The sequence below is a fragment of the Schistocerca serialis genome, chromosome 2 (assembly GCF_023864345.2).
Source record: "Schistocerca serialis cubense isolate TAMUIC-IGC-003099 chromosome 2, iqSchSeri2.2, whole genome shotgun sequence".
Lineage (NCBI taxonomy): Eukaryota > Metazoa > Arthropoda > Insecta > Orthoptera > Acrididae > Schistocerca > Schistocerca serialis.
In genome coordinates, this window is record NC_064639.1 from 668,660,843 (window position 1) to 668,778,179 (window position 117,337).

At 41.1% G+C, this 117,337-nt stretch overlaps 1 protein-coding gene across 3 annotated transcripts; it reads left to right on the forward strand.

Moving 5' to 3' along the window:
* The first annotated feature begins 27,527 nt into the window (after nucleotides 1-27,527).
* On the forward strand, nucleotides 27,528-115,910 carry LOC126457759 (NADH dehydrogenase (ubiquinone) complex I, assembly factor 6). Of its 3 annotated transcripts, XR_007585523.1 has the most exons (7): nucleotides 27,532-27,816; nucleotides 27,915-28,137; nucleotides 45,929-46,085; nucleotides 68,753-68,991; nucleotides 81,838-82,060; nucleotides 113,869-113,999; nucleotides 114,138-115,910. XR_007585523.1 is itself a non-coding variant. In XM_050094320.1 (6 exons), the coding sequence occupies exons 1-5, from the start codon at nucleotides 27,617-27,619 to the stop codon at nucleotides 82,021-82,023; spliced, it is 1,005 nt and encodes a 334-aa protein (XP_049950277.1). In that variant the 5' UTR covers nucleotides 27,532-27,616; the 3' UTR covers nucleotides 82,024-82,060; nucleotides 114,138-115,910. The 3 variants fall into 3 exon arrangements, 2 of the variants coding, with proteins under 2 accessions (XP_049950278.1, XP_049950277.1); XM_050094320.1 differs by lacking the exon at nucleotides 113,869-113,999; XM_050094321.1 differs by lacking the exons at nucleotides 113,869-113,999; nucleotides 114,138-115,910 and having other exon boundaries at nucleotides 27,528-27,816; nucleotides 27,899-28,137; nucleotides 81,838-82,526.
* Nucleotides 115,911-117,337: the final 1,427 nt, after the last annotated feature.

The window sequence follows — 117,337 nt, forward strand, 5'->3', positions numbered from 1 at the left end:
CATGAAGACCTTTGTGTTGCAATCTCAGAAGGTGAGTATTTGTTACATGCTCCATCTTTCACCCCAAACTTGACATTCACTATTCCTTCCCTGCCATCCTTTTTGTTTCAGTTTGTGATCAGCTTATTTTAATACTGTTATTGAAATATTATTATTCCTCTGACTTTTGTCATTACTGTAATTTCTTTTAATGCTTTCCTAGTTTTGCATTCCGTTTTCTTCCAATACGTAGGTCAGTTTCTTTGTCTACTGTTGAATGTTGTTAGTATTAGTCTTTCATCTGGCACATTATTTAATGCTAAAATATGTATGATGTCTTTCCTGTTCACACTTTCTACTTTGCCGTAAACACTTTATTTAGAAAGTTTCCCCAGTGGTCATATCTTTGTCGAACTCATATATTAGATCCATGCAAGACTATGTTGTCATTAACTGCTTGTCCAAGGCAGATCCTACACCATCAAAGACAGAACAACTTAAAAAACCAAGCTTGTTGTTTACTAACGTGTATTATCTTCCATAGCTTTTTAAGCTGGAGTGACTGGCACTTAACTGACTGAGCATATGGACACAGAAGAACAGTCCAGTACCTACATCCTTAACATACTTTACAGCATAACTCACGGGGCACCTTCATGCCTACTATATTGCGGGAGCATTTTGGATTCTGTTATCTGGTATTAGTACTCCAAAGATGGTAACTTGCTTTTCAAACTTTTTTTGCATCCTGTCATCCTCTTGGATTTAACCTCCATTAAACTCTTCTTCAATTGTAGTATTTTTTGATTGATAATATTTCATTATTCACTCTCTTTTTTTGCCTTCATATTTGCCTCTCTCTCTCTCTTGTATTGGTCTTTTTCCATCTCCTTTCTTACTTCCCATTTAGTCATTTGCACTATTCATTCCAATTCTCTTTTCCCTTAATACATCTCACTCCATCCTATTATCTTTGGACTGAAGCTGACCCAGTTCTGTGAAACATATTACAATCTGCTATTCCCCTTACACCTCCCCCTTCAGCTTTGTTTCCCCCTCATCATAACTGGAGGGGGGTTCTCAACCTGGTGTTGGCCCCTCTCCCAGATCTATCTCTCTTAGGCCCCTGGAGAAGTAACTTTTACCTCTATCGGCAGTACTGGAATTACACCTCCTAAATGTAAATACTGGCTAGCCACTCTCTCCTTGTAATGCTGTTTTTATTAGAACTTGCATATCAAGTTACAGAATAATATAAGTTGCTTTAATACAACTCATATTTATGAAGTTCTTTGATCGCAACCTCTTAAATTTATGACATTGTAGTTGAGCTTCATTTCTGTTATGTAATACAGTTAGTAGCTTCCTAAAATGATCTGACTGGCTTCAATAACAGTACAGTTCATTACAGTTTCATTACTCAATTTATTTGTATTGGATTTTCTTGCTTTCTACACCCATCTCCAAATTCTGTGATTACAAGAACATATGTATTTTCATATGGTTTGCCAGAATATCATACCATTACGCGATAGTTCCCAATATATTATTCCGAAGATAAAGAGTGGAAATTATATCTCTAGAAACCCGGAACTTCCGTGAGAGGTGGAACATGCTGCAAACCACTTAGTAATTAGGAACTTACTTCGCCTGTGAAGATCTTTACACAAAAATTTGAAAAAATAGAGGAAACTGGTAGTTTCACTTGTATTTTTTTAATGAATACATATGTCACTAATATAACATTCCAAATTATCGTTCTACTTTACAAAGGCCACTAAGGTGTTTCTCATGTCTAGAGAACCAGTAAACATCTCTTCCACCTGGTTTTCACTATCTAGATGCACACAAAACACATTACAATCAATGTTCTCTCAATCAAAAAAAGACAGGAAATGTGCAGAATGGCAGCACAAGCAGTCAACCAGGCAACTCACGTAGGAGGAAATAATTGCCCAGCACAAACACATGCCCATATTTAATCTTCTCAAATTTCCATAGAGAACACATGCGAGCACGAAGCTGCCTAACACATACTGAGCATTAGTTCACTATTCAGACACTTGGATGGCTGCATGTTGTATTCCAGCCTGGCCATTTTGGACAGTCCCATTGTAAGCCGGAAATATCAATCGTTCCGGCCACAGGCTACAGCCACCATGCACCCCTTACCTCAGGCAGAATCGTCCTAGGAAACCAGCCACATATATTTTATCACTTTAATTTCAATTACATTTTATAATTGCAGCCTCAATCTAATGACATTCAACGGTGAGTGAAGTATTGGAAATACCCACTCCTGACGCTCTGAAAATATGAATATCTGTAGCATTCTTATGACTGGACAAAATTTTCCACATAAAATCTTTCACACTCCTTACGGCTCTCATAATTTTCCACATCAAACACATACCTCCCCTTACTACAGGATATAGTCATTTTCTTTGCGCACTTCGGAACACAGACCACAGTATAGATACTTTATAAGCCCGCTGATCACAGCGAATCTGTCACACATCCCCTACTAAGTATAATACTTTGCCAATAAATGGATGCTTGTGACACCAAATAATATTTAGCGAAAATCTGCGATGGATGAACATGCATCATTTGTTTTTCTTGCGACTGGTAGCAGTGTGTCTTAGGAAAAGAGACATAACCATCTTGTAAGTGAACAGCTGTTAAAAAAACATGATTGCAACTACTATGTTACTGTTGCCCTGCAAAAACTGAGAGGCTTGCCACCCAAAGACTTGCCTTTGTATGTCAGCAACTGTTAGTGTCCGTCTGCCTGTCAGTTTGCTCTTTTAAAGCGCACATGGGAAGACCATGGCATGGGAATATTAAAGAACAGAGCGAAATATTGTGCCAACATGAGGTGCTGACTTGGTGGACATCCATTGTTACCAAGATACGATTCTAGGAAGGAACTGATACAATGTCTGTCCGCTCAAGCACAGGTGCCACGGCGTCATGCTGTTATACTCCAGCCTCCGGTTGTAAACCTATTAAAGACATGATCTTGCGGTCCACACAATCCTTGTTGCCTTTCATCCGACCAACAGTAAGCCCATGGTGCCCTGCTGCTCAGTACCCCACCACCATCATTGTCACTTGTTCTCAACCTTGTAGCAACTCAGCAAAGGCAGCTGCACATGGCTCCGCTGTCCTAAGTGTCTCTCCCACACAGTATGTCACCAACAGACCTATGAAAATACACCAAATGAAGTAAGGCCCATCAATTGATTTAATTCAAGCAAAGAGTAATTAAGGCCCCTGATATCCATTCACCTTCCTATCAACACCCCCCCAAAAGGGGAAAAAAACACGAAGTGACAATCCAAATCTTCTAGATTAGGACAGAGAATGCGTCACAAAAGAAGGAAAAGCCAGATATAAACGTTAAAACAGGTAAAACCAATACCATATGCATATTTAAGGTGGAATATCGTCGAACATTATGCATACAAGTGATGGCGCCATAGCTCTTCCTCCAGCGGTAAGATGTGTTTGCATTGCACATTTGCATCACGGTGTCAACTGGCCATGGACACAGCCACGCAGGACACTACTGCGTGTGTAGGGAGTAGCTGAGTGAGGACTCAGATTTTAGGTAGGCTGTGTCGTAGTGAGCAGGTAATTTCAAGGTGTATGAGCATATTGAGTTGGCTGATTTGGGGGGAGGAGACCAGTGAGGTCATTGGTCCTGTCGGATTAGGGAAGGATGGGAAAGGAAGTCAGCCATGCCCTTTCAAAGGAACCATCCCAGAATTTGCCTGAAGCGATTTAGGGAAATCATGGAAAATGTAAATCATGGTGGCCAGACACGGGTTTGAACCACCGTTCTCCCAAACTCACATTTGTGTGCTAATCACTACGCCATCTCGCTTGGTAGCATACTGGGTGCAAATTTCACTCTGTGCAGTTTATATATATCCGTCCCAAGCCCCTGTCAGCTTAATGTTTGACAACGCTGAATTGCACTCTCCAAGCTGCACTAGAAAGCTCAGAATCATTAGCCTCCCCCTCCTCATACTGCAGCGCATCAAGACCCAGCCAACAAGCACAAACAGAGATACGGGACCCACAAGCAGTTACCCAGAATAGAGAAAAATTTTAAAACATGAGTTGATGGCTTGGTCCTTAAAATTGTTCTCCAGTGTCCAGCTGCATACAGTCGTTCTTGTAACATGGTATTTCGATAGCCATCTTGCTGTCATTTTCAGGTGGTATCTGTAGAATGAGCGTCTTTGCTACATGCCACCTCTGCTACACTGTGATCACTCCTCAACTCGCATTCGGAAGGACGACTGTTCAATCCCGCGTCTGGCCATCCTGATTTAGGTTTTCCGTGATTTCCCTAAATCACTCCAGGCAAATGCCGGGATGGTTCCTCTGAAAGGGCATGGCCGACTTCCTTCCCCGTCCTTCCCTAATCCCTAATCCGATGAGACCGATGACCACGCTGTCTGGTCTCCTTCCCCAAACCAACCAACTCCCCAACTGTTTCACTGCTACTCAGTCACATGCAGAGTGGAGTGGAGGTGGAGAGGGGGGGGGGGGGGGGGGTCCGCTAAAGACTCTTGGGTAGCCCCATTGGTTGTGTAAGAGGCTGTCGGCTCTCGGTCGATTTTACTTTGGTGAGCGCTGGGTCCCATGCTTTTCTTAAAACATAGACATTGTCTTGCTGATAATCCCATCGGCCACTCACATTCAAATATTGTCCTTCAGAACACTGTCCCAAAATGAAGTGGTCTGTCTTGACACTTCAGTTTCTTCATACTTCAGTGCATTTTCTATGACCATACTAAGTTCTGCAACCGCAGGTTTTGTTGTTTGCTTAAGTTTGGTGTGTCTTCCTTTTTCCTTGCATCTTTCTTTGATTGCCCACACAGATTACTCGATGTATACTTTACCACATCTACATGGAACACAGTAAACACAAGAAGAGCTAGTCTGGCCCTAGTAAGGAAAAGGATCTGGTGTATTGGATTAAGATACACTGAATGCTCTCCCCCAACAAACATGATTAAATGCAGGCTGTTCTAATGAGGTTCTATAACCACACCACATAAGGTTATTGACCGCAAAATTTGCAGAAATCTAATCAGTATACTGCTTTCTTTATTGACATTCTCTAAGGCTAAGTTGTTACACTGATTTTTGTTGTGCCTAGGATAGGGCTGTTAGAATCATATTGGGCTGTGTGAAACCAAAGAGTTGCATTCAGTGTAAGGGCTATGATGTGAAGTAGAGCACTGTTTGTATGTGAGCGATTCAAGAGGATTGTGTTTGCCTGCAGTTGAGTGTTGTCCTCAACGGCAAGTGTTCATCAGAGACAAGGGGATCATCAGGAGTGCCCCAGGGAAGTGTGATAGCACTGCTATTGTTCTCTATACACACACATCAAAAAAAGTTTTGCATCACCTCAGTTCTGAGAGTTCCGGAACCTGTACAGAAAATCGGAATAGAGATCAACATAAACATCATTTCCGCCCTTTTTATTGCTCATGAAAACCACACATTGCATGTTGTACCACCATACAGCCAGACCTCCAGAGGTGGTGGTCCAGACTGCTGGACACACCAATACCCAGTAGCACGTCCTCTTGTATTGATGGTCGCTGTATTCGTCGTGGCATACTATCCACAAGTTCATCAATTCAAGTCCAGATTGTCCCACTCCTCAACGGCAATTCGGCGTGGATCCCTAAGAGTTGTTGGTGGGCCACATTGTCCATAAACAGCCCTTTTCTATATATCCCAGGCATGTTCGATAGGGATCATGTCTAGAGAACATGCTGGCCACTCCAGTCGAGTGATATTGTTATTCTGAAGGAAGTCATTCACTTGATGTGCACGATGGGGAGTGTGAATTGTCGTCCATGAAGACGAATGCCTCGCCAATATGGTTGCACTATCTGTCAGAGGATGGCATTCATGTATCGTACAGCTATTATGGCGCCTTACATGACCACCAGCAGCATATGTCGGCCCCATATAATGCCACCCCAAAACAGCAGCGAACCTCCACCTTGCTGCACTCGCTGGCCAGTGTGTCTAATGGGTTCAGCCTGACTGGGTTGCCTCCAAACCCATCTCTGAGGATTGTCTGGTTGAAGGTATATGTGACACTCATCGGTGAAGAGAACATGATGCCAATCCTGAGCGGTCCATTCGGCATGTTGTTGGGCCCATATGTACCCGTGCTGCATGGTGTGGTGGTTGCACAGATGTACCTCGCCATGGACGTCGGGAGTGAAGTTTCGCATCATGCAGCCTATTGTGCACAGTGTGAGTTGTAACACAACTTCCTGTGGCTGGACAAAAAGCAATATTCAACATGGTGGTGTTGCTGGCAGGTTTCCTTTGAGCCATAATCTGTAGGTAGCGGTCATCCACTGCAGTTGTAGCCCAGTAAAAGTCTGTCTTCAGGAGTTCTGGGAACCGGGGTGATGCAAAACTTTCGTGATGTGTGAACATAAATAAATTGGTGAACAGGGTGGGTGTCAATCTGCGGTTGTTTGCTGATCCTGTGGTGTACGGTAAGGTATCAAAGTTGAGTATCTGTAGGAAGAAAGAAAGAACCCATAAAATTATGGACCAATATCCCTAACTTCTGTATGCTGCAGAATCCTTCAACAAATACTCGGTTTGAACATAATTAACTTTCTTGCGACTGAAAAGCTTATGTTCATGAATCAGCATGGTTTGAGAAAGCATCGCTCATGCAAAACTCAGCTTATCCTTTTCTCACATGATATTCTGAGAACTATGGATAAAAGGCAACAGGTAGATTCCATATTTCTAGATTTCCAGAAAGCATTTGACACCATGTCCCACTGCAGGCTGTTAATGAAGGTACAAGCATATGGAATAAGTTCACAGATATGTGAATCACTCAAAGACTCATTGGATAATAGAACCCAGTATGTTGTTCTTGACAGTGATTGTTCATCAGAGACAAGGGTATCATCAGGAGTGCCCCAGGGAAGTGAGATAGGATTGCTGTTGTTCTCTATATACATAAATGATTTGGCAGACAGGGTGGGCATCAAGGTGTCGAAGTTGGGTGACTGTGGGAAGGTACAAGATGTCTTAGAGAAAATTTCCAGCTGATGTGATGTATGGCAGCTAGTCCTAAATGTGGAAAACTGTAAGTTAATATGGATGAGTAGAAAAAACAAACCTGTATGTTCAGATACAGCATTAGTAGTGTACTGATTGACAAAGTCAAGTTGTTTAAATGTCTGGGCGTAATGTTGCAAAGAGATATGAGGTGGAATAAGCGTATAAGAACTGTGATAGGGATGGTGAAAGGTCGACTTTCGTTTATTGTGAGAATTTTTGGAAAGAGTGGTTCACCTGTAAAGGAAACCTCATATAGGACGCTGATGTGACCTATTCTCGAGTGCTGCTTTAGTGCTTGGAACCTGTACCAGGTTGGATTGAAGAATGACATAGAAGAAATTCAGAGGCAGGCTGCTAGATTTGTTATCGGTAGTGTCGAACAACATGTAAGTGTTACAGAGATACTTCGGGAACTCAAATGGGGATCACTGGAGGGAAGGCGACATTCTTTTCAAGAAACACTATTGAGGAAATTTAGACAACCGGCATTTGGAGCTGACCGCCGAATGATTCTATTGCCGCTAACTTACATTCCTCATAAGGACAACGAAGATAAAATATGAGAAATTAGGGCTCATACGGAGGCATATAAACAGTCATTTTTCCCTTGTGGAAAAGGAAAGAAAATGACAAGTAGTGGTACAGGGTACTGTCTGCCATGCACTGTACGGTAGCTTGTGGAGCAGCTAGGCAGATGTAGATGTAGTGTGCAAGAGACATGGTGAAGAAATTTTGCATAACTTGGTATGAGTTGCAAAAGATTACAATAGCACCTCAGCTAACAACACAGCCACCAGCATGGCTTGCATGGCCACAAGGATTTCACTTGCATGTGTATAGGTCACAAAGTTGCTGTGTGCACAGGCTCAATATGCTTCCTTTACTCACCATTAAACCTCAAGCTGTGTCATGACACAGCTAGCTGCCATATTTTCTTAGCTGGGTCATACAGACTACACTTCTATTTGGTTTGCACTCAGTAAGTGCTCACCTTAAGGAAGATGAATGAGGCAGAATCTCAAGGTTAACAAGTGATGGGGAATGACTTGTTGCTCACTTGGCTTCACCATGCAGATGGATTGCTCTAATGTGGAACTCTGGGCTCCATTATGTTGCTGTCTTAAATGGTCAGATTTCCATGGTGAGTAAGAATTGCAATTCTGAAATCTAATGGCCACAATGCTTCAGAAATAATTTATGTACACAGCACTTTCCAATCTTTCAGACTTTAAGCTCAAAATGAACAATAAGTCATACCACAAGTTTCCAAATTCATGGAGTTACCTCATTACATAAAACCATTAAGATCAATTTCAATACAAAGAAGTGATAGCTCCCAACTGAACTCTGGTTGTGTGTTTAGAAGGTTCCAGAGAATATATCACACAGCCATTTGCAATTTATGATTATATATACGAAGAAATGAATCAGAAAATGTATTTTAGGTTTTCTCTCAGGAAACAGAACTTTTAATAATCATCTGAAGTCTCGATGAAAGGATAAAAGTAATGATGTTCTACAGATGTATGATTATCAAGTTTACATTATACAGACAGAGAACATATCAAGGTATACACTAAAAAGCTGTCCAGGATGCATGAGTATTGAACTGCTACAAAATATTTGTGCACTCTCAAGTGAAAATTAACAGGAAAGCTGCTTCCACAATTACATTAAACAACTGTTGTCTATCCCATATTAGTAACTTAATATCAGACTTATCATATTGATACCAGAGAATAAGATATCTATGTGCAAGCTATCAGAATCGAGGCCTGTTTACAACAATCGTGGCTACTTATTGTATTGCCAGCAGGGACATTCAGACCTAAAATCTAGATAAATAGATAATTTATAGTAGCCGAGACCAATAAAGTATGTTTATAATTTTCTTTTTAATTTATAGGGTTACCCAACTTCCCACTTGATGACAGTTCAGAGACTGTTGAAGAACTTTGCACCAGAATACAGAACCCAAATGCAAGGATACATAGTACTTTCCTGTCTTAAATTCTAGCTGTGTGAATCTTTTTTGGTTCATTTCACTTTATCTTGCTATACACCTGGACCTCATGGGAATTTACATAATTTTTTTAATAGCACATCACTAGTAAGCTACATTTTTAGTAGCAGCAGACTATTTTCATTCATCTGAAATTGCAAACTGATAGGTTTTGTAAGATTAAGCCTTAAACTGTTAACTAGTCATAGGCCTGTTCAAGTAACACTTGGTATCTTAGTTATTTTTTTATCTACATGTCTGGTTCCATAGGATCAAATTGAGGAGCAAATCTCGAAGGACGTGGAACGTGTCAGTACATGAAATTACAACATAAAAGTAATAACAGATAAAAATAAAATGTTTATAAACCCAAAAAAGTCAAGCCATTAATTTAAGTAAATGCAATCAACAATATAACATAAGAATCAGCTTAATTTTTCAAGGAATCCTCAACAGAATAGAAGGAGGAAACTCTTCAGTTTCAATTTGAAAGCATGTGGATCATTGCTAAGATTTTTGAATTCTTGTGGTAGTTTACTGAAAATGAATGGAACAGTATACTGCACATCTTTCTACACAAGAGTTAAGTAAGTGCGATCCAAATGCAGATTGGATATCTGCCGAGTGAACGACATAAGCGAATGAAAATAAGCAAAGTAGACTAATTTTCATGTCGAACAATCACTTACTTCAGATACCATTTGAATAGTAAAAATGGCAGCATTAAGTCTTTTAACAAGATCTTGAATGTGAGCTTTCTACGACGGTTTACTATCTTTCTGAACACTTAGAAATTTGAACTGTTCAGTTTCACTAATCATAAGCACATTCTGTGAAATTAAAATGTCGAGTTTACCTAAAAACAAAGATGATGTGACTTACCAAATGAAAGTGCTGGCAGGTCAACAGACACACAAACATACACACAAAATTCAAGCTTTCGCAACAAACTGTTGCCTCATCAGGAAAGAGGGAAGGAGAGGGAAAGACGAAAGGATGTGGGTTTTAAGGAAAGAGGGTAAGGAGTCATTCCAATCCCGGGAGCGGAAAGACTTACCTTAGGGGGAAAAAAGGACGGGTATACACTCGCACACACACACATATCCATCCACACATATACAGACGCAAGCAGACATATTTAAAGACAAAGAGAAAATGTCGAGTTTTGTTGACTTGTGTGTTAGAAACTGTAAAAACGGAGTCTTACTGTGATTTAGCTTTAGTTTATTTTCTACAAGCCATGAACTTATGTCCTGAACTGCACTATTTGAAACCAAGCCAATGTTGCTCACAACATCCTTTACTACCAAGCTAGTGTCATCAGTTAACAGAAATATTTTAGAATTACTCGTAATACTAGAAGTCATATCATTTATATAAATACGTAACAGATGTGGCCCCGACACTGATCCCTGGGGCACCCCACATTTGACTGTACCCCACTCAGACCCCACATCATAGCCATTCTCAACACTGTGAATAATGACTTTTTGCTGTCTGTTGTTGAAGTAAGAGGTGAACCAATTTGAGCTACTTCCCATATTCTGTAATAGTCCAACTTCTGGAGCAATATTTTGTGATCAACACAATCAAACACCTAAGTTAAATCAAAAAAATATGCCTGGTATTTGAAATATTTAGTTTAATCCATCTAATACCTCATAGATAAAAGAGACTATAGCATCTCTTCTAAAGCCGAACTGTACATTTGACAGCTGATTATGTGATATAAAATGATCAATTATCCTTACATACACACCTTCTTCAATAACGTTAGCAAATACTGATGGCATAGAAATAGGTCTAAAATTGTCTACATTATCCCTCTCTCCCGTTTTATACAATGGGTTTATTACTGAGTACCTTAATCATTCAGGAAACTGACCATTCATAAAGGAAAAATTACAAATATGGCTAAGTACAGGGCTAACATGTGCATCACAGAACTTTAATATTCTGTTAGGCACTCCATCATATCCATCAAAGTCCTTAGTCTACAATGATTTAATTATTGACTAACTTCACCTTGTCATTATCACAGAGGAGTATTGCAGACAGCAATCTTGGCGTTTGCCAAGATATTTATATGATTCCCTGAAGAAACTAAATTTTTATTTAATTCACCAACAGTGCTCAGAAAATGATTGTTAAATGCTGTACATATGCCTGACTTATCAGTAACAGAAAGTGTCTGGTATCATTGAATATCGGTCCTGTGCCATTAAACAATCATACCAGCCTTTGAACAGATATTTAAAGGAGATTGGAGTATTGTTTGTGTAGATTAAGAACAGGAGTAGATCCAACACCAAAAATGTGTGAGACGCCATGTTTTACAACCCCCTATCCCAAATCTGAGTTTACTTTTATTCCTGTCACACAGCTAGCCTTTATGGTCGTATGCTTCTTTATGAAGCTAAAACTTACCCTTACAAAAGATGTGCCATCAGTTCTAACACTTTCATTTTCCAAGTAGAAATTAATGGTCAAACAATCAAAGATGTTAGCAAGATCACAGAACAAACATCATCGTTTGTTGTTCAAGTGTACCATCATTTGTGAGATCATCCTCTACAAAAGCTAGAGTGATAGACAGTTACCATGTTGTGCAAAATGAGTGAGTATTGTATTGTAACAACTTTTCAGTTTTTTAAATGATTGGCTAGAGGGACTTAATCTATAATTAGTGGTGTTCTTTTAATATCTGTTTACAGAGGGGTGTCACTACTACATTTTTAAGTCCGTCCACAAACATCCCCTGAATCATTGGTTACTGATTGCAAAAATAGTTTGATCCTGTCAAGTCAACACAAGAGTTTAAACAGTGGAAAATCCAGGATGGAATGTACCAACATAATGAAAAAGATAGTTGCTATTCACCATATAGCAGAGATGTTGAGTCACAGAAAGGCACAACAAAAAGGCTATTGGAAAGTTAGCTTTTGGCCAACATAGCATTTGTCAAAAATAGACAACATACACACACTCACACGAACGCAACTCACACACACATAACCACAGTCTCTGGCAGCTGGAACCAGATTGTGAGCAGCAGGGCATTACGGGGGAGGTGACTGGTGGGGGTAAGGAGGACGCTGGGGTAGGAAGGGGGAGGGATAGCAGGGTAGGGGTGGGGGACGGTAAAGTGCAGCTGCAAGCTTACAGGGACAAGGCGGGGAGGGGGGCAGCTAGGTGCAGTCTGGAGGTTAGACAGAGGGCGGGGGAACATGGTGGGAGGGAGGAGGGGTTAGTGGAAAAGGAGAGAAGTAAAAAGACTGGGTGTGTTGGTGGAATAGAGAGCTGTGTAGTGCTGGAATGGGAATAGGGAAGGGGCTAGATGGTTGAGATTCATAGATGACATCTTCATGATTTGTATCGAGGGTGAGGACACCCTCTCCACATTCCTCCAAAATCTCAGCACCTTCTCCCCCATTCGCTTCACCTGGTCCCACTCATCCCATCAAGCCACTTTCCTCGATGCTGACCTCCACCTCAAAGACGGCTACATCAGTACCTCTGTCCATATCAAACCCACCAACCACTGGCAATACCTCCAGTTTGACAACTGCCACCCATTCCATCCAAGAAGTCCCTTCCATACAGCCTAGCCACCTGTGGCTGTCGCATCTGTGGTGACAAGCAGCCCTCTTGAAGTATACTGAACATCTCACTGAGGCCTTTACAGATTGTAATTACCCTCCTAAACCTGTACAAGAACAGATCTCCCATGCCTTATCTTTCCAGTCACCCAACAACTCCCAGAACCTACTGTCCAGCCACAGAGGAGTAATCCACTTAATAACTCAGCACCATCCAGGACTGGAACAACTGAATTATATTCTGTGCTAGGGTCTTGATAACCTCTCATTGTGGCCTGAAATGAGAAATGTCCTACCCACTACCCCTCTCACTCCTCCCAGTGTGGGATTCTGCCACCCAATGAACCTACACAATACCCTCATCCATCCCTACACAACTGCTGCTCCCAAGCCCTTGCCTCATGACTCATACCCTGTAATAGACCTATATGCAAGACCTGTCCTGTACATCCTCCCACCACCACCTACTCCAGTCCTATTACAAACATCACCTATCCCATCAATGGCAGGACTACCTGTGAAACCGGTCATGTGATCTACAAGTTAAGTTGTAACCAGTATGCTGCATTCTACATGGGCATGACAACCAACAAGCTGGATGTCCACATGAGTGGCCACCAACAAATTATGGCCAAGAAACACCTGGACCACCCTGTTGCTGAGAATGCTACCCAACAAGATGTCTTTCATTTCAGTGACTGCATCACTGCCTGTGCCATCTGGATCCTTCCCACCAAAACCAGCTTTTCTGAATTGTACAGATGGGAGCTCTCCCTGCAATATAATCTATGTTCTTGTAACCCTCCTGGCCTCAACCTTATTTAGTCATTGTCCTTACACATTTAGCCCCTTCCCTGTTCCCATTCCAGCACAGCACTACACAGCCCTCTATTCCACCAATGCACTTCGTTTTCTGCTAACACCCCCCCCCCCCCCCCAATCTCCCCCGACGTCTGTCTAACCTCCCAACTGCACCTAGCTGCCCCACTCTCCATGTTGTTCCTTGAAGCTCCCAGCAGCACTTTACAGTCCCCCACCCCTACCCTGCTATCCCTCCCCCTCCCTGCCCTAGCCTCTTCCTTACTCCCACCCAGTTGCCTCCCCAGTAATGCCCCACTGCTCACAGTCTGGCTCCAGCTGCCAGAGACTGTGGTCACATCTGTGTGAGATGCATTTGCGTGAGTGTGTGTATGTTATCTATTTTCGACAAAGGTCTTGTTGGCCAAAAGCTAACTTTCCGACAGTCTTTTTGTTGTGTCTTCCTGCGACTCAGAATCTCCGCTATATGATGAGTAGCAACTATCCTTTTCATTATATTGCAACAGAAGAGTTTAGTATTACACTTGAAAAACTATCATAGCCAGAAGAATTTCCCTTTTTTCAATATTGCAATTTTTCTAGTCTCCACAGAGTTTGTACTCTTTAAACTAAAATTTGCCAGCAGAGCGATCAGAGTATCCTGGAGTTAATCTAAGGCTTCTGTATTTGGTTCCCCGTAAGCAGGTACAATCTTTTCTTTCCTCAGGAAGTAATTATTGAAATCTGAAGCCAATAGTTTCAATGAGTCATCTCATTTCTGTCACAGTTATTATCCAGGGATGCAATTTTATTTGATACTCTATTTTTATTAACTTACTCAATGATACTCCAAACTGTTTCAGCTTTATTTGAGGGATTATTTATAGTTTTTGCATAGTATATGTGTTTTGTAATTTTTTTCTTACAACACTTGTGGTAATGGAGCTCTTGGTTACAACTTGTTCTTTCAGTTAGATACTGTCTGAGTAACAGGGAGCAGTCACTGAAAAGGCCTAGGTTGGGTGCTATAGGACAAACTAAGAGCAGTTTATCAGGTCACAAGTATTGTGAAAATAAGGTGACACAAGACGTAGGTTCCTGTGTGATGAATTTGGTGACAGGGAATAGGTAGTCTCAAAAGGTAGAGCAGTCTGGCTACAGAAAGAGACTACAGCATCAAGGGTGACCTGGATGGAATAGGAGTAGCAAATGCATATACAACGGGGGTAGTGGCAGATCCTGCAGTGGCATGATCAGCCTTGGGTTAACACAACTTTGAGACATGTAGAAACACAACTGAACAAGTTGCTGCTGAATGAAACATAATCTCACATTAGTACTGTGCCTGTTGTTGCAGTTGGGAGATGGAGACACACTAAATATGTTCTACATCTGAGTAGAAATAGAATGAAAGATTAACTGAACTTCTTGTACATAAATGTGTTTGGGAGGGGAAGAGGCAGCATCATCACACAAAACAGGCAGCAATGATTACTGGCATTAGTGTGTCATCTTCTTTAGGTAAGAGTAAGCGTTCAGGAAGGCTTAAAAATGCAAAGGTGGTGGACTCCTACAAATGTAGGGCAATTGATTATTTCATTAGAACACATGGGAATTGAAAAATAATGTAGGTTAGCTTCAAAATGTTAACATTGCTGTGAAAAGATAGATGTCCTGAGTCTGTCAGAACACCATGTGAATAAAGGAATGGATAAGTTAACTAAAAGTGGTTACACATTAGAGCATTCCTCATTCAAGGGCTCAGAAAGAGGTAGACAGAACCCTGGCAGATCTCCAGCACCCATAGTATTGCCACCTTTGAACATCCTTTTCCCAGTGCCTGACTGATTCCAAACATACAGTCTCCTTCCTGGTCACCCTGGCCAACTATATTCTCACCCATAATTACTTCTCCTTTGAAGACATCACCTACAAACAAACTTACAGTACAGCCATGGGCACCTGCATAGCACCACCATATATCAACCTATTCATGGGCTATCTAGAGGAATTGTTCTAGCTATCCAGAATACCAAAGCCCTGTCTCTGTTGAGATTTATTGACAGTATTTTCATGATCTGGGCTGTGAGTGAGGAGACCCTATTCACATTCTTCCAGGACCTCAACACTTTCTCCCTCAGTCACTTCACCTGTTCCTCCTCAGCCCAACAAGCCACCTTCATCACAGTTGACCTCCATCTCACAGCTGGCAACGTCAGTACTTCCATCCACATCAAAAACATGTCACCAATAATATCTCAATTTTGATGGGTGCCATCCATTCCACACAAAGAAGGCCCTTCTATAATCCTAGCCACCCATGGCTGCTGCATTTGCAGTGATGAGGGGCTCTTCTCTAAATATGCTGGGGGTCTTGCTGAAGCCTTCAGAGACTGAATTACCCCCTTCACCCTCTCCAAAAACAGATCTCCTGCACTGTATCTCTCCAGTCACCTACTATTCCCCACACATGCAGTGACAGCCACTAAGGAGCGGCTCCTCATGACTCAACTACTCAGGTTTGCAGCAACTGAATCATATTCTCTATCAGGATTTCAGCTACCTCTCATTGTGTCATGGGACGAAAAATACCCTCCTCACAATCTTCCCCCACCCCCCTTCACAACGGTATTCTGCTGCCCAACTTACTTATGCAATATCCTTGTCTGTCCCACTTCCACCTCTGCTTCCAACCCACTGCTCCATGTTCCATATCCCTATCTTTTGCTGGCACCTTTATCCCGCAGTTGTGGCAGGACTGGCATTGTTACAATCGGATTTGGCATGGTTAGTTTGAATGGGTGGCCAGATGCCATTCCTGCCACCACCCCGTACCCCCCCCCCCCCCCTCCGCCCCCACAGAGATGGAATCTGTGTACCCCAACTGTCTGCATCTAGTGTAAATCATGAAATAGTGCAAATGTGTTTCAAATGTCTGCAAGTTGTGTAACTGAGGTGGAATGTGGGGGCCAGCCCAGTATTCACCAAGTGGGATGTGGAAAACCACCTAAAAACCACATCCAGGTTGGCCGGCACACCAGCCCTCGTCGTTAATCCGCCGGGTGGATTTGATATGGGGCCAGCGTGCCTACCTGAGTCCAGCAAGCAGCGCATTAATGCTCTTGGCTAACCTGATGGGTCATGGCCCATGTCCCTATAACAGACCTAAATGCAAGACCTGTCCCATGTATCCTCCCACTACCACCTACCTCAGTCCTGTCACAGGCGTCTCCTAACCCATCAGTGGGAGGGCTACTAAGGAAAGTAGCCACGTAGCCTACTAACTTAGCTACAGACACTGTGAGTTCTATATGGGTGTAACTGCTAATGAACTGTCTGTCTGTATGAATGATCACCAAAGTGTGGCAAAGAGACAGCTGGAAAACAAAATTCCAAGGACTCATGTTCCAGAGTTGACATATTGTACCTTGCAGCATACACGTTGCATAACGACCACAAAGTAAAAATTAGTGCTACCACAGTGGAGCATGCTGCTGAACATTGTGTGCTTGACTTCAATAATTGCTTCACAGCCTGTGCCATTTGTATTCTTCCAACAACACCTGACTTTGTGAATTGTACATGTGGGAAATCTTCTGACAATGTATCCTTCATTCCCATAACCCCTAATCTCAACTTTTGCTAGTCCCCTTCCTCTCTCTCTCTCTCTCTCTCTCTCTCTCTCTCTCTCTGTCTATCTATCTATCCATCTATCTGTCTATACATCTATCTGTCCATCTCTCCCTCCTTCTCCCTCTTCCCGTCTAAACATGTCTTGGAAGTCCCTATGGTACCAGCCGACTGCCGTGTCATCCTGAGCCAATAGGCATCACCGGATGCAAATGTGGAGGGACATGTGGTCAGATCACTGCTCTCCCAGCCATTGTCAGTTTTTGTGCCTGGAGTTGCTACTCCTGAACCAAGTAGGTCCTCATTTGGTCTCACAATGGCTGAGTGCACGCTGTGTCCCCTTCCACACCAGCCTCTATCCCTTCCCCTGCTCTCACTCTGGCCTCACATAGCCTCAGTGTACTTTCATACCATACCCCCTTCTTTTACTTCTCTCCTCTCCCCTTTTCATTTCCAGGTGCTACACCTGAGAGTTGACCATGTCCCTGAAAACCCCCACAGGCAGCGCTACAGTTCTTCCCCCCTTTCCTGTCCCCCCACCCTGCCCCTGCCTCTTCTGTACTCCCACAACCTACACTAGCCAAAATTGCTGCTGAGTGACCAGCAATGACAGTACCATGTTTGTGAATTATGCATGTATGACTGTGTTTGTTTTGTTATGTCTGGTGAAGGACTTTGTCTAATAGCTTAGTCTACTTTTAACATATTTTCCATATGTGTTTCTAACATTCAACACCTCCTCCATCCTATTTCATTGTTATTATCACAGCTAACAGTCTCAGTTTTAATCTCAAAAACACTCCTATTATGTAATTCCAAACAAGCATAATGACCTGTTAGTGGAAGAAATACGTATTAATGGTAATGTGCTAAATGAGACTCATCTGCCTCTGTAGCTTCTTGGTCAGCTTAGATGGCGGCCATGCGGAGGACCTGGGTTTGATTCCTGGTACTGCCAAATTAGTTAGTTACTTCCATGTTCCATGGATAACTTTGTATGATAATTGTAATAATGTGGAATAAGTCATTTTACATTCACATTGCAAATTAATTTGTAAATATGACTGTGTGGAACACTTATATGTTTTTTATTTTATTTTATTTTAAATGTACAATGTGAGGTAGTAATTTCTACCCACCACCTTTTACACATAACAACAATAGAAATTCTTCTTATGGAACAGAAGAATTTGTCAAAGAGAAACTTTTTCAGTTTGTTTTCAAAGTTTACTTTGCTGTCTGTGGACAGTTTATATCCCTGGGTAAGTGATCTAAAATTTTTGTTCCTCCATTGTGCTTACCTTTTTGTGCTAAAGACAACGTTAATGTGGAGAAATGACTGTCATTTTTCCTTCTGGTATGTTCATTTTGGACTGTAGTGGACTGTTTACAACAAACTTGATGAGGAAATAAATATACTGTGAAACAGTAGTCAGAATGCCCAACTCCTTAAAGAGATATCTAAAAGATTATTGTGGGTGAGCACCACATATTATTCTTACTGCACATTTTTAAGCATTGAAAACTTTCTTTCTTAAAGATGAGGTACCCCAGAACATTACCCCATATGACATTATTGAAAGAAAATGTGCAAAATTTGTCAACTTACTGATTTGTCACTCTTCAAGATCTGCAATGATTCTAAGTGAAAATGTGGCTGAAATAAGTCATTTTAGGATTTACAAAATGTGATTTCTTCAGTTTAAATTCTCATCAATATGGATACTTAAGGATTTTGATGTTTCCACCCTATTTAATATTTCCTTGCCATGTGCTACACTTACCACTGGTGTAGTATATAAGAATATGTTGCGTCTGTAAAATTGAGGGTGAGACCATTCCAGAAAACCAGCCAATGATTCATTTCAGAACGCTGTTTACCATTTCTTCTGTTTCTGTCTGTATGCTTGATCTGATAACAATACCAGTGTCACTATTACCAATTGAGGAGCTATCTGACAGAGAAGTAGCAACTCCACAGTCTGACAAGTCTGCAAAATGCCCAGAAGAGGAATGTGCTGAACACATGCCCCTCCATACCACATCCACATGATGCTGCAAGGCAGAGGATGACATGGCAGCCAATAGACATCCCTTAGGCCTGGACAAGGAGCTTGTAAACTAAGTGAAACTCACTGTGTAAAATTTCTTGGTGTCCAACTGTATAATGAGTTAAAATGGAGCCAACACACAGATGAATTAATCACGGAGCTCAGTCAAGCACATTTTGTTCTCAGAAGCACCTGTCACAGTGTTGATCAGAAGAGATGAGTGTTGCCTTATAAATTATAGAGTCCAGCAATCAGTCATCCTTTATAGATTTTATTATGCAAATCCAGATTTTTGCTAGTAGCTAGCCATTCTCAATGCACTATTTTTTATTCTCAATGCATGTAAGTCCCTGTTGTTCAGTCTTCAGTCACAATTCTTTGAATTCAAAGACAACTGATTGCTGCACTCTATAATTTATAAGTCACATACAGTTGCTGAGTGCATCCACTTTCCAAATGGAAGGTAACCTGAAGAGTGTTGGCTTATTTTCATGCCAAGTTGCCTTATGGAATTATTTTCTGGGTCAGCACACTTAAAGTAAACTAAGTGTTTATTCAGCAGAAGCAAGCAGTTGGGGAACGTAGATAACTGCACATTTTACAAAGGTGTGTCTAAGGAGCTTGGAAATCATACACTCATTTTCCAATACAATTATGCATTCATTAATGATTTGTTTGCCCATGGTAAAAATCAGTTTCATCTAAACTGTGATTTGCACCATCACAATACAAGACATGAAAATTATTTTTGTGTAGACTAGGCCTTATCTTCTAGTGTTCAGAGAACTCATGTCCTTTGGTGCAGAGGTATTGAACAAGCTCCCATCCAACATGAGCCACCAGCTGGGGATCTCAACCATTTCTAAAGAATACTAAAAACATGCCTCATCAGTGACTCCTACAAAATATCTGATTATCTAGTTTCGGGGAATGAAAATTCTTGTTAGCTACAAAGAAAGTAGCAGTGTTCATAGTGATAAATAGCTGTGTATTGTTAACATGACTCTTTATTTACATGTTTAGTTAACTATTTTCTTTAAAAAATACCAGTGTTATGAAAAAAAAAACATTAGACAACCAAAGAAGACAAACTGCAGCTGTCTAATAAAACTGTGGAAACAGCATCTTATTTTTCAAAGTAGTCCTATTTAGAGTACATAATTACTTATTACACAACTTTCTAACAACCACTACTACTTGCTTGTAGTTAACAGAACTTTTCAATCCCTTTGCATCTAAATATTCAGATAATCTCAGTGACCATTAACCTCCATCACGAACACCTCAACAGTCATCACACAATGCAACATACACAGTCCAGTCACATTAATGTGACCACTGCCTATGTACGATGTCAATGTACAATAGCCACTCTCAAGTGGCAGGTGGCAGCACTAGCAGTGGAAGGTACATGAAGCATGTCCAGGGGGACATAGAAAACAGTGCAATCAATTTGGAAATGGAGCAATTTATCAGATGTTTGAAAGGGCATGATCATTGGCTTTTGGGCCAAGGGTTGAAACACTTCTGAAATGGCTAAGTGTGTAAACTGTTTGCATGCCACTATGGTTAAAGTATATCGCACAGGAGAAAATGGTGCTATGCAAAACCAACTGTGGTGTATTGTGGGTTGAGAAACTGACTGCCCAGATGAACCAAGGGGCTACCAACAGTGTATCCTCAATGACCATTTACTGTGCATTGCTGTGTAAGGGCCTCTGCAGCAGGAGCCTGGTTCATTTCCCCACACTGACTGCTATTTATCAGAGACAAGGGCTGAAATTTGCACACCAGTACTACAACTGGACCATGCTGTCAGGTGGTTGAGACACACAGAGCTGACACTGTTACAGAGTGACACTGATGCAGTGATATGTCTGCATGTGTTAGTAGGAAGGAAGATTAGAGTTTAATATTTTGTTGACACCATTGTCATCAGTACCAGGATATTAGATCAATCAAAGGGATGAGGAGAAAGGAACCATCCTGTAATTTGAGGGAGAAAGTACCGAAAATCAAGGAAAACCTAAAGCTGCCATGGTGGTTAGAATCCCACTCCTTCTAAGTTTGTGTCTGGAAACCAAAATATCTCTCTTTATCTTTCTTCAAGAGAGAAAACAAACACTGGTCATTACTAATGGAAGAAGGCTACAAAAAAGTAAGTTTACTGAATTCAGAAGTTCATAATTTTTTTGGAGGGGTTGGTGGTACAAGTTACAGACTTATATTACAAAAGACAAAAAATTATAAATAGCAGATCACATAAGTATTGCATTAATCTCATTTATTTGTTTTGTATACTGTACATACACCATGGACAACTATGTTGTTTGGATGTTGAACAAGTCCATACATATCCACATAAATACTATAAGGGGGTGTTCTACAAGTAATGCAACACAAGTTTTTTCTTGGCTTATTTCAGTTGAAAAAATGCAGAATTTCCACTTCAGCCCCTATAGTTTCATGAAATTCTGATTGATGGTGGCTCTATGTATAGCCTTCAAAATGACACCTGTAATGGAAGTGCATTTCAAGCAGAGAGCTGTCATTGATTTTCTTTTGACAGAAAACCAGAGCATCACAGATATTCACTGGCACTAGCAGAATGCCTACAGAGACGGAGCAGTGAAAAAAATCTTGTCAAGTCATTGTGCAAGGCATCTGTCATTATGCAAACCTGTATGATCTCACGCAGGTCTCCCACATGTGAGGAAATTGAGGAAACAAGTAAACTTCCCCTTCTCCATGACAACACAAGGACTCACATAAGTCTGCACACATGAGAAGATACCACAAAACTGCATTGGACTGTTCTTCCTTGCCAACCCAACAGTCTGGATCTTGTACCTTTTGATTTCCATCTGTTTGGCGTAATGAGGCATGTCCTCTATGGGAAGCAGTACATGGATGATGGGGAGGTTATTGATGCAGCTAGGTATTGGCTCCGACATCGACCAGTAGAATGGTACCTTGCGAGCATACAGGCGCTCCCAGTAAGGTGGCATAAGGCCATCACATTGAGTGGAGATTATGTCAAAAAATAGGGTTTTGTAGACAAAAATGTGGGGACTAATTTGGTGTACTGGAATTAACACTCAAACATACCTGCTTTCAGAAAAGAACTTTGTTGCATTATGTACTGAATGCCCCATGTAATAAACTCAGCATTAAAAAATAAGAGAATAAGGGTAATTTCTGACATACTGGTACATCATATGTTTCATTTATGTAACAACATTTAAAGATACATCCATTTTAACCCTAAGAAATTAACTTAATAACTACAGAACAATCTTGTTTATCACTGCTATATAGACCTTACACATGGAAAGTATTTATAGACTTTATTGGCTTTGTTTAAACAGTTCATCTAAAAAGTACTGAAGCACATCAATCAAGTACTTCCTAAAATTGTGTTTAGATAAATGTATGTGAAAAGTGATGTATTAGTCTCATTATGTACAATGATGTACAAAAGATCTCTTTGCATTATTTTAAGGAAGTTGGGTGTTTGCAATATTTGTTATAGGTTAACAGTTTAGGGATTTCTTTTGTTCAGTACATACAACACTGCAAAATTAATTACAGATTAATAGTCTAAAGAATTCCTTTGCTTAAAGTTTCAAACTGTCTTCCGTGGCTTTTTCAATGCCATGATAATATTTCTCTATTAAAATGCACGGTGTCTGAATAAAAGCGTTGAGTGATGTTAGGGAAGTTTGAAGTTCGCATTGTGATGTTTACTGCTTAAAGTGAAAATTTTCAAATTCATCTTGGTTATTGTGTACAAAACCCAAAATTTCAAAAATGAACAATGAAGGAATGGTTAGTATTTTTAATTTCTTAAATAATAATTGGCAGCACACATTTTTATAATGGTTTAATAGCCTTGTTCTGCTTATAGAATTTCCCCAGAAAATTATCCCCTACCCAATAATTTATTCAAAATAACTGTTAGATTGTATTTATGATGTCCGTATGAGAGACACCAAATAACATAAACAGTGCAAAAGCTATGGTATTAAATTAATTTGTCAAAAAGCCTATATTTGTCTTTCAGTTTAAACTTTTGTCCAGGCTTAGGCTCAAGAATTTCACATGGCTTACTTCTGCCCTCAGATGGTTATTATGACAGAATGGAAACTCCAGGTTAGAATATCAACAGTATAAGGAAAGGATAGAATGCTATTCACCATAAAGGCAACACACTGAGTTGCAGAAAGTTGCAATTAAAATACCATTACACATTTACATCTTCATAGCATTGACTGTTATGTGCTATTTTTACAGGACACATTGTCATTGATTTAGAGAGAAACTGTGTTATCTGGGTGTTTGTGACATTTTATTTTAGTCAGTTCTTATGGAACTAGTATTCAGCTTTTCCTAGAACATTTTGTATACTACCCGAAATTTTTTTCTATAGTACTGTATCATTTTCTATCAGGACTGAGGTGTCATCTGTGAATAAGACTGAGTGAGCATCAATATTTAATGGATTGGATTAGATTAATACTTTGATCCCATAACTCCTAAGTTTGTCATCATCATCCCTCTACATCATTGCATCTTGTTTGATGGGTCAGCAAATTAGACTTCTCTGCTAATTATGGTCCTTAAACTTCTCTTTCTCTCTTCGGTATTGTCCCAGGTATGTCCTCCTTTCTCAAAATCAGACTTCATTATGTCTTTGTAAATGAGTCTTGGTCTTCTTTGCATTTGTCACAACTCTCTCACCCAGTCCAATGCCCCAAGTGACTGGACAAAAGTGCAGGTGACTCCTATATACGAGAAGGGTAAAAGAACGGACACACAAAATTACAGACCAATATTCTTAACATTGGTTTGCTGAAAAATTCTTGAACGTATACTCAGTTTGAATATAACAAATTTGCTTGAGACCAATACAGTTTTGTCCACAAATCAGCACTTTGAAGGAAGCATCACTTGTGCAAAGTTCAGCTTCCTCTTTTCTCACATGGTATACTGCAAACTGTGTATGAAGGACAACAGGCAGATTCCATATTTCTAGATTTCTGAAAAACATGCTGCCCCACTGTTGGCTTTCAATGAAGGTACAAGCACATGGAATAGTTCCCACAGATATGTGAGTGGCTCAAAGATTTCGTAAGTAATAGAACCCAGTATGTTGTCTTTGATGGTGAATGTTCATCAGAGACGAGGGTATCATCAGAATTACCCCAGGAAAGTGTGATAGGACCACCATTATTTTCTATATACATAAGTGATCTGGCAGATAGGATGGGCAGCAATCTGTGATTATTCACTGATGATACTTTGGTGTATGGGAAGGTGTCAAAGTTGACAGACAGTAGGAAGATACAAGATGACTTAGAACAAATTTATAGATGGCGTGACGAATGGGAGCTAGCTCTAAATGTGGAAAAATGTAATTTAATGCAGATGAGCAGGAAAAACAAACCTGTAATGTTCAGATACAGCATTATTAGTGTCCTGTTTGACACAGTCACATTATTTAAATATCTGGGCATAATGCTGCAAAGTGATATGAAATGGACCCAATGTTTGAAGGTGGTGGTAAGGATGGCAAATGGTCAACTTTAGCTTCTGGGAGAATTTTGGGAAAGTGTGGTTCATCTGAGACGGCACGCAGGAAGCTACTGCAGCTCATTATTGAGTACTGCTCGAGTGTTTGGTATCTGCATAAGGTTGGGTTAAAGGAAGACATCGAAGCATTTCAGAGGTAGGCTGCTAGGTCCAAACAACACTTCAGTATTACAGAGGTGCTTTAGGAACTCAAGCGGGAATCCCTGGAGAGAAGACTTTTTTTTCTGCAGAATGATTCTACTGTCACCAACATACATTTCATATAAGGATGACAAAGATGAGATACGACAAATTAGGGCTCAGACAAAGGTGTAACCAGTCATTTTTCTCTCTCTCTGTTTGCGAGCAGAATGAAAAAGGGAATGACTAGTGGTCATACAGGCTACGCTCTGCCATGCACTGTGTAGCAGCTTGTGGAGTATGTATGTAAATATAGATTTAGACTTCTATTTCTGAGTTTTATTTTATAAATTACACTTTGTAGCCTGTTGGCATCCAAGCATCACGTATGTCCATACCATCTCAGCCACTGTGAGGTTATTTTGTCTTGTAGCCTTATATCTTGAGCCTGTTTTCATATTTCCACATTACAGTTTCTATCCCTCCATATCTCTCCAATTCTGCTACGGAAAAACCTCATCTCAGCTGCCTGAATTCTGCTGATGTCTTTATTCTTTATTTCTCATGGTCTGTGTTTCACAACCATGTGGTGGTGGTGGTTAGCGTTTAACGTCCCGTCGACAACGAGGTCATTAGAGACGGAGCGTAAGCTCGGGTTAGGGAAGGATTGGGAAGGAAATCGGCCGTGCCCTTTCAAAGGAACCATCTCAGCATTTGCCTGAAACGATTTAGGGAAATCACGGAAAACCTAAATCAGGAAGGCCGGAGACGGGATTGAACCGTCGTCACAACCATGTGTTAGAATGAGAATGCAATAGGTTTCATAGACGACTGTCTTATATTTTAGCAGTACTTCTTCGTTCCACATTAGATCTTTAACAATTTCATGGAAGTTACTACCTGCATGGATCTCTGGGTGATTTCTTTGTCTGTAGAACCAGTATCAGAGACAACACTGTCAAGATGTTTCAAATGATGGATTATCTGCAACTGTTTCCTTTCCATGTCCCAATGATTGTCCACACCTTTTCATGGCCATTACATGATACAGCAAATTCTTCTTATGTATGCTGCATATCTTTCACAGCTCATCAATGTAAGGCTGCCAAGTTTCTTTAATTATATTATCATCCATGATGAGATTTCCATTGACTGGAGCCAGAACAGTTGGAGATAGTGGTCATGTGTGCATGAGAAGTACTTACTTGTGTGAATGTGTGTGTTTTTCCTTTCTAAAGAAGGCTTTGGCCAAAAACTTAATGTGTAACAGTTTTCCATTTTTGCAACTCAACACGGCATCTTTACAGTGAATAACAATCTATCCTTTTCATAATATTGGTGATATTGCAACCTACATCATATTTTGCTACATTAACAAAGACTTCATTGACACTTTAACAGGATTTACAATAATATCATCCTTTATCTTAATCTGCCAAATGCATTGACATTTAACATTTACTCCCTGCTCTGATTTCACTTTGTTTGCTTATGAAAATACTGCTTGCCAGTTTTTTTTTCCAGTACAAATTTTTTAAATTAAAGTCTCATAGTGCTTAACATGAATTTCTCTTTTGATAGGATTTTGGAGGAAATGTTTCATTGAATAAATCTACAAACAAATTAAAAATTTATCAAAGTTTTTGTAACTTGGAAGCATATTGGTCTAAAGGCAAGTTTATAATGCTTAACTTATCACTGAACAAATCTAAAATTTCTTTACTGGAATTCCTTCTTATATCAGATCAGAGTTTAGTTTCTCTGTTTTTGGGGGATCTGTAAACAAAGCTGAGTGATCAGATATCCCTAAATCTAGGGAAAACTTCCCTGTGTTGTCAGACTCATAATTAGTAAGAATGTTATCGAAGCAGATTGTTAGCTGGAAGTTGTCTCTAGTCCACACAATGAGATTTAACTTAAACCTGGATTTCTGGATTAAAACACAAAATTTTACAGTGTCACTGGTTTCAACTGCTGTAATGTTTTCAGATAGAACTCTACTGCAATCACAATCTTTTTCTTGCTTTCTTGTTAAGTTTTTCTCAGAAAAATTTGGTGACAGAACGTCCAGGAATTCTGTAACATAATATTATGACAGTATTTAAATCACATAGCTCTCCACAACTAGTTCCAAAAATACATTCTTGATTGAAACTGTTCACTTTATAATTTATGGAGACATAAAGTTTGGTACCCCAGGAAATGTGACATTTCTTCAAAAGCCGCTGGCTTGTTTAAAATCATTTATTTTATTTAAAACCTCTAAGCATTCTTTTTTGAGCCAACCTTCATGTAAGCAAACTACCTTTATGTATACAAATTCGGAAAGTATAAATTGCAGTACATCAATTTTTTGAGTAGCCTAAATGTGAATTGGAGTTTCTGCTGTTAAACCGTTTGTGTTAATATTTGGTAAAGAACAGAAAGAATACGGTTTCCCTTTTTTTCTTTTTTTGCGCCTTTCTCTGTAATAGCTGAAGTGTGCAAAAAAAGTATCAAATGGCAGTTTTATAATTGTCGCGATGAAGGAAAATATAATTTTCTTCGGCTCAGAAGTAATATTTCTCTTCGTGGCATAATACTTGAGCATCTCGACGGCTTTTCCAGCTATTTTATCCGATAGTTTCGATTGCCTAGGGGCTACATGAAACTCAAAACGCGAGAACTCGGGGACCCAGTGTAATACAAGCACGCTGCAGCGTGGTACAATACGCATGTTGATCGTTGCAGTTGGGGAGATAGGGGGAACCGGATGTGCACAGGCGGCGAGCTCAAACGCTCAAATGAAGTGCTTCGGTAGTTTACGCAGAACTTATGGTTATGCAGTGCCACGGAGCGAAGTATGTAAGAAGTCATTAATGAAATATAGTACTTCCAAAGAAACTTCTTCAGGGTATTGCGTGAATATGGTTAAGTAAGTCGTTCATAACCTCTGTTATTAAAGATTACTCGTCAGTGCCATAAATGTGATGAATAATTTCTCTTACTACTTTCAGTGTTTCTAATTTGCAGAAACTTCGACTACGAGAATTTCTTGTGTACGTTACTCCTCCCTAACGATATTCGGACTTCTGCTTTTGCAATCCGTGCATTTAACATCGAGACAGCAAGAGTTCAGGATAGCGTGAGTGATCCACGTATTGGTCAAATGAGGCTGAAATTCTGGGAAGAAACCATTGATAAAATTTACAATGGACATGTGCCAAAGCAACCAGTTGCTAGTGAACTTTATCGTGTGAGTATTATTTGTTTAGTACGCACTGTCAAACAGGTATTGTCATTTTCCGTGCGTGTAAATATTCCACAGTCCATCACGGATGCGAAACACGATAGACTATTTATCGCACACTTTTTCACAGCTGACGCGATAATGAATTTGCAAAACATGAGTTCTCCATTGTATCGAAGGAATAATGGAAAATAGTATGATACTGACTTACAAACATTTACAAAATCAGCAGGCTACTCTCACCGATGCAGATTTTATTTTATCGAAATAAGAGATACTCTACAGCTTGTCCTGTGCAACACAATCGCCTTTACAACGTTCTGGAAGGAGAGTTGACACCAAATACTTCGTAATGTTAACATTGCCCATTGCAGGTCAACAGTAACAATTTCATTCTGCCATTTGAACCATTTGTAAACTTCTTGGAAAAGTACAGTGTCAGTGTTGAAACATTTTAAAACTGTTAGACATTACTTATTTTGTTTAGGTGCCATAAATGTTTTGCTAGTGATTTGGCACGATTTATTTAATTAGATTACGCAGAGACATTGTTTTCATAGGTGTTTTGTTAACGATGAATTAATGTTTTTGAGGTCATCTCATTGCTACCAAAACTGAGGTGAAGATGCCCGGTTCTTACCTTTATGCTACTGTACCGCTTAAGATCTTTTTATTCCGCCTGAAAACATGATCATGTGTATCTGAGGAATTGAAACACACTGAATTTCAGTATTATAAAAAACACTTTAAAAATTGTTCAGTTATGTTCCTCTCATCAGGAACAAAGGTGACCACATACACATTTTAATGCACAGGACGTTAGTATTTTAAAAAAGAAAGACATGGCATGAAGGTTAACATGTAACAAGGCAGCTATATACAGTGTTTTGTTGTCACACTAAGACACACATAAAATTGATTATATTATATGTTAAAGAAAATGTTTGAAACACAGCTTTTATAGAAATCCCACTCTTTAAATGATGAGAATGAAATTAGCTTCAAACACATAGAAAAATAAAACAGAAATAACTTATTTGTACCACAGTCTTACACTAGAATACTCTGTATGAGCACTATAAAATCAATTTTATTTTTGCATTTCAGTAAACACTGTACTCTTGAACACAAAATTTGAATGAAGTTAGATTTCTGTTGAGAAGTTAGTATTTCAGGAGTACAGAAATCACTTACTACTTAATTGACTAATCTCAATGAGTGAAGTATCGACCAAAGAAAGTAAAATGCATCTGGAATTTTATCTCTACAGCGTATGAATTTAACGTCAAAATCATAGCACAATCACTTTCTTCCACCACTTTACAGGTTGTGCAGGTGCAATTTCTTCTCGTATGGGTTTTACAGTTTTCTTTGTGTCAGTAGAATGTCGCTGTTTGCCGGAGAAATAAATAGTATTACAGGTGACTTTGATTTTATGGAACTGGCACCATAATTTGTATTTGAAGAGAGTGTTTATGTTGAAACTGTCTTACAAGGATTGAAACATAGTGTATTTTTGACTTCCTCTGCGTTAATGGGTGAAGGCTTTATCAGAGCTGCACCTACATAGATACTCTGCAAGCCACCGTATGATGCATGGTGGAGGGTGCCCAGTACCACCACTAGTCATTTCCTTTCCTTTTCCATTCACAATAGAGCAAGGGAAAAATAGGACAGTACATGCCTCCGTGTGAGCCCTAATTTCTCATACCTTATCTTCATGATCCTTATGCCCAAGGTGGTAGAATCGACCAGGAGCCGCTTCAAATACTGGTGCTTTGAATTTTCTCAATAGTGTTCCTCGTAAAGAACATCGCCATCTATCCAGGGATTTACATTTGAGCTCCCGAAGCATCTTTGTAATGCTTATGTTTTGTTGAAGCTACTGGTAATAAATCAAGCTGCCCACCTCTGAATTGCTTTGATGTCCGGCTGCACCAGCATCCTATATGCGGACCTTTTACAGGTGAGACACACTTTCCCAAAATTCCCCCAATAAACTCAAGTCAGCCGTTCACTTACCACAGTCCTCACATGCTTGTTCCATTTCACAAAGCTTTGAAACGTCATGCCCAGATATTTATACTCATTCACATTTTTTTCCTACTTATCTGCATTAACTTAAATTTTCCCACATTTAGAGCTTGCTGTCACTCATCACACCAATCATAATTTTGGTCTAAGTCATATTGTATCCTCCTAACACCTCATTGTACACCACAGCGTCATCAGCAGACAACCACAGGTTGCTGCCCAGCCCATCTGCCAAATCATCTATGTATATGTAGTGAACAACAGCTGTCCTGTCACACTTCTCTGGGGCATTCATGATGATACCCTTGTCCTTGATGAACACTTGCTGTCAAGGACAGTGTACTGGGCTCTAATACTTAAGAAGTCTTTGAGCCAATCAGGTATGTTGGAACCTATTCCATGTGCTTGTACCTTCAGTAACAGCCTGCAATGGGGCATCGTGTCAAATGCTTCTTGGAAATCTAGAAATATGGAAGCTGCTTGTTGCCGTTAATCCATAGTTCGCAGTACATCATGGGAGAAAAGGGCAAGATGAGTTTAGCATAAGCGATGCTTTCTAAAACCGCGCTGATTCATGGACATAAGCTTTTTAGTATCAAGAAAATTTATCACATTCGAACTGAGATTATTTGCTTTCAAATCTTTCGGTTGTTTCTCTACACCAGGCATGCTTATTATTGTGTTGTGCATACGGGAGTCTGTCCATTGGTTAAATGATTGTATGTTTGTATGATACTCCTGTGTATGATTTCTTGAACACAAAATTGAAAACTTCGGCTCTCGTTATGCTAACTTCAACTTCCTCACCAGACAACAAGAGACGGAACAGAAGCCTTAGAGCCTATTGGTGATTTTACATATGACCAGAATTTTCTTGGGTTCTCAGCCAGATGGTTTGCTAAGGTATTAAGGGGGTTGTTAGTTGTGTGTTTCTTGCATAGACCTATTGAAAGGTGCATGAATCTACCAACTTTTGCCTGTCATCATTTGGGTGTTCTCTTTTGAACTGAGAATTCAATAGGTTTTGCTTCCTCAGCATATTCCATATTTTGTTATTAAACTATGGTGGTTTTATTCCATCCTTTATGAACCAACTACGAATATAACTTTCCAGACCATGATTTATATTCTGCTTGAACTTCACCCATAATCCCTCTACATCCTTCCTATTAGCACTAAGTGACGTCAGTCCATTCTCTAAGTGGAATGCTAACAACTGTTTATCTGTTCTATCTAGCAGAAACACTCTCCGAGCCTTCTTGACTGTTTTTTTAACTTTTGTAACCATAATTGCTATAATGGCATTGTGATCATTAATCCCCATTTCTGTACTGATATTGTTGATAAGATCCAGCTTATTTGTAGCTACAATGTCTAAGATATCTCCATTGCACGTGGGCCGCCGAGCTAGGTGCTCAAGACAACTGTGTCCTTTGGCTTAGAAATTCCACAACTGTTTCTTTAATCAACCTGGGCATGTCAAGATGTCTATAAGGTAGTGTTCCTTCTCTTCTGGGAATTATCTTCCGGAGATTATATATATCTGATGGAAAGATTACTGTGGCTTCAAAGTCATTGATGATCTGTTGCATTTGTGGTGGTACATTAAGCATATGTTGTAACAGTTTGGATATAGATTCTGTTCTACAGCAGATGTCTTGGAGTGACCTTTCTTCCTGCTGTTAAAAAAATTTCGTCCCCTTTTTTTTCTATGGCCTAAAAAAAGTGAATATCTACTGATTGATGTAGATGAGTAGCATTGGCTGGAAGGGATAAAAAACATCATTTTTATTATACAGCTGAAATGCATTGTCTGTAAAGTGTGGTAAGTTGTCACCTGTTAGGAATTTTTTGCCCCATACAGATAACTGATTTCTGTTAGAAACACTGATTTGAACCGGTCAGTAAATGTCACGATATCAAAACATTGTAAGGTGTTCCTCTACTGCAACACAATTCTGTGCAAAATGGAGCTCCTGTCGCTCCTCCCTCTCTTCAGTTGTCATATAAATGAGCCGCTTTATATACTACATATGGCAGTAGAGAAGTTCCAACCTTAGACACACATGTCAGAAATGGTACAAAGATTTTTGTGTGTTTAACAGTGTTATCACGACAAGTTACTTTCATCATAATTGGATCAATTTTCAGCTGGTTGCCCTTTTATTGTGTGATAAAGACTGCTATAATAACCCCTATATACATCTTCATTAACATTTGGTCTTGCAGCTCATACCCCATTCAATTCCAGGCATATTGTTCAGTTTTTTTTCTTCACTTTCTACTCTATCCAGATATCCTTTGACAAACAACGTGGCATGGAGAGTATTTAATGGAAAGCCCCAAGATGCACAGTGTAATACACTGATCAGCCAGAACATTTACAACCACTCACCAAATAGCTAGTATGCCCTCCTTTTGCATGGATAACAGCAGCTATGCATCATGGCATGGTAGGACACTGGAGGGAGTTAGCACCACATCTAATTCCCGTAAATTCCAGGGGTGTGGGGGGGGGGGGGGGCAGTGAGCTGTGAAGCCACTTTGTCACATCCCTGATGTGTTCAATTGGATTAAGATTTGGTGAGTTGGTGGGCCACCACATCAATTGGAACTCGCCACTGTGTTCCTCAAACCACTCCGTCGCATGCCTGTCCTTGTGACATGACGCATTATCTTGTTGAAAAACACCACTGCCGTCGGGACACATGATTGTCATGAAGGGTTGTACATGATCTGCACCAACACAATACTCCTTGGCTGTTATGGTGCCTTGCACAAGCTCCACTGACCCATGGATGCTGCCGCCAACTTGCTCTGCCCTGTAGTACGGGCGTCAAAAAGCTGTTCCTCTGGAAGACGACAGATTTATGCTCTCCTATTGGCATGATGAAGGTATCGGGATTCATCAGACTAGGCAATGCTTTGCCACTGTGCCAATGTCCAGGGCCAGTGGTCACATTACCATTTCTGTTGTAGTTGCTGATTTGGTGTTAACATTGGCACATGCATGGGTTGTCAGCTGCGGAGCCAATAGTTAGCAATGTTCAGTGCACTGTATGTTCAGACACGCTTGCACTCTGCCCAGCATTAAATTCTGATGTTGGTTCCTCCTCAGTTCACCACATGTTTTACCACCCTGCTCAACCTACGACATCCTAAATCTGTCACAAGGCGTGGCAGCCCAACCATGCGATGTTTGGATGTGGTTTCACCATGTATTTGAAGACAGTCACCACAGCATTTTTCGAACACCCAACAAGCCATGCAGTTTCCGAAATGCTTGTGCCAAGTCCCCGGGCTGTCATAATCTGCTCTCGGCGAAACTCAGATAGATTGTGCGCCTTCTTCAGTCTACATATGGACAGCACATGCACTGATATTACATGCTCTGTGTGTGTTTCTGACAAGCAGTAATTCCTCACCTGGTGATATTGCTATAGCCTGAATAGGTTTATACAATAGGAGGTCGGTGGTTATGATGTTCTGGTTGATCAGTGTATTTTCCTAAAGAGAAGAAAAGACTGTTGAGCCACCATATTATATTCTGTTCAATCCGAGAAACCCTGCTGAAAAGCATACTTTTGGAACAACGTACTTTACACATGCTTGTTTCATGCTCCATTCACAGTTCAAATTCTAAAATTTTACGAGAATATTTGCAGTTTTGTTTAGTCCATAGGCACGTGCTTTCTTGATATTTTTCACAATTATCAATGTAAACAACTTCCTGTATCTTGGAACTACAAAATTAAGTGCATATAACTACCATAGAATTCTACCAAACAAAGAGAATTTCTAGTTACATTCAGTGTGGTCAGTTTCACCCCCTCCTCCACCTCCACCCCCACCCCCACCCCCCCAAAACATGTTATTTTCCCACACTTTATAAAAATTCCCCTCTAATCAACTGAATTGCATTCAAGAAAGGAAACCATATTATTTGTGTTTAGAAATGTTCATAGATGGTAAAATCACTGAAATTACCTGCAGCTTCAAAATTCATCCCATAAAAACAAAATATCAAAATTAGTAGACAAAAAATGAAATACATCTTACATTCGAATTTTAGAAATTAAACAGTTGTAAACGTGAATGTATAATATATACAATCATTTGAAAAACATTAGATCTTAAGTGTCTGGTCACTTATGTTGTTTGAAACTTATTGGAAAACATTAATAAACTTCAAACCCAACTTTACCTTCATTTTACGAGATTCTCCTCTGAATGTTATTTCTTGAAACTGATACAGCAAAATGATCATAACTTTTTCAGACTTCACTCTACCTTCAGAATGAATCAGACAATTGAACACAATTAAAATACTAAAATTTTAGAAATTAATGGAAAATCAGAGATGGAATAACAAGAAAAATGCTACAAAAACTTCAACAAAACCCGATAAATGTCTTCTAATAATAACTATGTAGCACATACTCGTGGAAAAAATTATCCCACTACACTAAAGCAAATTTATGAAAGGAACAAGCACCAGGTAAAATTTGACACAATAGCACACACGTCAGCTCAAGAGAGTGCCCCAACTAGTGCTAAACTCTCTTACACAGTGATATATGAAAACCAGGCAATTCACGGAGTGGGGAACATCTTTTAAAATATCAGGGGACAAGGGTGATTATCTACATTGGTATATAAAGACAAGGCATTGTTTAACAATGTTACCAAACATGTCAAAGCTTTTGATAGTTTTTCTTATTTTCTGGTATCTCCTCCCAAGCCACTGGATAAGTTTCAAATAAATTTGGCATAGAAACAGCAGGCCCTGCAAATCCCCAGTAGTGTTGGATTTATAACCTCATAGCTTCAGGAGGAGTGGAGATACAAGCAAAAACATTTTTTTTTTTTTTGCGGCCCTTGGATTGTAGGCTGCCTTGTATGGCAGGCTTGTTGTGTGGGAACAGTACTGGCTTTCCATATCAACCTACTTAACAGAACAACTTTCATGACAAGAGCAAGAAGTGCTTTTCCAGATCCCAGTGTGTAGGATAATCTGACAGACAGACATGTTATGTTGTAGTAGTATAAGACTGCTTTATTGACCCCCTTTGCACAGTGGTCTGTATGTCAGGGGTAAATAAATGATTGTAGCCTGCCCTGTGTGACCGGCATGTTTTGGGAGTATTATCCACCTGATTTATTGAACTGTATTGCAGGGGTACACATACCAATGAGCATGGCTGGGGAGAGGTTGAGATGGATTCAGGAGAGGATGGACTGGGGAGAGGAGGAAATGGACAGAAAGAGGGGTGGAGGGTGCAAAGTCTGTCTGTCTTTCCTAATTGAAAGAGTCGCAGTAGGAGTACAATAGCTTCTTTATTGTCCTTCCGAAAACCAAAAATCTGTATGCCACAATTTAAAATTACAAATTAACTCTGCCTCTTCTGCAGTTACAAATAAAATAAAATTCTTTAGATTTGGCTCCACCTAACTTCCTGGAGGTGGAACTAAACTCTGAAATGACTAACACTTGAAAAAAGCTCTTTTCCAATACAGAGGCCTACTTCTTGGCATTTTGCTGTTGTCGCCAATGACACATTGACGAGAACTTAATTGAGGGACTACAAGCAGTTGGTGCACGAGTCACCCAACTCTTGTTGATGGGAATTGTCTGCAGTGATCCGTGGGTTTCCTTAAATAGCTGTTGCTCAGGAAGAGACCTGCTGCCCCCAAGTAACTGACGCCCGATTGTCTTGTGATGTGGCCAATGGCCTTTTCCTGTTGGCTTGCTCTCAGTGTGCCACCTGGCTGTCTGGGGGCATTTTTGAAAATCCCCCGTGGTTGCTCTGGACCATGTGAGCATTGTGTTTTGTAGGCATGTATTATAGCCATTATGTGTGTAGTGGCTGGTACCCCTGGGCACTATATATGCATGAGGCAAGCAGAAGATGTAGAGAGTTGGTGGGCAGGTCAAAAAGGAAGAGGGGGAGGCAGAGATGGGGAGAAGGATATGGTCAGAGGGAGGGGGTGGAAGATATAGTCAGGGAGAAGGGGTGGATGAAATGGACAAAGAGAGGATGAGGAGGGGATGTAGAGAGTGGGGAGGAGGATATAGGCAGATAGAGGTGGGACGAAAACTGGAAACTTGTATTTGTAGCTTATCGGTTTATGATTAGAATACTGCTATGGAATCTCAATTTTCCAAAACTTTATATAATCCTATCCATTTTAAGATTAAAACTATGCAAAGTACTGTCATTTGAAGCTACTATTTTCACAGATACACCAGCTGGAGAGGTGTCTCTTATACCCCATACACCAGTGATCCCAGTCAATTCACCCACTCATTTTAAGTATGCATATACATGTAATCATGCCTGGAAGTGAGACACACCGTACCTAAGATCCCCCCCCCCCCCCCCCCCCGCCCCCCCCCCCCATTCCTCCCTCCATTCCAAGTGTTATTACCTCACCTGCACAATGTACATATCATCATAGTCCATACCTGTGCCACTTGTACTCCCAACCCCTTGACACAGGGTCCGTATCCCTATGAAAGACCCAGGTGCAAGACCTCCCCTATGTACCCACCCAACCCTTCCTATTCCAGTCCTGCCACAGTTTTATTCTACCCCATCAGACATCACCTGTGAAATCAGCCTTATGATAATCCCTGCACTGCATTTTACACTGATATGATAACCAACAAGCTATCCACCAAAATAAATGGCCACCACAAACTGTGAACGAGAACAAAGTTGACCACCCAGCTGCACAACATGCAGCTGGGCAGATCATTTCAGTGGCTGCTTGATCACAACCCAGGCCATCTGGATCTTTTCCTCCATCACCAGTTTTTCTGAACTACATGACTGGGAGGTATCCTTGCAACACATCCTTCACTCCTCTAATCCTCGTGGCCCCAGTGTCGTTTCCTTCCTCTGTTCTATCACCCCCTCCAAATTTATGTCTCCACGTCACCTTCATTGTGTACTGCACTTGACCCTTTCTGATATGTGTGGATCACATGCCTAGCCCATACATCTACCACCCCTCCCTCCCACATTCCTAGCCAGCAAACCTGCCACCTCCCTGAGTAACTAGCTACCATCCCTGCAACTTGGTCTTCCTGCTTCTTGCCTCTCCCTCTACCAAACATACTAGACGCAACCCACACCCCACCCTAATCCACCTGCCAACATGCATTTCCGGCATTTTTTGTGGAGCAGCCACAATGTAGTGTGTGTGCGTGCGTGCGTGCGCATGCATGCGTGTGTGAGGGTGGACATGGGCATTTGTGCACATGCTGTAGCTCAATAAAGGATGTGTTCCGAAAGCTAGCAAGTTCTCTTTGTCTATTTTGCATGTCTGTAGACAGCTCAATGCTTCTACTATTCAGTGAATGGTCTCCTTTACTCCAAATTACACACAAGTAATGGTGATACAAATCTTTGGGTTTTCTTAAATGAAGGCAATAAATTTGTTAATGAACAAAACTCTCAGCACAACAAAACATTAAGCAATCTTGTGGTTATGGCACTGTACTCACACTTTTGGAAGAGATGGCTGATAATTTCTCTCTGTCAGTAAAAAATATAAAAATGAAAACACACACGCACCAATATTTCTTCATTCATTCAGTGATCATCTCACAGTGATAAAAGATTTATCATAATAACACAATGAAAATAGTTAAACCAAAAACACCTGCACATAGAATACATAAATATGTTTCTACTAGGGTAGGCGAGGTGGTCAGTGGTTGTTCATGGCCTTGTTAATCGAACTATCGCAGCATTTATCTGAAATGATTTAGGAAAATGACAGAAAATCTAAACCACGATTGGCGGATGACAGACCAAACTCCACCCTCAGCTGGTCTGGAAGTAAGAATAGGCCTGAGGTATTCCTACCTGCCGTACGAAGTGACTAAAAGGAGTTTCACATGTTTCGGCCTTTAAGTGATGGTCCTCTGTAGGGTTTGACCTCCATTCTTCAAAATTTTTCCGAAGAGCGAGCCAATTGGGGAAGGGCGCCTTACGTGGTGCATCGTGTCCATCGTGCATTGAGATCTTCAGCCCACTTTCTCATCGTCGCATTTCAGTCCCACTCGTTCTCCACCTCTTGGGCGAGGACACCTTCCTGTGTGTGTTTTCCACCATGCCCTATGCAGTGTCGCTTTTTGCATTGACAATGACCGTGGACTTCTTTGCACCTGATGTCCAGCACGGTAGCCAGTCCATTGTAGTGGTGCCGCCATGTACCCTGTTGATTATAGCCCCCTGACAACACAGGGATCGCTCTGCTGATGCCTGTGCCGTTAACTCACCATGTATGCCAAGGGGTAGATGCCCATACGCCTGGTGGGGCATCGGGACTCCTGGCAATGGCCATCCTGTCAGGTGGCCTTTGCTGCGGCTGCGTGGCACCTGTGGGGAGGGCCTGTGGTCAGAGTGGGTGGCATCAGGGCAGATGACACACGATGAAGCGTAGTCCATCTTCTCTTTCAGGTGGTGAAACACCAGCAGTCTCTAAGCGTTCACGAGCTCAATTCACCGCACAGAAGTACGACCCCAAATCGTTCCCCTCCCTGACAATACCATGGAAGGAATGTCAGGCTAAGGATGGCAGCAGATCTTATTCGCCCCGGTACCTTGTATGTTCAAGAGCTGATGGAGAATCTTTCATGACGATGAAGCCTCAGTTTTTGTTGAACATTTTGAGAACAAGTTTGTGGAGGTTGGAGGGATTGTCCAAAATGAGATCTGCATCAGTCTTGGTCAAAACAGCATCCTCTGCTCAGTCACGGATGTTACTCACTTGTGCCATCAGGGGAATGTTTCTGTAACCATCATGCCCCATAAGAGTTAAAATTTGGTCCACGGTATCATATTTCACAGGGACCTTCTTTTGCAGTCTGACAATGAACTGCACGCCAGTGTAGAGCAGCGAGGTGTTCATTTTGTCCGGCACGTCCACCGGGGTCCGAGGGATAATCAGGTTGCCACCGGTGCCTTCATCTTGGCCTTCAGGGGTGATACATTACCTGAGAAGGTCGAGGTGATGGTCTGCTGCTGTGATGTAAAGCCCTATATCCCTCCCCCGCTGCAGTGCTTTTAAGTGCTGGAAGTTCGGCCATATGTCTTCCCGCTGCACTTCCAGCATCACATGTTGAGATTGTGGACGCCCATCACATCCCAATACTCCATGTGCCCTGCCTCCTATTTATGTCAACTGCGGAGAGCACCATTCGCCTTGCTCGCCAGACTGCAGAATTCTCCAGATTGAAAGGAAAATCATGGAGTACAAGTAACCTGGACCAACTGAGCTACACTGAGGCTAAGAGAAAATTTTAACGCCTTCATCCTGTATGTATGACATTGTCTTGCACTGCCACTGCAACAGTTCTGGCACCATTAGCTCCGCCAACCCCAGTGACCTCTGAGCCGGAAGACTACACCTGCCCCCTTGATGGTGGGGGGCATTTCCCTCCCTGCTGCTCCTGCACCACCTACTTCAGGAACAACACATCCCCCCCCCCCATCCCCAACCATTGGGGACGTCCGTCGCCACTTCTAAGCTGGAGAAGCGTAAGTCTTCTTTGGCTTCTCTCGCTAGGAGGGGGTTCCTTGGGTCTCTCCCTTCCCAGGTTTCTGCTTGTGGGAAAGATGACGCCCACCAATGGCTGAAGAACTCAAAAGCAGCCGGTTACAGGACTTCACACTCATTCTCAGTCCCAGAGACTGACCCAGTGAAGTCCTTCCAGCCAGGGAAACCCAAGGAGCAGCGAGAGAAATCCAAAAAGAAGACCCCTAAGACCAAGGAAATTGCGGTGGCACCCACTCCACTGCCGGCCGGAGTGGCCGAGCGGTTCTAGGCGCTACAGTCTGGGAGCGCGCGCCCACTACGGTCGCAGGTTGAATCCTGCCCCGGGCATGGTTGTGTGCGATGTTCTTAGGTTAGTTAGGTTTAAGTAGTTCTAAGTTCTAGGGGACTGATGATCTCGGCAGTTAAGTCCCATAGTGCTCAGAGCCATTTTTGAACCCACACCACCGCTACCTACAACCTCTGCATCTGAGGATGGGGGTGGAGATTCTGGTGTCCACTGAGGACCTAGATCTCACCAGACCCTCAGACACAATGGATATAAACTGCTCAGGCAAAAAAGTCAGTGGCAGCAGGTGACTCTGGGGCGTAAACTGCCTCATTGAATGTTCCATGCCTTCCCAGTCTCACGAAGACATCATACTCCTCTGGAATTGCAGGGGTTTTTTCCACCACCTGGCTGAGCTACAGCAACTGTTAAGCTTTACACCTGCTCTCTGCATTGCCCTTCAGGAAACCTGGTTCCCGGCAATGCAGACCCCTGCCCTCTGCGACTATTACAGGAATTATAGCAACTATAATCGAGTGTCAGGCGGAGTTTGCATTTATGTTATAACTCAGTCTATAGTGACACTGTGCCCCTCCAAACCCCTCTTGGAGCTGTGGCTGTCAGAATAAAGATGACACAGGAAATAACTGTCCACAATATATATCTTCCTCCAGATGGTGTAGTACCCTTGAATGTATATCTTCCTCCAGGTGGTGTAGTACCCCTGAATGTATTAGCTGCACTGATTGATCAACTCTATAAACTTTTCCTACTTTTGGGAGATTTTAATGCCCATAACCCCTTGTGAGGTGGCACCGTGCTTACTGGCCGAGCCAAAGATGTCGAAACTTTACTGTCTCAGTTCGACCTCTGCCTCTTAAATTCTGGGCTGCCACACATTTCAGTGTGGCTCGTGGTAGCTATTCGGCCATTGATTTATCAATTTGCAGTCCAGGACTTCTCCCATGTATTCACTGGAGAGCACATGACGACCTGTGTGGTAGTGACCATTTCGCCATCTTCCTGTCACTGCCCCAGCGTCAGGCCCATGGACGCCTGCTCACATGGGCTTTAAACAAGGTGGACTGAGAAACTTTTGCCTCTGCTGCCACCATTGAATCTCCACATGGTAACATCGATGTCATGGTTGAGTAGGTAACAACAACAGTTGTTTCTGTGTCAGAAAACATGATCTCTCTCTCTTTAGGGTGCCCCTGGTGTAAGGCAGTCCCTTGGTGGTCACCGGAAGTTGCTGAAGCAAATAAAGAGCGTCAGTGAGCTCTATAGCAGCATAAGTGGCACCCTTCCTTGGAGCACCTATAGCCTCTGAACGTTCGCCAACTTGTCAAATGACTGAAGCAGGAGTGTTGGGAGAGATAAGTCTCAACCATAGGGTGTCATTTGTAACTTTCCCAAGTCTGGGTAAAGATCAAACGTCTATTCAGGTACCAAACCCCAACAGGTGTTCCTGGTGTTATCATAAATGGCGTGTTATCTACCGACGCAAACGCGGTTGCCGAGGGCTTTGCTCGAGCATCTGTGTCAGAGAATTACCTCAAGCCTTTCGCACTCTTAAACGATGGCTGGAAGGGAAAGTCCTCTCATTCACTACATGCCACAGTGAATCCCATAACACCCCATTTACAGAGTGGGAGCTCCTCAGTGTCCAAGCACGTTGCCCTGACACAGTTCCTGGGCCTGATTGGATCCACAGCCAGATGATTAAACATCTCTCATCTGACTACAAGCGACATATCCTCATCATCTTCAACCAGATCTAGTGTGATGGTGTCTTTCCATCGCAGTGGCGGGAGAGCACCACCATTCCGGTGCTCAAACCTGGTAAAAATCCACTTGATGTGGATAGCTATTGGCCCATCAGCCTCGCCAACATTCTTTGTAAGCTGCTCGACTGTATGGTGTGTCGGTGGTTGGGTTGGGTCCTGGAGTCACTTGGCCTACTAGCTCCATGTCAGGGCTGCTTCTGCAGGATCGTTCTACCACTGATAAGGTTGTGTCCCTCGAGTCTGCCATCCGAACAGCCTTTTCCAGACGCCAACACCTGGTTGCTGTCTTTTTTGACTTATGTAAAGCATACGACATGACCTGGCAACATAAAATCCTTGCCACATTGTATGAGTGGGGTCTCCAGGGCCTGCTCCCAATTTTTATCCAAAACTTCCTGTCGCCCCATACTTTCCATGTCCAAGTTGGTGCCTCCCATAGTTCCATCCATATCCAAGAGAATGGAGTCCCGCAGGGTTCTGTATTGAGTATCTATCTATTTCTAGTGGCCGTTAATGGTCTAGCAGCAGCTGTTGGGCCCTCCACCTCACCTTCTTTGTATGCAGACGACTTCTGCATTTTGTACTCCTTGCAGATGGGTACAGTGTTTTCACTGCAGAGCTGCGGCCATATCTTGTGCTCTTGAGCACATCTTCTCATGCCCTGACGTGTCATTTTTCCTGTTTACTGACTCATTGAGCAGCCTACAAACTATCGACCAGTGCTACCCTCGCCATCCTCTGGTAGCGTCCATCCAGGAGTCCATCTATGCCCTGGAACGGTCCCATCATTCAGTGGCGTTTGTGTGGACCCCAGGACACATAGGAATCCCAGGCAATGAACTTGCCGACAGGCTGGCCAAACAGGTGACGTTGAAACCGCTTTTGGAGATGGGCATCTCCGAAGCTGATCTGTGTTCTGTCTTACACCGCAGGGTTGTCAGGCTTTGGGAGACAGAATGGCCTAACAGTACACACAACAAGCTGCGAGTCATTAAGAAGACGACAAATGTGTGGAAGTCTTCCATGTGGTCTCTCACAGGGAATCAGTTGTCCTCTGCTGGCTCTGCATTGGCCATACAAGGCTAATGCATGGTTACCTACTCCATCGCGAGGACCTTCCTCTGTGTTCCTGTGGCTCCCAAATGTCAGTTTTCCACCTCTTGCTGGACTGCTCACTTTTAGCCGCTCTTCGGCGGACCTTTAACTTTCCCAGCTCCCTACCTTTGGTGCTGGGCAATGATGTCTCAGCAGAAGCTTTAGTTTTATGTTTTATCTGTGAGAGTGGGTTTTATACTTCTATGTAGGTTTTAGCGCATGTCCTTTGTCCCTCTGTGTCCTCAACCCTAGTGCTTTTAGGGTGGAAGTGGTAATATGTTGCAGAGTTGCTGGCTTTCCCTTCCCCCTCTTTTAAACCAACCAATCAACCAACCAACAGTCCAAACTCCATCTACCTGAATATAAGGTTAGTGTCTTAACAACTGCACTGTATTTGGTTGGTCCCTATTGTACAATATTCTTTTGATTGCACGTGATTTGCAAATAACTTACAATATCGAACACATTTTTGTACTGCATCATTCCATACTGGATACCTGCTGATGACTCCAGGACGTGTCCTTGAGCTATTTGTAATAAAGTGTTATTCCCTGATACAAAATGCTGTTTTGAATTTTTTGTTTGTTTTCCTTGGTACAGTAAATCTAATCTGGCTTTTATTCATTGATTATATATAGACCTGCTAGTGAAACAAGTTTATTTATAGATTTGTTAGTGAAATACATAGTAATGTTTTAACAGTAGCTTGGGAGATGTACTCACTAGGTATGGTAAGGATATCCAGTTTTTTGCAATGAACCCGACTAGTGCATTTAGTTAATATTTTTACAGCCATTTTCTGCAATTTGAAAACTGTGTCCACATTTTGTGCCATTGATCCCCAGACAAATGTTCAGCAGTCAGAGGGAAACACTAAAAAGTAAGATGCAAAAGTACAGATTGGCCACACAGTTTAACTAGGCAAATCAAGCAGGTACACTGAATTCCTAAAAAACTACAAACATTTCAAAGGGCTCTGCAATGTTGTAAAAACACTACAGTCCTAGAAACACATCCACTTAAAAGGGGTCATGAAAGGAAGGTATAGAACAATAATTTAACCGTAGGTCATTTTTCCCGTTCAAAGTAATTACTATGCTAGGATGTACAGAGAGACCTTAGAAATCTGAAAACACAAAGATAATGTAATAGAAAAGGAGGAGGATTGAAACTGGACAAATTGTGGGCTTTAATGCTAAATAAAATAAACAGCATCAACTCTTCTCCACCACAAGCTTCACAAACAAATTAGTGAACTCTGTGATCTTGGCCATTGGTCTGATAACATTATTGTAAAGGTTAAAAGTTATTAAATGAGACTTGGAACCAGTAGTGCATTGCCAAGTCAGAATCTGGTCATGACAAAGTCAGGCATTGACAAGTGGAATGCGTGTTCAGCAGCTTAACAATTCCAATGTGTTGACAGACTACACCAGGCTAGCCTGCAGAAGTTATTGTAGCTGATTACAACAACGGGGTTGTTGCCCAGCCCTGAACAATTTACATGACCCAAAACACTGATGTTACCGTGAAATCAGGAGGAAACAGCAGTATTTAACTGCAATTGAATCAGCTCTTCATTGTTCGACCAGCGGTGCAGTATGTGATGCCCAGCCTGTGTCAGTTGAACCCGTTGCCTTATCTGTGCCACCGGGACTACTATCTGGCCCAGCTTGGACAGGCATCCCTGCTCTTCAGCATTGGTCCAGACTTTGACTCTGGGCAATGCCATCACCATGCTGCTGCGACACCGAGACCTTCTGCAGTAGAGAAGAATGTGGCTGTCTGTGAATGAAGCATGGCCGTGTCATATTACCTCAGGTGGCATACTTGAAACACCAGCTCAGCACTGTGCCTCCCAGGCAGGCATGCACTCCATTCACCATAAACCATCACCTGTAGTTACGACACTGAATGTTACGAAGGAGTACCTGACCTTGCCAGAAAACAGAGCACACTTAAGACTGTTTGAACTGAATAAGTTAATGAAGAACTGTTGTATGGTCACTGGTGGTTTGTCTGGAGCTTTTCCACACCACACACTTGCCCCTAAACCATCTACAAACTTGTACAACACCCAGAGAGGATTCGGACACACCCTCCAATATTTATCCATGTTCCCCTTTTGCACTATTATGATAATATGTATAAACAGTTCGACTTTCTGAGCTTGTTTCACCAAACAAAAATCACAAAGAATGCAAATACTGGCCACAAAAGCCTGCCTAGTTTGACTTTTTCTGCCTCTGCCAACACTTTCATTGCTCTGTTTCCATAATAACTCTGTAATAAAAGTTTCAGCTGTTTGATTTTGAAAAGAAATTGTCAGTGTATCAAACAGTAAATGCTGTCCATATTGTGTATACATCTTCCAAGTCATAACCTTCATATAAGATTGGAAACATCATGTATAGGAAACAGGGAATGTTTATTTTTATTCATTGTATTGCTTGTAAACCATGACATTCTTAATTTCTTTTTTCCACCCGTGTAGTTCTATGACAGATGCGAGATTAAAGACACTGTATTTGAAACCATTGTAACTGCTTTTACATAAAAGATTAATACAGATTTTTTTTGAGACTGTTTTAATCTCTAACGGTATTAGATTTAAACTGAGACTGTTTCAAGTGCCCAACTGACCTCATTAACAAATTTTTATATTGATGCTTTGGCACATTTTATTCTTTATTCTAGTGTCCTTAATTCACATTTTAGTTAATATCTTTTTGGCAAAGCTAGATGGCACTGTGGTAAGACACTGTATGTACATTTGAGAGAATAGGGGCTCAAAAACCTATCTGGCCTTTAAGGTTTAGGTTACATGGTTCCCTTAAATTGCCGAAGACAAATTCTGGGATGTTTCCTTTGAAACAAACACTGCCAGTTTGCTTCCTCATCCATTCCAGTGCAAGCTTGGGCTTCATCTCTAATAACTATGTTGTTGACAGGGCATTAAACTATGATCTTCCTTTCTTTATATTACAAGCGAATGTGAAAGAAAATTTATGTACAACATTTTAATTCAGGAAAACTTTTGTTGTAGGCTATCAAGAGGCATACATTATCTAAAAGGCACCTGAAACGGCTCATATTGGCACGCTCCAACCATTTTTCTACTTCATTTCTGAGTCTTGATGAAATGGAGTCATATGCAGAAGAGTCAACATCTCCAGTATACTATATGCTTCTGGAAGCACTGGGTAGGCATGTGTGTTGAAAAAAATTATCTCAACTTGAATGCCAACAATGAGTGAGACCCAACATTGAAGATAAATTTCATCTTATTAAAATAAATTCATTTCTTCCAAATTAATTTGCCTAGTGTTACACTGAAATACACTGAAAACTTGTCTATTCAATAGAAAGTTCCTATTTCCTGTAACAGACTGTTTGTGGAAGTTCATTGCTGTGTTCAGAACTGTTAAATAAATTAAGTGCATGAGCTGAATACCCATTTGAAATTTGGTTGTAGTGCACATATTAGATAACTTTTCTGTCTCAAATGTTTTCAGTTAAATTCTGTTATTTAAAGGGGGACACTTTTGTATTCTTCTCAGGTTTGTCACTGAATTCAACTACTAACTGGGCAGAATATTAGCCTATCACATAATGTTACATTGATACTATGCCATTTAGTAGCAGGAAAGCACCGAGTGTAAGGGGCACATTAAGTAAGATATTTTCACAGGCTCTATAATGTGCTAATTTCAGTTCTGTGTCTGTCATCAAGCTGCACCTAACTAAGTGAGATATGTATAACTCTCTTGCTATTGAGAAAAACTAGAAATATGTTCCCATTATGGTTAACTAGGTTAGAGCTAGTGTTCCTTAAGATTTTGTGGAACAAGCAATAAATTTTTTTTGCACCCATTTTTACTTTTGAAAGTCTACATTCAGTAGAAATTTTTGTAATTCACTCTTTGCATTCATGAAGAAAGAAACTTCAAAAATTCAGCACTAGTTACAGCTTCATAATATTTCTGTCCTTTATTCATCATTTTTTCTTTAAGATATTGATGATATGTGCTGTCAGTAATTGTTTTCATTCCAAGCAGGACTTCCCCTTACATCATTATGTCACTTCTACATACTATATGTGAAATGCTATAATTTGTGTGTGTGTGTGTGTGTGTGTGTGTGTGTGTGTGTGTGTGTGTGTGAGAGAGAGAGAGAGAGAGAGAGAGAGAGAGAGAGAGAGAGAGAGAGAGAGAGAGAGAGATTTGAGATACAGGTTTGGACAAAGATTGGAAACACCATGAGAAATGCAAGCTTGAACATAAATGCAGGTGCTATCCAAGCCTGCAGGTTGTGCTGCTGTATTTGACCATGAACGGCACCTGTCAATGTCCTTAATATGTTGCAAGTGTCAGTATTGATCAGAACAGTATTCTGTGTTCTGAGTGCATTATGTTGGATTGAAATGAATTTGACTGTGTGCAAATTGTTAGTGTTCATATGGTGGGCACTTCCATAACTAAGGTAGCCGAAGTGTTTGGTGTTTCAAGAGGCACAAAATTGAAGATTAATACTGCATATAGGGAATGTGGAAAAACATCATCCACTAAGTCACAACATGGACAAAAGTGTATTCTGAGTGATTGTGACAGATGGTCATTGAAGAGGATTGTGTCAAAAAATAAGAGGACTACAGCTGCAAAAAGTCACTGCAGAACTGAATGTTGTACTCATGAAGCCTATCAGCAGGAAAACAACACAAAGGGAGCTCCATAAGACCTGGACTATGATGAATTTTGTTTCACGCTGTGAGTTTATGACCCAAGGGTAAAACGTGGTGGAGGTTTAGTAGTGATCTCAACAGCCATATCATGGTGTTACATGGGCCTCTTGATCACTATGTGAGGTCACTTTACTGCCAAGAATTATGCGACTATTTTGACTGATCAGGTCCATCCCATGGTACAGTGTTTGTTCCCGAATGATGATGCTGTATTCCAAGATGACAGGGTCCCTGTTCACACAGCTTGCATAGTCCAGGACTGGTTTTGTGAGCATGAGGATGAATTGTTGCATCTTCCCTGGCCACTGCAGTCAACAGATCTCAGGATTATTGAATCTCTGTGGTCTACTTTCTTGGAGAGAAGGGCGGGTGATCACTGTCCAATTCCACATCCTTAGCTGAACTTGTCACTATTTTGAAGGAAAAATGTTAGAAGATACCCTTGGAAACCATACAGGACCTGTATTTATCCATTCCAAGATGACTGTTTTGGAGTCCAATGGCTTTCCTACACTGTTTGAGGCATGGCAATTTGGGGCGACTGGATGAACAGTGAAACCAAAAAACAAAATTTTGAAATTCGAAAATATTATGAAAAGGATAGACTGCTACTTACCATATAGCGGAGATGTTCAGTGACAGATAGGCACAACAAAAAGATGGTCAAGCAAATAAGCTTTGGATCAGAAAGGCCTTCGTCCAAATTAGATAATATACACACAAAAACACTCGTGCAAACGCAATTCACACACACATGAACACAGTCTCTTGCTGCCGAGGCCGTACTGTAGGCAGCAGTGCATGATAGGATAAGCAATCTGGGTGGTGGAGGGTAAGGAGGAGGTGAGGGAGGGATGGCAGGGTAGAGATGGGGAATGGTAAAGTGCTGCTTGTAGGAAGATGCCAGTATAAGGTGGAGAATAGGTTAGGGCAGCTAGGTGCAGTTAGGAGGTTAGATGGAGAGCAGGGGTAGGAGGAGTGCTGTGGAAAAGGAGAGAAAGAAAAAGACTGGGTGTGCTGCGAAGTGCTGGAGTGGGAAGAGGGAAGGGATAGGTGGTTGTAGGACAATGACTAATGAAGGCTGAGGCCAGGAGGCTTATGGGAACTTAGGATATATTGCAGGGAGAGTTCCCACTTGTGCAATTCAGAAGAGCTTGTGTGGGAACGAATGATCCAGATGGCACAGGCTGTGATGAACAATGTTGTGTTGGGCAGGGTGCTCAGCAACTGGGTGGTCCAGTTGTTTTTTGGCCACAGTTTGTTGGTGACCATTCGTGTGGACAGAAAGCTTGTCTGTTATCATGCCCGCATAGAACACAGCACAATGGTTGCAGCTTAGCTTGTTAATCACATGACGGGTTTCACAGGCAGCCCTGCCTTTGATGGGATAGATGTATTTGTGACGTGACTGGAGTAGGTGGTAGTGCAAGGATGTATGGGACCGGTCTATGCATCTAGGTCTATTGCAGGGATATGGGCCATGAGGTAAGAAGTTGGGAGCAGGGTTTGTGTTGAGATTGACAAGGGTAGTGTGTAGGTTTGGAGCATGGAGGGCTCGGAAAGATAGTGGGTAGGAAATTTTTCATTTCAGGGCGCTTTGAGAGGTAACCGAAACCGTGAAGGAGAATGTGATTCAGTTGCTCCAGTCCTGGGTGGTACTGGTTCACTAGGGAAATGCTTCTCTGTGGCCGTACAATGGGACTTCGGGAGGTGTTAGATGACTGGAAATATAAGGTGCAGGAGATATCTTTCTGTACAATGTGATGAGGGTAATCGTGGTCTGTGGAGGCCTGAATGAGACCCTTGGTATATTTCAAGAGGGACTGCTCATCACTACAGATGTGATGGCCACAGTGGCTAAGCTGTATGGAAGGGACTTCTTGGTATGGAATGGGTGGCAGCTGTCAAAGTGGAGGCATTGCTGGTGGCTGGGAGATTTGATGTAGACAGTGGTAATGAGGTAGCCATCTTTGAGGTGGAGGCCAATATCAAGGAAGGTGGCTCTTTGGGTTGAAGAGGACCAGGTGAAGTGAATGGGGCAAAAGGTGTTGAGGTTCTGGAAGAAAGTGGATAGAGTCTTCTCACCCTTGATCCAGATCACAAAGGTGTCATCAGCAAATCTCAATCAGGTGAGGGGTTTGGGTTCTGGGTTGTTAGGAAGGATTCCTCTAGATGACCCATGAATAGGTTGGCATAGGATAGTGCCATGTAGGTGCCCATTGCTGTACCCTGGATTTCTTAATAGGTGATGCCCTCAAAAGAGAAGTAATGGTGAGTGAGGATATGGTTTGTCATGGTGACCAGGAGTGATGTTGTAGGCTGGAATCTGTTGGGCACTGGGAAAGGTAGCGTTCGGTAGTGGCAAGGTTATGGGCATTATGGATGTTAGTGCATATGGAGGTGGCATCAGTAGTCATGAGGACGGCACCATGTGGTAAAGGAACAGGAACTGTGGAGAGTTGGTGGAAGAAATGGTTGGTATCTTTTACATAGGAGCCTATTACCCGCAAACTACCCTTACGCTTAACTGGACAGTTGTTGTAATACACTTTACCTTCTGTGGTATGGACTACTGTTCAAAATTAAAGAATCCTAGAAATATCTGAAGATGTAAGGTACTATTTTACATTAGCATGTAAATTTAATGAACTTGCATTAATTTAGAATAATGCAGAATCATTAGCAACTTTTTTGCTGTTGAAACAACATAGAAAGTGGCGCTAAATATCCAAATATTCTTGTCCAGAGCAGGAGCAGACAACATGCCGTTGTTGAAAATTTTAATGTGATCTGAACCGTTGTCCATCTGAAGATGGACATGATAGCCCAAAACCGTTTATGGAATTGATATAAAGCATTTTAAAAGTATCTGTGGCTGATTGGGTATTCATCACCAATCACTAACAGCCACCGAGTTCACTTGTTCCAGCATGGATTAAAAAGCATCTAAATGATAATGTTTTCAATAAAAGTTGCACGCTCATAAACTGACATGCACCTATAAATGCTGACAACAGAAGAAATCTGGAGAAAGTAAATCAGTTCTGGGATCTTTTAGAAAGTGAAATTTTTATCATACCTAAAAAGAACATTAAAATACTTCTTGGTGACTTCACTGCACAAATTGGGAGGGAAAAGAAATTTAGGACTATTGTAGGTGAATATCCAGTGCACTCAAGAACAAACAGAAATGGTGAAAGACTGATCAATATGCGTAAAATGTTTCAGTTAAAACTCGTGTCCACACATTTCTGCAAACTACCAAGAAAAGCCAGAACTCGGAGACATCCAAATCCGAACCTAGGAGAATTTCAACTGGATCACGTAGGTATAACGAAAAGTTGTATCACGGAAATAATGAATGTTAAAACAGTCAGAAATGGGGAATTCGATTCAGATCATTATATCCCTAAGATTAAAATAAAATTTCTCCCATCTAAAACTAGAAAGGCGACCAAGAAAGTGATCAGATACAACACCACTAAATCTAATATTACAAAAAGAAATATAGAGAAGAAATTGAAGCAAGTAAAGAAGGTGAGTGGCGTGAACTCCAGATGCAAATAACTCAAGCAGCAGAAAAAACTTTAGGATTGGCCAAGAATAATAAGACGACCTGGTGGAATGAGGAATGTGAAGAAGCACTAATACAAAGAGCTCAAAAATGGAGAAAATGAGGTGTTTGAAAAAAGAGGAAGACTTTGAACAATTCAGACAACAAAGAAAATAAGCATGAAAAATAATCTGGAAAATCAAAAGAAACTTTGAAAATTCTCAGCTTATTGAAATAGAAGAAAATTTCACCAAAAATAATACTAGAAATTTTTACCAAACTTTTAAACACATACTTAAAGGATATCAGGGAGCAAGTATTTTTTTGAAACATGAAACTGGCAAAATGGGATTAAATAACAAAATTATGAAATTTTTGCAAAATTTTTTGAAAAGCTGTTAAACTGTCCAGTTCCCACAGATAAATTAGAATTTCCAGTGACACTTCAAATTCTAGAGGAAGATTTCCCACCTACAAAGTTAAAAATTCCTGAAGCCATCAAAACACTCAAAAACAATAAAGCAAGTGGTGAAGACTGAATTACAGCAGAATTATTGAAGTGGTCAGAACCAAAAATCATAATGGATCTACAGCTGCTTTTTGAGAACATTTGGAAAACTGAAAAGATTCCAGTTGAATGAAAAACAGCATTAATCCACCTGCTACATAAAAAGGGAGACAAACAAAATGTCAATAATTACAGAGGAGTGTCACTTCTGCAGTGGCATACAAAATATTATCAAACATTCTCCTGAACAGAGTGGTAGACACTTTAGACAAACAACTGGGAGAATATCAGGGTGGTTTTCAAAAAAGAAGATCCTTAGCAGAACAAATTTTTAAGTTAAAGTCAATAATTTGCCATAGAATGTTAACCACCAAACCAATAATAGTGTCATTTATTGATTTCAAGAAAGCATTTGATTGTATAGACAGAGAAACAATAGATAAGGTCATTAGAGATTTTGGTGTTAAATCAAAATTAGCAAATATAATTCTTGAAACACTAACAGGTACAACATCTAAAGTCAAATTTATGGGAGAAATACATCAGCCATTTGAAATAAAAGCTGGTGTTAGACAAGGTGATGGTTTATCACCTTTACTGTTTAATTGTGTTCTAGAAAAAATTGTAAGTATCTGGAATTCGGAGTTAAAAACTCACAAGATTGAACCAATAACGCAAGGAAGGAAAACAAATGGAATTAAGGCGAACTGCTTGGCTTTTGCGGATGATTTTGCAATTCTTTCAGAAAACGTGACAGAAGCAGTTATTCAAATAAACCTTGTAGAAAAAATGGCAAACAGAACTGGTCTCAAAATTTCAGCGGAAAAAACAAAATTCATGACAAACACAAAGAAAAGGGCCAAAATTCATAGAAACACAAATAGGTGAAGTAGAGTGAGTATATAAATTTAAATATCTGCGAGAAAATATACAACAGAATAGACTAGAAAAATCTGTAATAGATGTAAGAATTAACAAAATGGAAAGAGCATATGGTGTGACCAAAAATATTTACAACAAGATATGTATATACTCTTATATTTCTGGAAGAAGAAATAGACAGTAACATGGATTACAGAAGCAAGGAAAGATCTAGAAAGAAACAACATCAAATAATCAGAAATAGCAGAAAGAAACCATTTTAAAAATAAAATACTAAATTTGGAAGGCTTTCAACGCAGAAGAAATAAAAAAAATCAGGAACAACATGGACAGAAGAAAGGAAGAGACTTCATGGGGAGAAAATGAGGGAGTGCTGGAAAAATAGGAAACAACAACAAAGGAAGAAGAAGAACTGAAGTTGTCAGCGTAATCCTAGTTGGTCGATAAGATTGTTAAAAAAAAATATTCACCATTTGACTTTTAGTTATCTGGATACACTATTGCAGTTTAGACTTTGTCATTATCAAGTGAGCCATCATTGTCCTTTCAAAATTAGTTCATTTTATTTTGTTGTAGTACAATGGAACTTTGATTTTATGTTCTGCGATTTACATTTTTCACAATTCTACACCATAAATTCATAGCTGCTGTTAAAACCCTAAAGATCAATGCCAAAAATTCCACAGTTTTATGGAGAGGGGAGACATGAAAGATGAAATGCTGACATAATCCACAATCGGCATTGCCAACACAATTCGCAACGTTTAGCATCATCGCGAAATTATGATACAACTACTGCTAGGTTGCAATGGAAAAACAGGTCAATTGACAGGAAGTGTTGTGAACTGAGCCAGTATCTCTCCTTGTGCCACTTATAACTCGGACTCATCTTTTTGCGTGTATTTCTGATGTACTGTACTCGGCAGCACCATCAATCATCAGCCTTTTAAATTCAGGCACTGAGTGTCGAAGGTTATAGTCAGTCAGAATAGAGGAAAAGACAGTTATTTCCAGCTAGTTAGCTGTTACTGGCTCACAGTCAGCCCACCACACTAACACATGTAGTAGGTTTACAGACCTTAGCCTACGAAACACTCGAAATTCCTAAAGCACTGGATTATAAAGTATCAACACACACAGGAGCTATAAATCAATAGTCGGTGTGAGAATTTCATTCTCCTCCTCGTAGGGAGCAATTTACCAACACTCATAACATTCAAATCTCAAAGTCGCAAACAAACAAGAAAGAAATTTCAAAATTTTACATCACGTTATAGACCTGTTAGGAAAAAAAGTGGGTTTTGCCTTTTGTAATACTGTAGGGTATGTAATTGAAAAGACTATCACTTTTGCTAATGATATACGAGGTAATTGAGCCATTTCTGAGCACACGGCTGCCACAAATTATATCTTAAAGCACTTGGTTTTGATGGTTCTTTCATTTTATGATCACCTTGGAAATAGCAAATATCTACAGCCTACATTGTGTCATAAAATGAAATATGGTGAAAACTGCCAGATTATGACGACTTGGATGTTTGTTTTCCACCTGCAGCCAATAGCTGTATTGTATGGTGATGTCACACTAATCAGTGGCTTCTAGCGTATAGAATGAAACAACATATTACTTGGTGACTTGTTCCAAAGAATGGCTGAGGTAATTGTGTATAGCAAATGGACTGACCATGGCTTCCACTTAGGTTTAATTTATATAGTTAAACCTCTTACACACTTCACAACCATGCATTAATTTTACTTACAGCAGTTCCAGAATGTATCATGACTCTACCAACTGCAGCCAACACAGGCTACTCCATTTGCTATGTGCAGCACCACAATTAACAGGATGTGTTCAGTGGACAGTTGTTCATCTTTGTTCCATTACTCAATGGTGTTTAATTTGTTGTAACAGCAGACAGATTGTTATAAATGTAAAACATTTCTGGGACAGAAAAACACTGAAATCACACCAGGATTAATTTTATTTCATATTAATTGGTATAAATAAGTACCACATGTGAAGCAAACTTGTGTGTATATACATGCCTCTACAAAACCTGCTGTGTTTACACTACAGCAAGCAACAAGTTCAAAGTGCAAATAGTATGCGTTGACAATACTGCAGAATGCTCCACATCAACTGCACAGCACAATGAACAAGAAAAAGTATTCAAACAATACACTAGAGGTCACTGCCTTCGCGTCACCAAAATATGCTGCACTGCCACTGGCTGCAGATCGAAAATGCACTCCCCCACATATTAGATTCCAATGCCTTTCGCCATACGTCACAGTTTTCAGTTTAATTCACCATGTTCATCAATGTTTGCTTTTTTCTGGGTGGGTACAAAGAAAGATCTCAAAAATGTGTGTTTTGACATATAATTTGTGGTCATAGCATATCAGAAAATAGCTCATCACCTTGTACCCAGATGCAAATTTCAAATTTTTAGCATGTTTATAGTTCCTGTAGCACATCTGTGATTTTTTAAGAACTGATGAAATTCATTCCCGCAAGTTACTGTATAAACATTGTGTAGTACATTTTTTTTTTTTTAAAGTCTGGCCCACCTGAAGACTTAAAATAGGAGTTTCATTGTAAATATAAAGAACATTATATTCAATACCAGAGAAGGAATCCATCCTGGATTTTCCATTGTTTGAACATTATATTCATTATTTTACCATTCAGGATCATTGAATTAATGCCATTTACAGATCTGGTTTGCTAAAGCACCAAATTAAAAAGTATTGTGCCGGTTCTCAAACATTTTCCGCAAATACTATTGTGTAAAATTAGTTGATTTCAAAAGGGCAGTAATGAATCAGTTGACAAAAGCTGCCAAAATTGAAACTGCAATAGCGCATTCAGAAGGAAATAAATAAGTCAAATTTATTTATTGGTCCTTTTATCTGCAATAGTGTGCTGTGTTACAGATACTTGGAAAGTCATGTGTATTAATTTCTTTGTTTGTCAAATGGTGAAGTATATAATGTAGACTTCAAGAATTAAAGATGTGATATAAACTAAGATAGGATATACATAAAGCAAATAATTATTTGAAAGTGTGCATTGTAATATACATATTGATATATTCACTTACTGAGTAGAAACAGTGATACTGCAGAACTAAGGTTGTATGAAAGAAACATGAGAGTAATTCAGTCTTTTGTGACTGTATGAATTCTTATTTGGACAAACAGCGTTTTGCTTTATTTCAAGCATTCAGTGGCCAGTTTTTCAGCTCTTACCTTTAGTTCCATGTGTTCTTCTACAAACAGGTATTTAATTTTTAGCACTATGCACTGCAGTGATAAACAATACTTTCTCATTTACATGTTTTAGGGAGGGATGCAATGGAAAATGTAAACATTTATTTAAAAATTCGTTACACCTATATTTATTAATGTGGAGATCTAAAATTTTGCATGTGAAACCAAAAGAGCTGTGTTTTAACAGAAAAATATAATAAAATAATCAGGATTAAAATTTTGCCAGAAATTTGAATTTTTAATATTTTATTGTCTTTTTTATAAAGAGCCATAACTCAAATTCTAATCATGCAATTAGTCTGAAAATTTAATTGTTGTGTTCTGAGAAGGTTATAACACCACTGAACTACAGTTATTAATTTATGGTAAAAATTGTATCACTAAAAGAGTATTTAATTTTGCACATCCAAAATCAACTTTTTTTCTACATAAAATCACCTAAAAATCAGAATGTAACATCAGGATCTCTTATTTTTTAGTTCCAGGGAGACAGCAACTCATTGCAAACAGTTCCTGAAAATTTTATAGCATTAAAATACATACTTTTTGAGAAAAGGTTTCTAATAATATAAAAAATGGAAAACAGAGAAAATGAGGTTCAAAGATTTTCTTCTCATACTTCTACATGTAATAAGCTTACCTCAGTTTTAAAATCCTCCATACTGGTACTCCTCATCCTCCAGGTTTCTCTTCTCTCCTGTTTGAATCTACCTGGCCTGTATTTGCAGTACTTAAAGTCCACAGAATGTTCTTTTGGAGCATGTAATCCAAATTAAATTATTGAGGCTTTCATATGCATTTTGTGTCTTTCCGTGAAGGCACTTCGTCAATAAATCAGGGTTTGCAATAAATCTGAATGTGGGCTTAATTGCATTCATAACAGCTTCTGGTAATGAGTGTCTATGTGAGTACATCTCATTTCTGTTGTTGAACTTACACCAATCGTGTTTCGGACACAGGTTATGCTTTGGTGTTTGGTCAGTGGATAATTTGTGGAAGAAAATTGCCCACACTTTAGCCTCTTTGCCTCTAAATTATTTGTGTTTTTCCTGATAGTTCTCCCATAAAGTAACTGAAGAGAATCAATTTCCTTCAGAGTAAGTCTGCCTTTTCTTCCTAGTGGTTTTCCATCCTCAAGTACTTCACCTTCCTTCTCTTTCAGCTAGTGATGAAGCCTACCACCAAGCCTCTTTTGGGTGTGGCCAACACATTCCAACTTTTCTATTGTTGTATTGTACGGATTTTTATCTGTTACAACTTTGAATGAAGAGGAACCCCCATGACCAAGGTATTTAGTATATCTAACACCATACTGGTCCTCATATCCTGAGAACATCTTTACAACTGCAGCAGCCTCCATGCCCCTACTTGAGCCATTACAATTTTTAGAGCATGCTACTACATGCTTTTCTTGTCACAGTTTCTCACTGTCTTCACTGTTGGACATTTTCCTTTTTGCGCACTGATGGCAGTATTTAGACATAATTTCTACATCCAAAACTTTACCTGAGTCAATACCAATAATAGATGCAACTCCATACAGAGATGTGTGACCCCTTTTCATCTAGGTCCCATCTGCGGACACCCACAGGTCAGTAGCATTTGTAGGAGATTCACTGTAATGAATATCTACTCCAGGATCTATTTTCTTATTTCCACCAATTCCTCCTCTGCTCCCTTCATAGAAACTTTTAAAGTATCACATACAGCATCAGACATTTCTTTATTTTTTCAAACTTTGCACAAGGTGGAGGCTTGTTCAGAAAACCACACAATTAATTACCTCCTTCCCTGCTCTATCCAAGGCATCTCGGAGTATATGCTAACCTAAAATTGCTTTCATAGGTACCAGTGTCAGTTTTAATGGAGGAGGAAAATGAAAATTCATAGCCACATGAATTACAAATTATCAAGCTATTCGCACTCTTCTTTCTTCAACAACAATCATGCATTCTGTATTTTTAGTGCTAACACATGAACATGAAAACTTTATAGCCTGCCAGAGAAGCTCTAAATCAATAAGTCTGAATCCAGTGGAGTCCATATCAACATCATTCACGCACTTGTACAGTTCTCCTGTCCCAAGTGTTGATGCTGACGCTGAGATATTTTGTTCTTCATTTCAAGCTGCTTCCTCTTTTTTTGTTGGTAAACTATTTTCCCATGAAACCTCTGTTTCCTAAACACCATTTTCCCACCACCCATTATGCATAAATCTTGACTTCCACATAAAGGTTTGTCAATTCAACCTTCCACCTACTAATGTGTGTTAGTATTGTCAAAACATAAATAAACCATATCCAAGAAAGTTTTCAGCCAGAGATGTAGATAGATGTCAGCCAGAGATGTAGATAGATGTCAGCCAGAGATGTAGATAGATGTCAGCCAGAGATGTAGATAGATGTCAGCCAGAGATGTAGATGTCAACCAAAGATATCGAGAGAAAGTAGCCTTCACACTGACAAAAATTCTGCTGAAGCAAACAGTTTCCCAAATGTTGAAAAAGGTGGGAGTAGCCGTCAGTGCAGAGCTTATCAGTTTAACAATTAAAATGCATTTTTAAAGCAGCTATCACAATGAAATTCACACACAACATAGATTAATTTGTGTAAATCACGAAATTAATATTTTTGAAAAATCAATTTTTTTGGACCAAAATACATTACATCCCCCCTTAATACATCCACATTCACATTGTACTTTGTGGATATACATATAACATATAAAAACATGGAAAAGAGAAAATATTGTGTATCAGTGTAGTGCATTGTGCTAAAAATCAAAAGCCTGTATGTAGAAGAATGTGAGAAACTACACTACTGGCCATTAAAATTGCTACACCAAGAAGAAATGCAGATGATAAGTGGGTTTTCATTGGACAAATATATTATACTAGAACTGACATGTGATTACATTTTCACGCAATTTGGGTGCATAGATCCTGAGAAATCAGTACCCAGAACAACCACCTCTGGCCATAATAACGGCGTTGATACGACTGGGCATTGAGTCAAACAGAGCTTGGATGGCGTGTACAGGTACAGCTGCCCATACAGCTTCAACACGAAAGCACAGTTCATCAAGAGTAGTGACTGGTGTATTGTGACGAGCCAGTTGCTTGGCCACCATTGACCAGACGTTTTCAGTTGGTGAGAGATCTGGAGAATGTGCTGGCCAGGGCAGCAGTGAAACATTTTCTGTATCCAGAAAGATCTGTACAGGACCTGCAACATGTGGTCATGCATTATCCTGCTGAAATGTAGGGTTTCGCAGGGATTGAATGAAGGGTAGGGACACAGGTCGCAACACATCTGAAATGTAACGCCACTGTTCAAAGTGCCGACAATGCGAACAAGAGGTGACCGAGACATGTAACCAATGGCACCTCATACCATCGCCAGTATGGCGATGACGAATACACGCTTCCAATGTGCGTTCACCGCGATGTCGCCAAACACGGATGCGACCATCATGATTCTGTAAATAGGACCTGGGTTCATACGAAAAAATGACGTTTTGCCATTCGTGCACCCAGGTTCGTTGTTGAGTACACCATCACACTCCTGTCTGTGATGCAGCGTCAAGGGTAACCGCAGCCATGGTCTCAGAGCTGATTGTCCATGCTGCTGTAAACATCGTTGAACTGTTCGTGCAGATGGTTGTTGTCTTGCAAACGTCCCCATCTGTTGACTCAGGGATCGAGACATGGTTGCACGATCTTTTACAGCCATGCAGATAAGATGCCTGTCATCTCGACTGCTAGTGATACAAGGCCGTTGGGATCCAGCACGGTGTTTCGTATTACCCTCCTGAACCCACTGATTTCATATTCTGCTACAGTCATTGGATCTTGACCAACGCGAGCAGCAATGTCGCAATAGGCTACAGTCCGACCTTTATCAAAGTCGGAAACGTGATGGTACGCATTTGTCCTCCTTACATGAGGCATCACAACAATGCTTCACCAGGCCACGCCGATCAACTGCTGTTAGTGTATGAGAAATCGGTTGGAAACTTTCCTCATGTCGGCACGTTGCAGGTGTTGCCATTGGCGCCAACCTTGTGTGAATGCTCTGTAAAGCTAATGATTTGCACATCACAGCATCTTCTTCCTGTCGGTTTAATTTCATGTCTATAGCACGTCATCTTCGTGGAGTAGCAATTTTAATGGCCAGTAGTGTAATATAAGAGCCAAAAAACTGACCACTGAAACTGCTGTAAATAAAATGAAACATATCTTTTGCCATTTTTCTCTTTTATAAACTTACACATAGCTTTTACTTTGTTTGGTGCATTGTTTAGATAATCACTGTTGTGCATTATTTTATCAAGTGTTAAAGCTCTCTTTTACAGGCAGGAGATTCTGTAATTGTTGTGATACAGCAATTGATACTGGCCTTGCTCTTAGTAGTTACATTTTTCTGGGGAAAAAGCAATGTGGAAGTAGTGGCTTTAAGTATCTATGAATATGGTAATTTTTTCATTTACATCTTATACTCCATACATTTTAGTCCACTTGTCTCTACTTAGCAGGTTGTTGAAAAAGTTAACATTCTCCTGATTTAAAGCTTATCAATGATTTTTTTGTGCTGTAACTTGGCACTGTATACCATATTTATATTGATCATTACTATTTGTGTTAGATGATCTTTGAATCTTGCATTGCAGAACTGCATAGTTGAGGAGTATTTCATCTCATTTGCAATAATGTGGTCAAAGGCTGCCATTGAGTTGCGTGTTATTCTACTGAGTGTGTTTAGTTTCTTTAGGCAATTGTTTGTTTTTCTGAGATTTAGAAGTGCCCTCCTGTTCCCACTGTTCGTGAAGCAATCGATGTTGAAGTCCCTTGAAGATTACTATATCATACTTCAGTTTGTTGTTTTGTTTAGGAACAGCTCCATTTTATTTATGAACTACTTAAAAATCCAGCATGGAAAAGGATAGATAATGGTGACTACAGGATTTTATTTGCTACTATTTATGATAATTAACTTGAAACATTTCTCAACAATTAATTAATTGAGGTTAGGTACAGTTGTGCTACTCACCTATGTTTGCACTCAGTTTTAGAATACTGTTCATTTACTTTGAAATTTGGTAGTGACACCTACTGAATTATCTCTGATGTAAGCCAGTATTCTGATGTGGAAGTGGGTGGCTTATCTCTGAGTTCATTATGTAGTAGAATTTTAAATTTGCTTATTTTATTAAGTAGAAGTTAAACATTGAGATATGTTTTTAGAGTGGACTATTGATTTTCTTTGTACTGAGAGTTGTACCAGGTGGTTATAAGTAAACTTTCCTTATTTAACACAAATAACACGGAAACTAATTACTGTACAAGTACCAAACTTGGTAGCATTAATGTCAAGGACATACAGAAGAGAAATAATGCAGAATAAATTCGATTGAAACACTTCTAATGTGCTGCTGTGGTAAATCGTACTGGTACTGGTACCATTACTGCTACAAAAAGGGCTCAGTATGCAGCCCATCAGTGTCCAGAAGAGTCTACAAGTGCGGAATTGCATTCTGCTCAGAAGAACGAAGCATGTCTGTAGGTATTCTGACTACCTCTCTTGATATGCTGCACTTCAGAGCAGCATATCTGTGAATGATCCTCTGGTAATCCCTGTTCTTCAGGTAGCCCCACAACCAGAAATCACAAGGAGTGAGATCAGATGATTGTGCCGGCCAAGCAATTGGGAATGATTGGCTGATGATTTGATCATTTCCAAATGTGTTTCAGAGAAGCAGGTGAACTTCATGAATGAATGATGTGAAGTGGGGCCCAATCTTGCACGAAAACAACAATATGCCATTGTGTGTCCTGTGGTGCAAGCTGCTGTACAATATGGATCTCGTATGGATACCATTTGAGAAGGGTTCGAAGCACATTCTATGCACTCGACCATGGACTGTTCAACTGTTTGACACAGCACACACACTGTCTGATGATTGGGAATTGCGTGCAGTGTTGTCTGCCATAGCAACAGCAATTTCATCACCCACCTGTGGTGCAACTGGTCATCAGCTTCTTCCCAGAGCAACACCCAGTTCTCCAGTTGATTCGAACTTCATCATGCTCCTCACAGTAGGTGGAGAAAGATGACCCTTCCGTAATCCTTTCAGTTGGTGGTATTCTCAAAGTGCAGCTGCAGCATTAATGTTGTTTGATAATAGAGCTTCACCAATAATGCCCTGCTCCTTTTGTCCAAGGTCATATTGACACATCAACAAGGGCACTGCAACTGGTCAGGTGTGTGAAACTATGATCACAATGATCACAGCACCTGGTAGCCATACTTTGAACTGGGCAGTGGTGCTGTGATGCATAGAAATCGTGCTCCCCATACTTTGGACATTAATGCTACCAAGTTTGGTACTCATACAGTAATTAGTTTCTGTGTCGTAATGTGTTAAATAGAGAAAGTATAAATATAACCTTCCAGTATTTGCAGTGCTATAGGCCTTTGGTTTAAATTCTGTGCATTTTCTCTGCATCTGCAATTTATTTGGCCCATTTTAGCAAATTTCCTATGAAAGTGAGCCCAACGCAATTACAGACTTGTCTTTTTTTCTTCTCATGGAATGCTTTCTGTAGACTCTGGTTTACATATGTAGCAAGTTCCTTCTTGCTGAGCTGATTCAGGTACATATGACATATGGTGAAAATATCCTTTTGCAGCTACTTAATGTTCACAAATTTAGTGCAAAAGTACTATAGTTCATAATTAGTTTGTCTAATTTTTCTATTAACACATGACCAACAAGGTAGGTCATACCTGAATGGAAAGTCATTATAATAACACTGGTGAAATTTAAAAATGGAAGGACTATGATCAGTTTCTTAATGAAACCATTGACTTGGTTTTTACTTAATGTCATTTACAGTCACTTTTCGTGAGAATGGAGTATTTATTGTTTATTCCTACAGTTTCCTTTTCGAATCTAGTCACAGGTTTTACTTCATTTTATACACGTATATTGTTCTAAGCATTCTTTAAACAACAAAGTCCAGGGTGGAATGACAACAATATTCTGAAAAAGATAGATTGCTATACATCATATAGTGGAGACATTGAGTTGAAAACATACACAACAAAAAGACTGCTGTATATTTAAGTTTTCACCCAAAAGGCCTTCTTGTGAAGTAAAAACCACACACACCCATTCACACAAGCACAACTTTGCCGTGACAACGTGACCACTGTCTCTGGTTGCTGTGTCTGATCACACCAACCAGAGACAGCAGTCATGTGTGGGAGTTGTGCTTGTGAGAATATGTGTGTGATTTTTTACTTCAGAAGAAGGCCTTTTGGCTGAAAGCTTAAATGTAGAGCAGCCTTTTTAATGTGCATGACTCAACATCTTCCTGTATATAGTTAGTAGCAATCTGTCCTTTTCATAATATTGTTCTTTCCAAACTTTGTCATTGGAAATATTTGCTGCTTGGTTATCACCAGATAATCTTACCTTGTATTCCATGACAGATTTTTATTTGCACTCCTTTTAAGGAATTACAGAGGCCGGATAGGGACAGTATATTAAACTGAAGTCGACTTTCCCCAGTCATGCTACACACACTAATGAAAGACATTTGCAGCAGTGGTGCATAATTTTATGTGCCATGGTCTACAATCCAGAAGAATTTTATGGAAATTGACTCTTGCCATGAAACTCTGAAATTTTGCATGACCACCATACTTAATACATATTTTATCCTCTGCTGAATTTGCAAGTGATAGAGGTTCGTTCTTTTTATAATGGTAATGGTAATACATGTAAGCTGTAATTTCTCTATGCTTTGATGCAACAAACATTATTATTTAAATAACAGTGCATAATGGATATGACAAGCTAGGTGACAGTAGCAGTTAGACAGTAAAGTAACCAATACTTTTGTTAATTTGAATTGTATGTATATAAACTTTGAAATGAAAATAGTTCTACTATTGCCTAGACAGGGATGCTACACTCGGATAAGTTATGACACACAATCTGTATTCGTGGTATCAGGCCAAAGTGAAAAATAAAAGATGAAAAGTATACGATTAAATAGTCTGTCAGTTTACATGTGCACCACCATTATTCTATATGAGGTGCTAGGGGAGAATTAGACTTGCCCACCCTGGGAGCTTTTAAGTTGTACTCCCATCATCAATTAAATTTGTTTTTATCATCTTGAACTTATCCTCAGCATTGTTAAAATATAAAAATGTGTTAATATTATCCATGTATACAATTTAAAATTAATTTTATGTATACAAATTAAATCATCAACTAAAGGATAGCTTATTGTATTTTCTTTCTTTCTGTGGCTTTTGTATGCTTTAAATACCATAATTTGATTATTTTTGCTGTATGTTGTTAACAAAATGTTAATTTCACATTATCTGTTTCAATATTTATCAACTCAGTATTGAAAATGAGATTGTATATGTTTCAACAAAATAACTAAAAAGATTTAATCTTGTTGGATACGTTAAACTGCAACAATATTGTGAAAAGCATAGATCACTACTCACCATTAAGATGACATGTTGAGTTGCAGACAGGCACAATGAAAAGAACTTTTGGCCAAAGCCTTCATCAGAAGGAGAAAAGAAACACACACACACACACACACACACACACACACACACACACACAAAAGGAAGCACACCTCACACACATGTGAGCATTACCTCTGGCTGCTCCAGCCAGAATGCAACTGTGTCAAGTGGAAGCAGGAATCCAGAGTGGGATGGAGGAGGAGGAGGGGCAGCAGGGTACAGGTATGGGGAGAGATGTCAGTGCAGCCAGGCAGCTCATGCAGGGACTAAATGGTCGCAGGACAAGGCTGCCATGCACAGCTTCAGGATGCTCTGGGGGCGGGGAGGAGAACCAGGAGCAGAAAAGGAGAGGAGCGGAAAAGAGGGAAGATCAGTGGGTACATTGATAGAGAGGTGTGGACGATGAGTGTAAGAGGGTGTGAATTGGAAGGCGGTGGGACAGAGAGGACAAACTGTTTGGTGGAGGGTGTGGGGGCAGTGAGGTGCAGTAGGTTGAGGATGGGATAATTTCACTAGTGTAGAATGTGTTGTAAAGATAAGTCCCATTTGTGCAGTTCAGAAAAGTTGGTGGTGGAGGGGAAGATCCAGATGGCCTGTGTTATGAAGCAGCCACTGAAATGAAGCATGTTTTGTTCAGCTGCATGTTGTACCATCAGGACTTCCACTTTGCTCTTGGCCATTGTTTGGCAGTGGTCATTTGTCGTGGTGGACATCTGGTCAGTTGTCATACCAATATAAAAAGCTGTAAAATGATTGCAGCAGGGGTAGAGGTGGTACATGTCATGACTCCTTTTCCAGGTGGCCTGGCCTCTAATTGGGTAGGAAACCTTGTGTCAAGACTGTAATACATGGTTCTGAGGGGGGAGGGGGGGGGGGGGGGGGGAGATTGGGCAGGTCTTGCACCCGAGTCTTCCACAGGTATATGATCTATGTGTGGCAAGGGGTTGGCATAGTATAGACCGGGATGTCAAGGTAGTTGGGTGAGCATCAGAACACCACTTTAGGAGGAGTGGAAAGGATCATGGGTAGAATGTCACTCATTTCAGGTGATGATGATAGATAATTAAAGCCCTCGCCAAGGCTGCATATTAGATGACAAAGATGTTGCCCTTTTGTATGTTGTTCTTGGGGGGGGGGGGGGGGGGGGGGGGGTTATGGCACAGGAAATCTGTTTGTGGACTAGGTCTGGGGACTGTGTCAGTCTGTGAAGGCCTTTGTGAGACCTACAACATACTGGACAATGGAGTTCTTGCCACTGCAGATTTGCTGTCCCCAGTTGGCCAGGATATTTGGGAGGTGTTTTTATGAGAGGAAGGGATGGCAACTGCCAAAATGCAAGTACTGTTGGTGGTTGATGGGTTTAAGCTGGACAGATGTGTGATGGAGCCATAAGAGAAGAGGTAGTCAATGCCCAGGGAGGACATACTGGGTTGGAGAAGGACCAGCTGAAGCAGATGGGAGAGAAGGTGTTGAATTTTGAAGGAATGAAGATAGGATGTCTTGGCCCTGAGTCTAGATCATGAAGATATCATCAATGAACCAGAAAGGTGTTTGGGATTTTGGGAGGCTGGGAAGGTTTCCTCGTGTTGGCCCGTAAACAGAATGGCGTGAGAGGGTGCCATGCAGGTGCCCATGGCTGTGCTGTGGGTTCATGTGTGTACCTTCTCTCCAAAGGAGAAGTGTTGTATGTTAGGATAAAGTTGGTAAGGTGTATGAGGAATAAGGTAATGGGTTTGGAGTCTGAAGGATGTTGGGAGAGAGATGGGCATGTGGGATGTTGATGTATAGAGAAGTTGTGTCAACAGCAATGAGTAAAGATCCAGGGGGTCAAGGGGTGGGGGATGATGGAGAGAATTTGAAGGACGTGGTTGGTATCTTTGATGTTTGAGGCTAGATTCTGGACAGTTGGTTGGAGGTGTTGGCCAATGAGAGCCCATATTCTTTCAGTGGGAGCACAATAACCAGCTACAATGGGGTGTACAGGATTGTTGGGTTTGTGGATTTTGGGGAACGTGTAGAAGGTGGGTGTGCAGGGTGTCACAGAAAGTGAGAAGAGAAATGGGTTCAAGAGAGAGGTTCTGGGAAGAGCCTAAGGCTTTAAGTAGGGACTGGAGCTTACATTGAAATTCTGAGGTAGGAACTCTATGGCAGACTTCGTAGGTGGAGGAGTCAGACAATTGGCAGAGGCCTTCCACCTGGAAGTCACTGTGATTCACATCTACAGTAGTGGAACATTTGTCTGTAGGTATGATGATTATATCAGAATCTGTTTTGGAGCTGTGTATGGCTGTCCTTTTGTGTGCTGAAAGGTTGGTGTTCTTAGGGACGAATGTGGGGAAGCATGGTGAGCCAAGTTGGAGGTAAGGAAGTCTGTAAGGTGACCATGGGGTGTTTAGGTGGGAGAGGTGGGGGATCACAGTTGGAGAGTAGTATAAAATGAGAGAGGTGTGGTTCAGTGTTGGGATCAGGTTGGCTTTGGTGGGAGGGGTCAGTGATGAAGAAGAGTTTCCATTGCTGGGATTGGGAGGAGAGTAGGTCTTTGACCAGTTCAACATGGTTAAATTTGGCTGAAAGTGAGGGCTTTGGATGCAGCTGAAACTTCTATGAGATTGAGGATTTTGGTGGAAACGTTGACAACTATGTTCTGGGATTGTTTTGGCTCTCAATTTAGTGGAGTGTTGGTTGGGAGTTTTGGGATTGTGGCAGGTTGGAAAAGTCAGCCAGGTAGAGTCTGGGTGCTCTGAGGGGGTTGCAAGGAGCAACACTGTGTGTAAGATATGAGGTAGTGGTGCCTCAAGGCAGGAGTAGGATGTTGACAGGGTGGATACTTAAGGTGGTGGTGTCTGGAAAGCTCTTCTAGATGCTAGAGTGCAAGGGATTCAATTTCAAGAGACATGATGTGTGTAGTAGGGGATTGCACAGCAGCCGTATCTTGCAGAGGTGATTCTAGGATGCCTGTACCATGGAGAGAACCAGGTTTATGAGGGACAGATTGATGGAATCTGAAAAAGTGAAGGTCATTGTGAAAGGATCCAGAGAAAGAAATTTTTATGGTTAGGTTGTTGGACAGATTCTGTGTTTTAGGCAGGATTTAAAGAACAGGGTGTGCTGCTGCATTTTAGCCAGGGAAAGGGATACTTTCCTGAACCAAAAGATGGAGCAGGGGTCCACTGTGGCATTAGGGAAATGGGAAATGATGTAGAAAATGGACAAATGGAAGTGTTAAATGATTGTGATTTGAGCCGGATAACAGAAAAAGACGAATAAAAATATGTACAAATACTAACAAACATGTTTAAAAAATGAAGAAGAAAGGATGGAAGCAATGGGATATGGGAGTATGTACATGTTGTGATAAGGGAAGTGAGAGAGAGGGTGGGGGGGGGAGCGTGTATTGGTTAAGTCGAGGTTCACAAATGCATGTGGCACAGGTAGGTGTGGAAAATAATTTGTGAAAATATGCGAGGATGATGGAGGAAATGTGATCAATAGGAAAAATTATAATTATTAGTGGAAGAATGAGTGTGAGATGCTTACCAACAATCTGCACGGTCATGTAGCAGTGTCATGCACAGTCAAGACTGTTGATTCAGTGTGGTTCAGATGTCAGAGCGTGTGCAATTTGGAAGGTGATGAAAAACTGCAGGGAAGAATGGACACTTGAGCAGAGTAATGCTTTAGAGAATAGTAACAAAGGAAAACAACACTGGGTTGTGGGATGAAAGGAAAGCCATTAGACAAAATCAAACATAGGAAAGTCCAGGTTTGACTATCAACAATATTATGAAAAGGATAGATTGCTGCTGGACATAAAGATGACAAGGTGAGGTGCAGACAGCCACAGTGAAAAGATGTTAAACATTGAGCTTTTAGCCAAAGCCCCATTCAGAAAGAAAACACATATACTCATTCAAAGAAACAGGCAAGCACATTTCATGCAGACAGTGCTATCTCCATCCAGAGTGCAACTGAATCGAACAGAAGCAGCAATCCAGAGTGGGGTAGGGCGTCGTTGGGAGGAGAGAAGTGAGTGCTTCCTGGCAGAGCATGCTGTGGCTGATGGTGGCAGGACATGGCTGCCATGTGCAGCATCAGGAGGCTGTGGCGGAGCAGGGAAGAGAAAAAGACCAGTCAGTGCATTGACAGAGTGTGGTGCACAGTGAGGATACAATTCAGTTTTAAAATCTTATAACCAGCATAACACAAATACATATTACGCTGCACAAAGCATGCTGCTGTTCCTTTTTTAAAAAGGAAAAGTCATTTAATGTTGTTGCATCTTATGAATCAGTTTTCAAATGTGTATGAAAATATCCTTCACTTAGAACAATCTGCTGACTATTTGTTTCTTTCTTCAGGCATTAAAAACATTCATGCTGATCATGCTGCTAGTCACTTAGGAAAAGCGCAGGGTCTTACCAACATGGTTCGTTCGGTACCTCATTGTGCTGAGAGAAGACTAGCACCACCATTACCACAAGATGTTATGATGGAGAAAGGTGTCTCTCAGGAAGAGATTATCCGTGGAAGCAGCTCAGACAACACTCGTGATGTAATCTTCACAGTAGCTGCCAGAGCCTCACAACATCTTGAAAAGGTCGGTGTGTTCTCATATAGCATACAGGAATATAGATAGGAGAAAGAGAGTAGGAACAGCTGTAAAAATAATGGAGCAGCTCATATGAAACACACAATGGGAATACCTTTTTAAAAGTCTAATTCACCAACAAATGACAGTGTGGCATTACAGAAAACTTGCAAGCTTGCTGTGCTGCTTGAATGCCCTCTCGTGATCAGAAATTCATTTTTACATCATAATGGTACCCTGTTGCCCCATAAGTTAAAAATTATAACGTATATGCATTTATATTCTGGATAAGGTGCATGTGGTTTGCGAGTACTATGACTTATGATCGTTTGTTAGATGGTCCTACAATTATCCTTTAAGTTTACAGAAAGCATACTTGTTGTTGGTTGTAAGGCATCCTGCATGTTCTGTTGAATAATTTGGCACTGCTGTTGTAAATCTAATACATCCACATATATCTCTCTAATCAACAAGATTGAGGTGCTCTTTCCCATTGAAATTGGAACTGAGCCGATATGATACACTTCACAGTTTGGGAAGCCTGCTGTGTTCCATGTCAAGGGGATGTCACCACAAGAGGTTAACAGCTTGTTGATTGGCAATTAATGGCACCCACTAGGGAAATTACTGTAAGGAATAAGAATGACTACATAGTGCACTCACATGAGGTCTCATTCAGCAGGTTTGAAGATGCTGTTGTGGAAGCCATTTAGAGAACAGGGTGCAACTAGCTGTATATTGTGGTGCACACAAGAAACAATGCCTGTCATCTGGGTTCCAAGTCTTTCGTGGTGGTATGCTTCTGTAAAATCTCACTTTACAAGTCTGCCGCTTTGAATAAAACACTTGGGCTTTTGATATCTGTCTCTGCCATCGTCATCAGGAGTTGAAATATAGTCAGTGATTTCAGCTCCTGATGACAGTGGCAGAGCTCAAGTGTTTTATTCAAAATAACATGACTTTTAAACTGAGATTTTATTGATGCTCCAAGGTCATATTTGGATTTTTACAGCCAGTGGCAAAAAAAGGTTGAGAAGGCTAGCTTTGCTCACAGAATTTCAACAAAACTATCTGCGACATTGTTCCTCGAATTGTTTGTTTCCCCCTGGTTCTTAGTGGAGTAGAAGGCCTGAACCAGAGACTTTGAGGATTATGTGACAATCTAGGTTGTAACTTCGCAAATTTGTACCATGTGGTTCAAAACCATAGGGTCTTGATAAGTGGCAAAAGGATGCACTTTATATCAGAGGCTACTACCCAGGCAGCTAATTAGTGTGTGTGGTGGTATGCACAAGGGTTTCTTTCTTTCTTTTTTTTTTTTTTTTTTAATTGGGTGACTCTTCATCTAGTCCAGATAATAACTGTATTGTCCTTCAAAGTATTATTGTAAGGCTCAAAGTAATGCCCCTATCCCAAATGAGACTATTTAAATGCCAGTCATCAGCTGCTGAAATACTGGCAGCAAGGTCCCAGAATTTGAAGTGGTCCTAAAAATTAGTACAGCTCACATAATACTAGGTAAAGCCTGAAACTGTGAGATTTTTGAGTAAATCAAAGTATGAGTGAATAGCAAAAGGGTAGGCGAATGAGAAGTGAAGGTAGTGTATTCATTGCAGTATACAAGAAACTCAATCCATTGCATAGTAAATAAAATGAGATCATTTGCGCGAGATTTAATATTGAGAATGGGCATAAAGATATAACTGGGTCCGTGTATCGACCACCAGTCACCCCCAAGTAACTGATAACTTTGGAGAAAACCTCAGCCAACAAAACTGATTGCAAATAAAGTAAACATCAAACAAAGCTGAATGGAAGGTTAATACGAGAAGAGCCTTTGTGCTCCATAACAAAATAAATTGTACTGTCTTCATTAGAAGAGACAGTAATCATCCACCTGATGGGATGGAATAATTACAGTTTTAGAAGTGGTGGGTGTGTCACAATATTCTGAAAAATAGTAACTGTACTTTCTGCGAAATTTATTTAGAACAGATAGTTCAGATATTAGATGTATGGGAACGAAGAGATCTGTCCTCTTTGAAGATGTCCACGTTGAAACTGGCATCAGTGATGATGAGGCAGTTACAGCAGCATAGATTATTAAAGTACAAAGGGCAATTAAATCAAGGAGGAAGACTTAAATGTTCAGTAAACTAGATAAATAGACAGTAGTGTCATATCTCAGAGAACAACATGTAGCTTTGGGCAGGAGCATGTAGATGAACTGTGGCTCTATTTTAGAACAGTAGTTGACCAGGCACGGGACAGATATAAACATTGTAGAACAGCTGGTTGTAAGAAGTACTGTCCATGGTATAAAGGCACGGTAAAGAAACTTACACAGAAAGTGTAACATAGTACATCTGAAATAAAACATGGAGATATTGGCGAATACCAAGCCGGCTTCCATACTGGTCAAAGTTGTTTAGAACAAATATCCACTTTAAAAATAACACTAAAATACAAAGCACTCAGGGAACAGACAGATCACACTTTCCTTCATGGACTGCAAGAAGATGTGCATTTCCTTTGCTCAACGGGCCCTTTTTATCATTCTTGAAGAACAAGGACCCGACCCTAAAACTCCAAATCTCATCAAACTAACTCTCTCCAACAAAACCTTCAAAGTAAAACTCATCAGTGAGGCATCAGAAACATTTCTGATCAGAACTAGTGTTTGGCATGGTGACCATCTGTCTCCTACCCTCTTTAACCTGAGTTTGGATAAAGTTGTGCAAGAGTAGAATAAATAATTTAAAAACCAAAACTATTGGAAACCAAATGACTTAGAGGTCTAAAAATATCTAAATTTCTTGTATAGCTTTCAAAGATGCTCTAGCAGTACTAGCAAGATGACGAGACAATGTCAATTAAAAAGATAGACTCTCTTAAAGAATGCACTGAAAGAGTTGGCCTCCAGACATCCTCTAAAAAAACTAAGTACATCTGCGCAAAAGTCCTACTCAAAAACGGATCACAAAATGTAGACAAAATGAGAGTTCCATACTTAAAGTATTTGTGATTTCAGTGTCTGTGTTGTTCAGAAGTACGACTCGATGTTTGTTCGGACATGCATGCATGTCCAAAGGAAAAGGCATTGTGGTGACTGCATCCATTATGAAATACATGAAATGTGTTCGCAGTTGTGAATATGGACAACCATCAGCTCTATAATGGAATGACAACAATGAAAATTTGCGCCAGACTAGAACTCGGACCCAGATATCCCACTTATCGCAAGAAGTCACCTTACCATATGGATGTCCATATTCACAACTTCAAATACATTTCGTGTATTAAAGTATTTAGGTGAGCTCCTTAAATCTGCTGGGGGAGAGGACATAGCACAGAAAATTTGGATCCAAAAACTTAGGAGAGTATATGGTAAAATCCGAAACATTTACAACAAGAAATGTATGTTCATGGACACAAAAATTGGGAACTATAACATAGTTATCAAGTCTAAAGTATATGCTAGTGAAATGCTTACTATCCATAGAAAAGGTGATCTGGAAGATATTTTAAAAGAAAAACACTAAATTCTAAGAAAGATAATTGGCCTCAAAAGAACAGAAGATGGACACAGACCACAGCAGTGAAAAATAACCAAAAAATTATCAAATCTCATGGCAAACAGCAGAAAAAGAAAATTGAAATTTTATGGGTGTATTCAGACATCCAACACCTAAGACACAATCACAAAATTGCGACAGCTCAAAACCATACCCCTGGACCCAGCAGGTCAAAAAGGGTTTAGAAAAGACTCATATAAATCCACCAGACATACAGACAAAAAACTTAAGCAAATTGGTACTGCTAGAGAGTGAAGTCACCCCCAGACCAGGGATGAACTGGACTGACAAGGCAGAAGCTACACACAGCTACAAGACATACGTCCACAGTACTACCATTCAATATCATTGACATCAATCTTTGCTAGAATATTATAAGATATTCTGAGCTCAAATATATTGAAGTATATTGAAGAGAATGACCTTCTCCATGCCAACCAGCATGGATTTCTTAGTACCCCATCAGCATTTATTAATTAGCATATGATTGAATGGGTATCAAAAGAAATATGTCTCTGGATTGAGAATTTCTTAGCAGAGACAACACAGCACAGTTCTTAGATGGACAAGCTTCAGTAATGCAGATACAATTTCAGACATGCCCTACGGAACTATTGGGACCAATGCCACTCATGTTGTGAGTTAATGACACTGAAGACAAAGTTAATAGCAACCCCAGGTTATTTGTAGATAATCCAGTAATCCGTGAAGAAGCATTATGTGAAAAAGCCACACAATATTTTCAAATCTTCATAAGGACTCAAAATGGTGGAAAGATGACTTCTTGCTCCAAAATTTCAGAAATGTACAATTGCGCATTTCACAAAACAGAAAAACATGACTACAATATCAACGAGTTGCCTTTGGAATCATACCTCCTGCTATTATCTCAGTGTAATAATTTTTTTTTTTTTTGGGTGGGGGGGGGGGGGGTGGATGGATATGACTTAGAATTATCACATAGTCATGCGTAAAGCAGGTGGCAGACTTAAGTTCATTGAAAGGATACTTAAAAAGCTGTCAGTCTACAAAGAGATTGTTCTCCTAACACTCTTGTGACACACCCTAGAATATTGTTCAAGTGTGTGGGACCCTACCAAATAGGACAAACAGGTTGTATCAAATGTATAAAAAGGAGGACAGAAAATGTTGAAAAACCTGAACTGGTAGATGTGTGAAGATAAGATGCCACCACTGCAACACACACACACACACACACACACACACACACACACACACACACACACAAAACATGTGCCCCTACCTACCGGCTGGACATAAAATGCCAGGATTCCAGTTTGGCAGGTGCAGTACGGTGGGATGGGGAATTTGTTGGGTAGAATGTGTAAAGGGAAGAGGGGCAGAAGACAGGAAGAGGAGTTAGGAGTGGGTAGTCAGTAGATCAGAGGAAGGCAGCCAGTTTGTTGGCTAACTGTTGGAAAGAGGCATGGCAGGTGCATGGGCTAGGCATGTTGGGCAAGGGTGTCAGAGCCAGTGGGGAGTGTCTCATGATGAAGGTGACGTGGATATGTGAAATGGGAGGACAGAGGAAGGGGAAACTGTTGGAATGAAGATGTGGGGACAATGGGTTAATGGAGATCAAGGCTAGGAGGGTTACACGAGTGAAGGGTGTGTTACAAAGATAACTTTCATCTGCATAGTATGGAAAAGCTGATGGTGGAAAGAAAACTCCAGAGGCCAGAGGTGTGAAGAGGCAATTGAAACTGAGCATATTGTTCCCAGTTGCACAGTAATATCATCTTTGTGGTAAGTGATTGGCAGTGAGAGTGACGTAAGGCTGGACGAGGACGTTTAGGTTGGGTGGGTAATGAAACACCACTCCGGGAGAGGTGGGAAGCATATTGGGTAATGTGTCCCTCATTTAGAGCGTGGTGATAGATAATGAAAGTGCTGGTAAAGGATAAGGTTGTTTGAGTCCAGGCTGATACTGGGTGACAAGAGATGTGGTACTCCTTTATACCTAATTCTCAGATGTTGTGTGGGGATTGGGGTTGGTTGAGGATATGGCAGGGGAAATTTGTACGCAGACTAGGTTGGAGGGGAGAGGGGGGTTATGCCTAATCCTATCACTACCTCCAAGAATCAGCTACAAAGACATGCTCCACTCATCACCCTATAATGGAACAACTGAATCATATCCTTCACCCTGAAATTAGGGACATCCTACCCAAGATCCTTCTCACCCATCCTAAAGTGGCATTCCATCACCCACCCAACTTCCACAATATCCTAGTCCATCCCTGTGACATTCCCAATCCCAACCCATTGCCACAATGTTGGAAAGAGGCATGGCAGGTGCATGGGCTAGGCATGTTGGGCAAGGGTGTCAGAGCCAGTGGGGCGTGTCTCATGATGAAGGTGACGTGGATATGTGAAATGGGGGGACAGAGGAAGGGGAAACTGTTGGAATGAAGATGTGGGGACCCAGGTACAAGACAACATGCCCAATCCATCAATTCAGTACTCCCTATTCCATTTTGTGCCACAGGCTTATCCTACCTCATCAGAGACAGGGCGATCTGTGAAAGCACTCAAATCTTATGCCAGCTCTTTTGCAATCCCTGCAAAGATTTTTATGCCAGTATGAAAAACAACAAGGTGTCCACCAGAACGAATGGTTACCACCAAACTATGGCCAAGAACAAAGTTGACCACCTAGTGGCAAAACGCACATCTGGCACAATATGCTCAGTTTCAATGGCTGCTTCACAACCCAGACCATCTGGATCCTTTCCACCAGCACCAGTTATTTTTTTAACCAAGCAGGTGGGCAATAATCTTGCAACACACCTTTCGCTCCTGTATCCCTCCTTGCCTCATCACCATGTCCTCCACTATCACCATATCCCCCACCCAAGTTTTCCCTTTCACTGTTCTATCACCGCCTCCCAACACACATCTCAATGTCTCCTTCATTGTGTACTGCTCCTCACTGGCTCCAACACCTTTCCCCACATGCCTAGCCCCTGCATCTGCCACCCCTCCCTCCTGCTTCCTTATGAGCTGCTGATTACCCAGTCTTAATCCCTCCTCTTGCCTCTCATCTCTCTCCCTCACCCAACTGACACCCCTCCAACTTACCTTAGGCCACCTACCGAACTGCAAGTTTTGTGTGCTCCTGTCGATGACTCAGCAATTAAGCTTTCCGGTGAGTGGTTGTCTTTACTCCTAAATTATTTATGTTCTACCACAACTTTCCTACAAGATGCATGCAAAGGAGCATTTTAACCCTTTCACTGCTATTGATGAGTAGCTTTTCACAGTTCTGGCTGCTAGCTTGTCTTCTGATTCTTTGTCTGTTGTGAGCCTAGGCTTTAGTATTCTTCGCATCATGTATTTTACAAAGAAAATAGCAAGATATAGTGGGTGCACTGAGGAAAAAATCGTGGAGATTCTTACGAGGAGCGACAGTAAGGACGAACTACTTGATTTTGATGAAAGTGATAGCTCTTCCACAGAATTGGAAACCTGTACTCATAAACAGTCCACATCAGCAGGGGTGTCAATGCAGACTCGTGTTTCAACAAGAGATGTTAGTTGTTCTGAATCTTCAGATTCAGAAATTGATAGCGAAACACCTACGAAGAAATCACATCATAGCAATAAATTTGACTGGAAGTAAAATGATTTTCAGCCAGTTAATCACCCATTTGATGATAAGCTATTGGGACATGTGTCAGATAGGGAATGAGCCAAGTATTCCGTCAGTTTTCATGTTATTCTTTACAGAAGAAGTGATGAAATATATAGGTGATGAAACGAATTGGTTTTATTTATTCATCAAGGAGAATACTCCAGAATCAGGGCATTCTCAAATATCAAAGTGGAAAGATACTGGATGTGAATAAATGTATTGTGTCATAGCTGTTTGTCTTCTGATGCCTCGTGTGAAAAAAATGAAAATTAGTGAATAATTGACCAGAGATGTTCTTCTAAATCCTCCAATTGTTAGTGAACTGTTGTCAAGAGATCGCTTTTTGTTACTTATGAGAATGCTACATTTCAGTGACAACTCTGCCAATACTGGAGGAGATAGATAATTCAAAATCAGGAATATTGTCAATAAAGTTTGAACAGCTTTCTGTTGTGCATTAATCCACATCAGAAACTCTGCATTGATGAAAGTTTATTATTATTCAAAGAACAGTTGTCTTTCAGACTTTAGCCACAATTAGGACCTGCAACTCTGCCATGCCGTCAGTAAAACAGCTGTATGTGCCAAAATTCTCACTAGATGTGGCGCCCGACGCTACCAGCTGGCTAATCTGTTGCGTCAGTTGATCAACCTTCACCACTAATGCATCATATGCAGCTCGCACTATCATAGTGGCTATACTCGCACACTGCACAGCCAATACCATCATAGGCACAGGTGAGACAGCATCTAGCACCTTGTCGGCCAATTCTGCCACAACGTCTAACGACATATCTGACTGCATGGAGGTAAGCGACTGTTCCAGATTGTATGCAGCAGATGATCAGCTATGATACCAGTGTCAATTTTACTTCTAAGATGCCACAGAGACTGTGATAGTCTTCGGTCACCAGTATCTTCTTGAGTTAGTACCTGATAGATGCGCTCTTCTTGTGATGCAGATAAGCGGCGGATCAGTTCCATCTTCAACCATTTGTATACACTCCTTTCAGGTGGTGCAATGATGATATCTCGCACTTCTGCCACAATTGCTGCTCCAATTGGCTCACCACCAATTCAAATTTAGATGCGACTGCGGTAATACCTGAATAAATAAAATTTGCCTCTACCTGGGCAAACCACAGCATCGGGTTTAGTGGCCAGAACGATGGTTGCCCCACAGCTAGTCTAGATACTGCTGGGTTAGCAGCCACTTGATTCTCATTCATTCTTTACTGGTGTTACGTACACACAGGCAGGCCAGATCACGTCGGGGTCACCGCTTTAGCCGCAGTGTAAATGAATTAGATGCTGTGACTCTGGTGTCAGAAGTGGGATCCTGATGCACAGAAGGACGTGTACTGGTACCACAGGCATCAGGGAACATGTGCAAGCTGCACCAAACCATGTACATTTCCAAATGCCAGCGGCAGTTGAACATAGGCACTTCGTCAGACTGCTGTTCTCCCGTCAGCTGAAAGCACATCAACAGGACATTTTGGTGTGCATTGCAGCTGTTTTACTAATGGCATGGCAGAGTCACAGGGCCTAATTCATTTACACTGCAGCTAAAGTGGTGACCCCGACATGATTTCCATTACGTACTAACCCAAGAAGACATTGGAGACCGAAGACTGTCACAGTATCTGCAGCATCTTAGAAGTAAAACTGATGCTGGTACCATACCTGATCAGCTGCTGTGTACAATCTGGAGCAGATGCTTACCTCCATCTATCAAGGCGATTATCAAGACGCAGTCACAGATATCGTTAGACGCCATGGCGGAATTGGCTGACAAAGTGCTGGATGCTGTCTCACCCATGCCTATTACAGTATCAGCTATGCAGTGCACGGGTACAGCCACCACAGTAGAGCAAGCTGTGTATGATGCATTAGAGGTGAAGGTTGATCAACTGACATAACAGATTATTCAGCTGGTAGCATGTTGCAGTGTCAGTGAACATCACAGCTGGCCAAGATACAGAAGACGCTCCCACAGCAGGTCAGCACCCTGCTCGCCTACGCCTTCAACTGACGCACAGGAGGATGTGTGCTGGTACCACTGTGTTTCGGGGAACTTGTGCAACGCTGCACCAAACCGTGCGCATTCGCAAATGCCAGTGACTATTGAACATAGGCGCTTTTTCAGATTGCTGTTTTCCTGTCAACCAACAGCACATCTATCTGTCATTTTGGCATGCAGTGTAGCTGTTTTACTATTGTCATGGCAGAGTCACAGGACCTAATAATTCACTTACACTGCGGCCAAATGGCAATTCATTCCACCAAAACAGAGTAGATTCGTAATAAAAAAATTTGTGTTATGTGATTGTGAGACTGGCTATGTCTTAGATTTCATTGTTTCTACAGGGACATCAACAGAGAGTTCCACAATTTGGGGGAAAGTGGTGCGTAGTGACTACACTAATAAATCACTGTTTAGAATATGGACAGATCCTTTACTTCGATAATTGGTACTCAAGCCCAGACTTATTTTCCTGGCTTCATAGTCATGGGACAAATGCATATGGCGCTGTCCGTAAGAACAGATGCGACATGCCGAAACTTCAGAAGAAACTGAAATGAGGAAATATTCAATTTATGTGCACTAATACAATGCTTGCTATAAAGTGATGTGGCAAAAGGGAGGTGTAGATGTTGATCACATGTAACACCACAGAAATGGTTGACACAGGAAAGCCTGACAGGATTATTGGAGAGAAAATTAAGAAACCACAAAGTGTTGTAGATTTCAACGTGAATATGGGAGCAGTTGATAGTTCTGATATGCTGCTTAGCTCTGCCGATTGTATACAAAAAACAATGAAGTGGTGTGAGAAGTTCTTGTTTCATGCTCTCAAACTGAGATTTTTAAATGCTCATATCCTACACAGGTCACTAACAGGTCATAAAATGACAATAGCAGAGTTTTGCTGGTAAGGGAACTTACGGAAACGTGTGCACCAGAGCGCAAGGGAAGGTGTTCTGATGATAATTCTCTAAGGTTTGTGGGAAGGCATTTTGTAGACATTCCAACAAGTGAGCATTCGAAGAAAAGTATCCTAACCTGTAGATGCATTATTTGCTGGAAAAAGAAAGTGCATTGAGAAAGCAGATACGAATATAAAACTTGCAAGGTACCATTGTCTGTCGTATCCTGTTTTGAAAATTGCCACACAAAAATGAATTACTAATCGCAGCACAGAACGAATACAGCAATGCTACCAGAAAAAAACTTGGAGAGCAAAAAAAAATTACAGAAAAGCAAAAAACAAAATAGAAATATAATTTACGTTTGCCAGTGCTGGTCCAAAGTCCAGATCAAAAAGAGGGATGGAAAATATATTCACAAAGTGTAAAAGGAACTCCTACATTTACAGTTAATAGCTTTCAATCTTCTCTATAAGTGAATTTAATGTGCTAATAAAAGACAGTGATTTCACAGCTTTCAAATGTCAGAAAATCTATTGAGTGCTTATGTGCAACAGTTAAAAGTACAGCACAAGAAGAAATATCTGTGGCAGTTAGTCAGTCATTTCTGGAAATTGCAAAGCATAACACCATTGATTACCATCTGCAAAGGACAGCTGCATCTACGCCTGGGTGGAACACTTTACACAGTGTACCTATACAGGTAAAGAATCTGACGGCAGATGACAAAGCACTCAATTTGTTGTGCTCTCAGAAACAAATAGTAGGCCATGTGAAATTTCCAAACACATCACAAAACAAATTTAATGAAGTGAAGTATAATTGTTCTTACTGTTTCTCACAGTAAATTCTGATGTAAAGCGATATGAATGATGATCTGTATGTCGCTTTCTCCTATAAACAGTGTAATATGATGTTTTGAACAACAAAAACAATGCACAGTCATCTGTAATCTATGGCTTATTTTATTCGCTATTGAGTTAGTACAGTGAGGAACTCACAGAGAAATGCAGATGTTGTAAACAGGTATGGAAGAAAGAACGTAAACTATTGAGGTAAATCTAACGAATCATGTAGCTTTCGGCATAAGCTACAAAAATCGTGTAAAATAAACTACAAGCAAGATATAATTCTTAGTGGTGGAAAAATAGATTCAGTTTGATTCTGCAGAGAAACTATGTAGTGAGAGCATTTATCCAGTATCAGCCGTGAGAGGGCACAGTGCTTCGCCTGGAGTCGTAATCATTCCATAAATATTCAGCACAGGTTGGGTAAGGCAGTGCAGGCATCTCCGGCCCCGACGGCGGCTTGAGAAACAGGTACTTAGAGCAAGTAGTTGGATTACGTGTGGGCTGCAGTGCCTCAACGCGCCAAGCAGGTGGTGCGCCTCTGACAGTCAAAGGATTAAGTGCTCCTTACCCCATGCACCACTTGTGAATTGAATAGGAAGAAACATTAATATGGGGTACAGTGTGTAGTAACCACTGTCATTCATTTAAAGTGATTTGTGATTTATAGGTATAGGTAATAGGTAGCTGTAGCTGATGCATTTTTATCCAGTAGATCACTGTGACATATATGGAATATCCATTACACAGCAATACAAAGCATAAAGCTACAGACCATACAATTATCATCCTCTTGTGTATCTGTATTTCATAATCTTAGTAAAGATGCTGCTCTGAGGTTATAAAACAAGGATCATATTGAATGGTAAGAGGATAGTTCGTGTGAAGTTTTCTGCAAGTACGGAAACACATTTGTGTGAACATTTCAGTTGTCTAACAAAGCTCACAGAGGACTCAATAAATTGTATGCAATGTTGTAATTGTTAAAGTGTTTTTGGAAAAGCAGAGCATTTATCACTAAAGACCTGGGTGATCTTTTTATAGAAATAAAAAGCCCACTGTAAACTGTAAGTGTTAATCAGATCATTCATGGTACTAATAACTGTTATTTAGCTACCTAGGATTTGGACACTATGCCATGCAGTTTTCACAGAAATCTTCAAGGGCACAACATAAGTGTAGCTGAATAGTGTGTTCAGTGGGTAATGTACTGGAGTCATGGTCAGGAGGACTATGCATCAAATCTCCACCCAGCTGCCTGGTTTAGATTTTCTATTATTTTCATAAATCATGTAGGAAAAATGCTGTAGGAAATAGAGCCAAGTCAAAACCATTGGGAAAGTATTTGCTAATTTCTAATGCAGATGATGATGAAAACACACTTAAGAATATTCTGGCAGAAGGTGAGATGCAGATCTAAGGTTACAGTCAGAGACAGTTGCCATAATGGGTGGCAAAAAAAGGTCTCTCTGCCATAAGAAGGTGTGTACATGTCATACAAGGACCTAGCTCATGAAGACTATATTTACGGAGGTATTGTGTGTCAATAAATTATGATCACAGAGCAGATGATTTTTGGTAGTATTTAATTGATATTGCATTCTGCATATTCAGTTATTTCTGTTATTATCTAAAGTTTTTTCATAGGTGCAGAAACACAACCAAGCCACTTGTTAGGAGCAGAATCAATAATTGTGATGTAACACTGCAGCCAGCCTTATAGTTTTAGTGTATCTGGCCACCTTATATACTCACCTGTTTTATTTACTGCACAACAGTTCCACCCATTTTTAGCAGCTGTCTGTTTTGAACTTTTTCTGTATAATATAATTTTTTTCTCTTGCAGGCTCGTTCTATTAAAACCAATCTTCCAGAACCTGCCTTCAGGATATTTTTGCCTGGTGTACCTGTTGGTCAATACCTAGAGAAATTGAGACTACTTCATTTTGATGTATTTGATGCCAAATTGCAGAGGAGAAATAGTCTCCTTCCGCTTGCCTTGTACTGGAACAGATTCAGAATGAAGTTCTGAAAAGTGAGACATCATTTTAGTTCATAAACACTTGCTGGTAAGTGTTGCATCAGTCTCGTTGTTTTACAGACGTTGAGTAAAGGAAGTTATTTGTGACAAAGAACTAAGTGATTTCTGTGTTAAATGTTCCCAAGAGAAGAAAAATATGAAACTCAACTGCTTTAGAGACACACTTCTGTACAGTAGCTGCTAAAAAAAGGGGGGGGGGGGGGTGCAGTGTTTGTTTAGTAGACAGGAAATGGGAAACATTAATTATACAAGGATGTAGTATATAAATATGTACTGGATATCTCGCTCAAACTCAACCCTTTCTTGCTCTTCCGTTACGGAAGTCACTCATGTGTCACAAACAAGAAATATCTGTTTAGCTCAAGTTATCACATATTGTTGGAATGATAAAAAAAATTATCTCATAAAACCTGTTAATTGTGTTATCATTCTGTGAGTTACAAAAATAGTGTTTAATTTATGTTTATGTGCATCTGTAGCTTTTATGTACAGTGGAAAACTGAAAAATAAATTATCAAGAGTAGTTCAAAATGTGTTTCTGTAAAATAAATGTGAGCTTCCAAACATCTGTAACATGAAAGAGAGAACCATGATTTACGGCGTAGGTAAATGCTTTTTTACAATCATAAGTTCAAGGTGAAAAGAGAGAACCCATCTGAGGAAAACTGGTATCCACACTACCCAGGATCAAGAAAGATACAAGAACCTGTGCAGAGTAATACAATGGAATTGTAAAAAGGACAAAGCACATTTCATTAATGGTATCTGTAATGAAATAGAACAGCATTAAAATCACAATCAGGTACATGATCTCTTCAAGAAAATCAGCAGCATCACCGGTGAATTTAATCCTTGTACATGGGTGGTAGATGACGACAAGTGTAACCCAATTGGAGACAAGGACGATGTTGTTGAGAGCTGGAAACAGTACTGTGAAAAGCTGTACTCTGGAATTAACAACAGTACAGACGATCAAGCAGTTGAGCAACTTACTTTGGAACCTACAATTTTACGCAGTGAAATATAGAATGCAATTCAACATTTGAAGAATTATAAAGCCCCTAGTGTAGACGGTATATCTGGAGAAATGATCAAAGAAGTGGGACAGGAAGGTATTGATGTGCTGCATTAATTGTGTAACAGAATATGGGAAAATGGGGAGTGGCCGGATGACTGGTCAAAGTCTCTCTTCATCCCCTTACACAAGAAAGGATCTATCAGGAACTGCTCCAACTACCAAACTATTGCCCTCATATCTCACGCAAGTTAAATTTTGCTCTACATCCTGAACCAATGTTTGAAGCTGTACATTCAGCCTCACATATCCACAGAACAAGCAGTTTTTGTCGAAGGGCAATGAACTCATGAACAGATCCCCAACATAAAACAAATAACAGAAAAATCGTGAGAGTTCTGTGTTCCTGTTTCCATCTGCTCCCGTGGCTATAGGAAAGCCTTTGACTGTGTTGTCTGGGAAAAGTTGTGGCAGGTGCTTGCAGAGTTCGGTGTCCCACCCTTCTTGATAGCATTGATCAAAAGTCTATACAGTGAAACCTCTATATAACGTTTTTCAAGGGACCACAAATTCTGAACACTATATAGAGGAAAACACTATAAAGAGGAAGGCTTCCAAATAATAATTGTAGGGCATTACTGTAGATCAGGATACCACTAATCAGCTTTGACAAATGGTGCCACAGATGACATTTTAAATTTTCACAACATATGATATTCATTGCCAGTGATCAATGTATCACCTGATTAGTTTTTTTAATTAAAACATGGGGCTCAGTAGGTGGATGGGTGAAAGTAAATGGATTAGTTTGTACGGTAAAAAGTTATAACGATTCTTAAGATTGACATCATTGTCCAAAGCTGACAGGTGGTATGCCATTCTTCAGTTGACCCAGTTATAGAATATGAGCCAAATTTTGTTTATGATATACTGAACATATTACATAAAACACAGTAAATGGCACAGATTAAAAAAGAATTAGTTACAAAAAAATTACTTCAATAATTAAATTATGAAATGGAACTTAAATTTCCACAAAACTCTAGGAACCTAAGCAATTTGAAAATAACATACCTATGATTTTTAAAAATATTCAAGCAGGCTTGCTTGTTTTCTATTTCTTCTAGACTCTATGGCAATCATTTCTTGCTCCAAATGAGCAAGTTGAACTACTGTTCTGTCCTCAAGTCTATGGGCCATCATGTATCTCCTGAATGTTTCAAAGGCTTCAGCTGCCTTATTATATGAGGGCACACGGTCATCTTCCTTGTCACTGTCACTTTCACTACCACTATTACTCTCCAAGCCTCTCTCTGCAGTCAGCTCCTCAATACTTTGTACTCCTGTGGTTGCCACGTTGTCATCCACAGCCACAAAGTCCTCAAAAGTGACAGAATCACTGCCTATTAATTGATGAAACTCTTGCAAATCACTTGCAACTTCTTCCACAGGGACTGAGCGAGGTGGCGCAGTGGTTAGACACTGGACTCGCATTTGGGAGGGCGACGGTTCAATCCCGCGTCCGGCCATCCTGATTTAGGTTTTCCGTGATTTCCCTAAATCGGTCCAGGTAAATGCCAGGATGGTTCCTTCGAAAGGGCACGGCCGACTTCCTTTCCCATCCTTCCATAATCCGATGAGACCGATGACCTCACTGTCTGGTCTCCTTCCCTAAACAACCCAACCCCTCTTCCACAGGAGCTGCCATCTAATTCTCACAGAATCCCGTTTTTGTGAAACAGTTTTTAATAGTTTCAGCACTGACTTCCCTCCATGAGTACATAATTAAATTTATTGCCTGTAAAATATTCAGCTTCAGTTGTGAGCTTTGCTGGCTTCCCGGTTTTCTTTGGTCCATCAAATTCAAGGCCTTTTTTTACAAGGGCTGTCCTATATTTAACCTTAAGGGCGTGTATTATGCCCAAGTCCAAAGGTTGCAGGCGGCTGGTGCAGTTGGATGGCAGGAAAATTACTTTCCCTTTTCTCAGAAAGGGTACATCTGATGGATGTGCCGCACATCTATCTACAAACAGCAGCACTTTTCTTGCAGCACTCCCCATTTTGGTGTCAAATTCTCTGAGAAAACGTAAAAATATTTCACTCGTCATCCATGCCTTGGCATTGTTTGTATATTTGCACGGAAACGTGGAAATGTTTTTGAAGCACCTCGGATTTTTTGGCTTCCCGATAACCAAAGGTTTCAGTTTCTCACTGCCATCGGCGTTTGTACACAACAAAACGGTAAGACGTTCCGTGCTCTTCTTACTGCCATGGCAATTTTCCCCACGAAAAGTAAATGTCTTATCCGGCATTAAATTGAAAAACATGCCGGTTTCGTCAGCGTTATAAATGTCACGCAGTTTGTAGCCCTGTATCAGATTAAGGAGAGTCTGCATCCACTGAGCTACAGTTCATTCGTCCACACTTTTACTTTCTCCACATTCCGATTTGTACACAACACCATGACGCTGTCGAAATTTATCAATCCATCCATTGGACGCCTTAAAATTGTCCATTCCTAACTGCAGTGATATTTGAAGTGCCTTCTCCTTCAAAATAGTTCTGTTTATAGGAATGTTTGCAGCACATGCTTGATGAAACCAAGTTAATAAAACTTTTTCCATTTCGTTGTAAGTCGATGGTTTCAAACGCATACGTTTCAAATTTCCACAATTCTCAAACCCTTCCATTATCGACGATCTGTTTTTCATAATAGTGTTGAGTGTTGAAGGGGTCAGTCCCAATTGCTTCGCTAGCTCCACGCGACTCACGCCAGGAGATGCCTCCACTTTTTTAATAATAGAAACCTTCTCTTCCAGAGAAATATTCTTCCGCTTTTCACTCATGTCCACTGATGAAAGCTTTAAAAAAACGTTATATCGAAGACACACACTTACTAAAGTGCGCGTCATTTATGACGGCGGCCGTTTTAGGTTCGTTCTGTGCATCTGACGTCACAAAACACAGTCAGCCAATGAACAGAGAACGACGTTGCCAGAGCTCGACTGCAGTGCAGAACACGGACGAGTGTCTTCAGTTTTAGAAACGTTCAGTCGTAAATAAACTAATTGAAAAAAAGCAATGTCTTGATAGCAGACTTTCTTTTATAGAAAATTTGGAAAAAGCATTCTTTATACCAATTGCTTCATATTCTACTAATTAATTAAACCAAACAAGCAATAAGCCTCCTAATTCAGGCGATAGCAAGGAAAGGTGTTTGTATCATTCTCACTAACCACTTTTCTGCAATAACGAACAGCGGTAATTGTTATTTCCTATTGTACTTCGACGAAACGAGAGTAATTCATAGTCATACCAACACTGTTTGTCGGTATTTTGCGTGATATTTTAAAGTCCTTAACGAGATGCAATGAATGATGAGCTGCGTTAGCGTAATGGTTAAAGTGTATGGCTGCAAAGCGAAAGGATCGGGGTTCAAACCTTGCTCGATCCTTAATATTTTCTTTATTTAAAAACCATATCGAAGTGTCTTACTTCATGAATTTTATTCGTTTGAATGTAATTTTTTGAAATTTATAGTGGAAACTAAAATCGACCATATTAAAAGTATACGCTACGGACTTTTACCTCTGCAAACTCTTCAAAATTTCGTCCAATGGTTTACATCTAATGCTGCACAATAACTGCATTGATCATCAAAACAAAATTAAGTCATTTATGGGGGGAAGGTATCAGTCAAGAAGATGTGTAAAAATCAAATTTTCGGGCCAAATAGTTTTTATGAAATCGAATGATGAAGAGTGTCAAAGCAGTCGAAACACCATGTGTCTGCACAGGCGAGCAACGCAATGATGACAAAATCGTGCACATCGCGGAATGCGGGGATCACGTCTCTGTAGCAGCGAAAGGGTTAATGCGGCCGTGGTGGCTTTACTTCATAAATTGTGCGCTCCCCCTTAAACGTAAGTTTGCGAACTATACTATGGCGCTGCTTCTCTTGGCGCGTACAACTGGCAACGCAGCAATCTCCCGTGTCTGGGCGGGCATGCGCGAACCGCCAAGATAAAAGAATTGAACTATAGGCACACGAACTTTTGCTGCTCAGCTCACACAACACGCTACGAATACAAAGCAAGAAAGCATCGACTGAAATGGCACCAAAAAGATCACAAGCAGAATGTGCGTCACATGTCACGTGACAGGGTTCTGCTGCTGACATGTCAGATACGCTGAGCGCGGGCTTTCCGAGCCGGTGCAAACTGTGAATCCACAGAACGGAAAACGATGCGTCTACATCCAGTCACTTAAAGAGGTAAATAATTGACCAGGATTCCAAAAATATGAGTGTTACATGGAGGAAACTGTAATATAGAGGAAAATCAGCAAAGAGTAAAACTTAACATTGTTTATATGGGCTTTTAGTCGGGACCGAAAAAAACAGACGTAACATAGAGAAAAACATTATATGGAGGAACGTTATAAAGAAGTTTCACTGTACAATAATCACTTCACAGCTGTAAAGACAAGTGCTGGCACGTCTGATTCCTTCAGAGTATCAAAAGGTGTGAGACAGGGTTGTGTCCTATCCCCCACAACTGTACATCATCTATGCAGAACATGTCATTAGGAAAGCTCTTGATGGACGGACCAAAGGCATCTTAATTGGTGGGAGAACTATCAACAACCTCCACTTTGCTGATGACACTGTGCTTTTAGTCAACAGAAGAGATGAACTTGCTGAGCTACTAACAAGAATAAAGGACATTAGTGTAGCATATAGATTATACATCAACCTCAGCAAGTCTTAACTCGTAACAATTGATCGAGAAGAACAGATCCAGCACACAGGTTGATTACAGGAACTGGAAGTCGTGGATTCCTTCATCTATCTTGTGTGAACCATCTGTAGCACGGGAAGTTGTGAAGATGAGATAAGAAGACATATCACACTAGGGTGAGTGGCGGTGAAGCAGCTCACCAAGATCTGGCAGAGCAGAGCAATAACAAATAGCACAAAGATCCGGCTTGTTGAAACTCTCGTGTTTTCTGTCTTCTTTTATGGTTGCGAAACATGGACACTCAAGGCCAGAGACAAACACCGCATTGAAGCGTTTGAGCTTTGGTGCTGTCGTAGGATGCTACACATAAAATGGACCAAAAGAACGACAAATGTGCCCATTATTGAACAACTTGATATCTCCAGTCGCCTTTCTTTTCAAGTCACCAAAAAAAATTCTCCAGTTCTTTGGCCATATTGTGAGAAGAGATGGAGAAAATGTAGAGAAAATAATCTTGCAAGGAAAGATCGAGGGCACGAGACCAAGAGGAAGAGCAGCGAGCAGATGGATGGATCAAATCAAGATCATCTCTGGTCTACCTCTTCAGCAGGCAACCGTCCAGGATGGAGACACTTGGTGCATGGGGTCACGACACTCAGCAATGAGCACAGCGACTTACGATGATGAAGTTCTGATCTGTATGTGGTGAATTATGAAAATATTCATTCTAAATATGGATATTGCAAATATTATTTTTTAAAGTATTCTTTAGCAAAAATTAAGTGGCATGTGTCCATATAAACAATAAATGGCAGCTGCGTAACAATGATGTTTTTCTTTTTGGGATCATAATTCAGGATGGAAATGGCAGTGTGTTAGATATGGATGATACTAGTGAACAACCAGCTGATGATGAGGCCATTGAAATTTATATAGATAAGCTGTCTAGAGTCTCAGAAACTTAAAGTAGGCTAGGTACTGAAGATTAGGCCTTCCATAGTGTCTGTGTTAAATGTTACAAACTGTTGTTTTACTCACTAACCTCACTAACCTGAACAATATGATCAGATATATAAACGTCCTTCTCTCTCATTTCCAGGCCTGTATATTTATTGGGCTGTAGAATATGGACAATTTTAACAGTATTCAGAGATTTTTTTTTATTGTGTCAATTGTTCATATTTTGCCAAATGAGCCTTCAGAGAATCATCCATGACAATGTTTTTGAAAAAACTGGGATTCATATTGTAGAAGAAAGTTCAGAAAACATATTTTTAAATACAAGCATCTTGCTTCTACAGACTCACACTATGCTTTGTCAATTCTTGTATAGCATTACACTGATGAACCAAAACATTATGACCACCTCTGTAATAGCATGTTGGTCTGCCTTTGTAGCATAATACAGCAGCAGTTCAGTATGTCATGGACCCAACAAGACCTTCATAGGTTTCTGGATGTATGTGGCACCAGATGCATGTACACAGGTCCTGTAAATTATGCACTGGTGATTTGTACATGCAGAGCTGGTGCCTGACAGCATTCCATGTGTTTTCCATCTTGTTCAGATCAGGTGACTTCCATGGTCAAGAGCTCAAGATGAGTTTGCTATTGTGTTCCTCAAACCACTGTTACACGATTCTGACTTTTTGACATGGAAACATATCTTGCTGGGAGATGCCATTGCTGTTGGGAAAGACACCAAGCATGACACAAAGAAAGTGGTCCACAATACTTTCCACGTAGCCTGCAGCTTTCATGGTGCCTTTGAATACTATCACAAGTCCATGGAAACTAAAGTGAATGCACCAACCAGCCTGTGCCGTTGCCACAAAGCATATTTAGAGCTGCTGCACACCTGCAACTCTGCGTACCTGCAGCCGTTCACCTGAATGATGGCATTTAAATGACAACCTATCCAGACACAACCATAGACATGGTGTAACAAGAAATGTGATTCATCCGACAAGACGACATATTTCCATTGATCCACAGTCCAGTCCAGTCCAGTCTCTGTGCACACTGCAATTGTAATTGATGATTTCATTGGGTCAACATGAGAATGAATAGAGGTCATCTGCTGTGAAGACCCTTGTCCAGCAGTGTTCACTGAATGGTGTATTTCGATACAATTGTGCCTGCACCAGAAGTGTGCTTGCTTGTGAGATCTGCCACAGATTGTCACCTAGACTTCTTTATAGAGAGGGCAAGCCTCCGACCTCCACATTCAGTGATAAGGCATGGACATCCAACACCTTGTTGCCTATTCAAGATTGGGCCATCCTTCAGCCACTTGCCATAGATGCTTGTGACAGTAGCACATGCTTAACTGACAAGCTTCACCTTCCAAGATGGTCACTGTCAGGTGCTGAGCACTAATGATCTGTCCTAAGTAAAGTCATTTATGTCAGTAGAATTCCCCATTTGTGGCATGTATCATTGGTGGAATGATTCTTCATTCATCTCTGTTCCATGTATGTACTTTCCTTGCCTTGTCATATGCCCAAAGTGCACTGCCACCGTGTGGCATTCAGTCTCACGGTGGGCAGCGATCGCGATGTTTTGTTTTAAGTATACATTTTTTTCTCATGGTAGATTTTAAAACAAGGTTCTATAGACAAATCAGCACCACATTGCTCTAATTAATACCATGTGTCTTTGTGAGAAGATTTTCCAGGTACTGCAAGAAGGGTAGTAACTTATGTGATCCCCAGTGAGTTCAGATCCAAGTGTGTTAATGCTGTCAGTGACTGTTAGTGGTTTGCTGCATAGTAAAGCCAATATGTAAAACTTCCTTTGCTGTTTGAATGTTCTGCATTCAACTAAATTGTATTGCAAACATTGATCTAAAGGATCATCAGGTTTGTTAAGATTGTAATATGCTATTTGAAGTGGTTTCATCATAGCTATGTCATTCTCTTTGTGTGCTCCAAATGATCCTGTATGCCTTCCAGGCACTGAATATCCTTCTTCTGCTACATTACATGTGCATCACATTTTACCTGTCTTCATTTTTGTTCCAACTAATCATAATCTACCTACAGTGATGATAGTATCATTACCTTCTTGAGCTAACTGCATGACGAGATCTGGAGCAGAATAAAATCTTAGTAACCGATATAAGCTTCATTCAACAAGTCACTATCAAACAACACTCTTGGTATTGAGTGATGGTGAGTTGAGAACTTACTTTCCATCATAAAATTTCAAAATTGGTTACCATAAAGTTTTGGGTTGCAGCCAGACAGTGTTTAACTTTTTGCTGCAGTATTTCAGTTGACAAACAGGCACCTGTCTTCAGGAGTGTTTAATAATTAGAGTGCCCTGGTGCACTTTGCTAAGTTTATTCAAAAAATTGGTGAGGTGGCTCATGTCCATAGGTCTTGGCTGCATAACCACCTTCCTATCAAATTTAGCACCCTGTGTTGAATATTGCTCCACCTGAGGTGTGCAGGTGCATGCACAACAGTGTTACTGCATGTATGCCCTCAATAAAATTGCAAGCCCTTAGAGTTAAAATTAAGTAGTCAAACTAAAAAAATTAATACTTGCTAGATGTGTGGTATGAAGTACAAAATATTGTCTTTATGAAAAAGTAAAAAAATCACCAAGTCCTACACCATCACAGTTAATAAGATCTTCTGCCTAACATATGTTGATACAGATCTTAATTAATAAGAAAAACACAGAAGAATCTCATAATAGCTAAGTTTCATGATAAAATAATTCATGCAATGTCCCTTAGAGATACAATGCTCAACTATGGCGGCCTTACTGGACTGTGGTAGGTGAGTACGGTGAGAATGTTGCACGTACCTTTCATGTACTGTCCATTTGATATGGATATAGGCTTTACCACACTGACAATGGTATTCTGTAGTCTCAAGCCGTCCACAAACTCAGATCATCCTTTATAGTGCCAAGAACAACATACATCACCGTAAGGTCAGAAAATTATTTTATCATAAATTATTATTATTTCAAAAAAGGTTTCTGCCTAACTTAGACAAAGTGTTTCCCATGTAAGTGAGGCATGCCCTGGTTGAACAGCTCCTTGTCCTCTTTATCTTGTGACACATTCACATGTATTCCTTTCTAAAGCAGTGCTAATCTGATGTGGTGAATATTAATTTTCATTGAGCACAAATTGTTTAGGTTCCAACTCCTTTCCAATGCTGTCCCCATCAGAAATGGGTTCACCAGAATTTGAAGGATGCTCATTGTTAACGCTCTACTTGTTTTAACTCGCGCACATTCTTCCAAGTTTCTGCTGTAAATTTTTTTTCTTGGATTAAGTTCTAGCAGCTGAACTGCTGTCTCCTCAGAATCTTCCATGGAAGTCTGTTATACTTTGAAGAGAGGGCACTTAAAAGCCTTCTTGTAATAGTGGGATGTCTAGCTTTTCTAGGTCCTTTTGTCAGTTGAAAGTAGATGGGTCATCAGGACATTCCATTTACCGTAAGTCTACACATGCAGATTTATGTTTACAGATGTTTAGCTGCCACCACACATCACATATGAGCAGCCTTCAAATGCTGGTGCTCCAAGCACACATTGTCTAGTGGAGACAACCTTGCAAAGGAGCTGGAACCCTTACAGTGAGTGTTCAAAGAAAATAGTTATTTTCAGCATCAGATTAGCATGGCTTTAACAAGGAATAAACATGACAGCTCACACGATAAAGAAAATATAAAGTTGTTTCACTCCAGGAATGTCTGCCATATTTAGGCAGCATGTTGTCTTAATTTGTGAAGAATAGTAAAGAAATATTATGTTAAATTAATATTCTCCCTTCTACAAAGACCTGTGCTCTTCTTGGCTTGATAAAGTACATAAAGGTTTGTGGAAGGCTGGAGTCTACAGGCTGCCACGTCAGTGTGGAAAAGCTTACATTGGTCAGCCATAAAAATCTTGGCCATGCTGAGATCCTTCTGAGATTCAGTTATTAAGGTATCCATAGAAATGCATTTTCCGGACAATTTTGTTAATTGTGATGGTGGGTTTCATATGGTTAAGACGTGGCATCCATGGCATCCAATTAGTAGTTAAAGTTTTTCACAAAGACAAATTTTACTTTTAAATATGTATCCAACCTAAAATTTGTTGCAGGAAGTGTATGTAATAATACTGGTATGCATTTGCATGTGCCCCTTAGATGGTGCCACATTTGACAGAGGACAGTAATTAAGAATGCTGGTGATCGTGCAGTCAAGACATATGTGCATGTGCAGCTGTTCCAATTTTTGGTATAAATTTAGAGATTTTCACTAGAGAACTTGGCTAAAGATGGCTGCCTCATTTTTTGTCAAAATATCATGGTAAGAAATTGACATTAAGTGGCTGCAATCTGAAAACATTTTGGAACACTCATTAGAGAGGGAAAACTTAAAATTCATGTGTTTATGGCATTTATTCTGTGTACATGTATTGAGGGGTGCTGTGCCAGAATTCAATACTGAGCGTGTTACGACATTTTGAAGAACAGATGAAATTCCTCTTTTTATTGCTTTTTAGTTTCTTACAGTTGTGAAAGATGAGAGGAAGAAAGTATGTGTGTATATTGCAAAAGACACTTTATCTGCAGGTAGAAATTTGAACCCATCAGCAGATTAAATTTCCAATGAACTGCAACTCCTGGCCTTCATGAAACACACGTGTGAAAAATGATGGCAAAGGAACTCTTGATTTCAGGTAGTGCCTCTCACTTCCATGAACTTAGTAATAAACGGAGTTCCATTTTATTTTTACTCTGTTTCTCTGTGTTATTTTCAATCTGAATTGATTTGAACTTTCAGTTCTGAGATATCGTCATTGCTAGGAAAAATCTTAGCACAATCTAGTTATGAACTTACAAAAATGACAGAAGAGAGACTGACTCCAGTCACAATTTGTCATCGATATAATTCGATGGTGAAAGTTGACTCCTGCTTAAAGTGAGTAGTCACCTTAATTGCTTCAGCCATCTTGACGTGCTTCCCATCCGACCCAAATTCTCAACTTATCGCATGCTAGTTTTAGCACCCACTGTCCATTCACCTACTTGCTTGCAGTAACATGTCTGGCATAACAGGCACCACACATATGTAGTGTAAAAATTATATTCAAAAGATTTTTCTTTTCAGTCTTTCAACAACTGAGCATAATCTGCACTTCCAACACAATCTTCTGCAACTGGAGCAAATTCTCCTCCGCGCACATTCTGATAACAAATACTTCTGCCTAGAATACTGTTGTCAGCTTTCCTAGAGACTGCTCTATCTACTCTAGGCTGTACTGCGTATGTTCTGACTCCAGTGCCTTCATCTGTTTTCAGCTCATCAGTAAACCAGATTGTCTCCTGAATGGTATTGTGATTCATTCTTCCACTGGTCTCATCATCCGATTGTTATACTGAAAGGTTTATTGAAGCAGCTGGAAATCACTGTATGGTCAGCCGGCATTTTCCTGGCCATTCCCATAATTACCACACACGCTATATTGGTGAGAGGTTCTGGATATCCTAAGGGGATCCAGTTGTTTCCAGTTTTTAACCTGCACACCCATGCCACTGCCACCGTTGTAACTTGAAGGTGTAATGGGGGTCTGTCCAGCCTGGTCTCCATTGCAGCAGTGAGTGTGCTGCTAATTCCACCTGTTATAGCTAAACAGACCAATCTCTGCTTCTTGCCAATCTCCTTAGCCGCCACTTTCTGTTCTGCTTTATTCCGCCACACTGCAGCCCCATGGATTATTATAGGTCTTATTATAGTGCTTTACATCTAATACGTACTCCAGGAGTTTAGACCCAAATTTTTATTACAGATCTTTTTAGTGCTCATGAGAATACACACATTCTGTATGTGAGGGGTCAAATGACAGTTTCTCATCTGGGGTTATTTCTAGATACTTCCCTGCCTCTTCTACTGGTCGAGTTTCATTGAGGAGCTTGAGATTCTGGTATTTGCGCCCGATTTGGTTTCCTTGTAAATGGCATAGCAGTTTTCTTGGGACTGACCCTGAGCTCCTGTTCCTGCACCAATCTTCTGCAATCTCTAGTGCACAATGTGCCATTGTTCTAACAGTATTAACAAATTTGCCAAGTATTACTATGACTGAATGGTCCGTGTATCCTTGGCAAAAGTAGCCTCTAGTATTTAAAGCTTCAGTGAGTTCATTCAACACTAGTTTCCACAGTAGTGGGGACAAAACCCCTCCTTGTGGACAACCCCTGGCTTTGAAATGAAAACAGCCATTGCTGTCCTCCAAGCATTAGTGATTATTCCTATGGCTAGGGTGACCTGAACAGTCTAAGTGAGAATCTAATTAAATCCTCTTCTCCTTGTTGCTGTAGATCTGGAAAGCTACCATCTGGACCTGGTGACTTGGGTGGTTGAAACATCCCCCTCCCTCCTCACGCCCAACCCTCGCCTCCCTTACAGGTTCGGGGGTTAGAATAGGCCCGAGGTATTCCTGCCTGTCGTAAGCCGACTAAAAGGAGTCTCCCACTTTTCAGCCTATTAAGTTCTGGTCCCCTTTAAGGGTGTGATCTCACACTTTCAGAATTCTACAGAGGTGTGGGCCATTTGGGAAAGGATGCCTTATGTGCTGCATCACATATCCATCGTGCCGTTTGATCTTCTGCACCTCTTATTATCATGGTCACTGCTGATGCCTGAGCTGCAAACTCCACAGATATCCCAAGGAGTAAATGCCCATATTCTTGGGGCATCAGCACTCCTGGCAGTGGCCATCATGCCAGGTGGCCTTTGCTGTGGCTGGGTGGTGCCATGGACTGAGTCAGCTCTCGTTGGTAACAGAATGGTGCCAGCAGTCTCTAAGAAGGGAAGGGAAAGATAGAATACAATGCTGACAGGTACACTATGTGATCAAAAGTATCTGGACACCCCCCCCCCCCCCCCCCCAAAAAAAAATATGTTTTTCGTATTAGATGCATTGTGCTGCCACCTACTGCCAGGTACTTCATATCAGCAACCTCAGTAGTCATTAGACATCGTGAGAGAGCAGAATGGGGCACTCCGCAGAACTCACGGACTTCGAATGTGAACAGGTGATTGGGTGTCACTTGTCATACGTCTGTTTCGAGCGGTTGCTCATAAGCCACACATCACGCCGGTAAATGCCAAACGACGCCTCGCTTGATATAAGGAGCGTAAGCAATGGACAATTGAACAGTGGAAAAACATTGTGTGGAGTGATGAATCACGGTACACAATGTGAGGATCCGATGGCAGGGTGTGGGTATGGCGAATGCCTGGTGAATGTCATCTGCCAGCGTGTGTAGTGCCAATAGTAAAATTCAGAGCCAGTAATGTTATGGTGTGGTCGTGTTTTTCATGTAGAGAGAGAGAGAGAGAGAGAGAGAGAGAGAGAGAGAGAGAGAGAGAGAGAGAGAGAGAGAGGAAGCTTGCACCCCTTGTTGTTTTGCATGGTACTACCACACCACACCACAGCACAGGCCTACATTGATGTTTTAAGCACCTTCTTGCTTCCCAATGTTGAAGAGCAATCTGGGGACGGCGATTGCATCTTTCAACACGATTGAGCACCTGTTCATAATGCACGGCCTGTGGCAGAGTGGTTACACAACAATAACATCCTTGTAATGGACTGGTCTGCATAGAGTTTTGACCTGAAACACCTTTGGGATGTTGTGGAACGCCGACTTCATGCCAGGTCGACATCAATAGCACTCCTCAATGCAACACTCTGTGAAGAATGGGCTGTCATTCTCCAAGAAACCTTCAGCACCTGATTGAACGTGTGCCTGTGGGAATGGAAGCTTTCATCAAGGCTAAGGGTGGACCAACACCATATTGAATTCCAGCATTTCCAATGGAGGGCGCCACGAACTTGTATGTCATTTCCAGCCAGGTGTCTGGATAATTTTGATCGCTTAGTGTATGACCCTAAATTGTTCACCTCCCTCGCTACATCATGGGAGGAACATAGGGCTACAGAAAGAAGAGAGCTGTATTCACTTCAGTATTTAATCTGCAGTATAACAGGTGGGGTCTCCTTTCTAGCTACGAAGCCTCTATTTTTTGTTGAACATCTGGAGGATAAGTTTGTGGAAGTGACAGCACTGTCCGAAATGAGAAATGGTCAATGTTGTTTCAGACAGCATCCACAGCCCAGTCCCAGGCTTTGCTTGCCTGGGACCAGCTGGGTGCTATTCCTGTCTCCGTCACTCCCCATAAAAGCCTCAACATGGTCCAGGGGGTTATTTCCCATCGCGACCTTCCCTTCATTCTGACAATGAGCTCTGCACCAATTTAGAACAGTGGGGTGTTCACTTCAACTAGCGTGTCTTATTGGGGGCCCAAAGATGATAGGGTTGCTATTGGTGCCTTCATCTTGACCTTTGAGGGTGACTCATTGCCTGAAAAGGTCAGAGTGATGGTTTACTAATGTGACATAAAACCATATATCCCTCCCTCTTCACAGTGCTTTAAGTGCTGAAAATTCGGGCACATGTCTTCCCACTGCAATTCCAGCACCACATGTCAAGACTGTGGGCGTCCACTGCATTCAAATACTCCATGTGCACCTCCTCCCACTTGTGTGAACTGTGGAGAGCACCACTTCCTCTGCTCACCAGACTGCACAGTAATCCAGAAGGATTGGAAAATTATGGAGTAAAAGACCCTGGACTGGCTGACTTACCAAGAGGCTAAATGTAAATTTGAATGGTTTGTAATCTCCTCCCTCCATCCTACTTCCATCTGTTGTCCACTTTTAAGTCTTTTATGAAGATTTAAGAGGAGCAAAGATCACAATAAACTTCCTAGTTTACTTAGCTTGTCATGTTGAGATGGCTACAGTTCTGCTTGTTGTAGGGGTCTGATTCTTGAAGCTATTATACAAAAATCTCACATCAGGTCCTCACTGTTGGTTTTAACTAAATAAATTCAAAGATTGTTGTTGCAGCATTTTTTTATGTAAATATATTTTCTCACATTTTAGTATATCATATAGTATTTTCATTTTTCACATTAACAAAGTTAAAATTACATTGTTTGCACAAAAATAAAAAAATATGTCCGATCACATCAGAGGCATGCTTACGACTCTCGCCCTCTGTGGAAATAACAATATTCCAAAGGGTTTGCAATTTTTCTTAACAAATGAATTTTTACCAGTTTCTGTTATATTATTAATTTCAATTGTTATTTCATAAATGAATCCAGAAATAGTAAACAGTACAGGATTGTGTCATTAATAATAGAAATTTTAAGCCTGCCAATAATTCATAATTTCAAATGTTTGTAAAAAATAATTTTAACAGTACTTTCAAACTAGTACTTATCGATTATAACATCAAGACTAAAATATTTTATAAAGTAATTCCTTTTCATAAATTTTAGCTTGAAATATAACATACTGTGTGTAAAATTATGTGAAAGTTTTTAGAAAAGCAACTGAGATAATATTGACCTGTCCAAAGTTCAAAAAATAATACTGGTGTTGACAACTACTGTTGAGGAAAAGTAATGCTAGATAAGGATGTCCCGTTACAGGTTGCATCCCATTTGCCTGACATCTACATATGCTGCAGCTACTTCAACATCACTGTCACTTGTGACGGTAGTTCCACAATCTGTGCCACATACAGTGGGCCCTCCAGGCTGCCCGAATACATCTGCCCTCTTGCCCTCTTGGTGGTTGGGGACACCTCTTCGTCCATTGCTTCCAAAGCACCTACTTCAGGAGCAATATCCCCCCAAACACCAGGGAATCTGGTCCCCTCCCCAAAGCTGGAGAGGTCACAGCCTCCTCTGGCTCCTCTCGCATGGAAGTCCCTTGGAACTCTCCCTTCCAAGGTCTTCGCTAAGGCCATAGTGGACACTCACCCGTGGCTGAAGAAGCCACAGGCTGCTGGGCGAAGGGCTTCACGGTCTTGCTCAATGCCTGAAGCTACTTTGGAGAAGTGAGAGGGCTAGCAAAGGCAGAAGTCTGCTAAGAAACCTCCAGTGGCCTCAACACCACCATTCCCTACTGGTGTCTAAGGACGAGGTGGAGATTTTAGCATCCCCTGAGGATATGTGTCTGATCAATACCTCACCCACAATGGCAATGGATACAAATACTCAACTGGTGGCAGGAGATGATACTGAGGCATAACCTGCCTTCTCAATCACTTCATGCCTTCCCCAGTTCCAGAAAATGTCATCCTCCAGTGAACTGCAGCAGTTTTTTCTCCCACCTGGCTGAGTTACGGTAACTCTTAAGCATTACATCTGATTTTTGCATTGCCCTTCAGGAAAACTGGTTTCCCGCAATGCAGACTCCTGCCCTTCATGGCAATCAGGGGTACTAAAAAACTGTACTGACTATGACTGGCTGTTAGGTGGAGTTTCTATCTATGTTTTTACCTCTGTCTGTAGCAAACCTGTACCCCTGCAAACACCTTTCAAAGCTGTGGCTGTCAGGGTGAGGATAATGCAGGAAATTACCATCTGTAATATCTACCATCCTCCTGATGGTGAAGTGCCATCCAATGTTTTGGCCGTACTAATTTTTTAACTCCCTCCTTGTTTTCTACTTCTAGTTGATTTTAATACCCATAGCCCTTAGTGAGGTGGAAATAAGGGTACTGGCTGTTATAACAGTGTCAGGAACCTACTAACTCAATTTGACATTTTTGTAAGTGATGACATCTCGGTCGGCGAATAATTAAAGTCCAGGTAGAGAGGCATTCTCACATCAGACGATGACAAGCGTAAACCATCCACTTCCAGTACTGAGGCAACGTCAAGACTGAAATTAACTCGACATCCACGGGAAAAAAATCGATACATTCAATATAACACTTTGTGCAGTTCCATTTGTGCCAAGTTTATTGTCCAGGCTTATTATGTGTTTGTAGACTGGCATGCGATGACAAAGTCTGCAAAATAGCTATTGGTTGCTGCAATCACCTCTTTGTTTGAATTAAATTATTGTCCCGCCAGCCATTTCTTCAAATTGGGGAACAAATAGTAGTCCGAGGGAGCTACTTCTGGAGAATAGGGGGGATGTGAAACGAGTTGGAATCCCATTTTCATTAATTTTGTGACCACAACTGCTGAGGTGTGTGCTGGTGCATCCCCACACATTTCAGTGTGGTATATGGCACAAACTTGGCCATTGATCTCTCGGTTTGCAGTCCTCTCTCTTATCTATACACTGGAGAGCCCATGATGATTTATACTGTAGTGACCACTTTTCACTCTTCCTGTTCCTCCCCCAGCATCCCTCATGTCGGCACTTGCTCAGATGGGCACTTCCCAAGGCTGACTGGGACGCTTTCACCTCCAGTACCACCATTGAATCTCCGTTGCCTGGCAATATTGATGAGGTGAGCCAGACGATCACTACTACCATTGTTGTCGCAGCTGAATCAGCAATCCCTTGTTCCTCAGATTGCAACTGGTGGAGGTCAGTGTCTTGGTGGTCACCAGAAATCGCTGCAGCCATTAGAGACCATAGGCGGGCCATCCAACATCATAAGCGCCACCAATCCCTAGAGAAGCTCGTAGCTTTCAAACAGCTCCATTCCCAGGTCCGCCTAGTCATCAAATGAAGGAAACAGGAGTGTTGGGAACTCTACATCCCCACCATTGGAACACAAACCTCCCATTCCCAGGTTTGGACCAAGCTCTGACCCGAATTTCTACACATGGAGCTGTATCTGCTGATCCAGACATAAGCGCAGAACATCTTGCCGAGCATTATGCTTGCACTTCTGCATCTGAGAATTACCGCCTCACCTTTTGTTTCCTCAAGCAGCAAGTGGAACAACACCACCTATCTTTTGCTCCACGTGCTCTGAGCCATATACGAGGGGCGTTTGAGAAGCCCGTGCAAAAATAACAACTACTTACTTGTTTGGGGTAAAGCTTTTTTTATTTTTGGACATAGTCTCCTTTTAGACTTATACACTTCGTCCAACACTGTTCTAATTTGTTGATCCCTTCAGAATAATAGCAATTTTACAAGTCTGCAAAATAGCTATTGGTTGCTGCAGTCACCTCCTTGTTTGAATAAAATCTTTGTCCCGCCAGCCATTTCTTCAAATTGGGGAACAAATAGTAGTCCGAGGGAGCCACTTCTGGGAATAGGGGGGATGTGAAACGAGTTGGAATCCTATTTTCATTAATTTTGCGACCACAACTGCTGAGGTGTGTGCTGGTGCATTGTTGTGATGAAAAAGACTTTTTTGCAGTCCAATCACTGATGTTTTTCTTGCAGCCCAGTTTTCAAATGGTCCAATAACAATGAATAATATTCACCTGTAATAGTTTTACCCTTTTCCAGATAGTCGATGAGGACTACCCTTTGCAAATCCCAAGAGACAGTCGCCATAACCTTTCTGGTCGAAGGACTGGTCTTCGCCTTTTTTGGTACAGATTCTCCCTTGGTAACCCATTGTTTAGATTGTTGTTCAGTCTCAAGAGTATAGTAATGTATCCATGTTTTATCCACAGTGATGAAACAACCCCTAAAGTCCTGTGGATTTTTCCCGAACAACTGCAAACCATCCTTGCAACACTTCACACAATTCCATTTTTGGTCAAGTGTGAGCAATCGCGGAACTCATCTTGTGGATAGCTTTCTCATGTCCAAACATTTATGCAAAATAGTATGTACCTGTTCATTCGAGATGCCCACAGCACTAGCAGTCACACACACCTTAACTCTTCTGTCATCCATCACCATATCATGGATTTTATCAATGATTTCTGGAGTCGTAACCTCCACAGGGCATCCAGAACGTTCAGCATCACTTGTGCCCACATGGCCACTCTGAAAATTTTGAAACCACTTATAAACTGTTCTAATTGAAGGTGCAGAGTTACCGTAATGTTTATTAAGCTTTTCTTTAGTCTCCTGAGGTATTTTGCCTTTCATAAAGTAATGTTTAATCACCACACGAAATTCTTCTTCATCCATTTTTTGACAGTCACTTGACTTCCTTGATTCACATGAATGCCAAACACAAAGAAATTGACAAATATAGCTGAAACTTGGTGTGCGTTTTTTTCCAAAGATGCTACTAACTAAACATGGTCTCGATATGCGCCAGTGGTGCCATCTCTCGGACTTTGCACGGACTTTTCAAACGCCCCTCGTAATGCTCCCTTTAGTAAGTGGGAATTTCTCAATGCCCTTGCTGACTGTCCTGATACGTCCCCTGGCCCATACCACATCCATTCCCATATGCTTAAACATTTGTCAGCAGATTACCAGCACCACCTCCTTGCCGTCTTCAACTGCAACTGGAGAGATGGAGAATTCCCATTGCAGTGGTGGGAAGTATCATTGTTCCAGTGCTAAAGCCTGATAAGAACCTGCTAGATGTGGATAGCTTTCGCCCTATCAGCCTCACCAGCAATCTGGGCAAGCTGCTTGAACGTATGGTTAGCTGGCGGTTGCGTTGGCTCCTTGAGTCTCAGGGCCTTCTGGCTCCGTCCTAGGGCAGTTTTCGCCAAGGGCGCTACACCATCGACAACTTGGTCTGGAGTCTGCCATTCGATCAGCCTTTTTGCGGTGACAACACCTTATTGCTGTCGTTTTTTTTTTTTTTGACCTGACGGAGGCCTACAATACTACTTGGTGACACAATGTCCTTGTTACTCTACATGACTAGGGCCTCTGTGGCCCACACCCAGTTTTTATATGGAACACTTTCAGAGTTCGCATTGGTGCTCCCCTCAGTGCACCCCATGTACAAGAGAATGGGGTCCCACAGGGCTCTGTTCTGAGTGTCCCACTCTTTTTAATTGCCATCAATGGTCTTGCACTAGCAGTAGTGTCCCCATTATCCCCCCTCCTATATGCTGACAATTTTTGTATTTCCTTCTGCTCCTATTCTATTGGTGTGGCTGAATGCCGGCTGCAGGGAGCCGTGCGGAAGGCACAGTCATGGACCCTCACTCACGACTTTCAGTTTTCGGCCATCAAGACTTGTCTCATGCACTTCTGTCATCTTCGTACTGTCCACACTCATCCAGAACTTTACCTTGATGACCAACTACTTGATGTAGTGGAGACTTGCCGCTTTTTGGGACTGGTCTTTGATGCCCACTTAACTTGGCTTCATCAGATTAAGGATAAGTGCTGGCGGCATCTCAATATTGTTCAATGCCTGAGCCACACCGACTACTGCTGCCCTACACTGCTGCAGATCCTGTACAGTCCTGTATTGACTAAGGAAGCCTACAGTCCTGTATTGACTATGGAAGCCTGGTGTATTGTTCAGCATTGCCCTCTGCGGTGCATCTGCTGGGCCCTATTCACCACTGTGGAGCCTTCTGAACAAGCCCAGTAAACAGCCTCCTCGTGGAAGCTGGCATTTCTCCATAGTGGTCCTGGCGGCAACTACTGCTTGGTAATTATACTGCCTACATTCATAGTTCACCTCGCCATCCAAATAACTGTCTCATTTTCCCTAACACGGCAATCCACATTTGCAATGGTCACCCAGAACTGGAAATCCTCTTGCTGTCTATGTCTAGTCACTTTTTACTGAACTCAGCACTTTCCCTCTCCCACTTTTCCTGCGGGTCCACTTATGTACACATCCATGGTCTGTGCCTCGGCCACGGCTTTGTCTGGACCTATCGTAAGGCCCAAAAGGCTCATTTCCACCTGAGGACCTCTGCCGGGACTTTTTCTCTTCTCAGTGAGTGCCAGGGCTCAGAGAGAGTCTACACCAATGGCTCAATGGTCGACAGTCTTGTTGGCTTCGCATATGGTCATGTTGGACATACTGAACAGGACTCCTTGCCTGATGGCTGCAGTGTTTTCACTGCAGAGTTGGTCACCACCTATCGCGCTGTTGCACATATCTGCTCATCATCTATCGCACTGTTGCGCATATCTGCTCCTCCACCAGGGAGTCCTTCATCATCTGTACTGACTCCTTAAGCAGCCTACAAGCTCTCAACCAGTGCTTCCTTCAACATCCTTTGGTAATGACTATCTAGGAATCTGTTTACGCCCTCAGCAACAGTGGACATTCAGCGACCTTCATTTGGATCTCAAGCCATGTCGGGATACCAGGCAATGAACTTGCTGACATCCTGGCCAAACAGGCTACTGGTAAACCAACTCCACAGATCGGCCTGCCAGAGACTGATCTCCAATCGGTCCTCCGCTGTAAAGTTTTCGCGATCTGGGATACTGTATCCTGCACCCTCAGTACACCAAATAAAATCTGTGTTATCAAGGAGACAATAAATGTGTGGCAGTCATCCATGCGAGCCACTTGCAGGAACTCTATTGTCCTTTCCTGGCTCCACATCAGCCATACTTGGCTAACACATGGTCACCTCCTCCGTCGCAAGGACCCACCTCGGTGTTGCTGTGGCTCCCATATGACTGTCATCCACATCTTGTTGGACTGCCCAATTTTAGCCACTCTGCAGCGGACTTTTAACCTTCCCGGCACCCTACCAATGGTGTTGGGTGACAATGCCCCACCATTTAATTTAGTTTTATGTTTTACTTATTAGGGTTTTTTTTATCATACAGTCTAAGGGTGGGTGCTCAGCCTTCTCTCTCAGGCCTCCACCCTCCCTCCATTTTACCTCTTTGTCACTCTGTCTTTGCATTTCGTTAGGTTTGGTGCTTGTCCTTTCCCTGTGTGTGTTCATCTCGCCTTGTCTTTTAGGCTGGAGATTTATTTTAGTGTGTTCAGAGTGGCTGGCTCATCCATTTTTATTCTTGTTATCAGCCAGCCCAGGCCATCTGCTATATGCTTTTAATACCTTTCTCTACTTTTCCTTTTAGTGTATGTTTTTCCCTTTTGGTTCGATTCTTTCATTTTCTCTTTCATTGTGGTTCCCCAGTAGTTTTACACCCTTTTACTCTCCCCAACTCCTTTTGGGAATTGTTTTACCTTGCGACTTCTTTGCATGAGAAAAAAGGGACTGATGGCCCTGTAGTTTGGTCCCTTTATACCCCAAACCAACCAACCAACATTCCCAGCACCCACTCTTTTTTTTTTTCCCAGATCAACACGTTCTCTGGCAGATTTCCAGTTTTACCTGTGATTACCTATAAAGCAGTACCTCTCAGGAACTGGTTCCTGGTCTGTGTTATCTGCCAGAGTGCATTGAGCAAAGCAAGTCTTGAGGAGCACATCCTGTATCACACTCGTTGCCCTTCTACAACCACCATTCTCCTTCGTTAAAGTAGCTCCTGCATTAGTTGGTATTCTTGAGAGGATTTTATGAAGTCTAGCACAAGTAGCTGTATCTTCCGCTTCCTCATAGAATACCTTCTAGGATGATAGTTTCACTCACTTGATTGTAAGTTTGTATTTGACAAGGGCCTCTTGATATTTTGCCCATTATCCTTTCTTTCTTGCAAGGATGAACAGTCTTCTTAGCTGTTTCCTTTGCACTTCCAGATTGTTGTTCTACAAAGTTATATTCCTGTATATGCACTTCTTAGTGATTGGGCAGTTCTGCTAAATATAATGCAATGTCAGATGTTACTGCATCTGCCATTTCTTCAAAATACTGGGTTCGTTGCCAAAGTTCTGGCTTCAAATAAGTAGGAGTTTAGGTGTTTCCTAATGAATCTCAATCTGTTTTCCTAGGATTCTTGTAGGGCATTGTCTGTTTAACACCCATTTCAACCTCAAACTTAAAATATATGTGGTCAGATTAAAATGGTTCCATCACTACATACCATTGTTTGATGTACCTACCCATTAGAGGTAACCCAGAAGTTATGTTAGTTACTTCTTCCCTCTTCCTATTCCTGATGGTAGGTTCACTACACTGTTTCAAGATTTTTCAAATTATTCTCTGGTATAAATTCCAATAGGTGCTCAGTTTTGCTCTTAGTGTCACTGTTTCCCCACACCACATTGTGAACATTGGCCTCACATCCACTCAGCAGTTGTTAATTCTGTTGTGAGTTACTATCAATCTGTCTCCTTACCTCCTGGGAAGGAGGCGGCCTATATAATTTCCCTTGTGCTTCCTTCGCCACATTAGTCCTTCCTGATGGTCACTAGGTCCTTTGAACAGAAGTCCACCATCGACATGAATCAAATTCTGTTCTTAACATAACTGCATTTTCTGCATTTCTTTAGATTTCTAGCATAGATCAATTTACCTTGAGTTTCTCTGAGACTTGAAAGGCCCCGTTTCTATAGATACGGTTCCTCAGTCAGGGTCACATTCACCTCCTCTCTTCCCAGAAGATGACTTAGGGTAGCTGTTGCCTCTTTACTGTGTTGCAGGTTTATCTGCAACAATTGCAGCCTCCAGCTTGCCACCATGATCACTTTTGATGTCTTTGATTATTCTGACAGCAACTTGCAAAAACCCTAAGTATAATTTTAGGTCCTGCTCTCGTACTGCCACGAGGGATTTTTTGCCAACTCATCTGCAAAGGTTTGGCTTTCCGGTACGACCTTTAGGTTTATTACTCTCCAATCATCTGTTGCAACCTTGTGGATCTGCACCCTTCTGTGCTTGAACATTTTCTTTTAGGGAGTATGCTTAAGAAGTATGGGTACCCAAATACTTACCACTGTAGTCTTAAAGAGCTCAACTGGTGTTTTGGCCAACAGCTTCCCCTCCTCCCACAGAGATACCTTGAACACCTTCTCCTTAAGAAAATCCACTGTTCCCATCCCCCCAATAGATAAGGAGAAAAGCATCTTTGTCCAGATAGACCCTCCTGAATTTGGGTCCTGTACTTGTGACCCCCTCCCCGCCACCTCCCCAGTCTTCTCAAAGAGAGCCATATGAAAAAGTACCATCTGCTGTGAAGTGATGTTGATCAATGGATGTCCCTGTTGGATAACCACCATCCTGAAAACCAAGACTGCAAGTCTATAAATGTTGTAGGAAAATTCTTGTAGAATGTAAATACTTTAGGATTAAAGGATACCACTCACTGAAAAGCAAAAGCATTGAGTTGTCGAGAGACACACACAGTAGGAAGAAAACTAACACTAATACACTGACTCATAGACATGCATTCAAAGGTCTCTTCCCCTACGTGGTGCCTGCTAGACTAACATATACCTGTGGCAGACAAAGGTGCGAGACTGCCCACTCCAACTACCCAGCACTTCTTAGTTCAGTCCTGTCACAGGCTTATCCTACCCCATCAGAGGCTGGACCACATGTGAAAGCACCCGTGTCGTATATCCTATCTACTGCAAACCCTGCACAGCCTTTTATGCTGGTATGACTACTAACCAGTTTTTCAGTTGGATGAATGGCCACCACCAAACTGTTATCAAGAACAAAGTTGACCACCCAGTAGCACAACATGCTCAATTTCAATGGCTGCATCACATCCTGAGCCATCTGGATCCTTTCCTCCACGACCAATGTCTCTGAACTATGCAGATGAGAGTTATCCTTACCACACATTCTCCACTCCCTTAAACGTTCTGGCTTCAATCTCAGGTAACCCACTGTCCCAGCACCTTTCACCCATAAGTTTCCCCTTATCCATTCTGTCACCCCTCCCAGTTCATGTCCCCATTCACCTTAAGTGCACGCTTTCCACCGGCCGCTCCAGTTGTGCCAGCCCATATACAGGGTGGCGCAGATGGATCGGGTGGTTTTGAAGTGGACTGTACGTCTGGAGGGGGGGAGCCAGGTGTTCGGCGACTTCGTCCTGTGGTGGGGGGGGACGGGAAGTTTCAGTTGCAGGCTGGCAGTCAGTCGCGATGGCTACGTGGTCCGTTGAGCATCGTGTTTTCGCAGTGGAAGAGTTCATACGCAATAACGAGTCAATTGTTGCTGTGACGCGTGCCTTTCGCCGGCGTTTCAACATCCCACCTCGCGGTAGTGTTCCTAAGCGAGATACGATATTGAGTTGGGTGCATAATTTCCGCACTACTGGTTCATGTGCTCCAAAATGGACGCCTAGACCGCCAACAATAACAACGCCTGAGAACGTGGAGCGTGTGAGACGCGATGTCACTGCGAGCCCACGTCGATCAACGAGACGTCGTGCTCAAGCTCTTGGAATGTCACGTCGGAGCCTTCAAAGGATTCTTAACGAAGAACTGAAATTCCACCCCTATAAAATCCTGTTGGTACAGAAGATTCTCCCAACAGACCATCTTCAAAGGCTTCAGTTTAGCCAACAGTTGTTGGAGTTATTGGAAGATGTAAACCTGATTATCATGATGTCTGACGAGGCTCACTTTCACATTAACGGATACGTAAACAAGCAAAATTGCCGTTACTGGGCCGACACTAACCCAAGAGATCTACACCAACGGCCTCTCCATAGTGACAAAGTGACGGTTTGGTGTGGGGTTTCTAAGGTAGGGATAATTGGTCCTTACTTTTTTGAAAATGAAAGGGAGCAGGCGGTTACTGTTAATTCGCAGCGTTATGTGAACATGATTGAAGATTTTCTTCTCCCACAACTTGAAGAGAACAATTACGACATGGGCAATATGTGGTTCCAACAAGACGGGGCAACTGCACATACCGCTAGGATATCAATGCAAGCTGTACGCGCTCTGTTCCCTGGCCGTTTGATTTCCCGTAATGGAGATGTCCATTGGCCCCCTCGCTCGCCGGACCTCACGGTATGTGACTTTTTCTTATGGGGCTATTTAAAAGCAAGGGTCTACATGAACAAACCCCGGACCATTCAGGAGTTGAAGGCAGCAATTCACACCGAAATCACATCAATTCCTGGTGATGTGCTTGAGCGGGCAATGCGGAACGTTAAGGACCGACTCCAAGAATGCGTCGCTCGAGAAGGAGGGCATTTGATGGATGTAATTTTTAAAAACTAACATTACTATTTTTTTGTTAATAAACTTCCATTGTAACTACACGTTTTGCACTTTATTTCAATCCAATACCTTTACAATTGACAGTTTGACAAGTATTTTAAAACCACCCGATCCATCTGCGCCACCCTGTACCTGCGACCAGTGCCTCCCATATTCCAATCAGGCAAACCGGCCACCTTCCTCTGAGCCACTAGCCACCCAACCCCAGTCCCTCTCCCTGCCTCTTCCCTCCCTCCCCCTTTACCCACTACGCGTGACACTACCCCCACCACAACCATCTCACCAGCCAAAAAATAGAATTTGTACTGTTAGTCTAGCCCATACCACACAGGGGCATAGGTGTGTGTGTGTGTGTGTGTGTGTGTGTGTGTGTGTGTGTGTGTGTGTGTGTGTGTGTGTGTGTGTGTGTGTGTGTGTTATTTTACTTTACTCTGAAAGCTAGCAAGTTTTGTTTCTTTGGTGTGTGCTTTTTCAACACATCCGCTTTTCAGGGAGTGGTCTCCTTTAAGGGAGTACTATAGGTCTGTTTCCCTGTTTCCTGCTTTGGCTTTTTCGGTGTCAGTGGGAGTACCTGACTCCTCCTTTGTTCTCTTGTCCCTGTGTTAGAGGTAGAAGGGGTCTAACCAACCCCTTCACTCTGAGGCTGTCTTTTTTGGAAGTCTTAGGTGCAAGACCTTTTAGTTCCCTCCATTTATATTTTTTACCTTCCTGTTCTTTTTTGAGAAGCTTCCTCTTCAGAGCCCCAGACAAGGATTAGATCATGGCCTAGTCCAATGTCTCATTTGCCCCAATGTAATTAACATTTTCTATTTTCTTGCTGAACATACAAAAACTGTATTGGGGTCCCTTGTAGGGAAAGGCAATCACCACATCTGATACTTAGACTGTACAGGTCACCAGAAGTCGTTAAAGACATTCACCCACATTACTGCAAGCGTGAGCAGTTTAAGGCTTGGGCAGTTTTCAGTTATGCGAGTGTGTGCTAGCATCAGTGCTTAAGCATTATATCAGATTTGTGCGTCCTTGTTCAAGCAAAGACCAGAGTTCTCTGTTTGTTTCCATACCAGTAACATGTCGAGTGATTTGGAAACAGATCAATCATGATCAGCTTGATGATTTTATTCAGTCATATGAAAGCCAAACTTGTCTATGGCGAACACAATCTAAGGATTATCTTAATAAAAGTAAGCATGATGCAGTGTATGATATGTCACTTTGACCCTAATGCAAGCAAGAATATGAAGAGCAGTTCTTTCAGGACCCATTTTAGGAGAGAAAAAAAGAAAGTGAATAAAAAAACTCGAGCTGTATTCAAGAATACGTCGCACTAGCATCCTATGTGCAGTCTCCTTTACAGATGAACTACACTTTCCCAGAATTCTCCCAATAAACCAAAGGATTGACAATCAACAAATGCTCGTTCCATTTCATACGGCTTTGCGACGTTATGCCCAGATATTTAAACAATGTGACTGTGTCAAGCAGACACTATTACTGCTGTATCTGAACATTACGGGTTTGTTTTTCCTACTCTTACGCATTAACTTACATTTTTCTACATTTAGAGCTAGCTGCCATTCATCACACCAACTACAAAGTTTGTCTAAGTCATCTTGTATCATCCTACAGTCACTAAACGATGACGACGATGACACCATAATCCACATCACAGCATCATCAGCAAATAACTGCAGATTGCTGGCCACCATGTCTGTCAAATCATTTATGTCTGTAGAGAATAGCAGTGGTCATATCACACTTCTCTGGGGTAGTCCTGATGATTCTCTTGTCTCTGATGAACTTTTGGCATTGAGGACAACATACTGTGTTCTATAACTTAAGTAGTCTGTACATATCTTGAACCTATTCCATAGACTTGTACCTTCTTTAACAGCCTGCAATGAAGCACCATGTCAAACTCTTTCCAGAAATCTAAAAATATGGAATCTGCCTGTTGCCCTTCATCCATAGTTCGCAATGTATTGTGTGAGAAAAGGGCAGGCTGAGTTTTGCATGAGTGATGTTTTCTAAAACCATGCTGATTCGTTGATATAACATTCTCAGTCTTAAGAAAATTTATTATAATTGAACTGAGAATATGTTGAAGGTTTTTGCAGCAAACCGATATTAGGGATATTGGTGTGTAATTTTCAGGTACATGCTTTTGCCCTTCTTGTACACAGGTGTCCCTGGAGTTTTCTCCAGTTGATAGGGACTTTGTGCTGGGTGAGAGATTCATGATAAAAGCAAAATAAGTAAGGGGCCAATGATGTAGAGTGCTCTGGACCTGGTGACTTATTTGTTCTTAACTCCTTCAGTTGTAACTGTATGCCATTGATGCTTATTAATATGTTGTCCATGTGGAAGTCTGTTTGATGGTCAAATGAAGATATGTTTGTATGATTCTGCTGCATCAGTGACTTCTTGAATGTGAAAATTAAAACTTTGGCTTTCGTTTCATTATCCAGCTGCCACACCAGAGTGGTCAGCAAGTGACAGGTTGGAATCCTTACACCCACTTAGTGATTGGGCATAGGACTAGAATTTTCTTGGGTTCTCTGCCAGATCTTATACTAAGATAATGATGTTGGTAGTAGTTGTATGCTTTGTGCATAGATATTTTCACAGAAACATGAATCTCTACTAGCCTTTGCTTTGTCATTTGTGTGTTCTCTTTTGAACCAAGAGTGCAACAGCCTCTGCTTCATCAGCAATGTCTGAATCTTATTATTAAACCATGGTGGGTCTTTTCCATTTGTAATCCACTTACAAGGCACACAGTTCTCTAAACCACGATATGTGATCTCCTTAAACTTTGCCCATAATGTCTCTATGTCCGTCTTACTGTTCACTGTCTAAGTGAGACGCTAACAACTGCTTATCTGCTGTTTCTAGCACAAATATTCCGCTAGCCTTCTTGACTGATTTATTAACTTTCGTAACCATAGTTGCTGTAATGACACCATGGTCACTACTACCCATTTTTATACTGACGTTGTTGGTAAGATCTGGCCATTTGTAGCTACAAGGTCTAAAATATTTTCATTGTATAAGGGCTGCTGACCTAGTTGCTCAAGTTTTCAGAAAGTGTTCACAAGTACTTTGCATGACTGTCTGTCTGCACCACTGTAATGAATCCATAAATATACCAGACTGTACTCAGTAGGTTAAAGTCGCCTTCAACTAGCAATGCATGATTTGGGTATTTACTCACTACTGACCCTGGACGTTCTTTGAATGACTCTAGAGCTGTTACAACAGAATCGGGTGGCCAGTAAAAACATGCATAAGTTTCCTTGATTTCATCTAGACTTGTTATAAGTGACCCAGTATCACTGTCACACTCAACTTTGACCTCAAGAGAGACAGTATTTTTGTCAACTCCAATGAACATTCCCACTCCTGTGGTCTCTAATCGTTCTTTCTGATTTACTTTCCAGGACTCACTAAATATCTTGGAGCTTTCCACTTGTATTTCAGCTCCTCGTCCCGAAAATAATTCGAGCGCAATAACTTTTGTGGAGGGCAATAAATTTCGGAAACTTTATTATAAGTGCTTTGATGTTTACTGATTAACTTTTGACAGTTGAAGCATATTTAATCTGGACATAGTCAGACTTCCCTTGCTGTGTAGCAACTGGCAGTTGTTCATTGGAGTCCCTCAAACTACCACTTCACATAAAAGACCCTCGTGTGCATTCCACAAGTATTCTGCAACCCGAGTAACTGCTTCCTTTGTGTAGTGCACCCCTGATCTATCAAGAGGAGTCCTACAAATCCCCAACTGATAACACAGGTCTAGAAAGCTGCACCAAAGTCCATCACAGAGTTGATGATTCCTGTGATTGAGACCTTCCAGTCGGCTCCAAATCAAAGATCCCCTATCAACTCTGGGAACAATGCAAACTGTGAGCTCTGCTTGCACCACATGTGTGAGGCCAGTAGTCTTCACCACTTTCGCCAGCTGCCTATATGAATTGAGGATGGCCTCTGAACCCGTTGGACAGGCGTCATTCGTGCCAAACTGAACCACAACCTGCAGATGACTGCACCTGTATGCTCGAAAGTCGCAGGCAAGGCAGCCTCCACATCTTGGATGAGGCCCCCTTGCAGACATACCAAGTGCACATTGACTTTCTTTCTATCCCTGTATGCTATATGCCTTTGGGGCTCCATAACACACTTAACATTCGAGCTCCGTATTATTAGTAAAGCCCTCCCCCCTTGTGCCTGCTCAGACACTGCTGAAGGAGCAGTCATCTGTCCACACACAGGATGAATGGATGAGGCCAGACACTCAGTCTCCACATTGACCCTCCACCTCGAGCGACATAAATGCGCTTCCACCCACCATTCGTTCTGCTGTGGGGGCAGTTCCACAGCATCAGGTACACTAGGAGGTAACTTAGTAGCAGAGACCGTGAGCAAAACGAGCAACAAATTTGGTGTCCCATGCGACATACCAGATTCTCTGCCACTGCTACACTCTTGAGGCAGCAGCCTGAAGATGACTGACGGTAGCCAAAATGTATTCAGCTGTTCGCATACTGCAGCCAGCTCCTCCTGCATTAGTACACAGTATGCACACTTCCTACCAGTTCGAGCAAGACTGAAAAAGTAAACTAAGACAAACTGGAAAAGAAAACTATAAAAGCAGACAAACCCTAGAGATGCAACTTGCTACCCTCCTGATGTGTCACCAAGGGACACTGGTGCCTCAGTGAGGTATGTAGGTGGCTGTTCATTAGAAATAAAAACTGTGCTACAGATTGCCCAAATTTACACTTACAAAATGTGAGATTACATCTTTTAAACAGAAAAACACGCATGGAATTTAATAAATATAGTGTGAGAAAAACACAGGAAAAGATAAACGCTTAACTTCCCACTCTGTAAGTATGTATCAGCCAAGAGCTGGGCCCGTCTGACTCGCTTACTAAATGAACGTAGCTAAAGAGTCAGAGTTACCAATGAAGAGGTGCTAATAAGAGTACAGGAAATTAGATCTCTGTGGAGGCACATCCAGACAAGAAGAGACAAACTTAGACATATTGATGGAAGCAAGACAGGCAGGGATGATATATTTTCAAATAAATTTTCTCTCAAAAAACACAAATTTAAAAATTATTTTCATTTATTGAAACAAAACTTCAGTCCACGATGTTTCTTAATAAATAAATTTTTGTTGCCTGGCAACATGTCCTTCATTAACCCTTTACTGGGAGCATGGGTTCATTTCTGTCCATGTGCATGATTCAACTTGTTGCATCCTGACATGCACCGCCTGCCATTGTTTACATTTTCAGTGCCTTCCCACTCTTTCCTGCAGTAAGCCATCAGTGTGTTTTCATTGCCCTGCAACTTACCATCTAGTTGTTGTGAGCCTTGCAAGACATTTCTGGCCCATGCGCCTCAAAGTGCATCATTTCGTTTAGAGGTAAGTTGCTTTTTGAATTGTAATCGTCCATGAGTAATGGCATAAATGATAGAATTATTAATGAAGTATGATGAAATAAGTGTGGATGCTTCATTACCACTTTTGCCAGTGTACCATTTCCAGTTATTATATTTTCAGGTGGCTGCATCGCACATGACTGAAGAAATATGGGAGGAATTTCATTGGCGGGAGAGGGACGAAGCAGATGAAGATTTAGTAGGTACGGATATAGATGAGGATCACGAGGAGAACAGTGAGCATACTTCGGACACCGAACAAGAACAAAGTGAATCCGATGTTGAGTGTCCGGAGGGTAGATTTTTTGTATGCAAAGACAAGTCTATAAAATGGAAAAAGCAAAACCTGGCCAGAGCCTCAGAACTTAGAAACATATAACCCATTACCTGGAAGAAAGGCAGTACTTCAGAAGTGTAGTGTCTGTCATCAATTCATTTTCTATTTTGTTTGATGAACGTATAGTGACCTCAGTTGTAAATTGCACAATGATGTACATAAAGTCGGTAAAAAATAAACATTTCAGAGAGTGGGAGGCCAAACATATGACGAGAGAAGACTTACTAGTGTTTTTGGGGCTACTCTATTTGGCTGGGCTTCACAAAGCCACTCATGTGAATTATGAGGATTTATGGGAAGACATAAAAATCTTTTGTCTCACAATTTCATGCAAATGATTTTTGTTTTTACTTAGAGTCATAAGATTTGATGACATTCACACCTTTAAAACTAGAAGAAAACATAAATTAGCACCTGTGAGGGACTTTCCCACTCTGATAAATAATAATTGTAAAAATGCGTTCAGCCCAAGTGAATACTGTACAATTGAAGAACAGCTTCTACTTTCAGGGGATAATATCCATTTAGACATTATTTACTGCAAAAAGCCAAAAGGTATGGAATACAGGTTTTTGCACTAATAGACGCTAGAATGAATTATTTCGTCAACTTTGAAATATATGAAAACACACAACTGAAGGAACTGTTTCGTCAAGACAGTGCTGTATTATCAGTTGTGAACAGCTCGACTGAACATGGTGCAGCTACCAACAGGAATATAACTTGTGACAATATTAGTTACCAACTAGCTCAGCTTCTCCTTACAAGAACGTTAACAGTTGTGGGTAACTTATGAAAAAATAAGCATGAAATTCGACGAGAATTTCAGCCTAGTAAGTATAAAACAAAATATAGCTGTGTTTCTGGATTCACTAAAGATGTGACTTTAGTATCGTACATTACTGCCAAAAATAAGACGGTAATAGTATTATCAACAATGTATCATGATGATGCCATTGACACATCAACTGATGTTAAAGTGAAGTCTAAAATAATCACCTTATATAATGGTACCAAAGGTGGGGTCGATACATGCGATCAGTTATGGACAAATTTTAATGTTGGTAGACAAACGAGAAGGTGGCCACCAGCTATATTTTTCCATTTTCTAAATGTAATGCGTACAAATGCACATTTGCTGTATAACATTGACCCGAAAAATGATTACCTGCTATAATGAAAACTGCCAAGGGACTTGGGAGGAACATTGATTGAAAAGCACATCAGAATGTGACAGTGTATAGATAAATTACATTTGGGAGAGGATATAAAACTGTCAGTAGTGGTCCATGATGATCCTGGACCTTCTCGTGGGAAGTGCAAAATGTGCCTCCGAAAAAAAAAAAAAAAAAAAAAAAAAAAAAAAAAAAAAAAGCAACTTCACAGAAATGCTCAAGATGCAAACCCTTTGTTTGCAAAACTCATGCAAACATAATATGTGTGATGATTTAGAATGAACTGTATTAGGAGTATTAGTGCAAACTCCCCATACTACATTTTTGTTACTGTTATTTTCAAGTTTATTCAATAAAATTGTTCAAGTTTGTTGTTTTTAAATGAGTTATTTGTTTCCCCTATCCTGGAAGAATATTTCAAAGACCATACAGCGAAGATTATCGTTACTGAAAGGATCTAAGGTATGTATTGTATATGGGGACTTAAATGACCCCAGGCACCTGTAAGTGGACCTCTACCTCACATGCCTCCCTGTGTGTTAACAAAGTACACTGATGTGCAAAAATTAAGGATGAAAGTAATTCTTGCATGTGTTTCACTTCTAAGTAACATAGCTCAAAGAAACTTGGACCGTGTGTAGAAAGAGCTATTACCGTATAATACAGAAGGTAACTGAAAGATATACACAATGAGATAAACAGAAATTACCTTTTAAATAAAAATCAACAAATGTACTGAAGTCAGTACAATTTATTGTGGCCCCCTGGACATCACAAAAGGGTGAATGGGACATAGTTCTTAATAGGCTTTGTGATCACCATGAATGGCAACACATGGTCTACAACATTCTCCCAATTCTTCTGGCAGGGCCTTCCATTCCTCCACCAGCACAGTTTGACAACTGCTGGGTGGTCATTGGGTGCATGTTACTGTAATACGTCTTCCCCACACACCCCACACTTGCTAGATGGTGTTGAATTTTGAAGAATGGGCAGGCCAGTCTATTCGTCAAATACCTTTCTTTCCAATAGCCCCTCCATATGCGCAGTTCAGTTTGGTCATCCACTGTAATCTTATATACAGTGCATACATCGAGGAAGCTATAGACAGAGTTTGTGAAACTGCTGAGGTGGGGATGAGAATTGTCATGTTACAGACATGCTGCACTATGCGGATGATATTGGTGTGGGCACAGAGGCAATAGAAGATCTAGAGGTGGCCCTCAGCATGATGGAACAGGTTTTTATTATTAGTATTGCATGAGAGTAAACAAGGAAAAGAATAAAGTGTTGGCATGCAGTGCTGAAGAAGATTATGGACCTTTAAGAAAAAGAATTGGAAGAGAGGAGTTAGAAGTCGTAGCAGAATTTACGTATTTGAGAAGCAGGATCACAAGAGATGGTAGAAACTGGAAATAAATTGTGAGCAGAATGCAGCAGCCATTTTGAGGTATAACTTTCTCACCATCAAGAACATCAGTCTGCAAATCTGGAAATGGATCATGAAAGTATTTTTTTGGATTGTGACCCTGTATGGGTGTGAAACTTGGGCAATAGGAAAAAGGGAGAGATGATGACGAGAAGCTGTGGAGGTTTTGCTACAAAAGGTTGATCATCAGCTAAAGAGAATTACCAAGGGAAGAGGTGCTGATAAGAGTACAGAAAGCTAGAACTCTGTGGAGGCAGAAGAGAGAAACTCATGGGACACATTTTAAGATACATCATCATTGGAACAATAGCAGAAGGAGCTATTGAGAGAAGGAATCACGGGGCACAACCTAGGATGTCATACAAGCTGCAGATTATGAA

Bases quoted from the DNA above. Each gene is read 5' to 3' on its own strand.
- LOC126457759 (XM_050094320.1), top strand. From the start codon at position 27,617: ATGTTGATCGTTGCAGTTGGGGAGATAGGGGGAACCGGATGTGCACAG. The intron at 27,817-27,914 runs GTAAGTCGTTCA...TCTAATTTGCAG, and splicing joins TATTGCGTGAATATGGTTAA to AAACTTCGACTACGAGAATT. The intron at 68,992-81,837 runs GTCGGTGTGTTC...TTTCTCTTGCAG, and splicing joins CCTCACAACATCTTGAAAAG to GCTCGTTCTATTAAAACCAA.